This window comes from Dipodomys spectabilis, unplaced genomic scaffold (assembly GCF_019054845.1).
Source record: "Dipodomys spectabilis isolate Male_0828 unplaced genomic scaffold, ASM1905484v1 ptg000267l, whole genome shotgun sequence".
In the NCBI taxonomy this organism is placed as follows: Eukaryota; Metazoa; Chordata; class Mammalia; order Rodentia; family Heteromyidae; genus Dipodomys; species Dipodomys spectabilis.
In genome coordinates this window covers 1,938,893-2,083,071 of record NW_024870944.1, presented here as the reverse complement: position 1 = coordinate 2,083,071, position 144,179 = coordinate 1,938,893, and the positions used below count along the sequence as shown (strand labels likewise).

General features: G+C 39.4%; 1 pseudogene; it reads left to right on the top strand.

The window, feature by feature from the left end:
- The first annotated feature begins 111,672 nt into the window (after positions 1-111,672).
- LOC122125935 lies at positions 111,673-111,772 on the top strand (annotated as a pseudogene).
- Positions 111,773-144,179: the final 32,407 nt, after the last annotated feature.

Below are 144,179 nucleotides of genomic sequence, written 5' to 3'. Positions count from 1 at the left end.
CCTTACCTGATCCCACAAGCTGCAGGCCACTCTGGATGTGGGGCATCTGCTGTAGGACGTGCTCCATGGGAGAGTTATCTACGGGGTCGGGAACTCCGACCTCTTCTCTAGCAGTTTCCAAAGTGTCTTGAAGTTGCAAATCTTCAAAACCTTTCTGCTCCTCCCTCCTTTCGCCCACCACAGAGCCTGAGGCATTTGAAGCAGTGGTGATGGCAGGAGGCTGGAGCCTGCTGTCTGTGCTTTCCCCTGCAAGGAGCGACAGCAGTTCCTGCAGCTCTCTCTTCTCCATCTTCTCCTGGGAGAGCCAGCACATGTGCTTGGATTTCTCCCAATACAGCTCATCCCGGACGAATGTCTGCTCTTTACACCCCATGAGGGACTTCTCAACAGTGCGAATGTGTGCCAACAGCTCACTGCATCGATGGTGGAGCTTATCTGCTGGACTATGGAAGTCCACCTCACCATGCAGGTCATGGACATAGCAGATTTTCTTCTTGGATTCCCACGTGTCCCACTTCCTATCCCTACGCCTGCTGTGGTGGCAGCTCATGGAGCGGGGGTCCTGTGGCTCCAGCTCTGTCTGGCACTGTGCTGCTGGGTGGGCTGGGCACCTGCAGCAGGGCCACCGCTCCTGTAGCAGGAGTTTCCCCCTGTAGATCTCAGCCTCAGAGAGCACTCGCAGAGCCAAATCCCTCTCAGTCTGGGGGATGACTCCAGCCTCTGCTTGGTCACATCTGGGGGTGTTACCTCCTCATCTTTTGCTTCTCCAGGGCTCATGGCTTTCCCTTCCCTAGGGAAAGCCAGGAAGCTCAGCTGGGCCTACAGGCACTCCTCCTGTGCTCTGGAGGCTTCCAGGCACTTGAGCGTTTCCTGCAACTTTGGGGGCACCACCTGGTCCCCCCAGGTGGTTGAGCCTTGCACTTGCTTCAGCTGATCCAACAGCTTGGTCTGCTTCTGCAGGTGCTGCTGCAGGGCTTCTTTCTCAGAGTTCAGCCACTTATTGGAGGCAATGTGTTGCTGATAGGTGGCTCTGAGCTCCTGCAGCTGGGCCAGGGACTGCTCCTGCTGCTCGTGCAGCTCCCAAGCCACATGGCTCTCTCTCTTGGACACCTCTTTCCATTCCTGTATCTTCTCCGCTAAGTGATCTAGCTGTTCCCACAGATGTTTCTTCATCTGCTGCTCTGAGTTCAGGATGCTGGTGAGCTCCTCCATCTCTCTGATCACCCTGTGGAGAGCATCCCACAGCAGGGCTAGCTATTCCTCTGGCTATGGGTCACACACACATGCGAATCATGGGGGGTCTCAGGGATCTCCTGCCGACCATAGGCCTTATCGTCCAGTCTCCTTAGTTGCTCCCACTGCTCCACTTTCTAGAGACAGAGCCTCTGGTTTTCCTTGACCTGGATATGACCTTGCTCCTCCAGGTTTTTCAACTCCATCTGCGTGTGGTAGGCCTGGGCCTGCAACTGTCACTCAGCCTGAGATGGCTCTATCAGCTTCCTTCTCAGTTCCCCCAGCTCATTCTCTAGGTCAGCACCTGCTTCTCCCTTCTCTCCTTCTCCTCTGTCAGTTGGTTCACCTGGTCAGTCAGCCACTGAGCTTCGTCCTTCCATGAGGAACTCTCAATGCACAGGTTCTCTGTGAAGGTGTCTCTCTCCAGATTTTCTGAGGTCACCATACAGCTCAGGTTGTCCAGTAGTCTCTTCAGTACCTCCCACCCCACCAGCACTTGTTGGAACTTGCAGATTCTGTTCTTCCTGTTACTCTTCCATGTCCAGAGGGCTTCCAGCTTCTCCTGCAACACTGTGTTCACTTGCTCCAGGTCATTGAAGCTTCTGGTCTTTTCCTTGAGCTGAAGTGTCACATCATTCAGCTGTTCGAAAAACATTTCGATCCCCTTCTGTACAGCAGTGATGGCAGAAGTGGCCATCTCCAACTCCACCATGCGCCACTCTGCGGCCTGCAGGTGGCAGGTGAGAACTTCTTGCTCCATTTCTCTGTCATTGGCCCACCTGCTTCACTTAGGCCGTTGCAGATTGTAAATCACTTTCTGTACAAACCAACCTCTGTATGGGTGGCTTGTGGATCTCTAGCTCTGTTTTTGGTTCTTCGTGCACCTCAGCTATCTTGTCCCTCTCTTTTTCCAGTCGATCCTGCTGGTCTGTGTTTTCCTGCTTCAGTGGTTGGATCTTGGCACAGAGTGCCTGGTTTTCCTCTTTTGCTGCAGTTCAGGGTGGGCACCATGTGTCGCTAGCACCTCTGCAGATCCTTGGTGGTATCGCAACCCTTGATATTCTTGACCCTGTTGGCTGTAACTGTGTCCAAAGGCAGGGGAGACCCCCAGTCAGCATCACCTTTGGCTGGACCCTCTGATAAATCACCCTCCCCAGTTGTGTTTGTCTTGGGGATCCCTCCCTTTTTCATGTTTGGTGTTTTTTTGAATGTTGCAAGTCTAATGGGAGGATTCCTCTGCCAGTGTTCTGGCAGTAGTTTCTTGCCCACAGCTCTCTCATGGAGTCTTGTTGTTTCAGACATCTGAGCACTGGAATGGGAAAGGTGGGCTGGCCACATTCCCAGGCTCTGGGAAATCCTCTATTCTCCCACTCACTGACAAGGATGTCAATTTCCTACTCTACTCCAAAGTTGCCTCAAGTCTCTAGCTCACCACTCAGCCACCACTACCTTCCTCAACTGCTGGTGGTGGTGTCAACCAACAGAGGGAATCTTGATGCTTGGCAACATGGAATGTGGGGTGGCCACCATTCTTATATCACATTGGTCAGAAAGAACAATGAAAGAATGAGGTGTGGCCGGAATCCTGTGATGTAGGCAGCATGGTCAGAGTCAAGATGACAGAGGCTTCCCCAGCCCCTTTCCCAGGGAACTCTTTCCAATTCTGTTGGGGACAAGAGGATGACCTGCTTTAGCTGGATAGCGGCACAGATTGTTGTGTATGTCTGTTTGTTGCCAGTCCCGGACCTTGAACTCAGGATCTGGGCACAGTCTGTGAACTGCTTTTGCTCAAGGCTAGCCCTCTACCACAAGAGCTACACTGCTCTACTTCTGTCTTGTTGGCACTGAAGTTGGACAGGGGTCTCAAGGACTTTCCTGCCTAGGGTGAATTTGACCATGATCCTCCCATCACAGACTTGTAAGTATCAAGGAGGACTGCTGAGAGCCACTGGTGCCTGCCTAATCATTAATCTTGCTGTTCTTGGACAGACAAGTGAGTTCCCTATCCACAGGTTAAAATGGTGGGAGCTGGAGCCCACAGTCAAATCCTGGTCCTGCCACCTCCAAATGGCAGGAGATCCTTAGAAACTCATTACTACCTATATGAATACCAATGGAATGTGATGTATGTTATGACTGAATGGACAGTTCTTGAATGATTCTACGATAAAATTATACACAATTATAGTAAAGGATATTGATCGATTTTAATCAATACTTTATGTAGCATTTAAACAATCACATTCATTAAATGTAAGCTGAATGAAATACCTAAGAATTGGGCATAACATAGTATAAACTTGCCATTTTTGACTGGGATTGCAACTCTTGGTCTGGGTAACTCTGTTGCACCGTGTGGAAAGGGGAAGCTGGTCTCCTTGAAGTCAAGAAATTCATGTGTGCTCCTTACGTCTGAAATCGATCCCCAGCACTGGAAAACAACCTTTTCATGTACATTTTAAATATATGATTTATATTTATTTACATATGTTGACTCCATATTGTGTTCATTGTAGTTTTCATTTTATTTTTTTGTTTCATTCATGTAAGGACTTTACTTTATTGACTATTATGGCACATAGAACATTGATTACATGATTAAATAGGATATAGGTCTGCATCTGTATTCCACTTATTCCTGACACCCAGGACTTTCACAGAAAAAGAAACAAGTGTCACCATCAGCTTCTTGCTCCACGTTCATTGTTTGGGAGTGCTGGCATTTGAACTCACGGCCTACAGGGCCAAATTCAAGAAAGGATGAGGGTCAGCATGCCATCCTGATAGGCAGTTCCCAGGACCTTATATCGAACCCCAGGGGTTGAGAAAATAAGAACAGATTGACACACAGATGGTAGTACCCTAATAAACATATGTGTTTATAGAGTGCCAGAGATGTCTATCCATTATTCAGTTATATAGACTACATTTCTACAATTCTTGGGTATTTGTTATGCTCCATGTAATTAATGTTATTATTTTCATCCTTAATAAACTATTAAGTAAATCAGTGTCCTGAAATTATTGCATCCTTCTGAAAAATAGTATTCTTTTAATGCTTCATATGATATTAAATAAAATCACTCAGCTGATTGAAATCATGAAGTCTAATTTTATATGAGTATCACTCATGAGCATCTCATTCAACCATGACATTGCTAACATTCCATCGTTATTCCTGTGGATGAGAACGAGTCTCTTAGGATCTCCCACCATCTGGAAGTGGCATAACTGGGATTCGAACTGTAGGCCTATGTTGCCATGCAAGACTATGACTTCCCCAATAGCCCGCAATTAAAAAAATTATTTAGCTCCCTGGTTTGCAATTCATGACTTTTTTTTCTGCCAGGCCTGGGATGTGAACTCAAGGTCTGGGTAAATATGCAGCACTGTGAGGGAAGAGAATCTGACCATGCTTGAAGACAAGAAACTCAGGTCTGTTCCCTAGGCCTGAATTCAAGCCTCAGGCCTGGAAAACATACTCCTTATATCCATTTTAAAGATAGGATTTATACTTCCATACAGATATTCAGTCTATATTGTGTTTGGTGTGGTTATTCACTTTATTTCTTGTTTTATTCATTTATTTTCCAATTATTTTATTGACTCTGATGACACCTCCACATTTACAACATTGTTTACATCCTATCACATAGCATCCAGATTTGTAGATATGTTCTCCATCATGCCTGACACCAAGAACTCTCCCAGAAAAGGAAAACATGTGTCACACTCGGCTTCTTATTCCAAGATTAAATTTTTGGCTGGGATCTGAACTCAGGGCCTAGCAGGCCCAATTCATGAATGGATGATTGGGAACATTGCAGCCTCTAGCCAATGAAGCTGTCAGGTGGCTCCCAGATACTGATATCCAACCCCAGGTTTGGCCAAAACAGTGATACATGGATAGGCAGACTGTGCTATACAAATAAATATATATTGGTAAAGAGTGCCAGAGCCGTCTAGCTATGATTGAATGACACCTACTATGTTCCTACCAATTCTTAGTCATTTATTATACTGCCATTAAAGGAATATTATTCTTTTCATGCTTAATAAACTATTAATTAGGATCAATCAGGTTCCTAGGATTATTGCATCCAATTTTAAACGAGACTGAGGCATGAACTACTCTTTCAATTGGTATTCCTATTGTTCTTGAGTCAAATCATTGACTCAATTTTTCCATTGGGATGGAATCATATTGAGTTCCCATTACCATTAATTTTATGGCCCCAATCCTCTTTTGTATGAATGACATTAATGCATTAATTACACCAGGGCTAATTTATAGCATCAGGAGGGTATGAATCAAGGTGGGCAGCAATAGCTGAAATCAGAGTCATCATCCATGGAGACCTACATTTAATCTCAGAAGGAAGAGAACTACACCAGCCAGGGCAGTTATTAGGTTTGTTGCCCATGGGGACCATGAGAAGAGAGACTGATAACATGACACAGTCTCTAAGACTCTTCTAACCGAGGCCAATCTTTCCCTTGTACAGAGGCTACCTTGCTTCATGAGAAGTCCAGTTCCAGGCGATTTCAGAGAACTACCTCTGCCAGTGAGTCTACTTGGGAGCTCTAACTGAACTAGCATCTAGATTGCAGTAGGCATATAGGTAAGACAAAGAATATTCCACATCAGTACACCAATCCTGACTTTATGTATAGCACAGCTAACAATTTTATACCAGCTCTATCGTAAGCTCCAATTTCAAGACATACTCATACCATTTGCTAGATATTTATACTTTCTGAGGTTTGTCTTCTTTCCTTTCAAACATTTAAAGACAATCATTACTTTTCAAATACTTTCTTATCCAGAGGATACCAATTTTTTTCCCAATTCCTTTCCCAAGGCTTTCTTTACCACCCTCCTCTTCTTTTCAGTTTCTTGAGCATCTTTGTGGCTAGAGTTTAAAACTGCCCAATTTTCTTTGGCTTGTGGAACCTTTATCTTAGAACAGCCTTAAGGCACCACTGTGATGCAGAAGCTTGCTAGATTTTAAGGCTAAGAGTAGTACCTCCATTGATAACACACTTAGGTTATTACCATACCAGAGCCAAACTAGGCTGTGACCATAGAGTGGATTTCCAGTAACTATGCACTGAAGTGCCTAAGGTAAGCAAGCCAGTGATATCCTTGTCCCCAATATCCACTGTGGGATTAGAGAGGGTTTCTGGATATCACCCAAAAGAATGTCCCACAAGATCTTAGATTTAGCAGCTGTCAACCAGGAAGCAGACTCAGGTGATGGAATCAGGCAGGAGTTCCTCCAGGTGACTGTCAGGCTGTCGTTGAACTTTACCCATTAGGGTATACAGCAGCAGCAGCAGCAGGGTCTCTCAGTGGCTCCAAGGGACTGTTGCCTCATGATGGGCTGCAAATTCCTACACAGACTGGTTAAGGATGCAAGTAATAAATAGGCTTGGCAGGCTGTGGCCCCGTTGGTTTTTAAGAACATTTAGACAATAGCCCAGGACAATTTACCAAAATGACAACTTATTACTAACCAGATATTTTTGTAAATAGACACAGAAGGCTTAGTCTTGTAACCATCTCTGACAGATGCAGTCTCCACACTTGCAAACCTACAATTGTTAACACTATTCTTTATGCCTTTTTCTAAAAAACATTATTTTTCCTCATTTTTCCAAAACTGACTCTGGACTCTTGATCGTAAAAAGGGGGTAGAAGGGCGAAGCTCCATCTTCTGTAACTTTTTCAAGCTGACTTCAGGGGTGTTGATCCTACCTAGCCAGGAATCTATAACCTTAGCCTATTTTACAAAGAAGCTATCAGGGTTAGATGTCATTAAGAACAATATTTGACTTCTGACAACTGCACAGACCTTTTCTCCTGCGACACCAGTGTAGCTTGTTTAGCACTCCGGTTTGCAAAAGCATCATTCTGGATGACTTAGGAATGTGATATCTAGTGACCCAACTAATGCCTAAGTTACCTTTGCAGGCCTTTAGACAGATATCAATAGAAACACACTCTCATGTTTACAAAATTTTTCTGAGCAGATGAATTTCATGTAACTGGTGTCAGCTCAAAAGTTACTGCCAATTAGAGCTTTTGGCATATAAAGTGGTTGAGATTTAAACTATCCCCCACAATTTATAACATTAGCTTTTTACTAGTACCACAGAGGACTGGCAAGTTCCTATCCCTTACAAGGTAGATAGTCATGGACATTAGGCATGCTTACAAACTCTTGCCATGACCTCCCGGCTCTGACCAATTTTGAAGGGCCACGCACAAATGACTCTAGGATCTGACATTTCTGCCATCCAAGCAGTGGTTACTGCCTCTGGATGCTCCTCCATTGCTTTGTCGCAGGAGTGTCTTCTCCACACTGGGATAAATGCCTCATTGACATTTCCCTTAGCTGGTCGCAGGACTTGAAGTCGGGGCCTGAGTGCTGTCCTTCAGCTCTCCAGCTCAAGGCTAGCACTCTGCCACTTTGAGTCCTAAAGCAACTTTGCTTGCTCTTTCAGCACCCTGCTGGCTGAATAGAGGTGACAGTCTCACAGGGAGCTTTTTCTGCCCGGGCTGGCTTTGAACCAGTTTGCAGATCAATGAGTCTCATAAAGTCACTTTGCTCCAATTAAAAGCAACAAGGTGGTCAACATAGAAGTAGCTTTTAAGCATGTTCTTACCTGGAACATAAGAACCAAAGTTACATCTGACAAACTTGTAAGAATCCTCTGTGCTTTGCTCTGGGCTTGCTTGAAACTTATAAAAAACCTATAAGAGCAAACTAGAATAGCAATTCTTTTTGGTAATCCTAATATTTTCTTCGTGCACTTTGAGACAAATGTTAAAAACATTTACTGTTAAACTTTATATCCAAAAATCCATTCCTAATTTTTTAAGCTTCTTATTAATCTCCTTTACTATTTTATACTTTAGTTTTCATTTGCATTTTGAAAAGGTCCCTTGAAATCTTGAGGACAATTGTCACTCATTGCTTCTTGGCTGCTTGTTTTAAAACAGATACACATTAAAAATCTTGAACTCAAATGACAATTTTTTTCCTTAATGCAAAAATTACAATCACCAGGGAGTTCCGGGCAGATGGTGGAGGAGAAGCTGAAATCTGAACAAGCTCTCGCATAGGAAGCATATCTAAAATATACTTGGAACTCAAAAAATTAAACCCCCAACAACAAATCCTCAAAGAAACAACTGCCCAATAAATAAGTGGGCGAAAGACCTAAAGAGAAACTTCTCTGAAGAAGAAAGAAGGATGGCCAATAGACACATGAAGAAATGTTCAACATCCCTAGCCATAAAAGAAATGCAAATCAAAACAACATTGAGATATCACCTCACACCAGTTAGAACGGCAAAAATCAAGAACTCTAACAACAACAGATGCTGGAGGTGATGTGGACAGAAAGGAACCTTACTTCATTGTTGGTGGGAATGTAAACTTGTTCAACCACTTTGGAAAGCAGTATGGAGGTTCCTCAAAAGACTTCACATAGAACTCCCCTATGACCCAGCAATCCCACTTTTGGGCATTTACAGAAATGTTTATAGAACTCCCCTATGACCCAGCAATCCCACTTTTGGGCATTTACCCAAATATTTACAAACAAGACCACACTAAAGCTACCAGCACAACTATGTTTATTGCAGCATTATTTACCACAGCTAAGATATGGAACCAACCCAGATGCCCCTCAGTAGATGAATGGATCAGGAAAATGTGGTATATATACACAATGGAATTCTATGCCTCCATCAGAAAGAATGACATTGCCCCATTTGTTAGGAAATGGAAAGGCTTGGAAAAAATTATATTAAGTGAAGTAAGCCAGACCCAAAGAAACATAGGTCCCATGGTTTCCCTGATTTGCAATATCTAGTATATGTATGAGTCAAGCAGAAAAGGTCAGATAATGTGATGTTAGGAAAACGAACCCTTAAATATGTATTTTAATGGTTTTTTTTCTTTCATGCATGTGTTTCTAACGCATTTATAAGATTATTTCTTTGTTGCTTTGTATGTCCCTCCCCCACAGTGTAACCCCCGCTTTCACTATATCTGATGTCAGTATAACTTGTGGAGGAGATGGGGACAAACAAGTCGTTTAAGGATTCAGGTGGATCTGTTGCAACAATGAGAAGTACAAAATGTCATGTCAAAAATGAGCTTTACAATGTCGGTGTGGGGGGGGAGGGGGGGAAGGATTGGGTGGGGGGGAGGGGGGAGGCTGGGAAGGGAGGTGAAGGATAAACAAAGGAGGAGGCTGCAATGCTTGGTAAGAAATGTATGCATTATCCTGCCCATGTAATTGTAACCCCTCTGTACAGTATGTTCTCAAATAAAATAAAATAAAATTAAAAATATATATATAAATAAAAAAATTACAATCACCATAACTGTACCAAAAAGCTAGACTTGACACCTTTATGACTTTTAAGAACATATCCTAATTGTGGAACATAATTGAAAGTAAGCCACACTATACAAATACCTTTTTACCCTCTTTTTAAGACCTTCCTAATTTTAATGTTAACACATCCAAGGGGAAGTTTTAGCAATACTAATCAGATCATCAAATCACTCATTTTAACCATCATGTTTTCAGTGTCTATCTGCAGGGAAAAGAGAGAACATAGATGGGCCACTCAGTCCCTTCTATGAAATGGGCACACACCCAATCCGACTCTTTAGGGTTAGATGAACTGCGTTTGTGCCAGCTTACCCTCTTTCACCATGCGCGGACTCTTCCCAGGGCCTGTCCCACCATGCATGACCAGCTGAACTGCACTTCTGCCTATTCACCCCTTACCTCTAAAGACAGGTCATCTGTTGGTTCATGAATGAAATACACAGTTTTAGGCAGACTGAACAGGTATGGACTTTGACAGGGTTAAACTAACCTTTACATTTAAATTTCTAATATTTATCCCCAAATTTTAGCCAAGGGAACTAAATCCCAAACAGACAATGCATTTTTGTTAAGCCAGATAACTTGATTACAGTATAAACAGTCTTATGCCCTTTAAAATATTAGTTTTTAAAATACCAGATTTTCTATTTTTCAAGTTAAAGAATCCTTAAAAAGTCATTTAAAACACTATGAAGATTCTTTAAAAATTTTGTTAATGTCCAAACCTCATAACCTTTTGAATTTTAAATTTAAACTCACCCAATTGTTACAGCATGCTGACAATTCTTATCTTTGAACACATTCACAGACACACACAAAACACTCACACAGATCTTAAAGCACACAAAAATCAAAATCAGTTGTACGTACACCTTCTAAAGATTTTAAACAAAAATTTAAGACAGTATTTCTTTTAAACTATGTACTCTTGTTGGGCTTATTTTTCCCAGAGCTTGCTTGTTTAACAAGACAATTCACTAATTAGTCTTTTGAATCCCTTCTGTGGGAAGAGGGTTGTGGGAGGGGGTCACCTAAAACTAAACTGGCTAGATTTGTTTATCCAATTTTAGACAAGAGCACTTTCCAAATTGTTACATTGTCAGGACTAGCTGAAAAAGTCCAAATCAGGCACACAGCATTCTACACCCTCCCTGCCAGCAGCCTCCACAAGAAGAAAATGCAGCCTGAGGCTTGAAAGGAACCAAATTAGCTCAGTAACCTTCCATGCCTCATAGGGAGGGTGGGCATAGCAAGTCTGTGACCGAGCCCAACTGCAACTTTTATTCCCCCAGAGATGTTCAAATAAATAAATAACAAAAACACAGATAAACACAAAAACCAAGGATCCACATTTAAAACTGGTACCAATTCTAAAACAGCTAGACAAGAACCAAAGGCTGAGTTGGGGACTAATGGGACCCAGTTTATCCCTACCGGAACTCTGTATTGCTCCCACTCAGCAAGCTGATCCAGATTCTGCTGAATGCACCTGCCATGCTCACCCAAAACTTCCCTACCTCTGGAAACAGAACAGAAAACACACCGAAGTAAACAAGACAGACAAGTGCCCACAAAGACAAAATCAGGTCTCAGTGAATGGGGTGACATCTCACCACCATTCACTTACCGGAGGACTCAACCCCCCCCACTGACCTCCCGAGAATTTTTCTTTTAGATTCCTGCAAACGTTGACCCAAGGGCCTTCCAAGGCAGAGGAGAATTCCCAGTCATCTTGGGCAAGGGAGAAAAGTCCCTAGCGGCCGTCCCCTCAGACTGACATGTTCTCCCCCATGCTCATACCTCCTGAGCCAAGGACTGAGGCTGAGATCTAACTGGGGCCACTTGCGGGTGGTCAGTGGCAATTTCATAATTGACAAACAAGCAAGTTACAAAAGCAGAATCAGCAGTTTTTGTTTTTAAACGAACTAGGACAAAGTCTAGGGGTGTCCCGGGAGTGGACTCACTTTGCCCCATATTTTTCCTGTAAAGTAAATCCAATTACATACATGGCAAGCAAAAGTAAAAGAAAAATGAGACATAGACAGACACACATACAAAGAACGAGGAGGGATCCCAAAACCAAAAGTTACTTTTTTTCTCAACCTATTGTCTCCACAAGCAAGCCCCTCGTCCAACTAGGACTGCTAGGACTGATGGAATTGAGGGGTCCAGGCATCCCTGGACCTCCTCGGCCATAGGGGACTCTGCTGAATTGAGCCTCACCCTACTTTTGGCCTCACTCTGGCACCTTCTCTACCTAGGTCGACCACGCTTACCTCGAGGCTTTCCTCTGAACTTCTGTCCAACAGCCAAGTGCTCGCACAATGTCCTACCGGCTGGTGATCCCAGTCCCACTCAGGTTTGAGCGGCTAAGAGCTTTATCCCAGACGAGCCCCCATTAAATGTAGTAGGAAGAATCCTACTCAGGCAGGCAAGCCCACCTAGTCGTCCGGAGTGACAGAGCCCACCACAACAAAGTTGTTAATAAAGAAGCAACTTTATTGAGAAGGTTCCTACACTGACCAGCCAGGGCCGCAGCACAGGCTTGGGAGCTGATACTGCGACCCCGAGCAGCCCACATACTTAGGTTTTTAAAGGCAAAATTCACAAGGTTGAGCCTGGTCATGCGCAGGTGACAAATGGGATAATAACTGTAACACACACAAAGGATTGTATGGTCATACTAGACCACACACAAGTAACCAATAGGTGGAGTCACCAGTATGAGCCAGATTACACCCATCTGTTTAATCGGTCAGTCCTTAACAGAACAATGAAGGTGGGTTAAGTTGTAAAGGAGAGGGGGACCTAGAGACATTCTTTCCATTCCAAGAACTGGGCTGGTTGGATCCAAGGTCGAGTTAACCTTGTTCAGAGGTTTGTTTGTTTTTTTCTCCCTAAAATCCCTAAAACAAAGGCAAAGCCTGGAAACAAGCTGTACTAGCTTGAGTCTTTTCTCAGGGCCTACTTCAATACATAATTTAATGGAGACATTTGTCACAGTCTTCTCACGTTTACAGTCTCTCCCAAGAATGACCTTTGTCTTATTTATCTTTCGACACGTTCCTATAGGGATGTCTTTAGATGATTTATACAGAGAAGCTTTTTTAAAATTTTTATTTATATTTTATTGTGAAAATAGTGTACAGAGGGGTTACAATTACATGGGCAAGATAATTAGTACGTTTCTTATCAAGCATTGTAGCCTCCTCTTTGTTTCCCCTCACCATCCCTTCCCAGCCTCCCCCCGACCCCTCACCTAATTTCCCCCCCCAACCAAAGTTGTAAAGTTCATTTTTGACATGAAAACTTGTACTTCTCATTGTTGCAACAGGTCCACTTGCATCCTTACTTAAACGACTTGTTTTGTACCCTTCCCCTCCACAAATTATACCGACATCAAATACAGTGAAAACAGGGGTTATGCTGTCGGGGTGGGACATACAAAGCAACAAAGAAATAACCTTATAAATGCACTAGAATCAAATGCATGAAAGAAAAAAAATAAATACATATCTTAGAGATCATTTTCTCAACATCACTTTATCTGACCTTTTCTGCTTGACTCATGTATATACTAGATATTGCAAATAAGGGAAACCATGGGTCCTATGTTTCTTTGGGCTTGGCTTACTTCACTTAATATAATTTTTTCAAAGTCTTTTCATTTCCTAACAAATGGGGCAATGTCATTCTTTCTGATGGAGGCATAGAATTCCATTGTGTTTATAAACCACATTTTCTTGATCCATTCATCTACTGAGGGGCATCTGGGTTGGTTCCATATCTTAGCTATAGTAAATAATGCTGCAATAAACATAGTTGTTCTGGGAGCTTTAGTGTGGTCTTGTTTGTAAACATTTGAGTAAATGCCCCAAAGTGGGATTGCAGGGTTATAGGGGAGCTCTATGTGGTGTCTTTTGAGGTACCTCCATACTACTTTCCAAAGTTGTTGAACAAGTTTACACTCACACTAACAATGAAGTAAGGTTCCATTCTGTCCACATCCCCTCCAGCATCTGTTGTTATTAGAGTTCTAGATTTTTGCCATGCTAACTGTGGTGAGGTGGTATCTTAATATTGTTTTGATTTGCATTTATTTTATGGCTAGGGAGGTTGAGCATTTCTTCATGTGTCTATTGGCCATCCATCTTTCTTCTTCAGAGAAGTTTCACTTTAAGTGATTAGCCTACTTATTTATTGAGCAGTTGTTTCTTGGAGGACTTGTTGTTGGGGAATTTAATTTTTTGAGTTCCAAGTATATTTTAGATATGAGACACTTGTCCGTTGTATGGCTAGTGAAGATCTTCTCCCAATTCGTGGGCTTCCTATGGATCTTGCTAGCTATGTCCTATGCCATGCAGAAGCTCTGCAACTTCATGAAAATCCATTTGTCCAATCTTTCTTTGATTTGTTGTGTTTCCGGGTCTCTATTCAGAAAATTTCAGCCTGAGCCCAGTAAACCTAGCGTTTTTCCTATTCCATCCTTAAAGTTTTCAGAGTGTCTGCTTTGACTCTGAGGCCTTTGATCCATTTGGAGTTGATTCTGGTTCAGGGTGATATATAAGGATCAGCACCATTTACTAAAGAGGCTGTCTTTGTTCCATTCTTTTTTTTTTACCTCCCTTATCGAAGACTAGATGGCTATAGGTCTGAAGCTTCATTTCTGGGTTTTCAATTATATCCCACTGTTCCTGAGGACTGTTCTTGTGCCAGTACCAAGCTGTTTTGATTACTATGGCTTTATAGTAGTGTTTGAAATTTGGGACTGATATTCTTCCAGCAATGTTCTTTCCGTTGAGGAGCCTTGTTTCTATTCGGAGGCTTTTATTGTTCCATATGAATTTTTGGATTGCCTCTTCTATTTCCTTGAAGAATGAGGTTGGAATTTTGATAGGTGTCACATTGAATTGTAGATAGCCTGGAGAAGTATTAACATTTTCCCAATGTTAATCTTTCCAATCCAGGAGCATGGGAGTTTTTCCCATTTTCAAAGTTCTGTTTTGATTTCATTTTTCAAGTTTTTAAAGTTTTCATCATAGAGGTCCTTCACTTCTTTGGTTAAGTTAATTCCTAGGTATTTTATTTTTTGTGGGGCTATTACAAGTGGATTTGCTTTCCTAATTTCAGCCACACTTTTCTCATTTTTGGCATACAGAAAAGACATTGATTTTGGGGGGTTAATTTTAAGCCCTGCTACTTTGCCAAAGTTTTGAATCAGATTGAGTAATTTTGGAGTGGAGTCTATGGTATTCTTTAAATACAAGATCATGTCATCTGCAAAGAGGGAGAGTTTTATTTCTTCTTTCCCTATTTGGATCCCCTTTATTTTTGCATCTTGTCTTATTGCTATAGCTAGGCATTCTAATACTAGATTGAAGAGAAGTGGAGAGAATGGACATCTTTGTCTTATTCCTGAGTTAAGAGGAAATGGCTTTATTTTTTCACCATTAATTATAATGCTGGCTATAGGTTTGTTATATACAGCCATTATTGTACTGAGGAATGTTCCATGGATTCCTAATTTTTCCAAAATCTTCATCATAAAGGGGTGTTGGATCTTGTCGAATGCTTTCTCTGCATCTATTGAGATAACCATGTGGTTCTTATCTTTGCTCTTGTTGATGTGAAGAATAATATTAAATGATTTGCGTATATTGAACCAGCTTTGCATCCCTGAAATGATTCCTGTTTGACCGTGCTGTATGATTTTTTGGATGAATTGTTGACGTCGATTGGCCAAAATTTTGTTGAGAAGTTTTGCATCAATGTTCATTAAAGAAATGGGTCTATAGTTCTCTTTCTTTGATGAGTCCCTGCCTGGTTTTGGGATGAGGGTTATGATGGCTTCATAGAATGTGTTTGGTAATGAGCTTTCTCTTTCAATTTCATTGAAGAGTTGGAGGAGTGTTGGTGTGGGCTCTGCTTTGAAGGCTTTGTAGAATCCTGCTATAAAACCATCTGGTCCTGGAATTTTCTTAGATGGGAGGTCTCTTATTGCTGTTTCAATTTCAGTGCTTAATATGGGCTTGTTAAGATCGTTTAACTCATCTTGGTTTTGTTTTGGCATGTCAATATTTTCTAGGAAAAGGTCCATTTGTGTCAAGTTCTCAAACTTATAAGCATAAAGTTTTGAGGTTGTTTCTGAGGTGATGTTTCCATTGTTATCTCTGAGTTTATTTATTTGGATGTGTTCTCTTCTTTTTCTGATAAGACTTGCTAAGGGCCTGTCAATTTTGTTATTTTTTTTCGAAGAACCAACTCTTCATTTTGTTGATTGTTTCTATAGTTATTTTGGATTCTAATTCATTTAATTCTGATTTAATTTTAATTATTACTTTCCATCTACTGTATTGAGGTTTATCTTGCTGCTCTTTTCAAGGAGGTTCAGATGTCTAATTAAATTTTTGGATTCAGATCTCTCCAGTTTGTTGATGTAGTAGCTCAGAGCTATAATCTTGACTCTGAGTACTGCCTTTGCTGCGTCCCTGAGGAGCTGGTAATTTGTGTGCTCATTTTTGTGGAATAGCATGAACATTTGAATTTCCTTTCTAATCTCTTCCAAGACCCACTTGTGAATAAAAAGTGTGCTGTTCAGCCTCCATGTGTTACTTGACTTTCTTTGGTGGCTTTTGGTGTTGAGTTCTAATTTTATTCCCTTGTGGTGAGAGAGAATGCAAGGTATAAATTCAATGTTTCTGAATTTGGACAAGTTTGCTTTGTGGTCTAAAATGTGGTCTATTTTAGAAAATGTTCCATGTGCTGCTCAGAAAAATGTAAATTCTGATGCTGCTGGATGAAATATTCGGTTCATACCATTCCTGTTTTTACCTTTGAGTGTTCTCAGCTTGCTCATGCCATTCCGGCCTTTCTCTTTGAGTATTCTCAAGCTGCTTATGCAAATCCTTTATCATTATTTGAGTAGCTTCCTCACACTCATGATATTCCTGTATAAACCTTTGGATTGCCTCCTCTCTCTCATACAGAGTCCTTTGTAGGTTTTCAATCTTTTCCTTCATTGGCATTTTGTTTGCCTCCATTGAGTTGTTGCTTGCCTCCTCTCTCTCCTTATCATGCTCCTACAGAGTCCTTTGTATGTTTTCAATATTTTTATTTATCATGTTTGCCAGCAGTGTTTGTAGAGCTATTTGTGAACTCTCCTCTGGATTATTTATGATCTGTTCTGTCCCCTGATTATCATGATTGGGAGTTGAGATACCGAACTTGCCATTTTTTTTTGTATTTTTCCTTCTTACTCTGCCCATTTGGGATGAAAATAACAGCAGTTTTGTGCTAGAAAATTACTTAAGGCAAGCATCAACCAAAGTCTGTATTTGCACAGTCAATAGTCAACAGATACAATCTAGTTCAACAGATACATCTATTCAACATCAAACAAGGATATATTAATGGGCTACAAACCGCAAAGAAGTATTTGGTAAACCAGAAATTATTAGGTTTAGGGAGAGATGTGGGTAAAAAATAGGAATACAGTGATGTGGGAAGGCACAGGGAGAGTTAACTTAAGTAAGTTTTAATCTCAAAGTAGTAAATAGGTTGGATAGGATGAAAGTAGAGAGAGACAAAAAAGAAGAGAAAGGGAAAAGAAAGAAACCAGAAAAAATACTAAAGTAAAAATTGACATATTATGCAGAAACAGGAAAAATATATTCATAGAAGAACGTGGATATAATGATAGAAGGGGAGGGATATAAAGGAGATGTGAAAAACTTAAAATAAAAATACTTAAAATATTATATAGGTAGAAAAAGGTAGTACTGCTCTTAAGGAATTTAAGTCTAAGAGGTTTTGAATTGAATAATGAATTTGTGGATTAAGTGTGTACACAGTGGGGGATAAGGTCTAATAATCAACTACGGGTTTATCTGAGGATGTGCAGTACAACAACTAAGTCACATAAAGAAGAAAGAAAGAGAAGAAAAGGTGAAAAGTACAAGAAAGAAAGAAAAAAAGATCAGAAGTTCAGTAGAGCTAAACAAAAAAACAAAAAAAAAATTAAAAAAGAACAAAAAAAGAAAGAAAAACGCACACACACATATACCCCTAAAATAAAAATTATGAGGAAAAAAGTTACTAGAAAACAATTTTTTTCCAAAAAAGGTAAAAATTAAAAATTAAAAAAAAGTTTTAGAAAAAATTTTTTTATAAAAGGTACAAAAAAAAAGAAAAAACTTCTTTGATTTTTTTGGGAGGGGTGGGAAAAATCCTGCATCTCCCTGTATCTCCATAACCAGCCTCTTGTTGGAGTCTCTGGTCTGCTTGTGATGTTTGATTTTCCTGTGGCTTGGTTGGTTTCTTAAGTCAGTTTGTTTGAACAGGCAGAAAAATGCTCTGTTTTACCAAGGATTTTGTGATCTTCCTCCCAGGTTAGTTTAATGGGTGGGAGATCTGATTTGAGTATCACAAGAGAGGGAGATGGCGTTTTCCTCCAGTTTGGAGATGTGGTGATGAGGCTAGGTTTTGGATATGGTTGAGGCCTTTCAGCAAACAGTAGCTTTTCCTGGGTTCTAGTTTGTGAGAAACTCACAGAGCCCAGCCTGGAGCTACTCTCAGGGTTTATGTTTAGTGAATTTCAATTGATTTTCAAGGCTGTTAAAGGGAGGGGCAGCCTCTGGCTCTGATAACCCAGTGAAGAAAGCCATTCCTGGGCCTCTGCCCAATCTGGGTGACTTATCCCTGGGTGGAGCTGAGTCTGGCAGGTCAGTTGAGGTTCTTGTGACCTGGTAAATGACACTAGTTTTCTTCCAAGACCTGAGTTGGAGCAAGCATCTCTGCCGAGCTTTGTCAGTATCCAAGAAGGAGATCTCCGGTACCGAGGGAGTGGGGTAGAGGGTTGGCCTTTTCTGCTCTGCTCCCTGATGAGAAGGCTTTTCTTGAGGACAGGCAAGTTGTGGGATAAAATTGTAAGGGGGTGGCTAGAAATGTGGCTTAGTAGTAAAGAGCTCACCCAACATGCGTGAATACCAGGGTTTGAATCCTCAGTGCCACATACTCAGAAAAAGCCAGACACAGTGAGTGACTCAAATGGTCGAGTGCTAGCCTTAAGAAAAAAAAAATCCCCAGGATTGTCAAAAAACAATAGGCCACATGCCGGTGGCTCACACCTGGAAAACTACCTTCTCATGAGGCTGAGATTTGAAGACCACAGTTCAAAGACAGACGAGGCAAAAAAAGTCTGTTAGACTCTTATCTCCCATGAACCACTAAAAAATCCCATGTGGAGCTGTGGCTCAAGTGGTAGAGAGTTATCCTTTACTGAATTGCTAATGGACAGTGCCCAGGGTTGATACGAGACACACAACTGGAAAAAAATAGAGGGTTAATCAAAGTACTTTTCCTATTTGCTAATTACGAGAACATTTTCTGGAAAATCAACGCTGATATACACCAGAATTGGAGTCAGACCTCCAGGCCTAAGTGTAGGAGGTCCACATGCCCAGCCTCCCAGCCTCTAGCATTGTAACCTTGTGTCCACAGGGTTCTGAAAGGTCCAATGTTGAAAGGCTTAATATGCTCCCCAAGCCCTTTGCGATAATCAGTTGACTTGTATTGTCATTGTCATTACATGTCTAAACCTATTAGAACACCAGAAGCTCTTGACCATCACCCTATCTCAGGAGACTGAGGTCTCAGGATCACACTGAAGCCAGCCAGGGCAGGAAAGTCTATGACACTCTGACTTCCATGACTGAAAGGTCAGATGTTCAAGAGCTTCTTGTTTTTCCCCTGGTGATGAGAAGTTACTCTAAATGTTCTTAGTGTTCTTGACCCATTGACCCATCCTGGGTTCAAATGAAGTTCTCAGGATCCAAGTCCTGGCACAGTTATCAGGAAGAACTCCAGTGTAACACTCTATTTGAAGGACAGAAAACAGTTTCAATAGCCAGGCTAGGTGAAGAGAACAAGGAGGCAGAATATACAAACTCAACAGTGATTTGAGCTGCAAAACCACTTCATTCATTCCAGACACAGATGAGCAATAAGGGAAAACCTGAAACATTTGTTAGAGTTACACCAGGATCAGGCTTTTCTCAGCTTCGTCAAACAATGACTAACTTTCCTCCCTCATGTGAAGGGAGCCTCAGGCTATCTTTAGGTTACCAATAGAGAGCCATTTTAGTTAGCTTGATGGGAGGAACAGAGTAGAAAAGCCCTGCTCTCTGGTCTTAGAGAGTGGGATTTTTACTCTCCATCTATCAAATATGAAGGCCCTTCTTCTACCTCTGCCAGTCTTTTCTCCTTCCTTCATTCTCCACATTATTAATGCTAATCCCCAGTCCAAGGTGAGGAAGGGTCATTTCTCTTTTGTCTCCAAACAGCTGAGTTAGAACATGGCACTGCCCTCTTGGCTCTGGGGCCTGATAAGTGGAAAGAGACATTCTTCCTGTTCTGTGGTTGTGTGAAGGTGATGCTGTTGTCCTGGCACACTGCAGAAGGCCTCATTACTGTGAATTATTCCCTTCTTTCCTCCTGAAGTCCAAGACCAGATTGATCTATCATTTTTCTATCTGTCTGTCTGTCTGTCTGTCTGTCTGTCTATCTATCTATCTATCTATCTATCTATCTATCTATCTATCTATCTAATCTATCTATCTATTGACCTTTCTTTCTTTCTTTCTTTCTTTCTTTCTTTCTTTCTTTCTTTCTTTCTTTCTTTCTTTCTTTCTTTCTTTCTTTCTTTCTTTCTTTCTTTCTTTCTTTCTTTCTTTCTTTCTTTCTGTCTTTCTTCCTGTCTTTCTTTCTCTCTCTCTCTCTCTCTCTTTCTTTCTTTCTTTCTTCTTTCTTTTTGCTTTGTTTCCTTTTTTCTTTCTTTCTTTCTTCCTGTCTTTCTTCTATCTATGTATCTATGTACCAACCTACCTACTTGCCTACCTGCCTACCTACCTACCTACCTACCTACCTAACTACCTACATAGTTATTTCTCTGACATTTCTTGTGCTGAAATCAAGGCCTGGGCATTGTCTCTAGCACTTTGCTACTCGAGCCACAACACCAATTCTGGATTTTTCTGTGTATGTGTTACTGAGGATTCGAACCCAGGGCCTCTTGCATGCTAGGCAAGCACTCTCCCACTAATCCACATTCTCAGCCTCCTCAGATTTTTTCTTAATGGTAGTTTTTGCATATATATGCTACCATTTTGCGTCCCCAGGTATAATTTTCTGAATACCGCTTATTTCTATGAACTATGATACTCTCTTCCCCTGCGTGATTTGTGACTGCTCCTGCATTTGCCTCATAATAAAATGTAAATAAAGGCTGCTGAGAGCTTTAGTGTGCATTATATAAGGAAACAGGCCTAGAACCCTGGAAGAGAAAAGCAATGGGGCTGAAATGAAGAGAATGATGCAGTATGTACAATGAGCATATCTAAAACATAAATCAGTAAATAAAAGCAGAAATTTTGCATACAGCCTCTTTGCATTTAGGGAAGTAATACAAACATGTAAGTAAGTAGGACACTGATACATAAACTTGGCTTCTTTTTGAAATTTCTTTTGTGGCCATCCCATGGCTTAAACTGAGGATGTGATGCATTCCTCAGCTGTTTTTCACAAGTCTGAGGTTCTATCACTGCCACAGCTCCACGTCCAGCTATCTGGTTGTTCAATGGACCAGACTGGCCTTTATTTCTTGCTTGGCTTTCTCTCTCAAAGCTGGAGCTCTACCCTCTAGGCCACTGCTCCACTTCTGGTTTTCTGGTGGTTTATTGGAGACAATAAACCTTTCCTGCTAGGGTTGGCTTTGAATGGAGATCTCCTGAGGAGGCTTCAAGTGGATTTCCTCAGGGATTCACCTAGGAGCCGCTCCATCCAATCTTTAGTCTAAATCTCGAGAGTTACTAGAGAAAAACAGTGTGTCCTAGATAATTAAGGTTGGAGATACAAAACGCTCATAATTATTAGATCACTTTATAAGCAAAAGGAGCAATGCAGATAGTGTGAGGATCACTCCAGCTTTTGGTCCTCATATCCTGAGACAGTAAATTCACTGCAGCTCAATGCTAAGTGACAGAACTGGCATGTCCTGTGGACATTTGCTCCTAAGTCCTCTTACACTCATTTCTCACTTTTGGCTTCATCCCTGTGACCAGAGGGTAAGATGAAGAGAGAAAATACTCTCAGAGAAAGCAGGTATAAAGAACTTTGGGTAGTTTACTTATAAATCTCAACCATGGGAATGACCCTATTAAGAAGTCAGTCCTTATCATAAAACAAAGAAGAAACGAAAGAAGGTGAAAGTGCCTGCTGAGTGTAATCCCAGCTCCTCAGGAGGCTGAGATGTAGAGAATTTGAGTTTGATACCAGCCAGTGGAAGTATGTCTTTTACAATGTTATTTCTAAGATATCACAGAAAAACCCAGAAGTGGGGCTGTGACTCAAGCTTAATGCAGTACCCTTGATGAAAAGGAGCTCTTGGACCAGGCGTAGGCTCATAATTCAACCCCTTGACCTGCCCCCTCAAAAAAGAAACGTGTACCTCAATTTGTTTGTGTACGTATGGATGTATTCCTCTAGGTGAAACTCCTGAGTAGCTATGATGAATGGCACAAAGCAAGAAAATTGTATTCAATAAAATGAGTTCATAACACAGACATTGCTTTTATGATATTGCATGTTTCAGGGCTCCCCTCACTGCTCCCAATGTAGCCTGAGGGTTTCTCTGCATCCCAGGCTTGCTGGAGGAAATCTTCCTCATTGTCTGGACAGGAACACAAAACACCTCACTCATGTACAACTGTGTACAAAATAACTCCATTTGGGCCAAATAATGAGGATGTGTGAGTGGGCTCTGAAGGTCAGGAGGAAAAGGCCTCTTTTTACCCTTAGCTATCTCTCTTCCCGTGCTCTCTTTTAAAAGGAGACCTTCATTTTTGCCACCTCCCATGCCAGGCCAAGTTCTGTGCTCTTATCCTGCCTTTATGAGACTATATTCTGGTGTTCAGATGCAGTGTTCAATATAATACAGGATTCCTTCAGGCAGACAACCAGGGCATTGAACATAATGAAACGTTTTATTGCCAGCAATGATGGGCCTATAATGCCTCTCCTAGGTTTCCAGAAGCTTGAGAAATTCAAGCACATTTTTGATATCACAAAGCTTCCTGTCATGTAGGACTGGTGAAGCTCATCAGGTTTTGAAACCTTTGACCTCTCCTAGTTGGGCCCTGGTTGGCTAGTTTTTGGGGTTGTACATATGGACTGGTTGCTGACCATGAGCTCAGAGCCTAAGTCTAGTGCTTTACCACTTTGTCACACCTTCACTTCTGCTTTCTGTGTGTGTGCGTGTATGTGTGTGTGTGTGGGTGTGTGTGTGTGTGTGTGTACGTTCATGTGTGTGTACATACACTAGTCCTGGAGCTTGAACTCAAGACATGAGCACTGTACCTAATTTCTCTTGTACAAGGTTTGCCCTCTCCCTCTTGAACCACAGAGCCCCTTCAGGCTTTTTCCTACTGATGTGGTTCTGAGAAATCAAGCCCAGGTTTTCATATATGCAAAGCACTCTACCCCTAAGGCACATTCCCAGCCCTCTACTTCAAGTTTGTTAGTTTGTTTCTGTCTTTTTTGTTGTTGTTGTCATTGTAGGAGTGGAAATTTGGGCCTGGGTGCTGTCCCTGAGCTCTTCAGCTCAAACTTGTGCTCTACCACTTGAGCCGTTTAAAATCATATCTTAGGGTTCATTTTCCTAATATCATCTTATCTGACCTTTTCTGCTTGACTCATACATATACTCGATATTGCAAATAAGGAAAATCATGGGACCTATGTTTCTTTGGGCTTGGCTTACTTCACTTAATATAATATTTTCCAAGTCTTTCCCTTTCCTAACAAATGGGGCAATGTCATTCTTTCTGATGGAGGCATAGAATTCCGTTGTGTATATATACCACATTTTCTTGATCCATTCATCTACTGAGGGGCATCTTGGTTGGTTCCATATCTTAGCTATGTTAAATAATGCTGCAATGAACATAGGTGTGCTGGTAGCTTCTGTATGGTCTTGTTTGTGATCATGTGGGTAAATGCCCAAAGTGGGATTGCTGGGTCATAGGGGGAGCTCTTTTCTTCATAGTCATGTTAGTTTTGGAGTTCTTTCAAGGACAAGATGAAAGAATGCACCCTTTGAAGGAGAAAATATATAACACTCTTTTTTTTGTGGTCAGTCATGGGGCTTGAAATCTGGCCCTGAATTCTGTCCTTTAGCTCTTCAGCTCAAGGCTAGTGCTCTACCACTTGAGCTACAACGACACTTCCAGTTGTCTGGTGGTTTATTGGAGATCAGATTTTCAGCGTCTTTCCTGCCCGGGCTGGCTTTGAATCATGATCCTCAAATCTCAGCCTCCAGGGTAGTTAGGATTACAAGCGTGAGCCACTGGTGCCCGGCTCCAAATAACCCTCTTTACTTGACTCAGCATACAGCACCCTGTGAAAGACTCAGCACCCAGCACCCAATACAGAACTCAGCACCCTGCACCCTGCGAAGGACTCAGCACATAGCATCCTGTGCAGGACTCAGCACATAGGAACCCGTGAGGGCCCTAACACCCCCAGGAAATACTAACCACATAGATGTATCCCACAAGCTCTCATCAGTATTAGGGTGCTTTCATCAGTATCACCATTCTTTCAGAAACACATCACAAACTGCACAAAGTTCACATCTAATGATGCAGAGGGGTATTTTTTGGGGGAGGAGTCAGCCACATGGATTACACTAAAATGTTGGGGGTACTGTCCAAAGATCTTTTCCTCAAGGCTAGATATCTATCACTTTGGTCCACAATCAGAGTTTCACAGAAATCCTGCCAGGGTTGTTTTTTAAACCCACCAGTGTCAGATCTCAGCCCCCGAGAATCTTGGATGACAGGGGTCAGCAAGCCAGCAGCATCTGATTCTGTGGGGTTGAGTTGCAGTTGTATACCTCTGACTAAGTCAGGTTAGATGGCAGCTGTCAGCACGACTACCGGCTTGATCTGTGATGAGGTATTTGAAGTTCTATCCTTATAGAGTTGCAGTCACAACATTCATTCTTTTTTTCATGCCCATCCTGGACCTTGAGTAAGGGTCTAGACACAGTCCCTAAGCTTTTAAGCTCAAAATTAATGCTGAACTGCTTGACCGAGAGCACAACTACTGGATTTTTATGTGCATGTGGTAGTGAGGAATCGAACCCAGGGCTTTGTATGTACTAGCCATCATTATACCACTGAGCCCCAGGAGTGACAAGTGTATGAACAGATAAATGTGTAGATTGGCATATATATGTGTATATATATATATACATATATATATATACATATATACATATATATGCATAAAACAAGAGAAAGGTGTCTGTATAGTGTTAAATTACATATATTATATTATTACCATTATTGACAATCAAATTATTCCTTCCAGTTTTAAGTATCATGGTTGAATACATAATAAAGTATTAATTGACAATTAGTCAATGTAATATAATTGTTGTGTATAATTTTATAGTATACTCATACACTATTTACTAATTTGTTACTTTTATAAAATTCCATTCTTATGGATGTACATGGGAATAGGTTTCTTAGAATCTCATGTCAATACTTAGTGGTAGTCCGGGGATTCGACCTCCAGGCCTAAGGTAGGTTTTGGCTATGGCTTCCCTAATAGCCAGCCAAACATCAACATGCAATGTCATGTACACTTTCAGGGTCTTGTCATTTACACGCAGAATGGTCACAATGCAAAGGGGAAAAAAATGTAAAACCACCTTCTTGAATTTCTCCATTTTATCATTCTCCTTTTCATTTTATTTCTTGAAAACCCCGACATTTGAACTTGGGTCCTAGGATCCCAGAGTAGCTGTGGCAGATATGCCAAGACCTGAGTTCAAGCCCCGTGATTAGCAAAAATAAAATAAAATAAGGCCCTGGCTTGGAATTTGCACCATTTTTCTGGCAGGCCTGGGAATTGAACTCAGCATCTGGGTATCTCTGTGGCTCTGTGGGTGAAGGGTAAGCTCACCGTCCTTGGAGATAAGAAATTCTGACCAGTTCCCAGGGCCTAAATTGAAGCCCCAGCACTGTAAAAATACATACATAAGTTTAGTGAGTATGACGTTTATTACACTTATTCATTTAGTATTATTACACATATAACATTTCATTTATTATATCGTATCACACAGGATATGTTTGCATATGAAGTATACATCATTATGATACCCAGGACATTTTCTCAGAAAAAAAAAATGTGTCTAAAGTGGCTTCTTAATACATGAATAAATTTTTGGCAATGCTAGGATTTCAACTCACAGCCTACAATGCCCAATCCACAAATGGGGTCACAGTCTTAGCACACCAACCTCTGACAAACTGAGCTGCCAGGAAGTTCTGACAACCTGTAATGAAGCCACAGTAGTGCCATGTATATATATATATATATATATATATATATATACTCACACACACACATATATATACACATATATATACTATATATGTATATATATATATATTTAGAGAGAGGGATGTGTATATTGCTGTATATACATGCATATATATAGTAGACAGAGAGAATGTCAGGATATCGTTAAATTATAAATATATATGTATATAGTTACCAATAATTAGTTATTAAGTTAGGTTTCCATTTAATGAAGTATCATAGTTGAATACTTATAAAAACATTAATTAAAAATTAATCAATATCCTTCCATTAGGGGAATCATAACATGGTGCTAGAATGGACAATGTAATTCCAATAATTTTTGTGTGGTTTTCTAAAATAGAATCATGAATTAACTGCAAATTTAATTATTTTTATAACATTCCACTAGCATTCACATAAATAGGAATGAGTTTGTCAGGATCTCCCTCCATTTGTGTGTGGCAGTCCTGGCATTTGTACTCCAGGCCTGGGAAGTTTACTTTGAATGCAAACCATTGGAATGACAATGACGATTTCAGATTATCAGGATTAAAAAAGAACAACAAGAAGAAAAGAAAGTCAGGTGGCATTGGCTCCTGTATGTAATCCTAGCTCCTCAGGAGGCTGAGATATAGAGAATGCCAATTTAAATTCAGCTAGGGCAGGAAAGTCTGCAACACTCTTATTTCTAAGAGATCACAGGAAAATATCCTCATGGGTTGTGGCTGTGGCTAAAGGGCTGAGAGCTACCCTTAAGAAAGAGGAGATCAGGGATAGGGCTTAGGCTCATATTTCAACCTCAGTCTTGCCAAAGGAAAAAAAAAAGAAGGCAGTAACTCCATGTCTCTGTGTATTTATGGATTATGTATGATGGGTATTCAGCAGGTTGCCCATGAACAGACCCCCAACCTGGGCAAGCTGGGACAAGCCCTGAGAGAGTATTAAGCCTGAGCCAGTACCTTGAACAAAGCATCCTTCTCTGCCATTTAATAACTGAAGCCCAGAAGGCTTGCCTTGGCTGGGGTATGCAATGGGTACATCATGTTCTGGCAGAGGTGTCTCATTGGGATATCTAGCAGCCACCCGCTGCCTCCAGGGAGACCATTGTTCCTAGGCTGTAGCAGTTGTGGAAAGTTCTTGTTCCATATTCCCTATCCCTCTGTAGGACGTGAGCCTAGATCTCTGAGGCCTGGTGGCTATCACTCATTCATCATTCCTCATTGCCGAGTCTCACACTGGTCCCAAATCCTGGCAAAGATATGAAATGACCAGCTATTTCTGTGCTGAAAAGAGTATGCCAATGAATCCCACCCTCATAGTTTCTGTTAGAAGTAATCCCTTGGCTGTGAATGTGGCTAAGTGGTAGAGTGCTTACCAAGCAAGCTTGAAGCCCTGGGTTGGATTCCTCAGTGCCACATAAACAGAAAAAGCCAAAAGTGGCACTGTGGCTTAAGTGATAGAATGTAGCCTTGAGCAAAAGCAGATCAGGAACATGCCCAGACCCTGAGTTCAAGCCACAACACTGGCAAAAACAATATGAGTTTGGTGAGACATACACTTCTGGAACTCAGAGGAAGGCCGAGGTTATAGGTAAGAGGTAGAGGGCAGGTGGTGGTGGCTCACCCTTGTAATATTAGCACTCTGGATGCTGAGATCTGAAGATTATAACTGCAAGCAAGTGCAGGCAGGAGTCTATATGAGACTCTTTTCTCCAACTAAGCACCAAAAAAACCAGAGCTGTGGTTCAAGTAGTAGAATGCTAGCCTTGAGCATAAAAACTTAAGGATAGCATCCAGGCCATGAATTCATACCCCAGGACTGGCACACACACACACACACACACACACACACACACACACACACACACACACACTGGAAATTCTACTTATGCATCAAAAAGAATATTGTACCATTTGTATCTCTCATTTCTCATGTCATCTGCCTGGTATCTCATTGCCATCGTATTGTCCCTGTACTGCACTAACTGACACATGCAGACTGATGTAAAAGATTTTCAGGGTTATGGGATAACCATAGATTCCTGAGTATGAGTTCTCTGCTCATTCTCTTTGTTTATTCATCCCTTTGAATAGTGATTGTACAGATTCATTTGTACCATTTGCTACACAGAAAAGAGATGAACCATACATATATGTATATATGTATGTATATATATGATTATATACATACACACATTTATACATACATGGATATATGCACACATATGGATATATATTAAATACTTGAGTACATTTTATGTTTTCAAAAATTATGGAGCCAACAAAAATCACATGCATTTTCCTTCCTTTTCAATTTTTTCAAAACATAAAGAGTTTTGTCTCTTTTGAATACCTAATTTTTAAGAAAATATCACCATCTTGATTTGTCAGTGGCCTTGAAATTAGATGTTCAAATAGGACAAAATTATTTAGGCTTTTTGGTGTAAGAAAGGAATATTACTAGGATTCTATTCAGGAGTTCTCTGCTTGCTAGACAGGAATTTGTCTGTATAGCACCAAGCAGCTCAAATACTTTTGTCATACTTCTAGTCCATTTTATTTATTTGAGGTCTTGAACTTTTTGCCCTAACCCTCCCCTCCCACCTCTACAACTACACTCCCCTCTCCTCCCTTTCCCTCTTCCCTGCGTATATTGTAAAGATCCTTTTTCAACATAGAGTCTTGTGCATCTCATTGTTACAATGTGTCAGCCTGTATCACTATTTAACTCTTTTGTTTTTCCCTTCCCCTCCCCAAGCTAGAGAATGGTGTATACAAGATGCAGGGCAACGACATTAAATACAGTGAAAACAGGGGTTACACCATGGGGGAGGAACATAAAAAGAAAAAGAACACATGGTAGATTACAAACCCTATCTTGGGGTTCATTTCGCTTAACAACATCTTATCTGGTCTTATGTACATAGCTTTTGGACTTTTATGCTTGTCTGAGACATATAATAGTTATTGAAAATAAAGGAAACCATAGGAACTATGTTTCTTTGGGTTTGGCTTACTCTACTTGATATAATTTTTTCCAAGACTCCATTTAGAGCTCCCATATGATCCAGCAATCCAATTTTTGGCATTTGCCCAAAAGTTCACAAACAAGACCATACTAAGCTACCGGCACAACTATGTTTATTGCAGCATTATTTACCATAGCTAAGATATGGAACCAACCCAGATGCCCCTCAGTAGATGAATGTATCAAGAAAATGTGATACACACACACACACACACACACACACACACACAATGGAATTCTATGCCTCCAATCAGAGAGAATGACATCGCCCTATTTGCTAGGAAATGGAAAGACACAGAGACAATTGTATTAAGTGAAATAAGCCAGGCTCATATAACCATAGGTCCCATGGTTAATCTTACTTGAAGTAACTAGTACATGGTACCATATGACCATATAAGAAGATGTTATGTGAAATGAACCCCAAGATAGGGACACAAATGATTTTTATTCCATGAGATTCTTATCTCTATATAATCCCACAAGTAAAGTTGGAAAGGGAGCTGTTGTTCAAATACAGAGCACCACCCTTGAGGGAAAAAGCCTAAGTAACAAGGTAAGGTCCTGAGTTTAAACCATAATATCAGCACTCAAAAAAGTTGATTTCTTTTCCTTGAGGTTTTTATTAAATTGCTCAGAAAATAATAAATATTTTATTTATGTTTAGCATTACTTTTGAAATCATGTTATATTTATTCTCCTATTCATTATTTTCTTAAATTTTTCTTACACATTAATATCCAGTAATGATAAGAGATAATTACTGTTTCACAAGTTTTTATGGCAGTTGAATATATGGATGAGAGGCTCATACAAGGAGTTTGGACTGAAAATAGATTTTTCCAAACTTTCACATAAAGAACATAGTTGAAGGAGCTGTGGGCATGTATGAGATACACTAAAGAATCCAGCAAGGAAAGATAAATAAGGTATGATTTTGGAAAGCACACAATTTTGGAAGAAAAAAAACAAGGAAAATATGTGGCTTTTGGTAAGAACTTTTTAACCCACCTACACATTTGAGTCCTTATTTCCAGCGGAAGGCATTTCAGTTAACTTTATTTTACAAAGTTAAACATGATTGACATTTAATACTAACTGGTCTCTGTCTCAGGTAAGCAATTATTCTAGCAAGGGGCTCATGACTATCATCCTAGTTACTCAGAGATCTGAGACCTCTAGATCCTAGTATAAAGCAGTCTGGAGCGGAAAATTGGGGAGACTTTTTTTGTTCAATTAACCATGAGAAAATTGGAAGTGGCACTGCGGCTCAAAGTGGCAACACTAATCTTGAGTAATAAATCTCAGACTCAGAACCCAGGCCCTGAGTTCAAGCTCTCTGAAATTATTCTTAAAATACATGTTCTCAGTAATTCTTTAACTTGTCTACAAGACTGTTTTAAACATACAGATTTTTTATTTCATGTTCTCAGAATTTATTCTTAAGATGTTCAGAGAAAAATTATTTATAGTAAGAAACGGTTTGTATTGCTTTGTATTACTTTGTATTGCTTCTACACCAATAGATCAGCTGAAAAGTAGATGGCTAATCCCCTCCTCTCCCCACCAAAGTTGTAAAGCTCATTTTTCGACATAATGATTTGTACATCTCATTGATGCAATGGGTCCACCTGTATTCCTAGTTAAACGATTTGTTTTGCCCTTCCTCTCCACAAATTATACAAACATCAAATACAGTGAAAGCAGGGGTTATACTATGGGGGAGGGACATACAAAGCAATATAGAAATCATCTTATAAATATCTTAGAAACAACTGCATGAATAAAAAAAAACTTATCTTGGGGTTCATTCAACTAACATCAACTTCATTTGACCTTTTCTGCTTGACACATACATCTACTAGTTATTGCAAATAAGGGAAGCTGTGGGATCTATGTTTCTTTGGGTCGGGCTTACTTCACTTAATATAATTTTTTCCAAGTCTTTCCATTTCCTAACAAATGGGCAATGTCATTCTTTCTGATGGAGGCATAGAATTCCCATTGTGTATATATACCACATTTTCTTGATCAATTCATCTACTGAGGGGCATCTGGGTTGGTTCCATATCATATCTATGGTAAATAATTCTGCAATAATCATAGGTGTGCTGGTAGCTTTACTATGGTCTTGTTTGTGATCATGTGGGTTAATGCCCCAATGTGGGATTGCTAGGTCATAGGGGAGCTCTATGTGGAGTCTTTTGAGGAACCTCCATACTGCTTTCCACAGTGGTTGAACAAGTTTACACTCCCATCAAAAATGTAGTAAGGTTCCCTTCTGTCTACATCCCCTCCAGCATCTGTTGTTATTAGAGTTCTTGATTATAGCCATTCTACCTGGTGTGAGGTGGTACCTCAATGTTTTTATTTGTAAATCTTTTATCGCTAGAAAGGTTGAGCATTTCTTCATGTGTTTATTGGCCATCCTTCTTTCCTCTTCAGAGAAGTTTCTCTTTAAGTCTTTAGCCAACTTATTAATTAGGCATTTGTTTCTTTGAGGATTTGTTGTTGGGGGATTTAATTTTTTGAGTTACAGGTATACTTTAGGTATATTTTAGATATATGTCAGATATTTTAGATATGAGTTCCAGGTATATTTTAGATTTGTCCATTGTATGGCTAGTGCAGTTCTTCTCCCAATCAATCGGCTTTCTAGTAATCTTGCTAGCTCTGTCCTTTGCCATGAAGAAGCTCTGCTATTTCATGCAATCCCATTTGTCCCATTAGACTTTGATTTTTTTTTATTTCTGGGTCTCTATTAAGAAAATTTTGGACCGTGCCAAGGAGAAGTTGGGTGGGTTTCTCCTATTCTGTCCTGTAATGTTTTCAGAGTAAAACTTGAAACTTTTAGAGTTTCAAATATTACAGGAAGATCTTTGATTCACGTTGAATGGATATGAGTAAATTGAGCTGTTGCATATATGTGTGTGTGTGTGTGTGTGTGTGTGTGTGTGTGTAAGGCGAGTTATGTTTATTATTGAAATCAAGGATAAGGAACTTGGTTACTTTTTCTGAGATATACATTATGGTGTTTCTTTGTTGGAGGTAGGCTTGCATTTGCCTCATGTGTACATTCCAGCTCAATTCCTCAATTAAAGTTTCTTAATTATTATTGAACATATAGTGCTCTGATATTGCTTTATCTTTAGTCTGCCGCCTAGGATCTTCTTTTCCTCTTAAATGTTAACATTCAATATAAATTTTACCTCCTGACTGATTTTACCATTTAATTGGCATTTTGAAATAACTATGATTATAACTTTGATGTCTGTATTCATGAAGAAAAACCATTTTGAATTCTCTGTTTAATGTAATAACACCTGGGAAGATTTGTTAGCACCAAGAACTTAAATTTTCTTTTGTAGTTTTAGTTTAAAATAGCCCTCATCCATGTTTTTAGCATGGGTAGACAAAGAATTCCCACAGTGTCTCACAACTTTTATCTTTCACTTTCTCTATGCTTGTTTCTCCCTGCTAAATGTTTCTGGATGCCTGTATTAGCTACCCCAACCCCTGCAAAGCTGTTGCTGCTACCCAATTTCCTGCCACTACAACTCAGCAATTACAGTCACAATTACCCTTTCCCTGGTACTCCCTTTCTATGCTACTCATTTTGCTACCCATAATTCTTAACACTATGGTTCCAGCCACCTGATCCCTGACAACCCTGTCTCTGCTACCAAATTCCCAAAGAAAGCAAGGCAAGAGTAGGCACAGACAGTCGACTTGGGTACTCCTCTTGCAGGCACAATGGGATGTTATTCCTCAGGTATTTTCATGAGGGACTAACTAGTGGTGGAAAGAAAAGAGGTTACTCAAAGGAGACTAAAATCCAAGTATATCAACTTATAACTTATTGCTAGGAAAAGAAGGCCCTAATGTGAAAGTTAATGAGAAACGAAAATTTGACAAAAATATTGGGGATGATATAAAAATTTAGCTTAGTCTCTTGTGCCAGTGATCTGTATTAATTTATGATATAGATATGTAACTAGTTTGCATTTTAAAAAGTATATTAAGATGCATATTTACGTGGTATCTATATTAATTTATGAAACAGTTGCATATGATCATGTTAATGATATTCAATAGTTTATGCTTTATTATATGCTCATTACTCTGCCTTTGGCAATATGAATTGAGCTCTGTAAAAATAAATGGAATTTCATTGTCAAATACTACAAGGAGATTACTGAGGCTAATACCAAAACGAAAGCTGGTACAAGAAAACTGAACAAAGCTACAAGTTCGAAGGGAAGGGGTCAGTGGTAAGGGCTATGATAAAAGAGAAATTCTTCACCATAGAATCTTGGAAGAATAGAATGTGTCTTGTTGAATTACTAGCTTTTTAAACATTCTTAGAAAGCAGAGCATGATTTTTGATTCTTGCTTTTTGGAACCTCTTTAATGAATGATTAAACAAAAAATTATCGAAATGACTGAAAATCCACTGACATGAATTATTAGATTAATAGTATACTCAAAGTTGCCTTGAGATACAGGCAGGCTGGATTCCTTTCTTATTAAATTAATGGAATAAGCTTCCTTTTGGATGGTTGTACAGTCCATGACGCTTGTTCCAAAACAAGAAAAGATACTGTAGATAAAAAAAGAGGAAGGAGAGGCAAGGCTGCTGAAATTAGCATATTTCCCATTTGGACTTTACTGGGTTGTTACTACAAAGAATTAGAATTTCACCTTAAAATAATTTCAAAATGGATGTGCTAAAGGATAACTCCGAAATGTAATATTTAATGCTGTTGGATTACTTGAAGACAAAGCTTTACAGAAAACTGTAATGTACCAATAAACACCTAGAACAAAGATAATTAAAAAATTCACCTGTTCAATGAAAACCCTGGCAGGAAAGTCTATGAGTCACTTATCTCCAAATAGGAAGTGGCCCTGTGGCTCAATTGGGAGAAGGCTCCCCTTGAACCCAAGAATTCAGGGATGTGTTAATACCCAGGCCCTGAGTTCAAGCCCCATGACTGACAAGAAGAAATTTTAAAGAATTAAACCATTAGGGCTGGAAGGAGACTCAGTGGTAGAATGCTTGTCTTGCATGCATGAGGTCCTGGGTTCAATTCCTCAGCACCACATAAGCAGAAAATACTGGAAGTGGCACTGTGTCTGAAGTGGTAGTGCACTAGCCTTGATATGAACAGCTCAGGGAGAGTACCCAGACACAGAGGTCAGGCCCCCCTACCAACAACAACAACAATAAAAATTAAAGCATCAATCAGCCTGAAGATGTTGTCCAGAATAATGAATGCAGCATTATCCGTTTACATGACTTAGTGAATTAAAACCTAGTTTACCAGGGGAGATGGTGGGCATTTTGTGTGTGTGCCAAAGCCTTCAAAATTATTTTGTACTTTCCCAGGAAGGGAGAAAGGAGGAAATAGGGGGGGGAGGAGTGAGGTTTTTGGTGGACTTGCCTTTTGATTCACTGATTGTTTTCTGGAGTCAAATTCAGAGAAATTCTGCTTGCAATCCTAGTTGCATGGGGAATGAAGAAACCATGTCCTGGAAGTGGTTTTGTCCTGTCCTTGACCTGGTTCTAACCACCACTGGATAATCCAAGTCCCACTTCAGGACCAAGATGGCTTGAAGAATACTGATCCATTGGGTAGGTGGACCTAACCACAGCCAGAATAGGCTGAAAATGCAATTCCGAGGGCAGTACTGGAAATCTACACCAGGGAGAGATTTTTTAATATATACTTTAACGTAAAAATACTGTACAGAGGACTCAGAGTTACAGGACCAGGTAATGAGTACATTTCTTATAGAGCATTGTTATCTCCTCCTTTGTTTTTCCCCTGCCATGTTTTCCCTCCCCACATCTCCAACTCCTCCCTTGTCGACCCCTGCCTGACATTGTAAATTCATTTTCGACACAGTGTCCTGTACATCTCGTTGTCACAATGGGTCAACCTGCATCCCCATTTAAGTATGCTGCTATATCCCTTCCACTCTCCAAATTACATATATATATATATATATATATATATATATATATATATATATATATATATATATATATGCTATATATGCTATATATCTATCTATATCTATATATGATCCAGAACACTTGAATCGAATACAGTGAAAACAGGGGTATACCGTGGGGGGATGAACCTACAAAAGAATCACATAGTGCATTATAAGCATATTAAAAACCAAAGAAAGAAAGGAAAAACCACTTGTGTCTCTGACTTGGGGTACATTTCGCTTGTATGTTCATATGTTCTTAGCCTTTGATCTTCTCTGCTTGTCCTAGACATGTTCTAATCCTTGCAAACAAAGGTAAAACAAGGTAAACCATGGGTTCTATGTTTCTTTGGGTCTGGCTTACTTCACTGAATATAATTTTTTGCCAAGACTTTCCATTTGCTAACATATGGAACAATGTCATTCTTTCTGATGGAAGCATAGAATTCCAGTGTGTGTATGTGTGTGTGTGTGTGTGTGTGTGTGTGTGTGTGTGTACCACATTTTCTTGATCCATTCTTCTGCTGAGTTGCATCGGGGTTAGTTCCATATCATAGCTATGGTGAATAATACTGCAATAAACATGGTTGTGTTGGTGGCTTTGTGATCATTTGGGTAAGTGCCCAAAAGTGGGGTTGCTGGGTCATTGGGAAGCTCTACAAGGAGTCTTTTGAAGAAATTCCTTACTGCTTTCCAAAGTGGTTAAACAAGTTTACACTCTTACCAATAATGCAGTAGGGTTCCCTTTTAGCCACATCCCCACCAGCATCTGTCATTATTACATTTCTTGATTATAGCCATTCTAACTGGAGTGAAGTAAAATCTCAATTCTTTGATTTGCATTTCTTTTATGACTAGAAAAGTTGAGTATTTCTTCAAGTGTCTAATGGACATTTTTTATTTCATCTTCAAAGAAGTCTATCCAGCAAAGAAGTCTATCCTTAAGTCTTCAGCCCACTTAGTTATTGGGAAGTTGTTCCTTTGAGGATTTGTTGTTGGGGGATTTATGATTTTGAGTCCTAAGTATATTTTAGATATAAGACTTTGTCTATTTTATGACTCATGAAGAACTTCTCCCTGTAAGTGGGCTTTCTATCGATCTTGCTATCTATGAGCTTTACCTTGCAGAAGCTCTGCTGTTTCATGCAATCCCATTTCTCCAATGTTTCTTTGATTTGTTTTGTTTCTGGTTCTCTATTAAGAACATTTTGGCCTGTGCTAAAGAGCCCTAGAGTTTCTCTTATCATTCATGTAATGTTTTCATGGTGTCTGCTTTTATTTTGAGGTCTTATATCCATATGGACTTGATTCTCATCCAGGCTGACATATATATATGGATCGAGCTTTAGTTTTCCACAGGTGTTTAACCAATTTTGCCAACACCATTTACTGAAAAGGCTGTCTTTCTTCCGTTCTATCTTTCAGCTCCTTTGTCAAAGATTAAATGGCTATAGGTCACTTGGTTCTTTTCTGAGTCTTCTGTCCTATTCCATTGGTCCTCAGGACTGTTCTTGTGCCAGTACCAAGAGGTTCTTATTACTATGGCTTTTCGCTTTAGTTTGAAATTTGGATATTGCTCCAGTGCTGTCGTTTTGGCTAAGGAATGACGAACCTACAGCGAGCATTATACTTAATGGTGAAAAGTTAAAGTCATTTCTCATAAATTCAGGAAAGAGATAAGGATGTCTGCTCTCTCCACTCCTCTTGAACTTAGTATAAGAATGCTAGCTGGGATAATAAGACAAGATGCAAACTCAAAGGAAATCCAAACAGGGAAAAATGAAGTAAAATATACAAGATGACCAATGGAATAGAATTAAAAACCCAGAAATGAACCTACAGTCCCATAGGCATCTAATTTTCAATAAGGGAGCTAAAAAAATAGAATGGAAGAAAGACAGCCTCTTCAGTAAATGGTGCTGGCAAAATTGGTTAACTACTTGTAGAAAACTAAAGCTAGATCTTTTTTAATCACCCTGCACCAGAATCAACTCCAAATGGTTCAAAGACCTCAGAGTCAAAGCAGACACTGAAAATATTACAGGATGGAATAGCAGAAACTCTAGGTCTCCTTGGCACAGTCCAAAATTTTCTTAACAGAGATCCAGAAACACAAAAATATCAAAGACAAATGGGACAAATGGGATTGCATGCAATTGCAAAGCTTCTGCATGGCAAAGGACATAGCTAGCAAGATCACTAGAAATCCCACAGATTGGGAGAACATCTTCACTAGCCATACAATGGACAAGGGTCTCATATCTAAAATATACCTGGAACTCAAAAAATTAAATCCCCCAACAACAAATCTTCAAAGAAACAACTGCCCAATAAATAAGTGGCCTAAAAATGAAAAATTTCTCTGAAGAGGAATGAAGGATGGGCAATAAACACATGTAGAAATGCTCTTTAGTAATGAAAGAAATGCAAATCAAAACAGCATTGAGATACCACCTCATCCAGTTAGAATGGTTATAATCAAGAACTCTAATAACAACAGACGATGGAGGGGATGTGGACATAAGGGAACCTTACTGCACTATTGGTGGCAGTGTAAACTTGTTCAACCACTTTGGAAAGCAATATGAAGGTTCCTCAAAAGACTCCACATAGAGCTCCCCTATGACCCATCAATCCCACATTCTGGCATTTACCCAAATGTTCACAAACAAGACCAAACTAAAGCTTCCAGGTCGACTATGTTTATTACATCATTATTTACCATAGCTAAGATATGGAACCAACCCTGATGCCTGTCAGTAGATGAATGGATCAAGAAAATGTAGTATATACACACAACAGAATTCTATGCCTCCATCAGAAAGAATGACATTGCCCCATTTGTTAGGAAATAGAAAGACTTGGAAAAAAATTATATTAAGTGAAATAAGCCAGACCCAAGGAAACATAGGTACCATGGTCTCCTTTATTTGCAGTAACTAGAATATGTCTGAGTCAATCAGAATAGGTCAGATAAGTTGATGTTAGGGAAATGAAAGCTAAGATATGTATTCAAATTTTTTTCTTCCATGGGATTGTTTCTAACACATTTATAAGATTATTTCTTTGTTGCTTTATATGTCCCTCCCCCATGGTATAACCACTGCTTTAACTGTATTCGATGTCGGTATAATTTCTGGAAGGGAATGGCAAAAACCAATCGTTTAACTATGGATACAGGTGGACCCATTGCAACAATAAGATGTACAAGTCATTATGTTGAAATCGAAATTTACAACTTTGGTGGGGGGAGGAGGATTGGGTCGGGACAAGGGAGGTAGATGGGAAGGGATGGATAGGGGAAACAAAGTAGAAGGCTACAATGCTTGACAGGAAATGTACTCATTATCTTGCCCAGGTATTTTAACCCTTCTGTACAGTATTTTCACAAGAAAAAATAATAAATTTAAAAAAAGAAAAAGAGAAGAAAAAATAAACATGAAGATGACATGATCTTGTATTTAATGGACTCTATGGACTCCACTCCCAAGTTACTTGAGCTGATCAGAAACTCTGGTGAACTAGCAGAAAATAATTTTTTTCTCAATAAAACCAACCAAGAAAGGAATAAAAATAAACAAGAAAGGAATACAGAGTTGGAAATTTGGGCTAATTTTGTCATTATGTTTTGAGAAGTCAAGTTTCCTATAGAAATGCAACTCATATATAATCCTCAGTTGTGTTTTAAATGTTGTCTTAATTACAGATCATTTCTAGATACAAAAGAGCTCATGACTCCGAACCAAAAATTTGAAAAAGTAAGCATCATTATGTTAGATTCCAAAGAAATGTTGAAGGATTACAAAAGTTTAAGCCTGGAGAAATAGGAAAGTTCATTCAATGTAGGACTTTGTAGACCTGGCTAAATTAGAATTTCGACTTAAAATAGATATTTTTTGTTTGTAATTTAATATTCTATAGGATACTACAAAATTATTTTCAAGTAGAAGATTTAATTTACAAATTCATAAATGATTCTGGCATTCTAATTGACTTGAGTAGTCTTTCAAGTGAGGTATAATAAGAAATTAGTTGGTAGATAATTCCAACAGTTCATGTGTAAAATGATAATGTGAATAATCTAGACAAATAGACAACAAATTGATTATATTAATTTATAAATATAGAAACAGCAATCTTTTGAGACTTTGGTGTAACATGGTATGAAGAGTAATTGGGTGACATCTTTTTTTTTCTACCTATACATATCCCAGGAAGAAATTTCCTTAATTATGTACCTCTGTATACAATGAGAAAAATGCTACGTTTGAGGTTTGTTTTTATTTTGTTTTTGTTTTTTGGTTTGTCCTAGGGCTTAACCTCTGGGCTGGGGCACTGTCCCTGAGCCTGTTTTGCTCAAGGCTATTGCTCTAACACTTGAACCTCAGTGCCACTTGGGTCTGGATTTTCCTTATGAGTTTATTGGAGATAAGAATCCAAGGAAATCTCTTGCCTGGTGGGCTTTCAATCATAATCTTCTAATCTCAATATTAAGGTGTACAGATCTCCTGAATATCTATGGTAGATTATGTATATAATAAAATGAATAAAAATAAATAATATTTGCAAGTGTTCTGATCTCAAGAAAACCACTGCGGGGAAAATGATATAGGAAAGTTTAGTGTAGTATTCTTTCCAAATAGGAAGGGCATCACATTAGCAGAATGTACTATTGTTTCACAATAGTGTTAAAGTAGTCATGATGTGAATTTAGGGAATTTTAAGGCACACCTTACAAGTTGGAAATTGTTAGGCTAGGATGACTTTATGGCATAAAAACTTGGGAATGATTGTTAAAAAAATAGAAATAATAGCTTACTCTGATGAACAAATGTTTACTCTTACGGAATTATTTATTGGAAGTGGCACTGTGGCTCAAGAGGTAAAGTGCTCACCTTGAGCTGCAGAGCACAGGGAGAGCGCCCAAGCCCAGAGTTCAAGCCCTATGACTGACGAAAAAAAAAAAAAGGATTAATTATTATAGATACTTCATAGTTTTATCCTCTACAAGAACGTGTCTATTTTTTGTTGGCTTTTAAATATGTAATGCCTCATTGAAAACTGCATCTATTGCAGAATTAAATAAAATGCAAACAGGTACTATTTTGAATGTCTCTGGTATAGCATGTTCAGTATTTGAAAATGAGTAGTTAGTAGTCTTAGGAATGTTGAGGAACAGATATATTCTGTCCTCTTAACAATTAGTCAGTTTTCAGTTTTCAGTTAGGAGTTTCCATAGAATTGAACTGTTTTCTGTTTTAGTATGTGACAATACTAAAATAATGTTTTTTCAAAACAATGGGAAGTATATTCTGAAAATATTGTATATTTTGATAGCATTCCAGTTGATGTCTCTCTGATAAAGAAAGAGCTAATTCAAGTTAGCAGCCAAAATGTTCATTTTAAAAAAAGGTAATACACATGAATAATATTTACTATACCAATACAGTGAAATTATATTTTATGTAGCTCATTTTTAACTTAATTTTGTTAAGGTGATATATAGAAGGGGTTGCAGTAATTGTAAGGCATTGAATACATAAGATGTCAAAATTTTTACCCACTCCCTCATATTTCTCACACTTTTCCTTCACCCCAATACCCCTCACAATTTGTAATGTAAATTTCCAATAGGTTGTCCTGTGAGTATGGCTATTGCATTGGTTTACCTTTTGTCCTTTGTCTCGCCATTTTATTGTTCTGCTTCCTTTGCCAAATGAAGATAAATGTATATACAATACACAGGATACTGAAATCAAATACAACAGTGGACAAACCATAGGGGAAAACACAAAAGAAAAAAGAAATCACATAGTATATTAAAAAAAACATCCATAAAGAAAAACCTCTCTTTCCATATCTAGGAGGTTATTTGATCAGCATCATTTTATATGGTCATTTATACCTAGCTATTGAGCCATTCTACTCATCTGCTAGGACTATTTCCTATTTATTACTAATTATTATTATTAATAACTATTTCCTAGTTATTACAAATGAGGGAAACCATGGAATCTGTTTCTTTGTGTCTTGCTTATTTTTCTTTGTAGGATTTTTCCAAGTCTTTCCATTTCCTTATGAATAGGAAGCATAGAATTGCTCCGTATATATACAAACCACATTTTGTCAATTCGTTCATCTACTGAGTGGCATATACATTTAAAACATGATTGCATGTAAATATCACTTAAGGCCATTTAAAAATGACTGATTCCACCTCACCAGATATAATAATATCATGATTTCTAAGTAAGATAGTATTTTATGGTGGTACAAGTGTTGAGATATAGGATGAGTCTAATGTATATCTTGCACTGAATTAGGCAGGAAGATATCCAATATCATGTAGGACTAAAGTGGTAGTGACAAAATATTTCCCTTGAGAAAGATATAGGAGGCTGCCAGAAGTATGAAGTAGTTCAGATAATTTTGAAGAATTTAGAAATGCAAGCTCAATTATGTCTCTTTAAATAATAATTATGTAAGTGGAAGGGCAAAAGAAGAGTAAGAGAAGAAAATAACTGACAGCAGATCATTGTCCCAAGTTAGAGAATAAATAGACATAATCTTTAACTTCCAAGTTAAAGAGAGACCAATATAATATGTCCCACTTAATTTAGGTGCATGCAAAATATTTACTTGGCTTTTCCCTAGTTAATGCTCCAAAATAAATGAACACTTATAAGAAAAGTTATGTGATTGCAATTGCTTCAACTTGAACACTAATTGTGATCAGGCCTTTTTTCTCACTTTGTACTTGGAAAATTGTCCCTAAGTTGATGATGTTGTGACTGATTAGAGTCAGAGGTAGGGGCTTCTACTTGTACAATTAGCCCAGAATAGTTTAAAGCAGTTTTCCACCCAAGATATCCAACTAATATTGTCTGAACCTATACTATGAACACACACAAGCACCTGAAAACATTATTTGAAATTATAATTCAGGTTTTCTTGGCACATTCTACTTTGTGCCTTTGTCTTCTTTGCATACGCCTTTTGAGTTCATAGTTGCTCTATTTCCATTTCATCTATACAAAATGCTCAGAACATTGTTCAACTACCACTTCTTATTTGTACACGCCCAGTCTATGTATGAAGGTATTTTGTCCATGTTAAGCAATAGGGTAATACTAACTCTCTGAGAAGAAAAGTGCCACAATATAACCCTATGCCCACATTAAAGGATGTAGAATTTAAAGCATTTTGAGACAAACAGTGGTATTAGAACTGAAAGGCTCCTTAGGGACATTTTCCTGGAGTTCATTGGCTTACCCAGGAGAAATATAAATATCCATAAAATTTGGAGCTAATTAGTAAGTATCCAAATTAACATGAGATCCTAGATGTTGTGTTAATACAAGTCAAGATTGTATTATTGTTAAATCAGAATCTTTCACTCCTTGACAATGTGTATGAGAAAATGAAAGAAAGACATTAAATCAAAATATCTTATCTTTTTAGTCATTTAATCCTAGTGGTGAGAGTAATGTCTGAACTTTTCCATTCAATAAAAGCTTGAAGTTTATATGAACATTTTCCTACATGTAAGAATTTGTGTCAGGTTTGTTCACACAGCATGGAGATATACCTAACAAGAATTAGATTTCAATAGTGTATATGGAAGTTATGATGTGTCAATAGCTATTGAGGCATTTTCTGTTCTAAAGAGGAATCAATTCCAGGAGTTTTCAGTCACATCAGTAAAGCTGTATGTTCAACCTAATACTTGGTTTTACTTGTCCCATATTTATAATGAGTACGCTGATAAGATATCCAAACATATCTAAATATTTTTCAATAAAATCCCAAACTGATATGGATAGGTGGGTCACTAATTGGAACTGTAGGACAAATTAGTCTTGTTTGTGCTGTAGTTCAATCTATAATCTCCTGGCTAAATAAAGTTTTCAAAAATATTCACAGAATATCACTAAGAAATGTTCATGATATTTATATCTGTATAACATTTCTAAGGTCAGGATTTAAGCATTTGTTCCCAACGTTTAGAATCAATAGGATCTGTTAAATTAATGGATCCAGAATTTTATGTATTCACATTCATATCTCAACATTTTATCAATATGACTTTCACCAAAACACTGTTCTTATTGAACTTGTCTATGTCCTTTTACTTTTCAAATCCAAATAGTAGATTTCCTTCAATATCTTCCTGAAAATTCTTTCCTTCCCTTTCTTCTGTAAACCTGTGTTTATTACTTTTTTGTTTCCTTATTTATCGCTTTCCTCCAATCTTGTCCACACTGGTACTCACATTGTTCACACTTCGTCATAACTTTCCTTTTCCTCTTCCCTTTAATAATGTCCCTGATTTTATTATTATTTTTCATATTCATGGTCGTGAATATTTTGATGATGTCCAAACAGACGTATCTTTGCATCTCTTTAACATAAACCTTAGAACTATCAGTGAGATTTTTTCCTCTAAATCCATCTTTTCCACCTGTAGTCCTTATCACCAAGAATGTAACTAACACAGTTAGGAGACAGAGATGTGGAAAAGCTTTTGATTTACTGTTACCCTACCTCGACCCATTAGATAAGGTGAATGATCAAGATTTTCTCAGTTTCTGTCACTAATGTAATTTCTATGTACTCCTTTTTATTCCCTTGATATCAGCCTATTGCAAATACTCATCACCAGTCACTCAGTCCTATAACAACTGTTTACAAAGTATGCATTTCTCCCCATAGTCTTTTCATATTGTTCCTGTCCATCACCCAATGACTCTCTTTGTAAGCACACAGAGTGAAGAACTCAGACAAAATAGGCTCTGTAAAATCACTCCCTCCATTCATGAAACCAATATGCTTAGCTAGGGCTTCTAAGAACGCGTTTTCTTGCCTTTTCTATTTGCTCAATTCTTTTCTGATCCAAAAACTTTTTGGCTTATGTAATAAGAGAAGTCTTCACTATCTCATGTTAATGAGGATATTATATTTTGTGCGCTACTAAGAAATGTGAAATCATTGGTTTAAAGTATCGAATCAGATTTTTTTTCTGTGGTTCAGTGTTTCACGTGCAAAGACATTGTGTAAAGTATTACAAACAGAAAAGTGTAAACCCAATACCTTCTTTCATTGTTGAGGGCATTTTCTCCCTAAATATTTGGAACCAAATTATCGTTTTCAGAGAATTACTGTTTGGTAATTAAAGTCAATTAACAAATTTTGATGTCATTTTTTTTAAGAACTTTGAATTTAAATTCCACTACAATCTTGTTTCACACAGTAAGAAGATATTTCCTGGGTAAGGACAATTCTCAAGGAAACCTACAGGATTTATAGCAAGGTTTCTGAGGTTTGATTGTTTAGTGTGAAAATGAGCCATCTTCACCCACATTGCTCCCTCTCAGCTAAGTCTCCATGGATTACTTTGCATGAAATCCTATTTTCCCAGGCAATTTTAAATTTTCATAATAGGCTAAGTTGTTAAAAGTTTTAACAAATAAAAATTTACTTGTTATAATTTTAAAACTCTTTTGAAATTCCTTTATTAAAACCACGAATTCACCAATCCTAACCCCACTTTTACCATCAAAAACAGTTAACATGTTGTTTTCATGATATAGTTTCCATAAAACTATTATTTTCCAGTGGTTTTGTTATCCGTATATATAACCATATAAGCTGATTCTGAGCAAAATGAACTCCAAGATATGGAAACAGAGAGTATTATTTACGGCTATTGTTTTTAATGTACTATGTGATTTCTATTTTCTTTGGGGTTTTTTCCCCTATGCTTTATTCCCTGCTGTATTTGATTATGGTAGCCTGTGTATTGTGTATATATTTACCTTTATTAGAGAAGGGAAGAGGAACCGCAAAACGGTGAGACAAAGGACAAAGGCAAACCAATGCAATAGCAATACTCACAAGACAATATGTTGTAAATGTACATTACAACTTGTGAGGGGTATTGGGGTGAAGGAAAACTGAAGAAAATGAGGGAGGAGGTAACAAGTTTGAAAAGTTATGTATTCACTACCTTAAAAATGCTGTAATCCCACTGTACATCACTTTGACAATAAAATTAAACTTAAAAAATAAGCTGCATGAAATAAAATTACACTGTATTGGTATAATAAATATTATTCTTTATGTAGTAACTTTTTAAAAATCAATACTGGTTGGCGTCTAATTTGAATTAATTACCCCTTTTTATTCAGAGGACTATCAACTTGAATGCTATCTGACTAGAAAATATTTTCACAATATACTTACCAATATTTTGACAAAATAATAAATATATTACTTTCTCATACTAAAAGCAAAAACAGTTTAATTCTATGGAAACCTATAATTTCTAAAAGTAAATAAGTTGTTAAGAAGACAGAATATATGTGTTCTTCAACATTACAATGACTAATAATTACTCATTTTCAAATTAGGAAGATTCCATACCTGAGAGATTCAAAACAGTACCGGCTTGCATGTTATGTAATTCTGCAATAGATGCATTTTCCAATGGGGTGTTACAGATTGAGAGTCAACAGAAGAATAACCACATTCTGGTTGAGGATAAAACTATGTAGCATAGGTAATAATTCTTCAAGTGTAAGCAATTGTTTATAACAAAAAGCTATTATTTCTATGACCACCAATCCCAATATTGATGATATAGAGTCATCCTAGCCCAACAGTTTAGAACTTTTAGGGTGCACCTCAAACTTCCCTTAATTCACATCATGAATAGCTTATATCTATTGTGAAAAAATACAACTCCGCTAATGTGATGCCATACATGATTTGGAAAGAACACCACAATAAACTGGGGTGTATCATTCCCTCCCCCACTGCTATTCTTGAGATCCGAACACTTCCAAATATTATTTATATTTATACTTTTTTAACTATCATAAAAATTCTGGATGCTAAGATCAGAAGATTACAGTTCAAAGCCCAACCAGGCAGGAAGATTCCCTAGATTCTTATCTCCAATAAAATTATCAGCAAAAGCTAGACACAAGTGGCATTGAGGTTGAAGTGGTAGAGCACGAGCCTTGAGCACAAACAGGATCAGAGACAGTGTCCAGGCCCAGAGTTAAAGCCCTAGGACATACCAATAAAACAAAAACAAAAATAAAACAAACCCCAAACCTAACATTTTTCTCAGTGTATACAGTGGCAAATAATTAAGGAAATTGCTTCCTGTGTTACATACAGGTAGAAGAAAGATGTCACACGATTATTCTTTCATACCATGTTATACCAAAGACTCCAAAAATTGCTCTTATTCTAAATTTATAAATTAATATCATCAATTTGTTGGAAACTCTGTCTACAACATTCATATTATGATTTTATACATGAATTATTGGAATTATCTATTAACTAATTTCTAATTATAACTCTCTTGAAAGAATATTCTACGCAAATAGAATGCAAAATCATTTGTGAATTTGTCAATTAAACCCTCTACTTAAAAAGAATTTTTAGTATCCTATAGAATATGAAATTAAAAACAAAATCAAAATATTTATTTTAAATCTAAATTCTAATTTAGCAAGATCTTCAAAATCCTACATTAGACGAACTTTGCTATTTTTCCAGACTTAAGTTTTGTAATCCTTCATCATTTTTTTGGATACAACAGAATGATGATTACTTACTTTTTCAAATTTTGGATGGGAGTCATGAATCATTTTGCATCTAGGAATGTTCTGTAATGAAGAGAGAATTTAAAACCCAAGTGAGGATTAAGTATGAGTTGCATTTCAACTGAAAATTTGACTTCTCAAAACACAATGACAAAATTAGCCCAAACTTCCAACTATGTATTCTTGTTTCTTTTGTTTTGTTAAGACAAAATTATACTACCTAGTCCAGCAAAGGTATCACTATGAAATTCCACTCTTTAATCTCCTGTCTTAATCTCAGTGCTAGAATTCTAGAATTGTATCATATTGCCCTGCCATAGTTTCTTGGTTTATTTAATCTAGATACAGACTACCAATTCTGAATTTCTCCAGGGATACTTTACACCATAGTGACTGTTCAGACTGTTTATGTACCTTTTTCAAAGATGTTCTAACATTTGACACAGGATATGAATATTTTCAGATGCACCTGTGGGGTCTCTGATTCATTTCTTCATGGATGCGATCCCTTTAATAATGATTAATTGACTTTTACTATCTCTGGTCCCCACATATGTAATATTGTCAAACATTTTTTTTTTACAATTTTTTTACATTTTTTTAAATTTTATTTTATTTTTTGTGAACATACTGTACAGAGGAGTTACAATTACATGGGCAGGATAATGCGTACATTTCTTATCAAGCATTGCAGCCTCCTCCTTTGTTTACGCTTCACATCCCTATCAAACTTTTTGAAGGAAGTTCTCTTGAGGACTTTCTAATATTAAAAATTATCTCTTGATTCTAGTCTTATTCAGGATATGAACTCTGTTGTTTTCTAACTTTTCTACACATTCTGAGTTGTTTCATTTATGTATTGTGTGCACATATAAGTGCATCTGTGTGCATGTGTATGTTTGTATGTATGTATGCAAAAGCCTCAAGCTCTTATTCAGCAATCTTGCTCATAACTGGTATTCCATCACCTGAGCCATTCTACCAATACAGCTTTTGGATGCTTTATTATATGTACTGTTGCAAAGACTGTTCTGCCCAAACTGGATGCAAACAGAACTTCCCAGACTCCTTTACATTCTTAGGTTTTATTTCTCCAGGAGTATCAACTTTTAAACTACAAACATTTTTGTGAGGGTAATGTCTAAGCTGTAGCCCAGATTTTTAACTCAAGAATTCTTTTTTGTTGTTGTTTTGGTGGAGTGTCCGATCATGGGGCCTGAACTCTGGGCCTGGGCACTGTCCCTCAGCACTCAGCTCAAGGCTAGCACTCTACCACTTGAGTCACAAAGCCACTTTTGGCTTTTTTTTTGGTTTTGTGGTGTTGAGGAATCGAACCCAGGGCCTCATGCATGCATGGAAAGCGCTCTACCACTGATCCACCTTCCCTGCCCCTAACTCAAGAATTCTTAAAAAGGTAGATGAACACACACATTACATATAATGAGTGTTCACTGTTAGGAATGTGATCATAAGCTGGGTCATGTTGAGATATGAGGATTGGGATTCAAAGCCAACCCAGGTATGAAAGTCCCAGAGACTCTTTTCTCCAATTAACTAAAATAAAACTGGAAATAGCACTGTGGATCAAGTGGTAGAGCATTAGCCTTGAGCTGAATAGCAGAGAGACAGCTCGCAGGCCCAGAGTTCAAGTGCCAAGACCACCGCCAACAAAAGCATATACATATATAAGTGAAGAAAAAAAAAGAAATGTGATCTTAGCCACCAGTTCATTGCTAGTATAATCCCTGCTGTCACAAGATGGACAATTTTTTTTCCAATGAAATCCATGCTCTTATATCTGACTTGCTTTGGAAACAGGATTATACTTCCATTCTACTTTCTACAAAGTTGCATGATTATCAAGCATGATTTAGAATGAGAGTGGCCACATACTTCATGTTCTATCTAGGAGTCTTGATTTCTGTATATCACTCCCATAAATCTACATACTGGACTTGGATTTAGTGTTTCAATGTTGTCTTATTTGTAGTCTTCTATATTGTATTGAACCCTTATACTTAAACACAGAACTTCTCTTTCTCCTATTATTGCTATTGTTTCCCTTACTGTCAGCACATGTACATTTGGGAAATTATGAACAGCACGTACACTCACAAAAAGAATGTTCTGAGAATCTTTTTCCCATTTAAAATTTGCCATTTCAGAGAACTTACAAAGTTTGAACTCAATGTACTCATGTATAATGTATTTATAAGCAATATAAATTTCATATTTTCTCTTTACTGAGTTTTCTCTGAAACACGTGTTACCCCAGGTCCAAAGGTGTACTAGTGTTATTTCAGTGAAGCCACAAAACATTCATTATACCTCAAGCAGCACCTTCGATTGTTACTGGAAGTAATTTTTACTGGATGTTGAAACTGACCCCAGGAGAGGAATGGAACATAGAGGAATAACAAAGTTCAAGTTACCTTGTGCTTTTCTTTTTAATGTACAAGAAATGTATCCCAAGGCTTGAAGGAAACTCTGTCCTTGGCTTTTTCGAGTGTGTTCTTTACTCATATAAAATTTTCTGTAAACTTCTAGTTGAGAGTATTAAAAAAGGAAATAATGTATCATTTGAAGGCGAGCATAGAACAAAAGGAAATAACGTTGTTTTTAAAAGTGTTCTGCAAAGGAACAAAGACATGGAGGTTTTAAAGTGTCATATGGATGGATATTTCACCCCTGAGATTATTCTCTTGATGCAGGAGTCAGTTATCAATTCCTTTGGTCTGGTCCTGAGTTCTCCAAAACAATAAGAATTCCAAAAAAGCATGATCCAGTGAGTATGATCAACAAAAGGAGCCTCTTCTCTGACCAGTACTCCTTTAAGATATTTCCCAAAGAAATATCTGGGATTTTTGTTTGCTTGTTTGTTTAGTTTGTGCTGGTTCTGGGGCTTTAATCCAGAGGCTGGATCCTGTCCCTGAACAGTTGTCTTTCCTGTCCACCTGCCTCCAAAGCTAGTACTCTACTGCTTGAGCCAAAACTCCACTTATGGTTTTTTGGTGTTCAATTCACGATAAGAGTTTGACAGACTCTCCTGCCTGGTTTGGCTTTGAATTAAGATAATACGAAAGCTAAGTGACATCAACTGTATAGATTTCTCTTTTGAGAAAAGAAATATTAGACGAAGTTTATTGTAAAGCTAATATGTGACAATTTTTAAAGAAAGAGAATATGTCTAGCAAAGAAGCCATAACTTAAATAACTCAGCAAAAGTAGGTGCACTGAATCATTTTGAAATTATTTTTTTTTTGCTTGGGAAGATTATTGATCTTGCCCTTCCTTTTGGGGAAACTTAAGGTAATATTTGCACTTTTTGTTGGTTGTGGGGCTTGAACTCTGATCCTGGGTGCACTCCCTCAGCTCTTCAGCTCAAGTTGAGCACTCTACCAATTAAGCTACAGAACCACTTCCGGGTTTCTGGTGGTTAATTGAAGATAATGGTCTCATGGACATTCCTGACCAGGCTGGCTTTGAACCACAATAGTTTGGTCTCAACCTCCTGAGTAGCTAGGATTACAGGCATGAACCACCAGCACCCAGCTCATATTTGCGCTTATGTGCACTGAATGACACTATGTGGACAAATAATGGAAATTTGAATCAAATGATGGCATTGCAGCTTTTCAGAAAATTTGAGGTAGCAATAAATATTTCCTCCTTTCCATGTTGTTTCATTAATGACTCATGAGCTATGGGACCCTTACATTAGCATCCTCTGCCATCTTTGTAGGTGTATTTAGTATCAGGAAATGTTCATAGAGTAATATAGAAAGACTGAGATATTTAGAAATCAAAAAAGATGAGGTATGAAAGAACAGCACAGAAGGAGATACGATTATTACACAGAAATTAAGAAGTAGCCTAAGAGATTTAGAATGCTAAAGGCAATGAGTAATAAGACTAGTTGTTCAATAACCTAACATGGTTCTCTAAAACAATTTCTGGTATACCTTAATTACTGTCATTTATTCACTAACTCTGGAATTATTCCTTCTCTTCTGTCACAATTGTTAATTTGTCTCAGCCGTTTTGGTGCCATGAATGACAAAAATATTTCCAAATCTCACTTAGACTACCCATCTCATTGTGATTAGCAGTGACGATTCAAAAACCTGGAATGTTTGAATTTCCAGAATTAATCTTCACCTGACATCTAAGCACATTCATTAATTTCTGTAACCTAATGAACAAAACTTTTTTTTTCAACAAATATCCTAATATAAGTAAAGTACATGAATTAGGGACTATAGTCAGGTGTCAGTATGGAGGAGCAATTATATATTCCAAGTATTGGTTCCTTATTTTGTAATTACTAACTAAATTTTTTGTTTTGTTTTGTTTTGTTTTGTTTTATTTATTTATTTATTTATTTTTTTTTTTTGCTAGTCAAGGGGCTTAAACTCAGGGCTAGGGAATAATTCCTGATTTTTTTTTTTGTTCAAGTCTATCACTCTGTCACTTGAGGCACAGCACCACTTCCAGTTTTTTTCTGTTTATGTGGTACTGAGGAATTGAACTCAGGGTTTCATGCATACTAGGCAATCACCGTATCATGAAGCCACATTCCCAGAGCCCTAAATGACTTTCTTAAGTTGACATTACATTTTCATTCCATAACTATGTACCATAATATTGGCCAGGTGCTAGAAAATGATGTAGAAAAGAATACAATAAAATAAATCCAGTAAGGCAAGATGGACAATATATAACCCTCACAGTCTAGCAAGGGCACAGATGGCTTACCTCATGGAGATGTATCAACTCTCTGAGTGAGACACCTCCTGACCCTCAGCCCACCTCCAGAATGAGTAGGCAATCTTGGGTTCCAGCCACCTGGGACCTTGGGCCACCTCCTATAGCACCCATTCAATCAGTTCCTGAGAGAGAGAGAGAGAGACAGAGAGAGAGAGAGAGAGAGAGAGAGAGAGAGAGAGAGAGAGAGAGAGAGAGAGAGGCAGAGGCAGAGACAGAGACAGAGACAGAGACAGAGACAGAGAGAAAACCAGAATTACAGTTAAATCCGGTGTCAGTGTCTTAGAACTCTAATCCTAACTAAACAGGAGGCTGAGATATGAGGATCATGGTTCATAGACAACACAGGCAGGAACGTTTGTGAGAATCTTATCTCCACAGAACCACCAGAAAACTGGAAGGGGCACTGTGGGCTCAAGTGATAGAGCACTAGCCTTGAGCAGCTCTGGAATAGTGCCCAATCCTAGAGTTCAAGACACACGACTAAAAAGAAGTGGACTTCCCACAACAAGAAGTGGACTGAATAGCACCCATTGTCCTAGGGAGCATGGTAGAGAATTCAGGCCGAGCATTCTGTGAACTTGAGATCATAAATAGGTCACCTGGCTTCTCTGTGCCTCGGTTTCCCCAGCTGCAAAACTGAACAAAGTGAATAATCCCCTTCCTCATGGGTATAGGGTAATAATGAAAGAGAGCTATGTTTCGGTTGATAATCCCACACCTGTTGCATGATTAATAACAGGCTCTACCTGAGCCCTTTCTGGTATCTTCCTGTCATATGCTCACAGAATTGCCAAAACATTATCTGAAAGTTGATCCCTCTCTGCCTAGCCATTCTCCAGAGATCTCTCTGTATAAATCCCTTGTTTCCTCACAACTGTCCAGTGAGGAGACTGAGGTCCAATGGTTGAGGCCCTACCAAGAGCTTCATGTGTGGTGAAGAATCCACTGCTGTAGACTGAGTTTGGGATAATCCATCTAAACCAACTACTGAGCATGGTGCCACATGTCTACCATCCCAACTAGAGAAGACCAGGCCTGGTGGAGCATATCTTTCACAGGAGTACTGCGATCCAACCCAGACTGAGCATATATTTAGTTTCTATCTCAGAAATTCTCAAGACAGAAAGGTGGCTCATCAGAGCCGGGGAGAGGAAACAAGTAGGGGGTCATGGTGCTCCCAGAGGGGTGTTTGACCAGGGTTAAATTGGTGTAGGGGCGGCCACTCACCTGTGCTGCTGAGAGAAGCTGTTGGCAGCTCCTACAATTGGGGCAGCAGCGATGGCAGCAGCATTGCGGACACATGGGCCCAGAGCAGAAGACTAGGGGCAGGGACCAGTTCAGAGATTTAGGCCTGCTGGCAGCACGCCATTGCCTGAGGTTTGAAACCTGGCACCACATGAAGGGAGGGAAGGGGTCAGGTGGGAGTGGGAGCATCAATTTCCTACTGTACCCCAAAGTCACCTCCAGTCTCTTCCGCACCACCCAGCCACCTCTACCTTCCTCAACTACTGGTAGTGGTGTAAACTAACAGAGGAAATCCCAGTGCTACCTGGCAGCATGGAAAGTGGGTGTGGCCAGCATTCTTGTATCCCATTGGTCAGAAAGAAGCATGAAAGAATGGGGGTGTGGACAGAATCCTGTGAAGCAAGCAGAATGGGTGAGTGTCAACAGGCCATCCTGGGTCAATTTGAGCTGACATGATGTTCCCAGTACCTGAGAACGAGCCCCAGGTCTTAACTAAATAATAACAGATGCACATGCGGATGGCAGTATACTAATAAATATATATCTTTATTGAGTGCCAGAGATGTCTATACATTATTCAGTTATATAGACTATATTCCTACCAATTACTGAGTACTCATTATGTGTCCATGTAATTAATGTTATTGTTTAAATCCTTAAACTATTAATGAAAGCACTCAGTGTCCTGAAATGTGTTCCTTTAAGTAATAATATTCTTTTAATGCTTCATTAATATTAAATAAAATCAACCAGCTATCTGAAATGATGCTGTTTAATTTTATAGGATCATCATGCACGAGGAACTCATTCAACTGTGACATTGACAAAATTCCAGTGTTATTCCTTTGGATGGGAACCAGTTTCTTAGTATCTCCTGCCATTGGTTGGTGTCAGGACGGGGATTTGAAATGAGGGCCTAGTTGCCACATGGGCCTATGGCTTCCCTGATAGTCTGTCAGCCTTCAGCAATGGAAGATGAAGTACCCTTTGTAACTGTGTCATTCAGACTCAGAAGTGTTACTGCAAACGAAGAAAACATAAAAGGCCACATTTTTTTCTGTGCATTGTTTTCCCTGCAAGAACTGAGGATCTAGGATCACAGGAGCACATGCGTGTCCAGTGGATTCACCCCATCATAGGGTGATCAAAGCTGAGGCGGACTTGCCATGACCTGAGTTCAAGACCCATGCTGAGAAAAAAATTAGCACCCTGGCTTGCAATTCACACAATTTATTCTTACAGGCTTTGGATTTGAAGTCAGGATCTGGGTAAATCTGCAGCAATGTGGATAAAGGGGAAGATCACCTTACATGAAGATAAAAAAGTCAGGCCTCTTCACTAGTCCTGAATTCAAGACCCAGCCTTGGAAAACATACTATTTCTATATATTGTAAAGATAGGATTTATACTTACCTATAAATGTTCAATCCATACATGTTTGGTGTAGTTGTTTCTTGTACCTTTTGTTTTATTCATTTATTTACCAGTGATTTTACTGAATGACAACCTATTCCCATGAGTATAGAGTTGCGTATACATTCTCCTTCCTACCTGAGACCCAGAACTTGCACAGTACAGGAAAACAGGTGCAACGACTGGCTTCTCACATCAAGGTGAATTTTTGTCCGTGCTGTGATTCGAATTTTGGGCCTAGGAGGCCCAACTGCCCAATCAGTCCACGTGATCACACCAGACTGTGAGCCACTAAGGAGCTGGGACATTCCCAGGAACTGAAATCGAGCCACAGGGATGCCAAAATAGTCCTCAATGATCATTGAAACTTGGGATGTATATTCACATTCGTGTGTGGACTGCATCGTGCATTGAGTGTAGTTCTCTTTATTTTGTATGCTATTCATGGATGTATTGTGTATTTTCTTGAATATATGATGACAGGTATAATGGCTGACATGGATAACAACTTATTCCCAAGGCCAGAGGGTCGCCCATGTATTCTCCATTCTAGCTGAGATTCAGGACTTGCACAGGAAAGAAAACAGGTGCAACGATTGACTTCTGACATCAAGATGAATCTTTCGGCGGGGTGGGGAATCTGAACTCGGGACCTAGCAGGACCAAGTGGTGAATGGGTCCACATGAGCACACCAGCCTTTGAGCCACGAAGGAGCTAGGCCGTTCCAAGGAGCTGCTATTGAGCACAACAGTCATCCATTCATAAGGTGGAGGTAGTATGCAAATAAGTACACATTTGTTTAGAGTAGGAGAGATGGTAACCTATGGTGGAATCCAATCTGTGTGATTAAAAATTCTTGGATCTTTCCTGATGCCTCCATTTCATGACTGTGATGATTATTGTCATGCTTCATCAACTGTTCTTTACAAATAATCGATACCCCTGAGTCTTGCCTATCATTTCCTACTTGCATCATGCACGAACTACTCATTCAAGGATGAGATCGATCACATTCCATGACTCATCCCAGGTCCACAAACGAGTATCTCAGGATCTCCCGCCATTCCCTCCTGGTAGGGGGGCTGAATTCAAGCCTCAGCCCTGGAAAAGATACTCGTTATATACTCTTTTTTTTGGTCCACTAGTGGGCCTGAACTCTGGACCTGGGCGCTGTCCCTCAGCTGTTCACCTCAAGGCTAGTGCTCTACGACTTGAGCCACAGTGCCACTGCTGGCTTTTTTTTCTGCTTATGTGGTGCTGAGGAATCGAGCCCAGAGGAATTGAGCCCAGGGCTTCTGCATGCAAGGCAAGCGCTCTACCACTGAGCCACCTTCCCAGCCCTCCTTATATATATTTTAAAGATAGGATTTATACTTCTGTACTGATGTTCAGTCCATATTGTGTTTGGTATGGTTATTTATTTTATTTCTTGTTTCATTCATTTATTTAGAATTTATTTTATTGACTCTGATGACCCCTATACCATTTATTACATAGTTTACATCACATAACATCCAGATGTTAGATGTGTTCTCCATCATGCTTGGCAGTGCCAGGATCTGAACTTAGTGCCTAGCAGGCACAATTCATGATTGGGTGAGTTTGAGCATGACAACCTCTAGCCAATGAAGATGTCAGGTGGTTCCCAGGCTCTGAGATCGACCCTCAAGTTTGGCCTAAACAGCGATACATGGATAGGCAGATGGAGGTATACAAATAAATATGTATCGGTAAAGAGTTCCATAGCCATCTATCTATGATAGAAGGAAACCTACTATTTTCCTACCAACTCTTAGGTATTTATTAAACCGCCATTGAAGGATTGTTATTCTTTTCAGGCTTAATAAACTATTAATTAAGATCAATCAGCATTGTAGGATTATTGCATCCAATTTTAGAAAAGACCGATGGATAAACTACACTTCTAATCGGTATTCCTATGCATAGGTATGAGTCTCTTGTGATCTCCTGCTATTGGTGTCAGGACTGGGATTTGAACCCAGGGCCTATGTTGAAGGTTGGCCTATGGCTTTACTGATAGCCCACCAGCCACCAGCAATGGCAGGTCAGGTCCACTTTGCAGCTTTGTCATTTAGACCCAGGATGGTCACTGTGCAAAGAAAGATATTGTAAAACCCCAGCTCTCTGCAGCTCACACTATTTGTGCTTTCCGAATTGTTTTTCTTCCTGAAAACCCTCTTGGCCCAGCATCTCATGGTTGGCTATGGGTCCAATGAGTGCACCCCAGCCAAGCGAGATCCAAGCTGAAGCAGAGTTTCCACGATCTGAGTTCAAGCCCCATGATTGGCCAAAAAGAAAGAAAGAAAGAAAAAAAGAACATATAAAAAATAACTATTTAACAAAATTTTAAAAAGTAAAGCTCCCTGGTTTGGAATTTTTGCCAGTTTTCTTTTCTAGCCTGCACTTTGACTCAGGGTCTTGATAAATCTGTAGCAATGTGAGCGAAGAGTTGCCATTACATGAATTCAAACCCCATGCCAACCAAAAATGAAAAACTATGTTGCTGACCTTGGCAGAGGGAGGTAGTTGTAGAGATGGGAGTGAAGGGATGGTAGGAGAAAAACACAGGAGGAGTAAACGATGCTCAATAGGAAATGTACTCATTACCTTGCTCCTGGAACTGTAACCACTCTATAGAATATTTTTACAATAAAAAACATACAAAAAAAGAGAAACAATTTAGTTCTCTGAGAAGCACTTTGGAGGTAAGGGAAGGATGTTTGAATAGTTGTACAAAACTCTACAGTGCTTTTTTTAAATGTTCAGTATGGAACTGAATAAACCTAACTGCTTCCACTTAAAAAATTAAATCACTGTCTTGGAACTGGGGTCAGTATTTCTGCCATTGCTAGTTTTTGAGCTCACCGTGCAGGTAACTCTTTGCACCATGGGTGATTGCGAAGCACACTATCCTTGAGGTAAAGAAATTCAGGATAAAGTTCCCAGGGCCTGAATGAATGCCCTGCAATGGAAGAAATATTTCTATAAATGGTAATACATGATATATACTTATATATGCATGTTAATTTCATATTATGAATTTATTATTGATTTTGTATTTTATTTTTATTTGATTCATTTATTGATTATTGTATTTAGTATTATTATACACATAATATTTTATTTTGCACATCTATTATAAAATTATACACAATAATTTAGGGCATTGACTCATTTTAATTAACATTTTATTAAGTGTTGAAACATAATACATAATTAAATGGAAGCATTTGTCACAGTCTCACATGTTTAGAGTCTCTTCCAAGTCTGAGCTTTGAGTTTAAGCACCAACACTGGCAAAATTTGAGCCTGGTGAGACATATTCTTCTGGGAGTCAGAGGAGGGCCGAAGTTATAGGTAAGATGTAGGGTATAGGTCAGGTGCTGGTGGCTCACCCCTGTAATCTACTCCAGAAGATGAGATCTGAGGATCCCAATTGCAAGCAGGAAAGTCAATGTGAGACACTTTTCTCCAATTATATACCCCAAAAGCAAGAAATAGAGCTGTGGTTCAAGTAGTAGAGGGCTAGCCTGTAGCACAAAACCTCAGGGATAGGATAGCATCCAGGCCCTGAATTCAAACCCCAGGACTGGCACACACACACACACACACACACACACACACACACACACACACACCAATATAGAGCATTTGCCAGTCAGCCAGCACAAGTTCCATCACTAGCAAATCAATATTAAAAAAAATAAAGATGGAGAAGGGAAGGAAAGATTTGTTCCAGGAAGTAATATAGCCAGTGCTAAAATTCCATAGTACTTCTAATATGTGGGTAGAAGACAGAGAGCCTCAAGCAGAAGGAATAGCATGGGCAAAGGTGCTGAGGTGTGCTGCAGAGCAGGTGGTGTGAGTGGTATGAAGGTTCTATGGCTTCAGAAAAGGCAGGCAGGAAATTCAAGGTTGGGTCAACATTGACTTGAGTCACCGGGCAGAGGGAGGCGTCCCAGAATGGCGCCTAGGGGGAAGCTTAGATTGGCATTTCGCCAGGGACGCAAAGCCATTTCCTGTGGCTGGAAACCTGTTTTCACAGCTCCTGACCCTCAGGCTTCCTTTGTATGGAGGAGTCAGGGCAAACGCAGGGAAGAACTCTTGCTTTAGGAAAGCTTCTAGGCCAATGCCACCAGTGGCTCAACCTCTGTAAATCCTAGCTACTCAGGAGACTGATATAGAGTTCGAGGGTCAAGCCAGCTCAGGAGAGGAAAGTTAACGCGACTCTTCTTGCTGATTAACTAACAAAATCCAGAAATGGAGCTGTGGTTCAAGTGGCAAAGTGGTAACCTTGAAGGAAAAAGTTTATCGACCAGAGCCCAGACCCTGATTTCAAGCCCCAATACCAGCACAGGAAAATTAAAGAAAAATTTCAGGAGCTCTTAGTCCACTGTGGTGTAAGGCCAGATCATCCAGACACAGGTGGCTCATGCCTGTCCTTCTAGCTCCTCAGGAGGCTGAGATGTGAGGATCACGTTTCAAAGCCCGCCCAGGCAGGAAAGTCTGGGACACTCTGATCTCCAAGGAACCTACAGAAAACTGGAAGTTGTTCTGTGGCTCAAGTGGTAAGGTGAAGAGCTGGGGGACAGCGCCCAGGCCCAGAGTTCAAGCGACATGACCATCACCTGGCCTGCTTGGGCCTTACTCTATAGCTCTAGGCAGAGTTCTTTCCAGTGGGCCCCTGAGGGTCACCTAATGTCTAGGTGTCCTACAAGTCTTGGTAGCAGCCTGTTTGGGGGCCATTGCCTACAGAGCAGGCCTCAGTACCAGAGAAGTATCGAGCCTTGGGGCATGAAGATCATCAGAATGGCATCTGTCATGGGTGCAATTGGATCTGAGCAGTAAATCACTCTCAGACCATGGTTCTGGGCCAGGAGGGGCAAGAGCTGTAAGATGTCACACCAGATAATGCCCAGTCACAGTAGTATCACAAGAGTGCAAATTTGTCAGTCAGACGTTGGGCAGGTGTTGAGTTGGGCTCATGAATGTTTTGTAGGCTCAGGAATCCACAACCAACTGGCTGCTGCTTGTAGCAGTTACTATCTGAGGAGTCCCAGGGCTCAGTGCCCTGCTTTCCTCAACAGTGCTTGGGGAGAGGGGTCAGATGAAGGTCTGCAATCATGGGACGACTACCAAGGAGCAACCCTAGTGTCCTTCCCTTGATACTGCAGCTCCATGTTGAGATCGACGGGCAGGTTCCATGGAACTTACTGCCATAGCCCAAACCCCTCAGCCCAAGAAGGACTTAGGGAGAAACCACTTGATCTGGCTTGAGAGTTTACTGTGACTATGACTCACGACTGCCCCCCAGTTGTAGCTCAGCTCATCCAGGTCAAAACTAATGCCACAGAAGGTACTGGCTATACCAGTCTCTCATCCCCCGGTTCCCTGGGCCTGGAATCTAAAGTACATGCCTTTGTATTCTGGGCATTCAGAATTGTCTAGAAGGACCTGAGAGGCCCAGCTGGGGCCACAAGATAGATTTGCCTATGATAAGGTACATTGACATTTCCTACACATCGAACAATACATCCAAGCCACCTTGGCCTCACCTCTCATGTAGCCCCAGATTATCCTTGTTTGGGGAGCCTTCAGTCAGCTATCAAGGTCAAGTTGGCCAGAGCCACTGGCAACCACCCTTCCTCTACACCACTACCAGCCTGCTGGGAGTGGTACATGCAGCCAGGGGTCCAGCTGAGAAAAGGACAGTACACAGAATGACTGACCCTGCATCCCCAGAGGCAGGAGAGAACATATGCCAACCGGCCCTGAGGACCCAGAATCCCCTGGATGAGGACAAAGATATGGACAACCGGACTTGGTTCCCAAGGAAAAGCTGGAATATGCAGGTCTCTGGCAATTTAGGACTCATTGTAGACCATGATAGGGGACTAAAGACAAGGTTGCTATTGAGGAAGGGCACAATCCAAGGTCAGGAAGAGGCAGTCAAGCATCCAGGAAGTGGGCTGAGAAAGATGAGGGAAAAATACACACACACACACACACACACACACACACACACACACACACACACACACACACACACATGGGTAGCCCAAGACCTCAGCAGTCCCTGAGCAACTGAACATCCCAACCGCTGAGAAGATGGCACTACCATCCTCAGACCAAATGTTGACAAAACTCAGAGCCTCTCACACATCTGGAATGGCTCATAAAACAGCATGGCATTTCCTACTGTACACACCACTATGAAGAAAACTCAGCCACATTATTTTGGTTGTCTATCATGGGGTTGAGATTTGGGCCTGCGTTCCATCCCTCAGCTCTTCAGCTGAAGGTGTGTGCTCTACCACTGGAGCCACAGTACCACTTCCAGTTCTCTGGTGCTTCACTTGAGTTAAAGTCTCACAGATTTTCCTACCCAAGCTGGCTTTGAACCGTGATCCTCAGATCTCATCCTCCTGAGTAGCTAGGATGACAGTTGTGAGATATTGGCAGTGCTCGGTTTCAGCCACCTTCTTACAACGAGGGGAAATCCAAATTGTCAGGCCATAAAGCACATGCAACCCTTCACTTTCAGACTTTGACACCAGTATCCAAAGCCATTCTTCCAATTGACACTACCCTCCAACGCTGCCCACATCCTTTCTAAGATAGGCCACAACCTCTAGAGTTCTTGGTAAGACATGCCCAGCTTGGTGTAACTTCACACTTGGGCAATCATGGGGAGTTCTTAGAAATGGCTGTACACTGAGGCCAGAACCTAGTGTGCCAACCATAGCAACCCCACTCCTTCACCATCTCTGGCAAGCAAGGGGTGTCTTTCTTTCTTGTTTTTTTTGGATGAGGGGCTTGAACTCAGGGCTTGGGTACTGTTCCTGATGATGAATTTTGCTCAAGGCCAGTGCTCTACCACTTGAGCCATGGCACCACTTCCAGTTGGATATTGGAGATGGGACTCTCATCTGACTTTCCTCCTTGTGCTGGGAAACAAGACCCTCTGGATCTCAGCCTCCCGAGTAGCCAGGTTGACACGCGTGAGCCATCAGCCCATGGCTTATGGGATCTCATTCTTTACAATTTCCAACTAGTCCTCCACTAGACACTGCCACCTAGACCCTCCTCTACCTCCCTCAGGGACAGCAAAGGGAGGCTCAGAATCTGGGGAGGTCCATGGGCATTAAAGAGCCCCCTTCACATAACTACCCCTTTCTAAGCTTCCATCCGTTTACTCTGGATGGCCTGGTTGTATGGAGCATATCAGACCCACTAGGACTTCTTAGGCCCCCCACCACACCCAACCGATACCTGAGAATTTCTGGGGCCATCTGCTCCATGTCCCAATGGAAGCCTTTGGGAGGGTTGCTGATAAATGGGATCAGGGGTGCCCAGGGCAGAAAGAGTGTCCGGATTACCTCTGTCATAGAAGGAGACACAAAGCATGGACGGATCTACTAAGTGCTACAGGGCACACCATCCAGCTGTCATCCTTGTCTCTTGGAGTGCAGTTTTACATTGACAGTGCTGGGGCTTGAACTCGGGCTACAGGCACTGTCCCTGAGCTTCTTTTGCTTTCCACCTGAGCCACAGTACCACTTCTGGCTTTTTCTGTGTATGTGGGACCTAGGAATCGAACCCAGGGTTTCCTGTGTGTTAGGTGAACCCACTACTGCTAAGATAAAATCCCAACATTGGATAGCTGTTCTTCTGTGACCCCTTGGGTCTTTTTCAGGACAGTCGTGCACATCTTTACCGAGTATCTAACCAGCAGCCTTGGCTGGTAAAGAACACGCTCTGCTAGGTTGTCCTTTATCTATGGCATGTTTTCTCTCTGTGCTTCCTGTGACATCCTCCTTGTTAAGCAAGACCCCCTTTCAAGTGCTGCCTCTAAGAAGCCCACTCCAATCATCCTGGTAGAGCGGGATCTTCTCTGCTTTGCAGGCTGCTGGCCTTGTCATGCTCTGCCTCCAGCTGGTGTGGTTGAGAGCACACAAAAGCGAAGGCCTGGCTTTCAACACCCAATTTCTGAAGGCTCTGATACACTACCCAGGGACCAGTGCGGTATCACACTCTGTGAGAGGGCACTTGAGGCCCAGACAGTCTGGGGGCAACAAATGGGGCCATTTCTTGTGTGAGTTTGAACTGAGGATCTGGGAGCTGTCTCTCTGAGTTTTCATGCTCAAGGATGCTACTCTACCACTTGAACCACAACTCCACGTTTGGATTTTTGGTGGTTCCATGCAGAGAAGAGTCTTATTGGCTTTCCAGCTTATGACTGGCTTCGATCTTTGATCCTCAGATCATGCTTACCGAGGAGCCACGATGTCAAGTGTGAGCCTGAGCCAGACAGGGTCCAGAACCTTTCCTTTGAGCTTCTGTTTATCTCGTGTCAACAAGCAAACCCTACTTAAAATATTTATAGGGGCTCAAGTTCCTCTCCTAGTTCAGTTAACCCAAGGAGATAAAGTATCTTTGGAAAAGGCTAGTCATAGTTGGCCTAGATGAGTGTGTGTGTGTGTGTGCGTGTGTGTGTGTGTGTGTGTGAGTTTCAGGGATACCTACCCCCATCTCTCTGGTGCTTCTTTCACCCAGTGGTGAGTACATCCAGGATCCCCACCCCAGGAAAGGTGGGTAGGGGAGGGTACTTAAGTTCACATCAAGTGGGATGATCTGAATTCTATCTTGCAACTGAAGCCAGGAGAAATAATAGAGAGAAGGAGATGTTTAGAGGAACATCAAGGGAAGCCACTTCCCTTTGGCTACAAGTACGGGAGAGAAGAATGAATCCATCCTTTTTGATAGTAAGGTAACACGTGCCCATTATTCATTTATTTTATTTTTTTGTGGGTCTCAGGTCTTGGATTCAGGGACTGGGTGTCATCCCTGAGCTTCTTTTACTTAAGGCTGAGGCTCTATCACTTGAGCCACAGCAGTACAACTGGCTTTGTTCAGGGGGCGGGGGGAAGGAGGTAGTTTATGGGAGGTAAGAATCTCACAGACTCTCCTGCCTAAGCTGGCTCTGAGTCAGGACCATCAGAACTCAGCCTACTGAATAGTCAGGATGACAGGCAAGAGCCACTGGCACCTGACCACCAACATCCATTTATAGTCCCTTAAGGCCAGTGCTGGGCTACCTGCACTGCATCCTCCTTTTTGTGCGTGGGAAGCAGACATGGGTGGGTTTGATACTTCAATAGCCTACCTACCTTTGAGCATTGTTCCGGTTCAGTCTGATGCCGGCTTCCTCCTTGTACACAGCAATGACTTCATGCTGTAACAGAACAATTGTCCCCCAGGAGGTGTCGGATCTGTGGTCTTTCCTCTACACACTGCCCCCACTCCCCGAAACGACACACAGCAGCAATGTGAGGTACACATAGAGTGAATTCAGTTTCTTATAATTAGGGTCTAGCCAGATAGGTGGCAGTGAGGATCAGAGGCTCGGGATAGTGTTGTGCAGTTGGACAATGTGATGCCTCCTCATCCACTTTCCTTTAACTGTCTTAGCAAAGGGTAGTGGGGAAGTACTCTCCAGACAGAGTGACAAAGAGTAACCATCACGGTGTACCCCTGGCACAGAGGGGCTTACCTAAGGGAGCTAGTTCAACCGGCCGAGCAAGAAAGCTTCTGACCCACAGCCTACCTCCAGAATAAGAGGGTCACATTGGGTCCCAGGGACATGGGGACGCTAAGGCACCTCATCCAGCACCCTTTCAACAAGTTACTGAGAAAGACAGAGAAAGAGAGAGACAGAGAGAGAGAGAGAGAGAGAGAGAGAGAGAGAGAGAGAGAATTACACTTAAGCTGGCTGCCGGTGGCACGGGCCTACAATCGTAACTACACAGGAGGCTGAAATATGAGGATCATGGTTCATAGCCAGCACAGGCAGCAACGCCTGTGAGATGCTTATCTCCAAAGAACCACCAGAAAACCAGAAGTGGTGTTGTGGCTCAAGTGGTAGAGCCCTAAACTTGATCTGAGCAGCTTGGGGACAGTGCCCAAGCCCAGAGTTCAAGCCTCATGACTGACAATAAGTGGACTTCCCACCACAAGTAATGGACTGAATAGCACCCATTGTCCTAGGGAATATGGCAGACAAGTCAGGCCGAGCTTCTGTCATCTCGGGGTCATGAGTAGGTCACCCAGCTTTTCCTTGCCACATTTTCCGATGCTGCAAAGCTGAACAGTGAAGGATCCCCTTCCTCATGGGGATAGATTAAGGATGAAAGAGAGCCATGTTTTGTTTCATAATCCCATACCTGTGTCATGATAAATAACAGGCTCCTTTTTAGTCCTTTCCAGGTATCTTCTTGTTATATGCTCACAGAATTGCCAAGAAACTTAACTGATGACCGTTTCCTCTATGCCTGGCCCTGCCCCAGATTTCCCCTTGTATTGATCCCTTGTTTCCTCACAACTGTCCTGTGAGGAGACTGAGGACCAATGGCTCCAGGCCGAACCCCGAGTTTCAACTCTGGTCAAAAATCGGCTGCTGTGGACTGAGTTTGGGACAACCATCTAAACCAATGAATGAGCATGGTGCTACATATCTACCATCCCAACTACAGAGGACCAGGCATGGTGGCGCATGCCTGTCACAGGAGGACCATGATCCACCCAAGCCTGAGCATATATGGAGTCTCTATCTCAGAAATGCCCAAGACAGAAAGGCTTGGCCCCCATGGAAGAAGACCTGATTGGAAAGATCTTGAGTTCAAACCCTAATATACCAAAAAGAATCTGAAATCCGGTGCCAGAGACTCATGCCTATAATCCTACCTACTCAGGAAGCTGAGATCTAAAGATAATAGGTCAAGATTTAAAGAAGGTTTGGCCTTGCCCATCAGACGTCATGATGAGATGACCCAGAGTCTGACCCATGCCAATAAGGTCCATACTAATATGGCTCACAGCCTTACTAAGTACTGACCACACACTCTGTCCCCCTGGGGAACCAACCCCTACGCACCCTACCCCCAGATCCTCCCGTGCTCCCTCTGCCACCAACCAGGCCCAAGGGAGTAGACAGTTCCAGGTCACAAAGAACCTTTGCTCTTATAATTTAAAGGTGCTGAATCCCCTTCAAATGTCTCACCCTTCCAGGGCCCCAGACCTCAGCCACAAAGGCCCCCCGACCTCAGCCACAAAGCACATGCACCCCCCAGAGACAGCGGTTAGAAGTTACCATAGGGTCCAGCACTCCTTGTTACAACCAAATTCTACACACACACACACGCACACACACACACACACACACACACACACACACACACACACACACACACACACACATTGCCATCACAGGTGGCTCCTGTCTGTCATCCTAGTTACTCAGGATGCTGAAGTCTGAGGATCACTTTTCAAAGCCATCCACACAGCAAAGTTTGTGAGGCTCCTATCTACACTGAACCACCAAATAGCTACAGGTGGAGCTGTGGCTCAAGTGTCAGAGCTCTAGCTTTGAGCAAGATATCTCAGGGACAGCACCTAGGCCTTGAGTTCAAGGCCCAGTGCTTCTACCTCCAAACACACCCAGACACAGACAGTCAGACAGAGAGACAGTCAGACAGACAGACAGGCAGACACACACACACACACACACACACACACACACACACACACACACACACAGCATAGCCCCAGGATTCAGCAGTCCCTGAGAACAGAAATATGAACTCCCTCAATTAGGATCAGATCCCACCCCATAGAAGGTGACAGTACCGCCATGAATCCCACTATAGACAAATCATTGAGCCTCACACATATCTGGAATATCTCATAGACCAGAATGGCATTTCCTATCATACACACTGCTATGTGGAAATCTTAGTCACCTCTTTTGTTTGTTGTTGGTCAAGGGGTTTGAATTCTGGGCCAAGGTGCTGTCCCTCAGCAATTCAGCTGATGGTGAGCACTCTCCCACTTGACTCAAAGCAACACTTCCTGTTCTCTAGTGGTCTATCATCAAGTCTCACAGATTATTCTGCCCAAGCTGACTTGTAACCACGGTCCTCACATCTCAACCTTCTGAGTAGCTAGGATGAGAGTTGTGAGCCACCGTTGGCTTCCAGCTTTAGCCACCTTCATATAGACAGAGGAAACCCATCTCCTCAGGCCACAAACTTTTTGCAACCCTTCACTTCATATTTTGATACCCAGCATCCAAATCTATCCTTCAATGGAAAAGTAAAGACACAACAATCTCACACCTGTACCCCTTCACCCACTCCCTGCCTGTCACAGACATGTCCTCTTGGAGCTGTGGCTTCAAACTGGGGCAAACTTGGGGACAAACGTCTGTACAGTAAGGCCAGAACTTGGTCTCCCAAACACAGCACCCTCACCACATCCCCACACTTCCATTATTTGCAGGCAAAGATGTCTTACTTTCTTTCATTTTATGTTGTGGGGCTTGAACTCTGGGCATGGGTGCTGTCCCTGAGCTCTTTAGCTTAACGCAAACACTCAATTGCTTGAGCCACAGCACCGCTTCTGGTTTTCTGGCAATTCCTTTTAGGTAAGAGTCTCAGGGTCTTTCCTGACAAGTCTGGCTTTGACCCGTGATCCTCAGGTTCTCACCTCCTGAGTACCTAGGATAAAAGCCATGAGCTACTGGCAGCCGGCCATACATACTTTTCCATTCCTGTCATCCTGTCCCCTCAGGAGACTGAAATCTGAGGACTGCAGTTGGATGCCACTTAGCAGCAAAGCCCGTGAGAACTCTTTATCTCCAATTAAACACCCAAAAAACCTGGAAGTGGAGCTGTGATTCAAATGGTAGAGTGCTATCTTGGAGTATAAAAGACAAGATCTAAGTTCTAGTTTCAAGCTTTTTCTATCATAGACCCACCCAAGAAAGGGAAGTAAGTGGACACATGGGAGCTCAAAGCTAACACATAATGCTCAAGTCTCCCAGAACAGACCCCATCCAGCTCTGATTCTCTAGATTCTATGTCCTACATCATGGCAGTCTTAGATGGGACTGACCATGCACCAGGTTGGGACATTCAAGTACAATCTCATACTGAAGATCCCATGAACTTATCAAAGAATCAGGATCTCTCGCTGTCCTGCCTGAACACTGGGCAGTAAAGTAAGGTCTAGTTATCCAACCACATGATATGGGAACCAAAGGGATTCCTGGTCAAGGGACGGAGACTGGGGGGATCTAGGTCCGTCTTGGGGAGGTGAAAAGGGCTGCTCTATCCCAGAAATGTTCCTATGTTGTGAGTATTATCAACGAAACAACCCTGCTCAGAGCCCAGTGCCTCTGGTTTTCCCATCACCCTCTACCCAGCTCTGCCTCACCTTCAGCCTGCCCTCTCTGAATCCCAGATCTGCCATCTAGAATAAAGACTGAGCCAGCCAAGAGACCCACTTCCTGTCCTCATTCCCAGGTTGTCCTGTGACAGTGGCATGCTTACCTCAGTCTTTGGTGAAGTAATGAACACCGAGGGTGGTATCATCACATTGAGCCCTGGAAAGTTCTAGTCCCTAAGGATATACTGCACAGGCATCCTGCAGTGAACGGCAGCCAGGTTGTCAATGATGAACCCAAGGTGCCAGACTTTTAATAGCGGTGTGGCTGGATCAAAGGCTGGTAGTCTATGTTGTCAGGCGAGGTCATGGCTCCAATGTCCTGACACAGGTGACCTAGGATCATTCTCCCTCTTCAAATTCCTATTTATCCTTTGACCCCCCCCCCCTTGAAACTCTCTCACTCCAATACCTCCCTAGCCCTTGGAAACTTTCTTATCTGACCAGAAAATAAACTCGATGAGAATGGGGATATTTGAAACCTGGTGACCTACCCTGAGTCCTAGGTTCTACCCGAGGCTGGTTCCCTCTATAGTCGGTGACCACACAGCCACTGGCTGTCATGAAGTTGCTGAGGGGTCAGTGGCTTTGTCCTACATACTGGCTTTAGGCTCTGAAACTGTCCTCACATAGATTATGAATAGTTGGCTCCCTTGATTCAGGGACTCCAATCCAAGGCTTGCATGTTCTCCCTTCTTCCTTCCTTTCCTCGTTTTCTCCCTCTGTCCTTCCCTCTTCTCTCTCTTTACTTTCTTTGTGTCAATCCTGGGCCTTGTACTTGGAGCCTGGGTGCTGTCCTTAAGCCTTTTTATTCAAGGCTAGCAGTCTATGGCTTGAGCCACACATCTACTTCTGGCGTTTTGTTTTTGGTAGTTAATTGAAGACAAGATTCTTATAGGCTTTCCTGCCAGGGCCAAAAGCCTCAATCCTCTGATCTCAGCCTCCTAAATAGCTAGGATGACAGGCTTGAAGCCCTGGCATCCAGATCAATCCAAGGTTTCTTCATGGGCTGTGGAACCAGTCCTGGAACTTTTCATTGTCTATGACCCCTCAAAGCCTGGTGCACACTGTAATGGTTTGTTGGATAAATAAATGAGCATCTGTCTATGACAATACTACAGAAAAGTCTCATCTGATTCAGGTAAGAATCCTCTGTGGGGGCTGGGGGACTAAGCCTGATGTAGCTCTCCCTCCGTTCTCCCTCCTCCCTCTTACCCCCTCCTGGTACCAACACACTTAACTGTTTTGTCTCTGAGGGTGTGAGCCATTATGTACTCGCTACATTCCAGGGCCTCTGGGATGCCTATCTTCTCAAAGATCTCTGTCCAGCAGCTGACCAGCTCTGTAGCACTCAATTCCCCACATAGGCATGAATGAGGTTGCTGTGAGCTGAATGCCTGGCTCAAGGGGCCTCCTGTCCTCCCCCTGGGGAAAACCAGGATCGTCCACCACATCTGCCCCTAAGTTTCATGTTGCAGAGGAAGGATCCTTGAGGCAACCTGGGTTCTCTGAATCTCCCAGAGTCCAGTACAGGTGCTGGGAATCATCTCTGCTTATAGCTGGCAGGCTGGGGATAGCGAGTTCACAGTCTCTGCTCCCCACAATGTCCTCAAGTGGGGTGGTCACCCTAGAGAGATTCAACAGCTGCCAGAGAAAGGCAGTCAAGTCACAATGCTCAAAGCAGGAGACAATCTGGCTTGGAAACTCTGCCTGTAGCGCTTTGAACATCATTGTTTGATGGCTGAAATTATCCATCTAATTTGACCCATAATCCCAGGCATTAGTCGAACTTGCCAGCTTAAATTTAAAAAAAACAAAAACAAAAACAAAAAAAAACTGGAAAATGTGGTATTTAATGTGTCCCAATCAAACTTAAAGGGTTCCAAAGTCAGTGGTCCCATTTTCCTTCCAGACAGCCTATAGCAGGTTACAGAAACTGGCATTCAGCAAGCCATAGCTAACTGCCACCTCCTGATACTGAGTGGGCTCCAGCAGGGGGAATGGATTTGCCTACTACTCTCCAGCTGGAAACAGACCAGGTGGGACACAGATTGGATTCTGCAGGACTCTAGGGAGGATTGACACTGGGCACTGCCCCAGGAGGGTATCCTCACCACCAGTGGGGGCCCACAGCCTTGTGCCCTGATGCCCACAGAGACCGTTAATGCCCTAGATATTGTTCCCCTCTCATCCACTCTCATGTTGAACAACCATCTGCCATGTCACACCATACCCCAGTCCCCAAAACCTCATAGCTTCACAGCCCTTGCTCTATCCTTTCCCTCATCTCATTCCCTAATTATGTTGGGCAGACACATTCCAAACCCTTGAATTACCTCCAACTAAACACACAAGAGCAGAGTGTCTGGCCGGAAGAGTGTGGCTGTGATCTCATTCGCCTCACCAAACTTCTGGCTGGGGATAGAAGGACAGGCTTCCACTCCAGTCCAGGGTTCACACAGTTCTTCTAGGGGAGGCCCACTCAGGCCCAGAAGCTACTGTGGGCTACCAGAAATGGGGAAGAGAGAGGTGAAACAGGGAAGAAAGTAATGTCTACTGAAATCTTCCATAAAGGAGCCATGAGACTGTGAAGGAGAAAACAAAAATTGTGGCTGGGCTTGTACTTGGTATTGATGAAGAAAGAACAACAAATACACACACACAGAGACAAAGAAAATGCTTTTGCTGTTTTAGACATCGTGACTTAAATATATTTTCATTGTTTTCATCTCTCTGCTCTCCTAACACACACACACACACACACACACACACACACACAAACAAACACAACTCCAGAATGGTGACAGATTATCTTCCATGCAGCACCTGCAATTTGCCAACCAATCACTCACCTGAGGACAGTCAGGCTATACAAGGAGAAAGATTTTCTCTCTCTCTCTCTCTCTCTCTCTCTCTCTCTCTCTCTCTCTCTCTCTCTCTCTCACTCTCTCTCTCTCTCTCTCTCTCTCTCTCTCACACACACACACACACACACACACACACACACAGACTCAGAGTAGTACCTCTCCTGTTTGTTAGTTCCTCATCTGGGACAATGTATTAGCTGGAGCACACGGGTTCCCATTCTCCGTTCCCTTGTCAGAACCTATGGCTCCCACTCAAGGGGAGCAACACTCTAATGACACAGCACGACCCCACCTCTCCCCTTCTCCAGGGCCAGACCCTTCCCCTTGGGAACAACCAGCCTTAACTCCCCATTCACCAAAACCCTAGGCCAGGACGCTGGGTGAAGGAATCCCCAGACAGGTGGCTCCTCAGAGCCAGGACTGAAACAAGCAGTGGGTCATGGGGTCCCGAGGGGGGTGTCTGACCCAGGGTGAGAGCGGTATTGAGGAAATGGATGGGGTCCTAAAGGCTACATACATGGACAGACTCCTACTTTCAGCTTAGATGCTTCTGGGCAACTGGGCAGATTCTTGGGGAGGACAAGGAGACCAGATGAACAGGGAGCACCAGCAGATGCTGGCAGAGCTGGGAAATGTGATCACCCTGTGAATACCGTTAACAGCTGGGGTGGGGGGAAAGGCCAGGTGTATGTGTGTCTGAGGGTGTATGTTCCTCCCATATATTCACCTACTATCTGACCCCCAGTGCCCTCACCTACCTAGTGGGCTTTTCTGGGACCCTCCTCAGATGAAAGTGTGACTGAACACAGAGGACAAGGGCTCACACAGCAAGGGAGGCCTATCTTCTGCATCCAACACCCCCCACTCCCAGAAAAAAAGGAAAAGACCCAATAAGGCAGATGCAGAGATGGTGTTCCCCACCTTTGACTAAAGCCACCAGGTTCCCACCAGGGAGAGGAAGGGTGCAGATGTGGGACGGTGTGGCTCCCACTACTCCAGCCAGGGGCTCAGTGGTGACCCATTCTTGCCCATTCCTGCATCTCCCCGTTTCCAGGGATACTGGCCACTAGGGATGGGGGTGAGTTCCCAGAGTCAACACCCCCCACCCCCCACTCCTGGGACGCATTGTGTGGCAGAGTCAGGGCTGGCATGCCTGTGCTGGGGAGGCGTGGTTGGGACACAAGAGGGGAGGCAGGATTTGCAGGGGGGGAGTGGGAGTGGTAGGGGGGGTCACAAGGTACTGACCTGCGGGCGGTCACTCACTTGTGCTGCTTGGAGAATCTGTAGGCTCTGGTTCTGTGTGCAGCTTGCAGCAATGGCAGTGGCATGGTGGACGCATGGGCCCAGAGCAGAGGACCAGGGGCCGGTACCGGGTCAGGGCCTTAAACCAGCTGGGGGCGCACCATCACTGAATGACTGCAAGGTGCAGCAGGTCTGAGCCAGCAGAGATGCAAAGCTGCAGAGAGCGCAGGAGATGGGGCAGGGGCAGGGGCTGGTGAATGGCTGGGCTGAGCATGCCCCTGCTGCAGCTGAGCTCCCAGCCAGGGGCCTAAGTCTCAGGGCATACCTAGCCTCTGAGCCTCCCTGGAGAGGTGCGAGGGATGTGCCTGATGTGCTGGCTTTGTGTGCCCTGTGCTCCCGGCCCAGACCCATGCTCCTAACAGCAGCAGAGGCATTGAGGCTGCCACACCGGATGCATGTGCCTGCTCTTCTCTCTGCTCTCTCTCTGCCCCCACTTTTCTCCTGGGCTGCCTGGCTCCTGCTGCGCAAGTGCTCCAGCCCCTGGGTGCAGCTGGCTGCAGCAGATATGTGCCCCTTCAGCCACGTCCTGTCCTCCCTTGGGTCATGCCTCCTCCCCCTACAGCCACGCCCCCATCCCTGGCTTTGTGCTGTCATTTTGGGGAGAGGGGGCAGTTTGCAGAGGAAAGACCCCAGATCCGACGCCTCCTGGGGGACATTTGTTCTGTGACAGCGTGAAGTCATTGCTGTGGATAAGGAGGAAGCCGGCATCAGACTGAGCCAGAAAAATGCTCAAAGGTAGGTAGGCTGTTGAAATATCAAACGCACCCATGTCTGCTTCCCCCTCACAACAAGGAAGGTGCAATGCAGGTAGCCCAGCACTGGCCCTAGGGGACAATAAATGGATGATGGAGGTCAGGTGTCACTGGCTCTCACCTGTCATCCTGGCTATTCGGGAGGTTGAGTTCTGATGGTCGTAACTCAGAGCCAGCCCAGGCAGGAGAGTCTGTGAGTTTTTTTTTTTTTTTTTTTTGGTCCAGTCCTGAACTCTGGGCCTGGGTGCTGTCCCTCAGCTCTTCAGCTCAAGGCTAGTGCTCTGTCACTTGAGACACAGTGCCACTTCTTGTTTTTTTTTTTTTTTTCTTTTTGCTTAAGTGGTGCTGAAGAATCAAACCCAGGGCCTCAGGCATGCAAGGCAAGCTCTCTACCACTGAGCCACCTTCCCAGCCCCAAGTCTGTGAGATTCTTATCTTCCATAAACTACCTCCCTCTCCCCCCTCTGAAAAAAGCCAGTTTTGGTGCTGTGGCTCAAGTGATAAAGCCTCAGCCTTGAGTAAAAGAAGCTTAGGGCTGACACCCAATCCCTGAATCTAAGACCTGGGACTCACAAAAAATAAAGTAAATGCATAGTGGGCATTTGTTATCTTACTACCAAAATGGATGGATTCATTCTTCTCTCTGGTACTAGTAGGCAAAGGTAAGGGGCTTCCCTTGATATTCTTCTTAACATCTCCTCTCTATTATCACCCTGGCTTCAGTTGCATGATAGAATTCAGATCATCCCACTTGATGTGACCTTAAGTACCCTCCCCTACCCGCGTTCTTGTGGTGGGGATCCTGGATGTACTCACCACTGGGTGAAAGAAGCACCAGAGAGATGGCGGTAGGTATCACTGAAACTCATACTCACACACACATACACACACACACACGCACACACACACACACACTCACCTAGGCCAACACTGACTAGCCTTTTCCAAAGACACTTTATCTCCTTGGATTAACTGACCTAGGAGAGGAACTTGATAAATGACTATTTTAACTAGGGCTTGCTAGTTGATCCGAGATAAACAGAAACTCAAAGGAAAGGTTCTGGAGCCTGTCTGGCTCAGGCTCACACTTGACATCCTGGCAGAGATCTGAGGATCAAAGATCAAAGCCAGCCATAAGCTGGAAAGCCGGTAAGATGCTTTTCTGCATGGAACCACAAAAAATCAGACGTGGAGCTATGGCTCAAGTGGTAGGGTAGCAGCATTGAACGTGAAAACTCAAAAGACAGCTCCCAGATCCTCAGTTCAAGCCCACAAAAGAAATGGCCCTATTTGTTGCCCCAGACTGTCTGGGCCTCAAGTGCCCTCTCACAGAGTGTGATACCAGACTGGTTCCTGGGTAGAGTATCAAAGCCTTCAGAAATTGTGTGGTGAAAGCCAGGCCTTCACCTTTGTGCGCTCTCAACCCACACTACCTGGAAGGCAGAGCATGACAAGGCCAACAGCCTGCAGAGTGCAGAAGATCCCCCTCTGCCAGGGTGATTGAAGTGGGCTTCTTAGAGGCAGCACTTGAAAGGGGGTCTTGCTTAACAAGGAAGATGTGATAGGAAGCGCAAAGGGAAAAGATGCCATAGATAAAGGACAACATAGAGGAGCCTATTCTTGTCCAGCCAGTGCTGCTGTTTAGAAACTCAGTAAAGATGGGCAAGACTGTCCTGAAAAAGGCCCAAGGGGTCACAGAAGAACAGCTATCCAATGTTGGGATTTTTCTTAGCAGTAGTGGGCTCACCTAGCACACAGGAAACGCTGGGTTCGATTCCTAGGTACCGCATACACAGAAAAAGCCAGAAGTGGTACCGTGGCTCGGGTGAAAGAGTGCTCACCTCAAGCAAAAGAAGCCCAGAGACAGTGCCTGTACCCCGAGTTCAAGCCCCAGCACTGTCAATGTAAAACTGCACTCAAAGGGACCTGGGTGACAGGTAAATGGCTGTGCCCTGTAGCTCTTAGTAGATCCATTCATGCTTTGTGTTTCCTTCTTTGACAAAGGGGATCTGGACACTCCTTCTGCCCTGGGTACCCCTGGGCCCAGCTATGAGCAAACCTCCCAATGTCTTGAACTGGAACATGGAGCAGTTGGCCCCAGAAATCCTCAGGTACCGGTTTGGTGTGGCAGGGGGATACAGGGCAGACCTTAGACGTCCTAGTAGGTCTGATCTGACCCAGACATCTAGGCCATCCAGAGGAAGCAGATGGGAACTTACAAAGGGGTAGTGATGTGAAGGGGTCCCTTTAATGCCCAGGGCCCTCCCCAGATTCTGAGCCTCCCTTTGCTGTCTCTGAGGGAGGTAGAGGAGTGTCTATGTGGTAGTGTCTAATGGCGGACTAGTTGGAAATTGTAAATAATGAGACACCACAGGCCATGTGCTGATGGCTCAGGCGTGTCATCCTGGCTACTCGGGAGGCTGAGATCCAGAGGGTCTTGTATCCCAGCACAGGGAGCAAAGACCAATGAGAGTCTCATTTCCAAACTCCAACCGTAAGTGGTGCCATGTCTCAAGTGGAAGAGCACTGGCCTTGTGCAAAAATCATCATCAGGGACAGTATCCATGCCCTGAGTTCAAGCACCTCATCCAAAAATCAAGAAAGAAAGATACCCCTTGCTTGCCAGAGATGGTAAGGAGTGGGGTTGCTGTGGTTGGCACACCAGGTTTTGCCCTTAGTGTAAAGCCATTTCTAAGAACTTCCCAAGTTTTCACGAATGTGCATTTACAGTATGGTGGCCATTGTCTTACCAAGAACTCCAGAGGTTTTGGCCTGTCTTAGGCAGGGAGTGGGCAAATGGGAGTAGGGTGGGAGGGTAGTGTAGATTATATTCTCTCCAATCAAGGAAGAATAGCTTTGGCTACTGTGTCAAGTCTGAAAGTGAAGGGTTGCATGTGCTTTATGGCCTGACAAGTTGGGTTTCCCTGGTTGTAAGAAGGTGGCTGAAACCGGGCACTGCCAGTGTCTCAAAAAATGTCATCCTTGCTACTCAGGAGGATGAGATCTGAGGATCACGGTTCAAAGCCAGCTTGGGTAGGAAAGTCTGTGAGACTTTAACTCAAGTGAAGCACCAGAAAACTGTAAGTGGTGCTGTAGCTCCAGTGGTAGAGTGCACACCTTCAGCTGAAGAGCTGAGGAATGGCACACAGGCCAAAAGTTCAAACCCCATGACCAACAACCAAAATAATGTGGCTGTACAGTAGGAAATGCCATGCTGTTTTATGAGCCATTCCAGATGTGTGAGAGGCTCTGAGTTTTGTCAACATTTGGTCTGAGGATGGTAGTGTCATCTTCTCAGAGGTTGGGATGTTCAGTTGCTCAGGGACTCTGAGGCCTTGAGCTACCAGTGTGTGTGTGTGTGTGTGTGTGTGTGTGTGTGTGTGTGTGTGTGTGTGTGTGTGTGTGTGTGTGTGTGTGTGTGTGTGTGTGTGTGTGTGTATGTGTGGTGTATGTGTGTGTGTGTGTGTGTGTGGTTTGTGTATTTTTCCCTCATCTTTCTCTGCCCACTTCCTGGATGCTTGACTGCCTCTTCCTGACCTTGTATGATGCCCTACCTGAATAGCAACCTTGTCTTTAGCCCCCTGTCATGGTCTACAATGAGTCCTAAATTGCCAGAGACCTGAATATTCCAGCTTTTTCTTGGGACCCAAGTCTGGCTGTCCATATCTTTGTCATCATCCAGGGGATTCTGGGTCATCAGTGCTGGCTGGCATACATTCCCTCCTGCCTCTGGGGGGGGCAGGGTCAGTCATGCTGTGTCCTGTCCTTTTCTCATCTGGGCCCCTGGCTGCATGTCCCACTCCCAGCAGGCTGGCAGTGGAGTGTGGGAAGTATTGTTGCCAGTGGCTCTGGGGACCTCGACCTTGATAGCTGACTGAAGGCTCCCCAAACAAAGATGATCTGTGGCTACATAAGAGGTGAGGCCAAGTTGGCTTGGATGTACTTTTCCATGTTTAGGAAATGTCAACATACCTTATCATAGGCAAATCTATCTTCTGGCTCCAGCTGGACCTCTCAGGTCCTTCTAGACAATTCTGGATGCCCAGAATAGAGAGGCATATACTTTAGATTCCAGGGCCAGAGAACTGGGGGATGAGAGATTGGTATGGCCAGTACCTCAATCTTATGGAGCATTAGTTTTGACCTGGATGAACTGAGCTAGAACTGGGGGCAGTCCCGAGTCATAGTCACAGTAAACTCTCAAGCCAGATCAAGTGGTTTCTCCATAAGACCTTCTTGGGCTGTGGGGTTTGGGCCATGGTAGTAAGTTCCATGGAACCTGTCCCTCAATCTCAACATTGGGCTACAGAATCAAGGAAAGGACACTAGGGATGCTCCTTTGTAGTCATCCCATGATTGCATATCTTCATCTGCCCCCCCCCCCTTCCCCAAGCATTGGTGAGGAAAGCAGGGCTCTGAGCCCTCAGTCCTGAGATCGTGACTGCTACAAACAGCAGCCAGTTGGCTGTGGATTCCTGAGCCTACAAAACTTTCATGAGCCCAACTCAACACCGGCCCAAGATATGACTGACAAGTTTGCACTCTTGTGATACTCGTGTGAGTGGGTATGATCTGGTGTGACATCTTGCAGCTCCTAGCCTCCTGGCCCAGAACCATGGTCTGAGACAGTGATTTAGTACTCGGATACCACATTGCATCCATGACAGATGCCATTTTGATGATCTTCATGCCCCAAGGCTCGATACTTCTTTGGTACTGAGGCCTGCTCTGTAGGCAATGGCCTCCAAAAGGCTGCTATCAAGACTTGTAGGACACCTAGACATTAGGAGACCCTCAGGGGCCCACTGGAAAGTACTCTGCCTAGAGCCCCAGAGTAAGGTTCAAGCAGGCCAGGTGATGGTCATGTGGCTTGAACTCTGGGCCTGGGCGCTGTCCCCCAGCTCTTCACCTTACCACTTGAGCCACAGTGCAACTTCAGGTTTTCTGTAGGTACCTTGGAGATCAGAGTGTCCCAGACTTTCCTGCCTGGCCTGGTTTGGAAACATGATCCTCACATCTCAGCCTCCTGAGGAGCTAGGAGGACAGGCATGAGCCACCTGTGCCTGGATGATCTGGCCTTACACCACAGTGGACTAGGAGCTATTGAAATTTTTCTTTAATTTTCCTGTGCTAGTATTGGGCCTTGAAGTCAGGGTCTGGGCTTTGGTTGCTAAACTTTTTCCTTCAAGGTTACCACTTTACCACTTGAAGCACAGTTCAATTTCTGGATTTTGGTAGTTGATTGGCAAGAAGAGTCTCATTAACATTCCTCTCCTGAACTGGCTTGTCCCGCGATCTCTATCTCTGTCTCCTGAGTAGCTAGGATTTACTGGGGTTGAGCCACTGGTGGCATTGGACTAGAAACTTTTCTAAAGCAAGAGTTCTTCCCTGCGTTTGCCCTGACTCCTCCATGCAAAGGAAGCCTGAGTGTCAGGAGCTGTGAAAACAGGTTTCCATCCACAGGATATAGCTTTAGGTCCCTGGCGAAATGCCAATCTAATCTTCCCCCTGGCACCATTCTGGGACCTCACACTCTGCCCTGTCACTCAAGTCAATGTTGACCCAGACTTGAATTTCCTGCCTGCCTTTTCTTTCTTTCTTTTTTTTTTTTGTCGGTTGTGGGGCTTGAACTCTGGGCCTAGGCGCTGTCCCTCAGCTCTTCAGCTCAAGTTGAGCGCTCTACCACTTGAGCTACAGCACCACTTCCGGTTTTCTGGTGGTTTATTGGAGATAGGAGTCTCACAGTCTCTCCTGCCCGGGCTGGCTTTGAACCGCGATCCTCAGATCTCAGCCTCCTGAGTAGCTAGGATTACAGGCATGAGCCAGCAGCGCCCGGCCCTGCCTGCCTTTTCTGAAGCCACAGAACCTTCATACAACTCACACCACCTGCTCTACAGCACACCTCAGGAACTTTGCCCATGCTATACCTTCTGCCTGAGGCTCTCTGTCTTGTATCCACATATTAGAACTACTGTGGAATTTTGGCACTGACTATATCACTTCCTGGAGCAAGTCTTTCCTTCCCTTCTCCATCTTTATTTTTTTATATTGAGTTGCTAGAGTTGGAATTTGTGCAGGCTGACTGGCAAATTCTCTATATTGGTGTGTGTGTGTGTGTGTGTGTGTGTGTGTGTGTGTGCAAATCCTGGGGTTTCAATTCAGGGCCTGGATGCTATCCTATCCCTGAGGATTTGTGCTCCTGAGGATTTGGAATCCTTAGATCTCTTCCTCCTGAGTAGCTTACAGGGGTGAGCCACCAGCACCTGACCTATAACCTACCTCTTACCTATAACCTTAGCCCTCCTCTGAGTCCCAGAAGAATATGTCTCACTAGGCTCAAGTTTTTTTTTTTTTTTTGCCAGTGTTGGTGCTTGAACTCAAAGCTCATTCTTGGGAGAGACTCTAAACATGTGAAGACTGTGACAAATATTTCCATTCAATTATGTACCATGTTTCAACACTTAATATAATGTTAATGAACAATGAGTCAATGTCCTAAATTATTGTGTATAATTTTATAATAGATGTGCAAAATATAATATTATGTGTATAATAATACTAAATACAATAATCAATAAATGAATCAAAGAAAAATCAAATACAAAATCAATTATGAAATTCTTAATATGAAATTAACATACATATATAAATATATATCATGTATTACACATGTATAGAAATATTTTTTCCTTTGCAGGGCCTTCATTCAGGCCCTGGGAACTCTATCCTGAATTTTTTTCCTCAAGGACAATGAGGTTCCCATTCACCGATGGTGCAAAAGAGTTACCTGGACGGTGAGCTCAAAAACTAGCAATGGCAGAAATATTGGGCCCAGTTCCAAGACAGTGACTTAAGTTTTGTAATGGAAGCAGTTATGTTTATTCAGTTCCATACTGAACATTAAAAAAGCAGTGTAGAGTTTTGTACAGCTATTCAAACATCCTTCCCTTACCTCCAAAGTGCTTCTCTGAGAACTACATTGTTTCTCTTTTTTTGTATGTTTTTTATTGTAAAAATATTCTACAGAGGGGTTACAGTTCCAGGAAAAGGTAATGAGTACATTTCCTATTGAGCATTGTTTTACTCCTCCTGTGTTTTTCTCCTACCATCCCTTCCCTCCCATCTCCACAACTACCTCCCCCTGCCGAGGTCAGTGACTTAGTTTTTCATTTTTGGTTGGCACGGTGTTTGAACTCAAGTAATGACATCTCTTCACTCACATTGCTACAGATTTACAAAGACCCTCAGTTCAAATCCCAGGGTAGAAAAGAAAAGTGGCAGAAATTCCAAACCAGGGAGCTTTATTTTTTTATTTAGTTAAATAATTAATATATATATATACATACATATATATATATATATATATTTATTTATTTTTTTGGCCAAGCATGGGGCTTGAACACAGGTCGTGGAAATTCTATTTCAGCCTGGATCTGTCTTGGCTTGGGTGCAGTCTCTGGACCCATAGCCGATCTTGGGATCCTGGGCCCAGAGGGCTTTCAGGAAGAAAAACAAGTTGGAATGCACAAAAAGTGGTGAACTGCAGAGAACTGGGGTTTTACGAATTTTTTCTTTAGACAGTGACCATCCTGGGTCTGAAGGACAAAGCTGCAAAGTGGACCTGACCTGCCATTGTTGGTGGCTGGTGGGCTATCAGTGAAGACATAGACCAACCTGTCAACATAGGCCCTGGGTTCAAATCGCAGTCCTGACATCAATCGCAGGAGATCACAATAGACTCATTCCTATGCACAGGAATACTGATTGAAAGAGTAGTTTATACATCGGTCTATGCTAAAATTGCATGCAATAATCCTAGAATGCTGATTGAGCTTAATTAATAGTTTATTAAGCATGAAAAGAATAATATTCCTTCAATGGCGGTTTAATAAATACCTAAGAGTTGTTAGGAACATAGTAGTTGTCATTCTATCATAGATAGACAGCTATGGAACTCTTTACCAATATATATATTTATTTGTATACCTCCCTCTGCCTATCCATGTATCGTTGTTTTGGCCAAACCTGGGGGTCGATCTCAGAGCCTGGAAACCACCTGACATCTTCATTGGCTAGAGGCTGCCATGCTCAAACTCACCCAATCATGAATTGGGCCTGCTAGGCGCTAAGTTCAGATCCTGGCACTTCCAGGCATGATGAAGAACACATCTAACATCTGGATGTTATGTGACAGGATGTAAACAATATAATAAATGGTACAGGTGTCATCAGAGTCAATAAAATAAATTCTAAATAAATGAATGAAACAAGAAATAAAATAAATAACCGCACCTAACACAATATGGACTGAACATCAGTAGAGCACTTGCCTTGCATGCATGAGGCCCTTGGCTCCATTCCTAAGCACCACATAAGCAGAAAAGCAAGCCGGAACTAGTGCTGTGTCTCAAGAGGTAGAGCGCTAACCTTGAGGTGAAGAGCTGAGGGACAGCGCCTGGGCCAAGAGTTCAGGCCCACGAGCGGGCCAAAAAAAAAGGATATAAGGACTAACTTTTCCAGGCCTGAGGCTTGAATTCAGCCCCCCAATGTTTAGGGAATGGCGGGAGATCATGAGATACTCGTTTCTGGACCTGTGAAGAGTCATGGAATGTGATCGATCTCATCCTTGAATGAGTAGTTCCTTCATGATGTAAGTAGGAAATGATGGGCAAGACTCAGGGGTATCGATTGTTTGTAAAGAAGTTGATGAAGCATGACAATAATCATCACAGTCATGAAATGGAGGCATCAGGAAAGATCCAAGAATCGGTAGTCACACAGATAGAAGGCCACCACAGCTTACCATCTCTCCTACTCTAAACATATGTGTACTTATTTGCATACTACTTTCAGCTTATGAATGGATGACTGTTGTGCTCCCCACTCTCCTCTCGTTGGAGGTGGGGTGAATCACAGGTCCCAAAGGCTGTTGTGCTCATATGGACCCATTCACCACTTGGTCCTGCTAGGCCCTGAGTTCAAATTCCCTTCGCCCTGCCAAAAGATTCATCTTGATGTCAGAAGTCAATCATTGCACCTGTTTTTTTCCTGTGCAAGTCCTGGATCTCAGCTAGGATGGAGAATGCTTGGGCCACCCTGGGGCCATGGGAATAAGTTGTTATCCATGTCAGCCCAGATATACCTGTCATCATATACTCAAGAAAATACACAATACACCCATGAATACCATACAAAATAAAGAGAATAACTACACTCAATGCACGATGCAGTCCACACACAGATGTGAATATACATCCCATTTTTCAATGATCATTGAGGACTATTTTGGCCTCCCTGGAGCTTGATCTCAGTTCCTGGGAATGGCCCAGCTTCTTAGTGGCACACAGTCTGGTGTGATCATGTGGACCCATTGGTCAGTTGAGCCTCCTAGGCCCAAAGTTCAAATCCCAGCACTGCCAAAAATTCACCCTGATGTGAGAAGCCAGTCGTTGCATCTGTTTTCTTGTAATGTGCAAGTACTGAGTCTCGCAAAACAAAGAGAATGACTACACCAAATGCAAGATGCCTCCCACCCATGTATGGAAATATATATACACACTGTTTAATTGTGAATTTATGACTATATTGGCCCCCACCAGTGCTCCATCTCAGGTCCCAGGAAAGGCCTAGTTCCTTATTGCCTCACAGCCTGGTGTGCTCACCATGACCCATTTACCAATTGGGCCTGTTAGGCTTTGAGTTCAAATTCCAGCACTACCAAAATATTCATTCTGATGTGAGAAGGCTATGGTGGCACATATTTTCCTGTCCTGTGAATGTCCTGGGTCTCATTGAGGATGGAGAATGCTATATGGGCATTGTCATCCATGTCATCATAGTTACCTCTGTCACCATACACAATAAAATACACAATACATCCATGAATAAGACACAAAATAGAAAGAATAACCACACTGAATGCAAGATGCATACCACATCTGTAGGTAAAGAGAAATCCTATGTTTAAAAAAAGGTGGGCGTGTTAGTTTGTCCTGTGCTGGGACTTCAAATCAGGCCCTGCACAGGCCTGACATTCTAGTCTTCAAAGAGGGTGAGCTTCCCCTTCCGCACATTGTAACAGAGTTACCCAGAACTGAGCTCAAATCCCAGCACTGACAAAAGATTCATCCTGATGTCAGAAGCCAGTTGTTGTGCCTTGTATCCTCTCCTGTGAATGTCCTGGGTCTCAAATACGATGGAGAGTGCATAGACAACCCTGTAACCATGGGAACAGGTTGTCATCCATGTCAGCAGAGTTATATCTGTCACCATACTTATTAAAATACACAATACCTCCATGAATTAGAGAAAAATAAGGAGAATAATTGCACTGAGCACAAGATGCTGTCCACACATGTATGTCATATAAATCCTATGTTTAAATTATGAATTTATGACTATAGTGGACCACCCTGGGATCAATTTCAGATTCTGGGAATGGCCACACTCCTTATTTGCTCACAGGTTCATATGATCACCTTGACTGATTGGCCAATTGGTTTTGCTCTGCCCTGAGTTCAGATCCCAGCACAACCAACAAGTTGATCGTGGAGTAAGAAGGAGAGTATGAAACTTTTTTTTTCCTTTTCTCTGAGAATCCTGGGGGTCAGGCATGATGGAGAACATTTCTAAAAATCTAGATGTTCCGTGATAGGTTGTCATCAATGTAATAAACAGTATGGGTCTCATCATAGTAAAATCAACGGAAAATAAATGAATAAACAAAAGATACAAGGAAAACCCACATCAAACATGTATGGACTGAGCATCTATAGGTAAGTATAAATCCTATCTTTAAAATATATATGAATATTATGTTTTCCAGGGCTGGGTCTTGAATTCAGGACTAGTGAACAGGCCTGACTTTTTTATCTTCATGTAAGGTGATCTTCCCCTTATCCACATTGCTGCAGATTTACCCAGACCCTGAGTTCAAATTCAAAGCCTGTAAGAATAAACTGTGTGAATTGCAAGCCAGGAGCAAATTTTATTCTCAGCATGGGGCTTGAACTCAGATCGTGGCAACTCTTCCTCAGCAACAATCACCCTAAAATGGGGTGCAGCCACTGGACACACAGGTGCTTCTGAGATCCTAGACCCCGAGGTGTTGCAGGGAAAACAATGCACAGAAAAAATGTGGCCTTTTATGTTTTCTTCCTTTGCACAGTGACCCTTCTGGGTCTGAATGACACTGTTGCAAAGGGTACTTCACCTTGCATTGCTTAAGGCTGGAAGACTATCAGGGAAGCCATAGGCCCACATGACAACATAGGCCCTCATTTCGAATCCATGTCCTGACACCATCCAAGGGCAGGAGGTACTAAGAAACTGGTTCCCATCCATAGGAATAACACTGGAATTTGGTCAATGTCACAGTTGAATGAGTTGATCATGAATGATGATCCTACAAAACTAAACAGCATCATTTCAGAAGGCTGGTTGTTTTTATTTAATATTTATGAAGCATTAAAAGAAAATTATTACTTACAGGATCACAGGTATTTCAGTACACTGAGTGATTTCATTAATATTTTAAGGATGAAACAATAACTTTAATTACATCGACGAATAAGAAATACCCAGCAATTGGTAGGAATACACTATATATAACTGAATAATATATAGACATCTCTGGCACTCTATAAAGATATATATTTATTAGCATACTGCCATCTGCATGTCAATCTGTTCTTATTTGATTAACCCCTGGGGCTTGTTCTCAGGTCTTGGGAACAACCTGTCAGCTCAATTTGCCCCATGATGGCGTGGTTACACTCACCCATTCATGAATTTGGCCTTGTAGGCCATTAGTTCAGATGCCAGCACTCCCAAACAATGAATCGTGGAGTAAGAAGCTGATGGTGACATGTTTTCCTTTACTGTGAATCTTGTGGGTGTCCGGTATGAAGTGGAATACATATGTAGACCTATATTCTATGTAGTCAATGTTCTATGTGCTATAATAGTCAATAAAATAAATTGTCATTACATGAATAAAACAAAAAAATAAAGTAACTACACTGAACGCAATATGGAGTCAACATATGTAAATAAATATAAAACATATATGTAAATTGTACATGAATAGGGTGTTTTCTAGTGCTGGGGATCGATTTCAGGCCTAAGGAACAGACTTGAATCTCTTGACTTCAAGGAGGCAAGCTTCCCCTTCCCACAAAGTGCAACAGAGTTACCCAGAGTATGAGTTCCAATCCCATTCCTGGTAGAAAAAATATCAGCTTTATAGTATATGAGGCCCAATTCTTAGGTATTTCATTATGCCTCCATTTAATGAATGTGATTATTTAAATGCTTAATAACATATTAACTAAAATCGATCAGTGTCATGTAATATAATTGTGTATAATTTTATGTTAGAATCATTCAAGAAGTGTTCATTTAATCAAGACATATATCACATTCCATTGGTAATCATATGGAAAGGAACAAGTTTCTTAGGCTCTTCTATCATTTGAAGGTGGCAGGACCAGAATTCGAATTGTGGGCTCCAGCTCCCACCACTTCAACCTGAGGGTAGGGAACTCACCAGTCTGTCCAAAACATCAACAAGACCAGTGATTAGGCAGGCACCAGTGGACTCAGCAGTTCTCCTTGATACTTACAAGGCTGTGATAATAGGATCATGGTCAAAGTCACCCTAAGCAGGAAAATCCTTGAGACCCCTGACCACCTTCAGTGCCAACAAAGGCAGAAGCCTTGTGGCTCTAGTGAAGAGGACCAGCCTTGAGCAAAACAGCTCATGGACTGTGCCCAGATCCTGAGTTCAAGGTCTGGGAATGGCAACAAACAGAAACACACAACAATCTGTGTAGCCATCCAGCTAAAGCAGGTCACTCTCTTGTCCCCAGCTGAATTGGATAGAATTCCCTGAGAAAAGGGCTGGGAGAACCTCTGTCATTTTGGTTTTTTATGTTTTTATTTATTTTCATTTTTATTTTTTGTGAACATACAGTACAGAGGGGTTACAATTACTTGGGCAAGATAATGAGTATATTTCTTATCAAGCATTGCAGCCTCCTCCTTTGTTTACTCTTCACATCCCTTCCCAGCATCCCCCCGCCGCCCCCACAATCCGCCCTCCCCCTGCACCAAAGGTGTAAAGATCATTATTGACATGACAACTTGTACTTCTCATTGTTGCATCGGGTCCACCTGTATCCTTAAATGATTTGTTTTTCCCCATCTCCGCCACAAATTATACAGACATCAAATATAGTGAAAGCAGTGGTTATACTGTGGGGGAGGGACATACAAAGCTACAAAGAAATAATCTTATAAATGATTTAGAAACAAATGCATGAAAAAAAAACATTTAAATACATATCTAAGGGTTCATTTTCCTAATATCACATTATCTGACCTTTTTGCTTGACTCAGACATATACTAGATATTGCAAATAAGTGAAACCATGGGAACTATGTTTCTTTGGGCTTGGATTACTTCACTTAACATAATTTTTTCCAAGCCTTTCCATTTCCTAACAAATGGGGCAATGTCATTCTGATGGAGGCATAGAATTCCATTGTGTATATATACAACATTTTCTTGATCAGTTCATCTACTGAGGGGCATCTGGGTTGGTTCCATATCATAGCTATGGTAAATAATGCTGCAATAAACATAGTTGTGCTGGTAGCTTTAGTGTGGTCTTGTTTGTAAACATTTGGGTATATGCCCAAAAGTGGGATTGGTGGGTCATAGGGGAGCTCTATGTGAAGTCTTTTCAGGAACCTCCATACTGCTTTCCAAAGTGGTTGAACAAGATTACACTCCCACCAACAATGAAGTAAGGTTCCATTCTGTCCACATCACCTCCAGCATCTATTGTTAGAGTTCTTGATTATAGCCATTCTAACTGGGTTGAGGTGGTATCTCAATGTTGTTTTGATTTGCATTTCTTTTATGGCTAGAGATGTTGAGCATTTGTTCATGTGTCTATTGGCCATCCTTCTTTCTTCTTCAGAGAAGTTTCTCTTTAAGTGTTTAGCCCACTTATTTATCGGACAGTTGATTCTTTGAGGATTTGTTGTTGGGGGATTTAATTTTTTGAGTTCCAAGTATATTTTAGGTATGAGACCCTTGTCCGTTGTATGACAAGTGAAGATCTTCTCCCAATCTGTCGGCTTTCTATTGATCTTGCTAGCTATGTCCTTTGCCAGGCAGAAGCTCAGCAACTTCATGGAATCCCATTTGTCCAACCTTTCTTTGATTTATTGTGATTCCGGCTCTCTATTAAGAAAATTTCAGCCTGAGCCAAGGAGGCCTAGGGTTTCTTCTATTCCATCCTGTAATATTTTCAGAGTGTCTGCTTTGACTTCGAGGTCTTTGTTCCATTTGGAGTAGATTCTGGTGCAGGGTGATATATAAGGATCTAGTTTTAGTTTTCTACAAGTAGTTCACCAATTTTGCCAGCACCATTTACTAAAGAGGCTGTCTTTCTTCCATTCTATTATTTTAGCTCTCCTATCAAAGATTAGTTGGCTATAAGTCTGTAGGTTCACTTCTGGGTTTTCAATTCTATTCCTTTGTTCCTGAGGTCTGTTCTTATGCCAGTACCATGCTGTTTTGATTACTATGGCTTTATGGTAGAGTTTGAAATTTGGTATTGATATTCCACCAGCAGTGTTCTTTCCATTGAGGAGTGTTTTTGCCATTCGGGGTCTTTTATTGTTACATATGAATTTTTGGATTGCCTGTTCTATTTCCTTGAAGAATGAGTTGGAATTTTGATAGGTATCGCGTTGAATTTGTAGATAGCCTTGGGAAGTATTCCCATTTTCACGATGTTAATCTTTCCAATCCAGGAGCATGGGAGGTTTTGCCATTTTCTAAGTTCTGTTTTGATTTCCTTTTTCAAGATTTTAAAGTTTTCATCATAGAGGTCCTTCACTTCTTTGGTTAAGTTAATTCCTATTTATTTTATTTTTTGAGGGGCTATTACAAATGGAGTTGCTTTCCTTATTTCAGCCACACTTTTCTAATTGTTGGCATACAGAAAAGCCATTGATTTTGGGGGGTTAATTTTATACCCTGCTACTTTGCCAAAGTTTTGAATCAGCTTGAGTAATATGGGAGTGGATTCTATGGCATTCTTTAAATACAAGATCATGTCATCTGCAAAGATGGAGAGTTTTATTTCTTCTTTCCCTATTTGAATCCCCTTTATGTCTGCATCTTGTCTTATTGCTGTAGCTAGGCATTCTAATACTAAATTGAAGAGAAGTGGAGAAAGTGGAAATTCTTGTTTTCTTCCTGAGTTAAGAGGAAATGGCTTTAGTTTTTCACCATTAAGTAGAATTCTGGCTGTAGGTTTGTCATATACAGCCTTTATTGTATTGATGAATGTTCCATGAATTCCTAATTTTTCCAAAACCTTCATCATAAAGGGGTGTTGGATCTTGTCAAATGCTTTTTCTGCATCTATTGAGACAACCATGTGGTTCTTATTCTTGCTCCTGTTGATGTGATGAATAATATTTATGGATTTGCGTATATTGATCCAGATTTGCATCTCTAACATGAATCCTGTTTGATCGTGGTGTATGATTTTTTGGATGAATTGTTAAAGTCGTTTGGCCAAAATTTTGTTGAGAAGTTTTGCATCAATGTTCATCAAATAAATGTGTCTATAGTTCTCTTTCTTTGATGAGTCCCTGCCTGTTTTTGGGATGAGGGTTATGTTGGCATCATAGAATGTGTTCGGCAATGAACTTTCTCTTTCAATTTCATTGAAGAGTTGAAGGAGTATTGGTGTAAGCTCTGCTTTGAAGGCCTTGTAGAATTCCGCTGTAAACCATCTGGTCCTGGACTTTTCTTAGCTGGGAGGACTCTTATTGCTGTTTCTATTTAAATGCTTGATATGGACCTGTTAAGATGCTTTAACTCATCTTGGTTTAGTTTTGGCATGTCAATATTTGCTAGGAAACGGTCCATTTCTGTCAAGTTCTCAAACTTATTAGTATAAACATTTGAGATTTATTTCCTTATAATGTTCTGAATCTTGGTTGTTTCCGTGGTGGTGTTTCCATTCTCATCTCTGAGTTTATTTATTTGGGTGTGTTCTCTGCTTTTTCTGGTAAGATTTGCTAAGGGTCTGTCAATTTTGTTAATTTTTTCAAAGAACCACCTCTTTGTTTTGTTAATCCTTTCTGTAGTTTTTTAGGATTCTAACTCATTTAATTTTGATTTAATTTTAATTATTTCTTTCCATCTACTGGATTGGGGTTTATCTTAGTGCTCTTTTTCAAGGAGGTTCAGATGTCTCATTAAATTATTGGTTTCAGATCTCTCCAATTTGTTGATGTAGGAGCTCAGAGCTATGAACTTGCCTCTGAGTAATGCCTTTCCTGTGTCCCAGAGGAGCTGGTAATTTGTGTGTTCATTTTTGTTGAATAGCATGAACATTTGAATTTCCTTTCTAATCTCTTCCATGATCCACTCGTGATTCAGCAGTGTGTTGTTCATCCTCCATGTTTTACCGGGCTTTCTTTGGTGGCTTTTGGTGTTGAGTTCTAATTTTATTCCCTTGTGGTCAGAGAAAATGCAAGGTATAACTTCAATGTTTCTGAATTTGGACAAATTTTCTTTGTGGCCTAAAATATGGCCTATTTTAGAAAATGTTCCATGTGCTACTGAGAAAAACGTGTATTCTGGTGCTGCTGGTTGAAATATTCAGTAGATGTCTGTTAAATCTAGATGATCTATGCAGCTGTTTAGATCTGTGGTTTCTCTGTTGAGTTTTTGCCGAGTTGATCTATCTAGTGGGAGAGTGGTGTGTTAAAATACCCAACAATTAATGTCTTTGGATCTATGTGGGATTTGAGGGAAAGTAGTGTTTCTTGGATAAATTTGGGTGCTCCATTGTTTGGCGAATAGATAGTTAGAATTGTAATATCCTCCTGTAGGAGAAATCTCTAAATTAGTATGTTTCGACCTTCTTTATCTCATCTCACGAATTTTAATTTGAAGTCTTTTTTTATCTGATATTAGGATTTAAACTCCCGCCTGTTTATGGGGGCCGTTTGCTTGGTAGATTTTGCTCCAGCCTTTAACATTGAAAATGTGTTTGTTTTTACGGGCAAGATGTGACTCCTGAAGGCAGCAGATAGAAGGATCCTGTTTTTTAATCCAACTAGACAGTCTATGTCGCTTAATTGGAGAGTAAAGTCCGTTAATGTTAAGAGATAGGACTGAGAGATATTTGGGAGTTCCTGCCATGTTATCCACCTTCTTTGGTGTTTCGAACAGTGGGTTCTTCCTATGGTTCTTGGATTCTCAGTTTGGGTGCAGTTTCTTGGCCTTTATTGTGGTCTTGTTGGTTTTCTATGTGTAGGATATCTTTAAGAATCTTTTGTCGGGCTGGTTTGGTGGAGATGTATTGTTTCAATTTTTCTTTGCTATGGAAGGTTTTTATTTGGCCTTCAGTTATGAAGGAGAGTTTAGCTGGGTACAGTATTCTTGGTTGATAGTTGTTTGTTTTTAGGGCTTGGAATACATCATTCCAGGTTCTTCTTGCTTTGATTGTCTCTGCTGAGAAATCTGAGGTGATTCTAAATGGTTACCCTTTATAGGTGATTAATCTTTTCTCCTTCACAGCTTTAAGGATCTTTTCCCTGGTCTGAGTTGATCCTGTGTGGATCATAATGTGACGGTGGGATCTCCTATTCTGGTCTGGTCTATTTGGAGTTCTAAAAGCTTCTTGTATCTTAATAGGCCCATCTTTTTGCATGTTTGGGAAGGTCTCTGCTAAGTTCCTGTTAAACAAATTTCCTAGACCATTAACTTCTGTTTCTAGGTGCTCCTCTACACCCATTATGCTTAGATTAGGCCTTCTGATGGTGTCTTCCAAGTGTTGGATAGATCTATCATATTTCTTGGACTTGTCTTGGATGGTTGTATGTTCTTTCTCTATAATATCTAGGTTATCTTCAATCCCTGAGATTCGATCTTCTGCAAGGACGAACCTGCTGTCAAGACTTTCTACTATTTTTTATTTCTTTTCCTTCTAATTGGTCAGCTTTGATGGCTTCAAGTTCTTCGTTGAAGCTTTGTTTTAGATCTTGTATGCACTTCTTTACTTCCTTTATTTGGTGTTCAGTCTTTATTCTCAAATCAGTTCGTTGATTGGTTATGGTTTCCTTGGACTCCCATTCCTTCTGTTCGGTTCCATTCAGCATTCCCTTTGTGGTCTCCCTAACTTCCTTCTGCTCTTTGTTAATGGATCCCATGAATGCCTTTAGTGATCTTTGTGTATTCTCATCTTGCTCTCTCAATTCCTGTATTACTATTTGCTTAACTTCCTCCCGTTCATGCCATTCTTATATTTCTCTCTGAGTGTTCTCAGCCTGTTCACGCCATTCTGCCTTTCTCCTTGAGTATTGTCAAGCTGCTCATGCAAATCCTGTATCAGTTTTTGATTAGCTTCCTCACGCTCATGATATTCCTGTATAAACCTTTGTATTGCCTCCTCTCTATCCCCCTCACGCTCATACACAGGCCTTTGTAGGTTTTCAATCTTTTCCTGCATTGACTTTTTGTTTGCCTCCTCTCTCTCCCTATCACGCTCATACAGAGTTCTTTGTATGTTTTCAATCTTTTCAGGTATCATGTTTGCCAGCAGTGTTTTAGAGCTATTTGGCAACTATCCTCTCAATTATTCATTATCTGTTCTGTCCCATGATTATCATGAGTAGGAGTGGAGATACCCGGACATGCCATTTTTCTTGTGGTTTTCCGGCTTACTCTGCCCATTTGGGATGAAAGTAACAACAGTTTTGTGCTAGAACACTAACTTAGGGCAAGCATCAACCAAAGTCTGAATTTGCACAGTCAATAGTCTGCCGTTACAATCTAGTTCAACAGATACCTCTATTCAACATCACACAGCTATATATTAATGGGCTACAAACCGCAAAGAAGAATTTGGTAAACCAGAAATTATTAGGGTTAGGGAGAGATGTGGTTAAAAAATAGGAAAAAGTGATGTGGGAAGGTACAGGGAGAGTTAACTTAACTAAGTCCTAGATTCAAAGCAGGAAATAGGTTGTATTGGATGAAAGTAGAGAGAGAGAAAACAAGAAGAAAGACAAAGGAGAAAAAAGAGACTAGAAAAAATAGAAAAATAAAAATTAATAATATGCAGAAATGAGAAAAAAACCATTCAAAGTACGTGGATATAATGAGAGAAGGGGAGAGATAAAAAGGAGATGTGAAAAACTTAAAAATGAAAATACTTAAATATTATATAGGTATAAAGAGGGAGTACTGCTATTAGGAAATTTAAGTATCAGAGGTTTTGAATTGAGTAATAAATTTGTGGATTAAGTGTGTACACAAGGGGGATAGGGTCTAATAGTCAACTACGGGTTTATCTGAGGATGTGCAGAACAACAATTAAGTCCCATAATTAAGAACAATAGAGAGGAAAAAGTGAGAAGGATAAGGAAGAAAGAAAAAAAACATCAGAAGTTCAGTAGAGCTAAGCAAAAAACAAAACGAAATTTATTTTAAAAAAAGAAGAAAAAAAGAAAGAAAGAAAAATGCACACACACACATGTATCCCTAAAATAAAGATTATAAGGGGAAAAATGTTACTAGAAAACAATTTTTTTCAAAAAGGTAAAAATTAAAGATTAAAAAATGTTTTAGGAAAGAAAAAAAATTGTAAAAGGTATAAAAAAAAAAGAAGGGGAAAAAAAAAAGTTGATTTTTTTCGGGAGCGTTGGGAAAAATCATGTATCTCCCTTTTGTCTGTAAGCTGCCTCTGGTTGGAGGCTCTGGTCTTCTTGTGGTCCTGTGGCTTGGTTGGTTTCTTAAGTCAGTTTGTTTGGACAGGCAGAAAAATGCTCTGCTTTACCAAGGATTTTGCGATCCTCCTCCCAAGTTAGTTCAATGGGAGGGGCTTGTGCTTTGAGTACCACAAAAGAGGGAGATGGCTGTTTACTCAAGTTTGGAGATTCTGTGATGAGGCTAGGTTCTGGGTAGAGTTGAGGCCTTTTAGCAAACAGTAGCTTTTCCCAGGGGCTAGTTTCTGAGAAACTCACAGAGCCCAGCCTGGAGCCACTCTCAGGGTTTCTGTTTACTGATGTTGAGGTTGCTAAAGGGAGGGGCAGCCTCTGGATATGATTACCCAGTGAAGAAAGCCACTCCTAGGACTGGCGCCCAAACTGGGTGACTTTTCCCTGGGTGGAGCTGATTCTGGCAGGTCACGATGCCGTTAAGTTCTTGTGACCTGCTAAATGACCCTAGTTTTATTCCATGGCCTGAGTTGGAGCTAGCAGCTCCGCCGAGCTTTGTTGGTATCCAAGAGGGAGATCTCTGGTACTGGGGGGGGGGGGTTGCCTTCCCTCCTCTGCTCCCTGAGAAGGAGTGAGGACATCAGGTTTCTACTCACGCTGAGTCTTTGTTCCTGGGTCGTCTCTGGTCTGCGAACTGCAGGATGAAGATGTCTGCTCCTTGTCGGTTCTTGCTGGTGTTGAGTCGAATTCCCTCACCCCCTGTGTCTGGCTTTTTCATCCCAGACTCTCTCTCTTTCAGGTATGACGGTACCACCGCCGCCGCCGCTGCCTCCGCTGCTGCTGCTGATCTGTCCCCTTGCCTGGATTTTCCCTCTCTGTCCAATTATGGCACACTTGGTGTGATTCTCTGGCTTAGGACTGTTCACTGGAACTCTAAACCTGCTTTCTATGCTAGAGCTTGTTTTGCCTCCAGCTTCTCCTCCGCCATCTTCCTGGAACTCCCCACCACTGTCATCTTGACTCTGGCCATGCTGCTTGCTTCACAGGATTCTGGCCACACCCCCATTCTTTCTTGCTTCTTTCTGACCAATGGGATACAAGAATAGTGGCCACGCCCACATTCCATGCTGCCAGGTAGCACTGGGATTCCCTCTGTTAATTTACACCACTACTAGCAGTTGAGGAAGGTAGAGGTGGCTGAGTGGTGAGGAAGAGACTCGAGGTGACTTTGGAGCATAGTAGAAAATTGATGCTCCCACCCCCATCCGGCCCCTTCCCTCCCTTCACGCGGTGCAAGGTTTCAAACATCAGGCAATGGCATGCTGCCAGCCGGGCTATGTCCCCAACCTGGTCCCTGCCCCTAGTCTTCTGCTCTGGGCCCATGTGTCCGCAATGTGGCCACCATCGCTGATACCCCAATTGGAGCAGCTGCCAACAGCTTCTCTCAGCAGCACAGGTGAGTGGCTGCCCCAACACCAATTTAACCCGTGTCAAACACCCCTCTGGGGGCACCATGACCCCCCTACTTGTTTCCTTTCCCCGGCTCTGATGAGCCACCTTTCTGTGTTGAGCATTTTTGAGATAGAAACTAAATATATGCTCAGGCTGGGCTGTATCGTGGTCCACCTGTGAAAGGTATGCTCCACCAGGCCTGGTCCTCTCTAGTTGGGATGGTAGATGTGTGGTGTCCTGCTCAGTCATCGGTTTAGATGGATTATCCTAAACTCAGTCCAAAGCAGCAGATTCTTGAAGCTCTTGTAGGGTCTCCACCATTGGACCTCAGTCTCCTCACTGGACAGATGTGAGGAAACAAGGGATTTATACAGAGAGATCTCTGGAGAATGGCTAGGCAGAGAGGGAGTGGCCTTCAGATAATGTTTTGGCAATTCTGTGAACATATGAGAGGAAGATTCCAGAAATGGCTCAGGTGGGGCCTGTTATTAATCATGCAACAGTCGTGGGATTATGAACTGAAACATGGCTCACTTTCATTATTACCCTATACCCATGAGGAAGGGGATCATTCACTTTGTTCAGTTTTGCAGCTGGGGAAACTGAGGCACAGAGAAGCCAGGTGACCTACTTATGACCTCAAGTTCACAGGATGCTCTACCTGACTTCTCTACCATGCTCCTTAAGACAATGCGTGCTATTCAGTTCACTTCTTGTGGTGGGAAGTACACTTCTTTTCAGTCGTGTGTCTTGAACTCTAGGATTGGGCACTATTCCCGAGCTCCTCAGCTCAAGGCTAGTGCTCTATCACTTGAGCCCACAGTGCCCCTTCCAGTTTTCTGGTGGTTCTGTGGAGATAAGATTCTCACAAACGTTCCTGCCTGGGCTGTCTATGAACCATGATCCTCATATCTCAGCCTCCTATTTAGTTAGGATTAGAGTTTTATGCCACTGGCACCAGATTTAAGTGTAATTCTGATTCTCTCTCTCCCTCTCATTTTCACTCTCACCCTCAGGAACTTGTGGAATGATTGCTGTAGGAGGTGGCCCAATGTTCCCAAGTGGCTTGAACCCACGATGGCCCACTCATTATGGAGGTGGGTTGTGGGCCAGGAGCTGTCTCATTCAGCGTGTTAAAACATCTCCATGAGGTAAGCCCTCTGTGCCCTTGCAAACTGTGAGGGTTATTCATTGTCCATCTAGCCTTATTGGATTTATTATATTGTATTCTTTTCTACATTATTTTCTAGCACCTGGCCAAAATTATGGTACACAGTTACTGAATGAAAATATAATGTCAACTTAAAAAAGTCATTTAGGGATCTGGGAATGTGGAATCATGATATGGTGATTGCCTAGCATGCATGAATCCCTGAGTTCAATTCCTCAGTACCACATAAACAGAAAAAAAAACTAGAAGTGGTGCAGTGCCTCAAGTTGTACAGTAATAGCCTTGAGCAGAAAAGCAAAAACAAAAAACAAAAAAACAAAAAAACATTTATTTACTAAATGCAAACAAAGAACCCATACTTGGAATATATAATTGCTCCTGCCATACTGACAGCTGACAATAGTTCCTAATTCATGTACTTTACTTATATTAGGATATTGTTTTGAAAAAAAAGGTTTGTTCATTAGGACACAGCAATTAATGGCTTGAATATGCTTAGATGTCAGGTGAAGATTAATTCTGGAAATTCAGACATTCCAGGCTTTTGAATCATCACTGCTAATCACAATGAGATGGGTAGTCTAAGTGAGATTCGGAAATATTTTTGGTTAGTCATGGCACCAAAAGGGCACAGGCAAATTAATACTTCTTACAGAAGAGAAGGAATAACTCTAGAGTAAAGGAATGAATGATAGTAACTAAGGTATACCAGAAATTGTTTTACAGAACCATTTTTGGTTATTGAACACATACTTATCAACTAGTCTTATTCCTCATTACCTTTACCATTCTAAATCTCTTTGGCAACTTCTTAATCTCTGTGTAATAAAGGTATCTCCTTCTGTGCTGTTTTTTCTTACCTTATCTTCTTTGCTTTCTAAAAATCTGTCTTTCTATATTTCTCTATGAACCTTTCATGATACTACATACACCTACACAGATGGCAGAGGATGCTAATGTAAGGGTCCCGTAGCTCATGAGTCATTAATGAAACAACATGGAAAGGAGGACATATTTATTGCCACCTCAAATTTTCAGAAAAGCTGCAATGCCATCATTTGATTCAAATTTCCATTATTTGTCTACATAGTGTCATTCAGTGCACATAAACTCAAATATGAGCTGGGTGCTGGTGGTTCACGCCTGTAATCCTAGCTATTCAGGAGACCAGAGGATTGTGGTTCAAAGCCAGCCTGGTCAGGAATGTCCATGAGACCCTTATCTTCAATTAACCACCAGAAACCTGGAAATGGTGCTGTAGCTTAAGCGGTAGAGCGCTCAACTTGAGCTTAAGAGCTGAGGGAGTGCACCCAGGATCAGAGTTCAAGCCCCACAACCAACAAAAAGTACAAATATTACCTTAAGTTTCCCCCAAAAGAAGAACAAGATCAATAATCTTCCCAAGCAGAAAAAAATAATTTCAAAATGATTCAGTGGACCTACTTTTGCAGAGTTATTTAATTTATGGCTTCTTTGCTAGACATATTCTCTTCCTTTAAAAATTGTCAAATATTAGCTTTACAATAAACTTCATCTAATATTTCTTGTTTCAAAAGAGAAGTCTATGCAGTTAATGTCACTTAGCTTTCTTACTATCTTAATTAAAAGCCAAACCAGGCATGAGAGTATGTCAAACTCTTATCGCAAATTGAACACCAAAAAACCAGGAGTGGAGTTTTGGCTCAAGGAGTAGAGTACTAGCTTTGGGGGCAGGTAGGCAGGAAAGACAACTGTTCAGGGACAGGATCCAGCGTCTGAGTTTAAGCCCCAGAACGAGCACAAACCAAACAAACAATCAAACAAAATTCCCAGATATATCTTTGGGACCCTCCTTAAAGGAGTATTGGTCAGAGAAGAGGCTTCTTTTGCTGATCATATTCGCTGGATCCTGATTTTTTGGAATCCTTATTGCTCTGGAGAACTCAGGACCAGTCTAAAGGAATTGATAACTGACTCCTGCATCAAGAGAATCATCTCAGGGGTGAAATATCCATCCATAAGACACTTTAAAACCTCCATGTCTTTGTTCCTTTGCAGAACACTTTAAAAACAACGTTATTTCCTTTTGTTCTATGCTGGCCTTCAAATGGTACATTATTTCTTTTTGTAACACTCTGAACTAGAAGTTTACAGAAAAATTTTATATGAGTAAAGAACACACTTGAAAAAGCCAAGGACAGAGTTTCCTTCAAGCCTTGGGATAATTTTCTTGTACAGTAAAAAGGAAAGCACAAGGTAACTTGAACTTTGTTATTCCTCTATGTTCCATTCCTCTCCTGGGGTCAGTTTCCACATCCAGTAACAGTTACATCTAGTAACAATCGATGGTGTTGCTTGAGGTGTAATGAATATTATCTGGCTTCACTGAAATAACACTAGAACACCTATGGATCTGAGGTAACACGTGTTTCAGAGACAAATTAGTAAAGAGAAAATAAGAAATTTATATTACTTATAAATACATTATACATGAGTACCTTGAGTTCAAACTTTGTAAGTTCTCTGTAAATTAAGGTGAATTTTAAATGGGAAGAAGGTTTTCAAAACATTCATTTTTGTGAGTGTACATGCTGTTCATTATTTCCCAAGTGTACATGAGATAACACTAAGGGAAACAATAGCAATAATTGGAAAAAGAGAAGTTCTGTGTTTAAGTATAAAGGTTTAATACAGTATAGAAGACTATAAATAAGGCAACTTTGAAACAATAATGCCAAGTCCAGTATGTAGATTTATGGGAGTGATATAGAGAAAGAAAGACTCCTTCGTGGAACATGAAGTATGAGGCCACTCCCATTCTAAATCATGCTTGTTAATCATGCAACTTTGTAGAAAGTAGAATGGAAGAATAATTCTTTTTTCCAATGCAAGTCAAATATAAGAACATGGATTTAACTGGAAAAAATGTCCATCTTGTGAGAGCAGGGATTATGCTAGCAGTGAATCGGTGGCTAAGATCACTTTTCTTTTTTTATCTTTACACACACACACACACACACACACACACACACACACACACACACATTTGTTGGCGGTGGTCTTGGCACTTGAACTCTGGGCCTGCGAGCTGTCTCTCTGCTATTCAGCTCAAGGCTAATGCTCTACCACTTGATCCACAGTGCGATTTCCAGTTTTCTTTTAGTTAATTGGAGAAAAGTGTCTCCTGGACTTTCTTACCAGGGCTGGCTTTGAACCTCATTCCTCATATCTCACCATGACCCAGCTTATGATCACATTCCTAACAGTGAACACTCAGTATATGTGATGTGTGTGTTCATCTATCTTTACAAGAATTCTTGAGTTAGGGGCTGGGAAGGTTGCTCAGTGGTAGAGCGCTTTCCTTGTATGTATGAGGCCCTGGGTTCGATTCCTCAGCACCACTTAAGCAAAAAAGAAAAAAGCCAAAATTGGTGCTGTGACTCAAATGGTAGAGTGCTAGCCTTGAGACGAAGAGCTGAGGGACAGAGCCCAGGCCCAGAGTTCAGGGCCCATAAGCGGACTCCACACCAAAACAACAAAAAAAGAATTCTTGAGTTAAAAATCTGGGCTACAGCTTAGACATTACCCTCACAAAAATGTTTGTAGTTTAAAAGTTGATACTCCTAAAGAAATTAAACATAAGAATGTAAAGGAGTCTGGGAAGTTCAGTTTGAATCCAACCTGGGCAGACACTCTTTGCAACAGTATATAAAATTAAGCAGTTAAAAGCTGGATTGGAAGATTGGCTCAGGTGATGGAATATCAGTGATGAGCAAGATTGCTGAATAAGAGCTTGAGGCTTTTGCATACATACATACAAACATACACATACACACAGAGGCACTTATATGTGCACAAACAAATACACAAATGAAACAACTCCAAGAATGTGTAGAAAAGTTAGAAAACAACAGAATACATATCCTGAATAAGACTAGAATCAAGTGATAATTTTTAATATTAGAAAGTCCTCAAGTGAACTTCCTTCAAATAAGTTTGAGAATATTACATTGGTAGGGATCAGAGATAGTAAGAGAGTCAAAAATCATTATTTAAAGGATCAGATCAATGGAGGAATGACCCGCAGGTGCATCTGAAAAGGTTCATATCCTGTGTCAAATGCTAGAACATCTTTAAAAATAGTAGATAAACAGTCTAAGCAGTCACTCTGGTGTATAATATCACTGGAGAAGTTCAGAATTAGTAGTCTGTATCTAGATTAAATAAACCAAGAAACTATGACAGGGCAATTTGATACAAGCCTAGAATTCTAGCACTGAAATTAAGACAGGAGATTAGAGAATGGAATTACATAGTGATACCTTCCCTGGACCAGGTAGTATAATTTTGTCTTAATAAAACAAAACAAACAAGAAAGGAATACATAGTTGGATGTTTGGGCTAATTTTTTCATTATGTTTTGAGAACTCAAATTTCCTGAAGAAATGCAACCCATACTTACTCCTCATTTGAATTTTAAATTCTCTCTTCATTACAGAACATTCTTAGATGCAAAATGATTCATGATTCCCATCCAAAATTTGAAAAAGTTAGTTATCATCATTCTGTTGTATCCCAAAGAAATGATGAAGGATTACAAAGCTTAAGCCTGGAAAAATAACAAAGTTTGACTAATGTAGGATTTTGAAGATCTTGCTAAATTAGAATTTAAATTTAAAATAAATATTTTGGTTTTCTTTGTAATTTTATACTCTATAGGATTCTATAAAATTCTTTTTAATTAGAGGGTTTAATTGACAAATTCACAAATTATTTTGCTTTCTATTTGCCTAGAATATTCTTTCAAGAGAGTTATAATCAGAACTTAGTTAACAGATAATTCCAACAGTTCATGTATAAAATGAAAATGTGAATGTTGTACACAGAGTTGCCAACAAACTGCTGATTTTAATTTATAAATTTAGAATAAGAGCAATTTTTGGAGTCCTTGGTATAACATGTTATGAAGAGAATAATCGTGTGACATCTTCTCTCTTCTACCTGTATGTAACACAAGAAGCAATTTCCTTAATTGTTTGCTACTGTATACACTGAGAAAAATGTTAGGTTTGGGATTTGTTTTTATTTTTGTTTTTGTTTTAATGGTTTGGCCTAGGGCTTGAACTCGGGGCCTGGACACTGTCTCTGAGCCTGTTTATGCTCAAGGCTTGTGCCCTACCACTTCATTCTCACTGCCACTTGCGTCTAGCTTTTCCTGATAAGTTTATTGGAGATAAGAATCTAGGGAAATAGACTCCACTCCCAAATTACTCAAGCTGATTAAAAACTTTGGCAAAGTAGCAGGGTATAAAATTAACCCCCCAAAATCAATGGCTTTTCTGTATGCCAACAATGAGAAAAGTGTGGCTGAAATTAGGAAAGCAACTCCATTTGCAATACCCTACCCCAAAATAAAATAACTAGGAATTAACTTAACCAAAGAAGTGAAGGACCTCTATGATGAAAACTTTAAAATCTTGAAAAAGGAAATTAAAACAGAACTTAGAAAGGGGCAAAAACTCCCATGCTCCTGGATTGGAAAGATTAACATCGTGAAAATGGCAATACTTCCCAAGGCTATCTACAAATTCAATGCGATAATTATCAAAATTCCAACCTCATTCTTCAAGGAAATAGAAGACGAAATTCAAAAATTCATGTGGAAGAATAAAAGACCCCGAATGGCAAAAACGCTCCTCAACGGAAAGAACACTGCTGGAGGAATATCAATACCAAATTTCAAACTATACTATAAAGCCATAGTAATCAAAACAGCTTGGAACTGGCATAAGAACAGACCTCAGGACCAATGGAATAGAATTGAAAACCCAGAAATGAACCCACAGACCTATAGCCACCTAATCTTCGATAAGGGAGCTAAAACAATAGAATGGAAGAAAGACAGCCTCTTTAGTAAATGGTGCTGGCAGAATTGGTTAACTACTTGTAGAATACTAAAGCTAGATCCTTATATATCACCCTGCACCAGAATCAACTCCAAATGGATCAAAGACCTCAAAGTCAAAGCAGACACTCTGAAAATATTACAGGATGAAATAGGAGAAACCCTATGTCTCCTTGGCTCAGGCCAAAATTTTCTTAATAGAAACCCAGAAACACAACAAATCAAAGAAAGGTTGGACAAATGGGATTGCATGAAGTTGCAGAGCTTCTGCATGGCAAAGGACATAGCTAGCAAGATCAATAGAAAGCCTACGGAATGGGAGAAGATCTTCACTAGACATACAACAGACAAGGGTCTCATATCTAAAATATACTTGGAACTCAAAAAATTAAATCCCCCAACAACAAATCCTCTAAGAAACAACTGCCCAATAAATAAGTGGGCTAAACACTTAAAGAGAAACTTCTCTGAAGAAGCAAGAAGGATGGCCAATAGACACATGAAGAAATTCCCAACATCCCTAGCCATAAAAGGAATGCTAATCAAAACAACATTGAGATACCACTTCACTCAAGTTAGAATGGCAAAAATCAAAAACTCTAATAACAACAGATGCTGGAGGGTATGTGGACAGATGGGAACCTCACTTCATTTTTGGTGGGAATGTAAAGTTGTTCAACCACTTTGGAAAGCAGTATGGAGGTTCCTCAAAAGACTTCACATAGACCTCCCCGATGACCCAGCAATACCACTTTTGGGCATTTGCCCAAATGTTTACAAACAAGACCACACTAAAGCTACCAGCACAACTATGTTTATTGCAGCATTATTTACCATAGCTAAGATATGGAAACTGCCCTGATGCCCCTCACTAGGTGAATGGATTAAGAAAATGTGGTATATATACACAATGGAATTCTATGACTCCATCAGAAAGAATGACATTGCCCCATTTGTTAGGAAATGGAAAAACTTGGAAAAAAATATATTAAGTGAAGTAAGCCAGGCCCAAAGAAACATAGGTCCCATGATTTCCCTTATTTGCAATATCTAGTATATGTATGAGTCAAGCGGAAAAGGTCAGATAATGTGATGTTAGGAAAATGAACCCTTAGATATGTATTTTAATTTTTTTTCCTTTCATGCATTTGTTTCTAAAGCATTTATAAGATTATCTCTTTGTAGCTTTGTATGTCCCTCCCGCACAGTATAACCCCTGCTTTCACTATATTTGATGTCAGTATAACTTGTAGAAGTGATGGGGAAAAACCAGTTGTTTAAGGATACAGGTGGACCTGTTGCAACAATGAGAAATACAAGTTGTCATGTCGAAAACGAGCTTTACAATGTTGGTGCGGGGGTGGGGGGAAGGCGGGGAAGATTGGGTGGGGGGGTGGGAGGAGGGTAGGAAGGGATATGAAGGGTAAACTAAGGAGGAGGCTGCAATGCATGATAAGAAATGTATGCATTAACCTGCCCATGTAATTGTAACCCCTCTGTACAGTGTGTTCACAAATAAAATAAAATAAATAAGAATCTAGGGAATCTTTCTGCCTGGGTGGGCTTTCAACTGTAATCTTCCGATCTTAGCATCCAGAAATTATATGATAGTTAAAAAAGTATAAATATAAATAATATTTGCAAGTGTTCTGATCTCAAGAATACCAGTGTGGGGGGGAAATGATGCAACCCAGTATATTGTGCTGTTCTTTCCAGAACATATATTGCATCACATTAGCAGAGTTGTATTTTTTAACAATAGAGATAAGCTATTCATGATGTGAATTAAGGGAAGTTTGAGGTACACCCTAAAAGTTGGCAACTGTTGGGCTAGGATGACTGTATATCATATATATTGGTATTGATGGTCATAAAAATAATAGCTTATTGTTATAAACAAGTGCTTACTCTTGAAGAATTAATTATTACCAATGCTACCTAGTTTTATCCTCTACCAGAATGTGGTTATTTTTCTTTTGACTCTCAATCAGTAACAACCCATTGGAAAATACATCTATTGCAGAATTACATAACATGAAAGCCTGTACTGTTTTGAATCTCTCAGGTATGGAATCTTCCGAAGTTGAAAATGAATAGTTACTAGTCATTGGAATGTTGAAGAATACATATATTCTGTCTTCTTAACAACGTATTTACTTTTAAAAGTTATAGGTTTCCATGGAATTAAATTGTTTTTGCTTTTAGCATGAGAAAGTAATATATTTATTCTTTTTTTCAAAATATTGGAAAGTATATTGTGAAAATATTGTCTATTTGGATAGCATTCAAGTTGATGGTCTTCTGATTAAAAAAGGGGTAATCAATTCAAATTAGACGCCAAACAGTATTGCTTTTTAAAAAGTTTCTACATAAAGAATATTTACTATACCAATACAGTGAAATTTTTATTTCATGCAGCTTATATTTAAAATTTTATTTTATTTTCAAAGTGATGTACAGTGGGGTTACAGTAATTTTAAAGTAGTGAATGAATAACTTTTCAAACTTGTTACCCCTCCTTCATTTTCTTCACAGTTTTTCTTCAACCCAATACCCCTCACAAGTTGTAATGTACATTTCCAACATATTGTCTTGTGAGTATTGCTATTGCATTGGTTTGCCTTTGTCCTTTGTCTCACCATTTTGTTGTTCCTCTTCCCATCCCTAATTAAGGCAAATATATACACAATACACAGGCTACCAAAATCAATTACAGTAGGGAATGAAGCTTAGGGGAAAAAACCCCAAAGAAAATAGAAATCACATAGTACATTAAAAACAACAACCGCAAATAATACACTCTGTTTCCATAACTTGGAGTTCATTTTGCTCAGAATCAGCTTTTAAGCTTATATATATATGCATAACAAAACAACTGCGAAATAATAGTTTCGTGGACACTATATCATGAAAACAACATGTTAACTGTTTTTGATGGTAAAGGTGGAGTTAGGATTGGTGAATTCGCGGTTCTAATAAAGGAATTTCAAAAGAGTTTTAAAATAATGACAGGTAAATTTTAAATTGTTCAAACTTTTTAACAACTTAGCCTGTTATGAAAATTTTAAATTGCTTGGGAAAATAGACTTTCATGCAAAGTAATCCATGGAGACTTAGCTGAGAGTGAGCAATGTAGGTGAAGATGGCTCATTTTCACACTAAACAAACAAACCTCAGAAACCTTGCTATAAATCCTGTAGGTTCCCTTGAGAATTGTCCCTACCGAGGAAATCTACTCTTACTGTGTGAAACAAGGTTGTAGTGGAATTTAAATTCAACGTTCTTAATAAAAGACATCAATTTTTTTGAATTGACTTTAATTACCAAACAGTAATTCTTTGCAAAAGATAATTTGGGTCCAAATATTTAGAGAGAAAGTGCCCTCAACAATGAAAGAAGGTATTGGGTTTAGACTTTTCTGTTTGTAATACTTTCTACAATGTCTTTGCACGTGAAAGCACTGAACCACAGAAGAAAATCTGACTGGATACTTTAAACCAATGATTTCACATTTCTTAGTAGCTCACAAAATATAATATCCTTATTAACATGAGATAGTGAAGACTTCTCTTATTAAATAAGCCAAAAAGTTTTGGGATCAGAAAAGAATTGAACAAATGGAAAAGGCAAGAAAAGGCTTTCTTAGAAACCCTAGCTAAGCATATTGGCTTCAGCAGTGGAAGGAGGCCAAAATTTTGATATACATTGTCATAATATTTTTGCTACCTAAGGTGATTTTATAGAGCCTATTTAGCTCACTTCAATTTAGAACGGATTGAATGAAGACATGAAAATAAATTCCACATCCAAGTAAAAGAGTTTTAAAAGAGAAACCATGAAGAGCTTGCATTGGGGAAGTCCTTATAGTCCTTCACCTTCACTAGACTTGAAGCCATGAATCTGTGATTAGTTGATAATCAGACAAGAGCTAAGAGAAGGACAGAGAAATAGGACATGGGAGCATTGTCCTTTTGTAACAGACACTGTCATCCAAGGTATGAATAATTTAACTTTGTTCTTTTCCATACATTTTGCTGATCAAATGCAAGACCAAGAGAAAGATAATCTATTGAAATAATTTTGGAAAGAATAACTTCACTGATCCTGATATGGTATTTAAGGAGAGCCTGAAGAGAGATGATAAAAGGTGGAGAATTCTTCGATTTCCTCTAAGCATCTTGTTAGCAAAGTATATCTTTGAGGTTAGAAGTGATTGAACCAAAAAGTGGTGGAGTACTTATTTTTGAGGGCACTTTAGACACGAGAAGACTTTCAAGTTAAACGAAAAAAGAAAAAAATTTAGCTAAATATTTGTGATCACAGCTTCTTGGACTGGTATTTTGGAGACAACGTTTTACATTAGAGATTGTCCTCATTAACATTGATGCTGGGTTTCCGTGGCAACCAAATGAAAGGGGGAAGTTTAATGGACTCACTTGGACAAGTAAACATCATGATAGAAAAAAATGGCAAATAATATTTAGTAAATTACTTTGAATAATTTCTTTGCCAGAACAAAGAGGGAAAATATAATTCAAATCACTTGACTTAAAATTATGAATAAAAGTAATCAAGAGAAATGAGAGAAAACATATAGGACTGTTTTCTCTCCAGTGGAGTAATGGGTACTTGATCTTTTTTCTTCCATCTTCTATCTTCACAAGCTATCAAGTGTGGCTCAGGACTGGAGTGTCCAGACCAGACTAAGAGAATTCCCAGAAGAAAATATTTGCAGCAGATGTAGGTGATTTATAACCTTAGACAATTTATTTAAATCTGTTAAAAATTCTCCTCTATCCCAAACTGCCCACTTTAAACAGTTTTGTATGCTTTCCCTAAGATTGTCCTTCATTAACTAATTAAAATTTTGAGAGGTCAAAGTTCAGGACCACATGGTTTTACAGCGGAATTTTACAAGGCCTTCAAAGCAGAGCTCACACCAATACTCCTCCAACTCTTCAATGAAATTGAAAGAGAAAGCTCACTACCGAACACATTCTATGAATCCATCATAACCCTCATCCCAAAACCAGGCAGGGACTCATCAAAGAAAGAGAACTATAGACCCATTTCTTTGATGAACATTGATGCAAAACTTCTCAACAAAATTTTGGCCAACCGACGTCAACAATTCATCCAAAAAATCATACACCACGATCAAACAGGATTCATTTCAGGGATGCAAAGCTGGTTCAATATACGCAAATCAATTAATATTATTCATCACATCAACAGGAGCAAGAATAAGAACCACATGGTTATCTCAATAGATGCAGAAAAAGCATTCGACAAGATCCAACATCCCTTTATGATGAAGGTTTTGGAAAAATTAGGAATCCATGGAACATTTCTCAATACGATAAAGGCTGTATATGACAAACCTACAGCCAGCATTATACTCAATGGTGAAAAGCTAAAGCCATTTCCTCTTAACTCAGGAACAAGACAAGGATGCCCACTCTCTCCACTTCTCTTCAATCTAGTATTACAATGCCTAGCTACAGCAATAAGACAAGATGCAGACATAAAGGGGATCCAAATAGGGAAAGAAGAAATAAAACTCTCCCTCTTTGCAGATGACATGATCTTGTATTTAAAGAATCCCATAGACTCCACTCCCAAATTACTCAAGCTGATTCAAAACTTTGGCAAAGTAGCAGGTTATAAAATTAACCCCCCAAAATCAATGGCTTTTCTGTATGCCAACAATGAGAAAAGTGTGGCTGAAATTAGGAAAGCAACTCCATTTGTAATAGCCCCACAAAAAATAAAATACCTAGGAATTAACTTAACTAAAGAAGTGAAGGACCTCTATGATGAAAACTTTAAAATCTTGAAAAAGGAAATCAACACAGAACTTAAAAAATGGCAAAACCTCCCATGCTCCTGGATTGGAAAGGTTAACATCGTGAAAATGGCAATATTTCCCAAGGCTATCTACAAATTCAACGCAATACCTATCCACATTCCAACCTCATTCTTCAAGGAAATAGAAGAGGCAATCCAAAAATTCATATGGAACAATAAAAGACCCCGAATAGCAAAAACGCTCCTGAATGGAAAGGACACTGCTGGAGGAATAACAATACCAAACTTCAAACTCTACTATAAAGCCATAGTAATCAAAACAGCTTGGTATTGGCATAAGAACAGACCTCAGGACCAATGGAATAGAATTGAAAACGCAGAAATGAACCCACAGACCTATAGCCATCTAATCTTCGATAAGGGAGCTAAAACAATAGAATGAAAGAAAGACAACCTCTTCAGTAAATGGTGCTGGCAAAATTGGTTAACTACATGTAGAAAACTTAAGCTAGATCCTTATATATCACCCTGCACCAGAATCAACTCCAAATGGATCAAAGACCTTGAACTCAAAGCAGACACTCTGAAAACATTACAGGATGGAATTGGAGAAACCCTGGGTCTCCTTGGCTCAGGCCGAAATTTTCTGAATAGAGACCCGGAAACACAACAAATCAAAGAAAGGTTGGACAAATGGGATTGCATAAAGATGCAGAGCTTCTGCAGGGCAAATGACATAGCTAGCAAGATCAATAGAAAGCCCACGGATTGGGAGAAGATCTTTACTAGCCATACAATGGACAAGGGTCTCATATCTAAAATATACTTGGAACTCAAAAAATTAAATCCCCCAACAACAAATCCTCAAAGAAACAACTTCCCAATAAATAAGTGGGCGAAAGACTTAAAGAGAAACTTCTCTGAAGAAGAAAGAAGGATGGCCAATAGACACATGAAGAAATGTTCAACATCCCTAGCAATAAAAGAAATGCAAATCAAAACAACATTGAGATATCACCTCACTCCAGTTAGAACGGCAAAAATCAAGAACTCTAACAACAACAGATGCTGGAGGGGATGTGGACAGAAAGGAACCTTACTTCATTGTTGGTGGGCATGTAAACTTGTTCAACCACTTTGGAAAGCAGTATGGAGGTTCCTCAAAAGACTCCACATAGCGCTCCCCTATGACCCAGCAATCCCACTTTTGGGCATTTACCCTAATGTTTACAAACAAGACCACACTAAAGCTACCAGCACAACTATGTTTATTGCAGCATTATTCACCATAGCTAAGATATGGAATCAACGCAGATGCCCCTCAGTAGATGAATGGATCAAGAAAATGTGGTATATATACACAATGGAATTCTATGCCTCCATCAGAATGAATGACATTGCCCCATTTGTTAGGAAATGGAAAAACTTGGAAAAAATTATATTAAGTGAAGTAAGCCAGGCCCAAAGAAACGTAGGTCCCATGGTTTCCCTTATTTGTAATATCTAGTATATGTATGAGTCAAGCAGAAAAGGTCAGATAATGTGATGTCAGGAAAATGAACCCTTAGATGTGTATTTTAATGTTTTTTTCTTTCATGCATGTGTTTCTAACACATTTATAAGATTATTTCTTTGTTGCTTTGTATGTCCCTCCCCCACAGTATAACCCCTGGTTTCACTATATTTGATGTCAGTATAACTTGTGGAGGAGATGGGGAAAAACCAGTTGTTTAAGGATACAGATGGACCTGTTGCAACAATGAGAAGTACAAGTTGTCATGTCCAAAACGAGCTTTACAACGTTGGTGCGGGGGGGGGGGGGGCGGGGGGGGAAGGAGAAGGATTGGGATTAGGGAGGGAGGGGGGAGGCTGGGAAGGGATGTGAAGGGTAAACAAAGGAGGAGGCTGCAATGCTTGGTAAGAAATGTACACATTATCCTGCCCATGTAACTGTAACTCCTCTGTACAGTATGTTCACAAATAAAATTAAATTAAATTAAAAAAAAAATTTTAGAGGTCATAATCATACTCTATAGAGATTGCTGTTTGGTTGTGGTTTTTGTGTGTGTTTGTTTTTTTTGTTGTGTTTTTTCACTGAATTTAAAAAGGTTGTGCAAGTTTGTTACAATTAAATATGTCCATCTAATTTTCCAGTGTTCCAGGATCAGAGTCACTCCATCTATCATTCTAAACCAATCCCTTCTACAAGATTTATTTCCGATTTACCACGTCCTTTCTCACATGTGTACATTGAGTGTTCTAGCTGTACTATTTCCTCGTTCCATTTTCATTCATTCTATGTCTTTACTATTATTCTTCTCTGTTTTCATCTTTCTGATAGTCATTCTGTTAAACTGTCTGCTAGTACTTTGAAAGCTTTATATACATTCCATGGAGTTTAGATCCTACATATACTTGAACTGATGTCAGCTTATATTTCCATAGTTCATTCATCTGAAGTAACAATTTGCAAGACTGGAGACATGAAGCACCTAGACATGATTTTATTCCCCTCCATTTGAAAGATTAATCTGTAGTCAACATGAAAGTTTAAAAAGGGCTTAGAATGTATTCCTAACTACCAGTTTTGTAAATGGCTTTGTACAATGGTGTGTGATTATTTTATTTTACATGGGATAATATTTTCTACTACCTATGAGTTTTGGAAAAAGAAGAAAACTAAAATTGACTACTGTAGAGGAATATGATAGAAATAAAAGACAAATTTTATGTTTGTCAAATCTCTGATGAGTACCCATATTTAAGACTTAAAGTCACTAGGAAGGGATGTGAAGGGTAAACAAAGGAGGAGTGTGCAATGCTTGATAAGAAATGTACGCATTATCTTGCCCATGTAATTGTAAACCCTCTGTACAGTATGTTCACAAAAAATTAAAATTAAAATTAAAAAAAGACATAAAGTCATATTTCTTACTATGTTAGACAGATAGGGAAAACATAAAACACCATATGATAAGGCAACTATTAATGACTTTTCAAAATCTATTTATTATGTGATGAAATTTACTTTATTAGCTAATGTTTTGGTTTGAAATATGGGAGGCTGATCTATTTAACAAATTTTTGAATGCACCTACTGAAAAACACAAACGGTGGGGGGTACTATTTCTACATTTTAATGAATGGTTGAACCTGTTTGGCATTAGTGCTGGGAAATAAATCAACTCTATTGTAACTTGCTCCCTACACTTGAAAAACTTGTAACGTCACTAAATATTATCTACTTGTAAAGTGTTACTTTGGCAAGTGTGAGTTTAAAAAGTTTATTTGAAAAGGAATATACTTTCAGGAAATTAAATGTAGGTTATCATTTGTTTGAGAATGACAATATTTTTATACTATAGAAACAAGTTTTACTGAAATACCAGTGTTTTGAAGCACTAAGGATCTTCTCAATGTTTTTCTGAATTATATTTGACCTCTATGTCAAGTATTCCTAGCATTTGTAGAACAATTTTGGATCTATCGTTCCAGGAACTATTTTTTGGCCTGCTGATGCTGGACTGAAATCATTCATTAATCATTACGAGAGGGGTATTACAAATAATCTTGTGACATTTGTGGTCTTGTCCACTCATATGGGATAGTCACCTGAAAATTGAAAGTTTCAATTACTGCACTTTAACATTTTGTGATTTCATCCTGCATTTTAAGTTGCCTGGCATTTGACAATTGCTTACTGGTAATTCCTGCATTTCAAGGAATTGTGGCCCTAAAATATAGGAAAGGAGAAATTGAGATGGTTCTTCAGTTACTTTCTGTTGGAATGTTGCATGGGCCTAGATGAGAACTCTTGCCCTAGTTATCTGATGATGAAGATAAATGGGACCTGGGATCCTAGGACCCGTGGGTCCTGTAGAAGAATAATACCTTTTAGACATCATATCAGCAAAATTTGAGTATAATCAGTAGAAATGCTTCAGAAATATACAGAAAAACAGTTTGGGACCAGCGAGTTAAAGCAATAAACAGAGCAGCAGAGTAAAATCCCTTATAGATTAGAGGAAAACAAAATTGTTTTTTTACCATGTGAATTCAGAAACCAAGAACACTTAGAAGGTATCACAAGTTTATAACGAAAACATTGCATTGATTTTTTTATATTCCAATATATATTCTAATCCTGATTATTTATATTCCAATCTATTTATTGGAGTAAATAACAACTAATTTGTCAAATTATCAACTAATTTTAGTAAGATTCACTGTGTGAAATATAAAAGCAGCACATATAATTATAAATTATATAAGTATATGTAATATAAGAAAATGTTTTGCATTGTTCTTTTGTGGTTAGGGTAACAAAGTCAACTGTTTTAAAATATTATTCCATTACCTCTACCTCAGTGTTTGGTAGAACTAGAGCTAAAGCTTTACCATCCAGAGATGTACAGCTTAGAGACAAGAGGTAACACTGTGATTAAAACATTACCAATTTAAGGCCTAATAACGAGGAGAAACATATGGACTTCTCCTGGAGCTATGGAATATATTTGGTGATAGAAAATCGGTGGTGTAAGTTCCTGCCTGGTTGGATGGTGGACAGGCCAGGACATTAGGTAATCATGCATATGAACAATTTTTTTCACCTTCTTGGCATTAGCTACTTTTGAAATGGTAGGGATAATAAATAATTATATTTTGAAAAAATACCTTCTGTCTGAACAGTTCTGTCTGAACTGTTAATCTCTCTATGATCACTTGTAACTAAGATTAGTTTTGCTCCAGTAAGACAAGCTATACTGTCAGGGTAAGATATTCTGGTTGGTCTGTTCCTAAATTGGAGCAAGGGTAAAGGGTAAGGGAGACATTTGTGCCAGTAAGACCTCAATTTGGAAATTTTAAGCTGGAGAAGTTTAGAGTAGCTCTTAAGCAAGGCTTAGTTTGAATCCTTTAGCTACACAAAGCTAACTCAGTTGATAAATAAGTACTTGAAAAGCCATCACCTTTGGACCTACCTATAAAGGCTTCAAAGTATGATCAAATTTCAAATAAAAAAGACTTTAAAAAGTAATTGACAAAAATTGCAAATGTGAGCAATTGAAGAATCAAAATAAGTTTTTTCCACCAAAAACAGAATTTTACAGAAATAAGATGAATAGAAATTTAGGAAACAATAAGGTTTCCCTGTTACAAATAGGCAACCAAGGATATATGCCTGTCTTAAGATTGCATCATTAATTACTTAAATTTACAGGATACTACATGCTTCAGCAGCACATCTACCCAAATTACAATACAGAGATTAACATGGCTCTTGCACAAGGATGATATGAAAATTTGTGAAGAAATGAAAAACAGTTATTAAACAGTTGATTACAAATATACAAGTGTAATTATACATGTAATTCATAGGAATAAAAGTTAGTTTTACACCATTTAATCTTCACCTTTTTATGAAGGCCTTTACATTGCATAACCTTTATAAAAGTTTTGAAATTAGATAACATTTTCATTTTATCCCAAAGAAATAAAATTCTATAAGGACCTAGGAATTAAAGGAATCTTAAACCTTTTCTATATGGAATGCAATCTGAAAGGACACATTAATGAACCTATATATTATAAAACAATGTTGAATTCAAAGTACCATATCTAGGAGAGAATGAACTAGATTATGGATACTATACAAACAGAATACTAAATATTTTAAAATATACTTTTTTCAGACAAGCACCAGAAATATCTTTAGTTTCTGTACTACTCATTTCAACAGATAAGTTAAAATTATTTCTTATTAAAAAATCACAAACGCTACAGAAAACATTATAGATGCATACAAACAACTTGAATGTATATTGACATCAAAGTCAGGCAATTCACTTGGAAGAATACCATGGAATTCATGAATTTTTAAAGTAAGATATTGCTGTTGCTTTGTATTGTGAAAATATTTTGTATGGACACATAGGATGGACTGGAAATTTTGAAATTTAAGTAATTTACCCAAACCATTAGGACTTAGGAGAACAATTTGTACAGCTTTCCACAACTTCAAAGAGGTAGTGATACATACTTATTCTTTTGGCAATATCAAATGCAGTTTCTTCCAAGTTGTGCTTCAGACCTGGTTTGATATAATGGTTCAACAGAAGGAGATCTAGCATAACTTTGCTATTTCTATTCCCAGCAGCAAGATGCAAGGGGGTCAAGAGGCCTTTAGTTTGGCCATTGGTATCTGCATCATGATGTAATAAAGAAGCCACTCTGTTATTATTCCATGTATAAGTACTGTGCAGGGGTGTCCAGCCATTCACAATTATTACATGAATATCTACCTTGAGCTACCAACTCATGGACAATGACTAAGTGTCCACTGAAAGCTTCTCGATGAAGAGGGGTGTACTCATCAGCATCACTAGTATTCACATGAGTGGCCTTTTTGGAAAGTAGTCTCTGCACTGTACTAAGGCGATTATTTTTGGCAGACCAAAGAAGATATTTGCTTGGATCCTATTCCAGTTTTCTCTTGCAATTGATACCATTTCTCACTTTTTCATCTTGTTCCTCATCTTCTTCAGAATTGCCTAGCTAGAGACTTTGAGTGCCAGTGAATATGAGGTGTCCATGTATTTCCCCAATAGTTCACATTGGATGAACTCGTCAGAAATATCCGGTGAATTTTTGGCATCTGTTTTTTTCACTATTATTTATTTTCTCTTTTTTCATTTTTATCATTGTAAATTATTCTAACTGGAGAGTAGGGAATTGGTAGAGAGCAGAGGAAGATTTTCCTCCGTATTCAAAGGTACAGACTGAAAATGAGGACCAGTGGTGTATTCATGTGTAGCTTATTTTAGGAATGAGAAAATAGGAAATAATGCCTTCCATTAAATTATTTGGGAAATGGCAGAACAGAAAGTGAAATAATGCAACCAAAAATATAAAAGCAAAATAAATTAGGATAATTATGGAGCAATCATATTACCTATGAGAACCATGAAAGGGAGAGAGGAAGAGAGAGACAGCTGTTCAATGATCTAGCTAGCCAAGAAATTCATCCCTCTGATCAATTTATAGAGCAAACAAATTCATTTTTTAAAAGAGATGGAAATAGAATTTAAGATCAGATGTCTCCATTGTTTTTAATTATATTCTTATTATCTTAAATACTTGGAAAATGGAATTTCTATTCAACAAATCAGTTTTTTAAGTATAATTTATCTTTATATAACTTTTCCACATCCTTTCAAACCTCACCCCACTTTAATTTTTTCTAGTTTCATACTATCTGCAATGAATAATATACTTTCACTCTCTTCGTCCATAACTCTCTTTATTCCTTCCTTTTGACTTCCCCTCACACCTTCCAAGTGACAGTTTCCTGACATATATTTTGTTGGATTAAAAGTTCAATTTTATAAGAAAATACACTTTTGAAATACTCCTCTGCAAATAGCATGCTTTGGTTAATACTTTTTGTAAACCTGTATAAAGTTCTAGCTTCCAAATATGAGACATAACATGGGTTCTTTGTTTGTCTGGCTCTGACTTAGCTCATTAATATATTTTTAGATCTATCCATTTCATTTCAAATAATGTAACAGTCTTCAAAATGGATAGGTGCAATCCAATTGTGTATATGTGCCACACTTTCTCGAACCATCACTCCACCAAAGGGCATCTGGGCTGTTTCTGTAACTTTGCTAAGATGAATAGTGGAGCAGTGAACATGGTTGTGAAGGTGATTTTACTGTAACCTTTTGGAAGAATTCATCACTACCATTATGGGAACAGTCCTCTGGCCAGTTTTCCAGAATAAGCACATCCCTACCTTCATCTTCATCCCAATGTATTGCAAGTCTTCAAAAACACACTACCCCCTACAGGTCTCAATAACCTAAAACCACACTGTGCCCATATTCTTTCAATACATTATATCATAAATGTACATATAATTTAGTGAGAACCTTCTATGTATTTTCCTAATGTGAGAATGAGGGACATGACAGAGTAAAAGTAAGAAGTATGCAATTTAATTAGCTATTATCACATTTAAAATCATTTTCAGCTCTAATTCATAGCCTCACATAATATTATTATAATCTTTATTTGATTACTTCATCTAACCCATAATTTGTAACAGGTGAGTTAAAAACAAAGGCTAAAAATGTGGTTTGATTTTGACACTCATGTGTGAGGTTGCACAATATGGGCAAATATGCTCATTTGCAAGGTAACTCTATTTTGTCTGAAGTACCACAAAACATTTTCACTTAAGTTGAAAACATTGTACCATGGGTATATTCTATCTCTCTCATGCAGTTTTCCACTCAAATACTCAAATCTTACAATTATTCCACTTATTTAAAATCATAGCTTTTTACTTTAATACCCATAATATTAGAGTTTGAATTGAGTGTCTAGTGCCCCCTAAATGGGTGTTCTTACCATTTTGTCATGTCTCCAGCCCTAAATTATCTTGATTATTTTTCAGATACTGGTGTATGATATTGGGCTCAGTCCACGTTATGTTATTCTTCCTGGAATTTAGAATAACAGGTACATGTCATTGTGTAAAGATCTTTCTGTCCAGTCTGGGCTTTAACCTCTATCCTCACGAGAGTAGACTCAAATGTAGTGAGGATTTTCATAAATTTGTCATAGCTGATGTTTTTATAAGTCATGTCATTTTCTGCAGGTTTTTGAGTACTGAATTAATTTGTTTTCTTGGGTTGTTTTGTTTCATTTGAATGTATGTGTTGAGTTGTTCCTCACTTTTCTGGTTTCTTTCAATCAAGTTCTTACCTAACGTGGTGAGAATCCAATCCTTATTTTTCTCGATAGTCAATGTGAACATGATTTATTCCAAAGCAATTTGAGTAATATTTAAACACCTTCATATCTATGAATGATATATAAATGATAAGTGCTTCGAAGGGTCTTTTCATTTTCACAGCACTCTTTGTCATACACAGACAGATCATGAAATATATGAAGATAATAAAACTACAGATGCTAGCAAGAAGAAGGAAAACCTATTATTAATAATTTGACAGAGGCTTCCCTTCTAATGAAAGAAATACGTTGCTTCATGAAGGATTTCACAAAATTATATTGCTTGGAGGAATCGAACCCAGGGCCTCAAGCATGCAAGGCAAGTGCTCCAACACTGAGCCACCTTCCATGCTCTACGAATTCTTAATTGGTAGGTTATTTAGTTTATTTTTAATTTCAATTTAATTTTATTGTAATGGTAATGTACAGAAGGGATACAGTTACATAAGTAAGGTAATGAGTACATTATTATGGAAGAAACATTGTTATCTCTTCCACTGATTTTTTTGCACACTCAAAAAAAAACTAGTTTTTCCTGTCGTTATTGACCAATGGGTACTGTTCTTTCTTTGTTTATGCATTTTTTATTATAAAATTGATATACAGAGGGTTTACAGTTACTTAAGTCAACTAAAGAGTACACTTCATTTTATTTTCTAAATTTCAAATTTTGAACTTAATTATTTTTTATTGTTTCTTTAGGGTAATTCTTGTTTCAGAGTTGTAGGATTAGTTAATTTAGTTTTGCATAATTTCAACACAAGTAAATTATTCAGACATATAGTTTGCTTTCAAAATAATTAACATGAGAATATTTAAAATTATTTTCTTAAATTTTATATGGTTGGTGAATTTACATAAATTTATTTTCTTTAGTTCTAAACATATTTGCCTATTTAACAAATAGTGTATTTTCAAGAAGCACATAATTTATTTTGAAAGGCTTTATTACCTGGTCATTATTTGGAAATATTTGTACTTGAATTAAAAAAAAATGTTTGAGGTGGGCATAGCGATTTGTTCTTTCCATTTTTCTAACTATGATGGTAAGTATAAATAGTGTTCATAATTCAGGAGAGACTGAGAAACTATGAGACCTTATCATAAAATTTCCAGAGTGAAATGATTAGAGATATAGTCATCCCTAGCAAGATATAGAGCACCTGGTTATCATATTCTAAATCTTGAGTTAAAACACCAGTAACATCAATCTTTTGTCAAAATAAAAGGACACATATTTCAAAATGTTTATTATTTAAAACTTGTTTGCAAATTTCTCATGTCTTTTATTTCTGAATTTTCAATTTACTTAATCTATAAGAATCCAAGTATCTTGTGACTATTTTATTTCTACTAAACTTTTAAATAGTATGAGCAATATTGTGATTTCATATATTAAAATACTTTTACTATTTGTGATAATTTCTTCTGTTTATTATGATAATAACAAATGTGTGTATGTGGTGTGTGTGTGTGTTTATTTGGGTTTTCTGTGTGTGTGTTTTTTGTGTACTTTCTAATGCTTGGGAGATCACACAATTGCTTCACATATGTTAGGCCAATGTTTTACCACTGAGCTATACTATCTAGTTATAACACAAATAGTATTTTAAATTATGACTTTTAAATTTTCGTTCCTAGTATGTTTTTTCTAAATTACATATGGTAAAATGTGATCCATCTTCTGTCCACGTTAGCAATTGTTATTGTTATTCTTTCTCTTATTTTTTTAGAAATTAATTATATTCCTATTACAACTTCTTTACATTGTAACAGATCTATACAATTCTTTATTTTCTATTTTTTTCCCATGTTATCTGACTTTCAGTCCAAACTATCAGGTGGATTAAAAAGAAACTAGATTCAGGACACTTTATTTTTCTCCTTCTCTTTTCTGAAGTCTTTCTGTTTTTTGAAACAATACCAATGACATACAACTCCTGTGTGGTCCACCATTCTTCCCCCTCTCACTCTCTTCTGCAGTACATCTCAAGTCGTTATCATTCAGCTTTATTATGCTGTACTGTTATCTAAATCTTAACTCATTCCTAAACTAATTATAGTTGCATTGAGCAGTCTCTAAAGACATTTTCTATATATAATATCATGGGTTTGTATTTTCACAAGTGGTAAAATATGAGTGATTATCATATATTTAGATAGCTCTGTAGAATATTGGTCCACCTGCTCAATAATCTCGTATGTAAATTCAAGGAATACAGGTCTGTCAGAGCAATCTTGTAAAATGGTGTAGCTTGAGCCTTCATACTAGCTTTGAATAGTATTACCATGTTTAGTAGTGAAGACAACATAGTTCTACTTTAAGAACAGACACATAGAAGAAGGTAACAGTTTCGTCAAAAATAATTTCTTAGTTTTATGGTCCACAGATTTTGAAAAGGATGCTATGACTTTATGAAATAAAAACAGAATCTTAAATGCTTTTATTGGCACTATTGCCTCTCTAGATTTCAAGAATGATCTTAGACTACTACCTCAATACTTTGTTTGTTTGTTTGTATGCCGGTCTTGGGCACTGTCTATGTGCTCTTCAGCTCAAGGTGAGCACTCTACCGCTTGAGCAACAATGAAACTTCCTGGTTTATTGGAGATAAGAGTCTCATGGACTTTCGTGCCCGGGCTGGCTTTAATCCACGATCCTCAGATCTCAGCCTCCTAAGTAGCTAGTATTACAGGCATGAGCCACCGGCACCTGGCCTACCTCAAACCTTATATAGAATGATTATCAAACTAAATGTGAGATTTAAAAACCAATAAAACATAAATGTAAAATTTCATGATATTGATCAGTAAAGGTTTCTAAACATTTGATATGGAAAAAATTAATGGCTAAAGAAAAGCAAGAACTGGATTATATCAAGTGATAACCTTTCATAATTCAAGGGACACTATAACAGAAATGAAAGCATATCCAACAGATAGAGTGCATATATTTGTTAATGCTACAATGTTAATGCTACAATGATTCTTAAACTTAAGTATTTTTATGTCTTCTAATTGTATATAAATTTTTTCCTGAATAGAATATTTCTTTAAATAACATATGTAAATTAAGTCAATAGGAGGAGCATATGAAATAAGATTCTCTTTAGTGTCTAAGAAATAATAAAAAGAAAACTCACTAGTATGACCATAATATAAAAAAGAACGTAAAATATAGTAATGTATTTGTGGATAATTGATATACTTCTCATAGTGATCGATTTGTATAATACTGCAATCATTTTAGCAAACAAGTTTTCAAGTCTTCAAAAGATGAAAGAGAATTGTATAGGATCCAGGCATTACACTTCTATGAATGTATTAAACAGAAGTAAAAAACTTTTTTGGACAGAGAATGTAGTTAATTGACAGTGAACTTGAATAGTATGTGTGAGACTGAGGAAATGATCCCCAAAAACAAATTTTGAAAAGACACACTATAAAGGATGTATACTGGGCAAATTCCTGTAACTGAATTTTATATCTATTTTAATGTCTCTTCTAAAATTTACAGCATTTCTATTTGAAGAAATGCAAGTTTGTGAAAATTAGGCATTGGAAACCTATGAAAGTACAATTCACTTCCAAAGGACTAATATGTATACAATAAAAGGAAATAATATATTGTAAGTGAATTGCATATCAGGAAAAAAAACTATTGTTAAAACTTCTTCACACAAAATGCAGAATAGCTAAAAATATATTTTTGGTGTTGGCTAAAAACTCTTTGTAAACTACTGCATTTAAAACAAAGATGTGATTTCTGTTTATTTTGAGGGTATATTTTCCGTTTGAGTTTATACAGAGATAACCCAACCCAAAAATATATGTGATAACTGGAATACCTAGGAATTGTGCATCACTTCTAAGAAATTTATTTTATTTTTTATTGTGAAAATACTGTACAGAAGGGTTACAATTACATGGGCAAGATAATGAGTACAGTTCTTATCAAGCATTGTAGTCTCCTCCTTTGTTTCCCCTTCCCATCCCTTCCCATCCTCCCCCGCCGCCCCACCCAATCCTCCCCGTTACCCCCACCCCACCAAAGTTGTAAAGTTCATTTTTTGACATAACGACTTGTACATCTCATTGTTGCAATAGGTCCACCTGTATCCATATTTTTTCCCCCATGGTTTCCCTCATTTGCAATATGTAGTATATATCTGAGTCAAGCAGAAAAGGTGAGATAAGGTGATGTTATGGAAATGAACCCTAAGTTATGTATTCAAATGTTTATTTGTTCTTTCATGCGATTGTTTCTAACACATTTATATGATTATTTCTTTGTTGCTTTGTATGTCCCTCCCTCACACTATAACCCCTGCTTTCACTGTATTTGATGTCTGTATAATTTGTGGAGGGGAAGGGGAAAAACTTCTAAGTAATTGACAAACTTTTCTGGAAGAAACTTATAGCAAATGACAGTAGACACAAATCTATGCATCTGCATTTTATGAAAGTCATATGTTACTTGTTTAATCCAATTGCTTATCTCTACCTTGCTAGGGAAAACGTATTCTCAAGATAAGAGCCAAAAGCAGTGAAAAGAACAAAATACACAATCATCTTGATATATTTGTGAAAGTAACAACTGAAATAAAACAATTCCACTTAAGGGACTCCAATATTAGTGTATGTGATGATGTTCTTGAATGCCAATATCCATTAAATTTTTGGAATTCTAATTTCTACTAACATATGAAAACTAGAGCAAGAAAACAAATACAGACTTAGAGTGAACCAGCCTTAAAATCATTTTCTTAATTGTTTTGAAATTACAAAAGAATTGATACTCCTTTGCTTTGGAAATCATTTAAAAATATTTATTACTTATGATAATTCAAATAGGAAGCAAGAGTAATTTTATATAATCATTATAAATATAAGTTTATTACTATTGTAAAATAGAATAAAAAACCAGTCCCAATATATGACCTACCAATCATTATTCTTGACTTCTAATCATTACCTAAATATCTTAAACAATTTAAATAGTTATGTCTTTAACATAGACGTAAATATTCTGTACTTTTTTACTTAACATTTTCCAGGGGTATGTATTCATGTTTCTAAGAAATGTTCACAGCAGCTAAAAGATGCTTTTGTGAAATTAATGTGATACAATTAGTTGTTGTGGGTGTTGTGTGCAAGGCCTGGGCAATGTCCCTATGCATTTTTATGCTCAAAGACAGCACTCTACAACTTGAAGAAAAGAGCTAATTCCTGTTTTTACTGGTTAATTGGAGATAAGAATCTAAGAAGTACTTTTCTGTCTGGGCTAGTTTCGAAAACAATCCTAAGATCTCAGCACCCAGAATACCTTGTAATATAAGGGTGAGTTACCGGCACTTGGTTTCATGAATTTTTTTTTTTTAATTTTAATTATGTTTTAAGATGTTTGTTTCACTATGATGTATATCATTCTCCAAATAAATTTAGATATATGTATATATTTCTGATGACAAATAATCTCTAAATACGTACTATTCTACACATAACATTTATATATATATATGACAGACCTCCACTAAACTTTTATGTTACTATTTTTGATATTTTTCATTTCAAAGGTACAGTCTATTTTTCTAAAAGTTTCCTAGAATAAAATAACTAATATTTCAATATAAAGTAGAGTTTATTACTTTCAAGGGAATTTTAGATATACACATGATATTGTAGTAACATTGACAGTATATTACTTGAAAAGGTTCTGCCCAAACTCTTAAGTATTTGTTTGTAGTTCAGGAGAGAGAGAAAGTTAATTCATACTGATTAGGAATTTGCGATGCTTCCAAAAATCTATTCCATAATTTGTTATAAGCACATAGTCAAGCTACCTGATATGGTTTAGATTGTTATTGTTTATTTGTTCAAAATTTCAATATGGATGCATGCACAGTGGTAACATTAAAATTATTAATCTAAAGACAAAAATAGTAAAATCATAGAAACATATCCGATGTTCAATAATTAGTACTTATGATGCTAATAATAATTTGGATGGAGAGGATGATGACCACAGTGTAGCCTGATAATGACGATGTTGTGATTGAAAAAAAAAAAAAAACTTTAGATATCTTTGAAGCTAAATTTCCCACATTGAATGTATAGTTATAAACAGCGTTGGATTACATACAATAACAATAACAAGAGGAAGGCTGAGAAGGTGGCTCAGTGTCAGAGTGCTGGCCTTGCATACATGAAGCTCTGGGTTTCATTCCTCAGCACCACATAAGCAGAAAAAGCGGGAAGTGGCAATGTGGCTCAAGTGGTAGAGCGCTTGCCTTGAGCTGAAGAGCTGAGGGACAGTACCAGGCCCAGAGTCCAGGCCCCATGACGAACCAAAAACAAAACAAAACCAGAATAAAAAGAGGAGAGTTTCAATATCAAGAAATACAATCAAATAAACAGGTAGAGACAGTAAAAACCCGAATGTTATTCCAGCAGTCTTTCTAAGGTATACTCACTATTCTTGGTGGTATTATTTGCTTATAAATAAAATCATTTATTTCCATATTTTGATGGACTACGATGTAGATTTCAACTTAGTGTGATTAGTTCAAATAACATTCTCAGATAGATACTTTTCCAATGATATATTAAGAGTATGTTCTTCATTACAGCTGTAAATACATGACACAATTTACATAATAACACTTACATATCTGCAGTTACCATAAAAGGACACATGCTGCAGGAGTTAAAATTTATTTTTATTTCAACATGAAATTATTTCTGACTTTATACCAACAAACTGAATTTGACTCTTTCCTTATTTGTAAGCTAAGGCAGAAAATGTAAGGACTGTTTACTTTCTTTTGCCTTGCTCTAGAAGTCAACAAATATATTGTTCAATATTTCTGGTAGATTATATCCAATTACAAATGAGAAATGTAAGACCAATAGTCAATGCTGTGAGTAAATAATGGTAGTAGAATTTTTGTCTGACTTCTTCACTCTGTGTGCTTACAAGGAGAGTCATTTGGTGATGGAGAGGACCAATATAAAAAAGACTATGGGGGAAAATGCATACTTTGTAAACAGTTGTTTTAGGACTGAGTGACTGGTGATGAGTATTTGCAATAGGCTGGTGTCAGGGGCATAAAAAGGAGTACATAGAAATTACATTAGTGACAGGAACTGAGAAAATCTTGATCATTCATCTTATCTAATGGATGGAGGTAGGATATTAGGAAATCTAAAGTGTTTCCACATCTCTGTCTCCTAACTGCATTACTTACATTCTTGGTGATAAGGACTACAGGTGGAAAAGATGGATTTAGAGGAAAACAACTCTCTGATAGTTCTAAGGTTTATGTTAAACAGATGCAAAGATAGGTCTGTTTGAACATCATCAAAATATCCATGAACATGAATATGAAAAAATAATAATAAAATCAGAGACATTATTAAAGGGAAGAAGAAAAGGAAAGTTATGATGAAAGTGTGAACAATGTGAGTACCAGTGTGGATAAGATTGGAGGAAAGAGATAAAAAAGGAAACAAAAAGTAGTAAACACAGATTTACAGAAGAAAAGGGAGGAAAGAATTTTCAGGAAGATATTGAAGGAAATCTACTATGTGGATTTGAAAAGTAAAAGGACATAGACAAGTTCAATAAGAACAGTGTTTTGGTGAAAGTCATATTGATAAAATGTTGAGATATGAATGTGAAGACACAAAATTCTGGATCCATAAAATCAACAGGTCCTGTTGATTCTAAATTTTGGGAACAAATGCTTTAATCCTGACCTCAGAAATATTATACAGATATAACTGTCATGAACTTTTCTTAGAGGTATTCTGTGAACGTTTTTGAAAACTTTATTTAGCCAGGAGATTATAGATTGAACTAAAGCACAGACAAGCCTAATTTGTCCTACAGTTCCAATTAGTGACCTATATATCCATATCAGTTTGGGATTTTATTGAAATATATTTAGATATGTTTGGATATCTTATCATCCTACTCATTATAAATGTAGGACAAGTAACACCAAGTATTATGGTGAACATGCAGCTTTACTGATGTGACTAAACACTTTTTGAATTGATTCTTCTTTAGAATAAAAAATGCCTCTATAGCTATTGATAAATCATAACTGCCAAATACTCTATTGAAACCTAGTTCTTGTTAGGTATATCTCCACGCTGAAATAACCCTGTCAATCAACATGACACAAATTCTTATATGTAGAAAAGTGTTCTTATAAACTTCAAGCTTTCATTGAATGGAAGAGTTCAGACATTACCCTCACCACTAGGATTAAATGCCTAAAAAGATAAGACATTTTGCTTTAATCCCTTTCTTTCATTTTCTCATACACATTGTCAAGTTGTGAAAGTTACTAACGTAACAATAATACAATCGTGACTTGTATTAACACAACATCTAGGATCAAATGTTAATTTGGATACTTACTAATTAGCTCCAAATTTTGTGGATATTTATATTTCTCCTGGGTAAACTAATGAGCTCCTAGAAAATTTCCCTAAGGAGCCTTTCAATTCTAATATCACTGTTTTCTCAAAATGCTTTAAATTCTACCTCCTCTAATGTGGGCATAGGGCTATATTGTGGAACTTTTCTCCTCAGAGAGTATTACTCTATTGCTTAACAAGGACAAAGTACCTTCATACATAGACTGGGCATGTGCAAACTAGAAGTGGTAGTTGAACAATGTTCTTAGCAATTTTTACAGATGAAATGGAAATAGAGCAACTATGAACTCAAAAGGAATGTGCAAAGAAGACAAATGCACGAGGTAGAATGTGCCAAGAAAAGCTGAAGTATAATTTCAAATAATTTGCTCAGGTGTGAGGGTGTGTTCAAAGGACAGTTTCAGACAATGTACGTGTATATCCTGGGGGGAAACTGCTTTAAACTATGCTGGGATAATTGTACAAGTAGAATCCCCTTAGTCTACCTCTAATCAGCCACAACATCATCAACTTAGGCACTATTTTCCAAGAGCAAAGTGAGAAAAAGAGGGCTGATTAGAGTTACTGTTCAAGTTGAAGCAATGGCAATCACTTAATTTTTTTTTATAAGTTTTCATTTATTTTGGAGCTTTTAAGTAGGGAAAAGCCAAGTAAATATTTTGCATGTACCTAAATTAAGTGGGCCATATTATATTGGTCTCTCTTTAACTTGGAAGTTATAGATTATGTCTTTTTATTTTCGAACTTGGGACAATGATCTGCTGTCAGTTATTTTCTTCTCTTACCCTTCCTTTGCCCTTCCACTTACATAATTATTATTTAAAGAGACATAATTGAGCTTGCATTTCTAAATTCTTCAAAATTATCTGAACTACTTCATACTTATGGCAGCCTCCTATATCTTTCTCAAGGGAAATATTTTGCCACTACCACTTTAGTCCTACATGATATTGATATCTTCCTGCCTAATTCAGTGCAAGATATACATTAGACTCATCCTATATCTCAACACTTGTACCACCATAAAATTCTATCTTTCTTGGAAATCATGACATTAGTATATCTGGTGAGTTTGCATCTGTCATTTTTGAATGGCCTTAATTGATACTTACATGCAATCATGTTTTAAACCAATATGCCACTCAGTAGATGAACGAATTGACAAAATGTGGTTTATATATGTACGGAGGAATTCTGTTTCCAATTCATAAGGAAATGGAAAGACTTGGAAAAATCCTACTAAGAAAAATAATCAAGACACAACTAAACAGATTCCATGGTTTCCCTCATTTGTAATAACTAGGAAATATCTAGGATAGTCCTAGCAGATGAGCAGAATGGTTCAATAGCTATGTATAAATGAGCACATAAAATGATGCAGAGCAAAATAAACTCCTAGATATGGAAAGATAGTATTTTCTTTGTGGTTGTTGTTTTTAATGTACTATGTGATTTCTTTTTTCTTTTGTGTTTTCCTCTATGGTTTGTCCATTGTTGTATTTGATTTCAGTATCCTGTGTATTGTATATACATTTATTTTCATTTGGCAAGGGAAGTGGAACAATAAAATGGCGAGACAAAGGACAAAAGGCAAACCAATGCAATAGCAATACTCACAAGACAACGTGTTAGAAATTTACATTACAACTTGTGAGGAGTATTGGGGTGAAGGAAAAGTGTGAGAAAAATGAGGGAGGGGGTAAAAATTTTGACATGTTATGTGTCCACTACCTTACAATTACTGCAAGCCCTTCTATATATCACCTTCACAATAAAATTAAGTTAAAAATGAGCTACATAAAATATAATTTCACTGTATTGGTATAGTAAATATCATTCTATGTGTATTACCATTTAAAAATGAACATTTTGTCTGCTAATTTGAATTACCTCTTTCTTTATCGGAGGGACATCAACGTGAATGTTATCAAACTATACAATATTTACAGAATATACTTGCCATTATTTTGAAAAAAAAACATTATTTTAGTATTGGCTCATACTAAAACAGAAAACAGTTCAATTCTATGAAAACTACTATCTTTGCAAACTGACCAATTGTTAAGAGGACAGAATATCTGTTTCTCAACATTCCTATGACTACTAACTACTCATTTTCAAATTCTGAACATGCCATACCAGAGACATTTAAAGCAGTACCTGTTTTCATTTTAATTAATTCAGCAATAGATGCAGTTTCCAATGAGGCATTACATATTTAAATTTCAACAGAAAAAGTAGACAAGTACTGTTAGTAGATCAAACTATGAAGTATCTATAATAATTAATTCCTTAAGAGTAAACATTTGTTCATCAGAGTAAGCTATTATTTCTTTGACAATCAATCCCAAGTTTTTATGCCATAAAGTCATCCTAGCCCAACAATTTCCACCTTGTAAGGTGTGCCTTAAAATTCCCTAAATTCACATCATGACTACTTTATCATATTGTGAAAAAATACTACATTTCTGCTAATGTGATGCCCTTCCAATTGTGGAAAGAATACTACACTAAATTTGCTACATCATTTTCACCGCACTGGTATTCTTGAGATCAGAAAACTTGCAAATATTATTTATTTTTATTTTATTTTATATTTATTTTATTATATATATTATCTCTCATAGATATTCTGGAGATCTGTATATCTTAATATTAAGATTAGAAGATTATGGTTGAAAGCCCACCCAGGCAGGAAGGTTCCTTAGATTCTTATCTCCAATAAACTCATAAGGAATAGCCAGACCCAAGTGACACTGAGGTTCAAGTGGTAGAGCAGTAACCTTGAGCAAAAACAGGATCAGGGACAGTGCCCAAGCCCAGAGGTTAAGCCCTAGGACAAACCAAACAACAACAAAAACATAAAAACAAACATCAAACCTAGCATTTTTCTCATTGTATACAGAGGTACATAATTAAGGAAATTTCTTCCTGTCTTATGTATAGGTAGAAAAAAAAAGATGACAAACAATTACTCTCTTCATACCACATTACACCAAAGTCTCAAAAGATTGCTCCTTTTCAATATTTATAAATTAATATCATCAATTTGTTGACAGTTTGTCTAGATTATTCACATTATCATCTTACACATGAACTGTTGGAATTATCTATTAACTAAGTTCTTATTATACCTCACTTGAAAGAATATTCTAGGCAATTAGAATGCCAGAATCATCAGTAAATTTGTAAATTAAATCTTTACTTGAAAAGAATTTTGTAGTATCCTATAGAATATTAAATTACAAACAAAAATATCTATTTTAAATCTAAATTCTAATTTACCCAGGTCTAAAAAGTCCTACTTTAAATGAACTTTCCTATTTCATCAGGCTTAAACTTTTGTAATCCTTCATTTCTTGGGACTCTATCAGAATGATACTTACTTTTTCAAATTTTTGGTTGGGAATCATGACCTCTTTTGCACTTAGAAATGTTCTGTAATTAAGACAACATTTAAAACACAACTGAGGATTATATATGAGTTGCATTTCTATAGGAAACTTGACTTCTCAAAGCATAATGACAAAATTAGCCCAAATTTCCAACTGTGTATTACTTTCTTGTTTATTTCTTATTCCTTTCCTGTTTGGTTTTATTGAGACAAAATTATATTCTAGTTGGCCAAAGTTTCTGATCTGCTCAAGTAACTTGGGAGTGGCGTCCATGGGGTCCATTAAATACAAGATGATGTCATTTTCATGTCTTTTTTCTTCTTTTTTTCTATTTTTAAATTTATTATTTTTATTGTGAAAAAATTGTACAGAGGGATTAAAATTACCTGGGCAAGATAATGAGTACATTTCTTCTGAAGCGTTGTAGCCTCCTACTTTGTTTCCCCTTCCCATCTCTTCCCATCCTCCCCCTCTGCCCCCACCCAATCCTTCTCCCCAGCACCAATGTTGTAAAGTTCTTTTTCGATATAACGTCTTGTACATCTCATTGTTGCAATGGGTCCACCTGTATCCCTATTTAAACGATTTTTTCCCTTCCCCTCCAAAATTATACAAACATCAAATACAGTGAAAGCAGGGGTTATACAGTGGGGGAGGGAATACAAAGCAACAAAGAAATAATCTTATATGTGTTAGAAACAATCCCATGAAAGAAAAAAAAAAACATTTCAATACATATCTTAGGGTTCATTTCCCTAACATCAAATTATCTGACCTATTCTACTTGACTCAGACATATACTAATTACTGTAAATAAGGGAGACCATGGGACCTATAATCCTTTGGGCCTGGCTTAATTAACTTAATATAATTTTTTCCAAGCCTTTCCATTTCCTAACAAATGGGGCAATGCCATTCTTTCTGAGGGAGGCATAGAATTCCACATTTTCTTGATCCATTCATCTACTGAGGGGCATCTGGGTTGGTTCCATATCTTAGCTATGGTAAATAATGATGCAATAAACCTAGTCGTGCTGTAAGCTTTAGTGTGGTCTTGTTTGTGAACATTTGGGTAAATGCCCAAAAGTGGGATTGCTGGGTCATAGGGGAACTCTATTCGGAGTCTTTTGAGGAACCTCCATATGACTTTCCAAGATGGTTGAACAAGTTTACACTGCCACCAACAGTGCAATAAGGTTCTCTTCTGTCCATATCCCCTCCAGCATCTGTTGTTATTAGAGTTCTTGATTATAGCAATTCTAACTGGGGTGAGGTGGTATTTCAATGTTGTTTTGATTTGCATATCTGTCATGGCTAGAGATTTTGAGAATTATTTCATTTGTTTATTGGTCATCCTTCTTTCCTCTTCAAAGAAATTTCTCCTTAAGTCTTTAGCACACTTATTTATTGGGCAGTTGATTCTTTGAAGGTTTGTTGTTGGGGATTCAATTTTTTTAAGTTCCAGGTATACTTTAGATATGAGACCCTTGTCCGTTGTATGGCTAGTGAAGATCTTCTCCCAATCCGTGGGCTCTCTAGTGATCTTTCTAGCTATGTCCTTTGTCAGGCAGAAGCTCTGCAATTGAATGCAATCCCATTTGCCCAACCTTTTTCTGATTTTGTGTTTCTGGATCTCTATTAAGAAAATTTCGGCCTGAGCCAAGGAGACCTAGGGTTTCTCCTATTCCATCCTGCAATGTTTTCAGAATGTCTGCTTTGACTCTGAGGTCTTTAATCCATTTGGATGTGATTCTGGTGCAGGGTGATAATTAAGGATCCAGCTTTAGTTTTCTACAAGTAGTTAACGAATTTTGCCAGCACCATTTACGGAAGAGGCTGTCTTTCTTCCATTCTATTTTTTTAGTTCCCTTATCGAATATTAGATGGCTATGGGACTGTAGGTTCATTTCTGGGTTTTCAATTCTATTCCATTGCTCATGTTGTACGTTTTACTTCTTCTTTCACTATTTCGATGCCTTTTCAGATTGCATCTTGTCTTATTGCCCCAGGTAGCATTCTAATACTAAGTAGAAGAGGAGTGGAGAGAGCAGACATTCTTATCTCTTTCCTGAATTAATAAGAAATGGCTGTAACTTTTCACCATTAAGTGTGTAGGTTCATCAATTCTTAACAGAAAGAACAGTACTGGAGCAATATCAGTTCCAAATTTCAAACTATACTAAAAAGCCATAGTTATAAAAACAGCTTGGTACTGGCCCAAGAACAGTCCTGAGGACCAATGGAATAGGACTGAAGACTCAGAAATAAACTCACTGACCTTCAGCCAACTAATCTTAGACAAGGGAGCTAAAAATATAGAATGGAAGAATGACAGCCTTTTCAGTAAATTCTGCTGGTAGAATTGCTTAAACACCTGTAGAAAACTAAAGCTAGATCCATATATATATATATATATATATATATATATATATATATATATATATATATATATATCACTCTGCATGAGAATCAAGTCAAAATAAATCAAAGGTCTCAAAATAAAAATAGACACCGTGAAAACATTACATGAAGGATAAGAGAAACTCTAGGGTTCTTTAGCACAGGCCACAAATTTATTAATAGAGAACCAGAAACAAAACAAATCAAAGAGAGGTTGGACAAATGGGATTGCATGAAACAGCAGAGCTTTGGCAAGGTAAAGCTCATAGATATCAAGATCAATAAAAAGCCCACTTACTGGGAGAAGTTCTTCATGAGTCATATAACAGACAAATCATATCTAAAATATACTTAGGACTCAAAATCATAAATCCCCCAACAACAAATCCTCAAAGGAACAACTGCCCAATAACTAAGTGGGCTGAAGACTTAAAGAGATACTTCTTTGAAGAGGAAATAAAAAATGTCCATTAGATATGAAGAAATGCTCATTTTTTTCTAGTCATAAAAGAAATGCGAATCAAAACATTGAGATTACACCTCACTCCAGTTAGAATGGCTATAATCAAGAAATGTAATAATGACAGATGCTGGTGGGGACGTGGCTAAAAGGGAACTCTACTGCATTAACTTGTAGGAGTGTAAACTTGTTTAACCACTTTGGAAAGCAGTATGGAATTTCTTCAAAAGACTCCACCTATTGCTCCCCAATGACACAGCAAGCACACTTTTGCGCACTTACCCAAATGATCACAAAACTACCAGCACAACCTTATTTATTGCAGTATTATTCACCATAGCTATGATATGTAACCAACCGCAATGCCCCTCAGTAGATGAATGGTTCAAGAGAATGTGGTATACGCACACACACACACACTGGAATCTATGCTTCCATCGGAAAGAATGACATTGCCCAATTTGTTAGGAAATGGAAAGACTTGTTAAAAATTATATTAAGTGATGTAAGCCAGACCCAAAGAAACATAGGTCCCATGGTTAACCTTGTTTTAGCTTTGTTTGCAGGGATTAGTACATATCTAAGACAAGCAGAGAAGATCAAAGGCTAGGTACATATGACCATACAAGTTCATTTTAAGCGAAATGTACCCCAAGTCAGAGACACTAGGGGGTTTTCCTTTTTTTCTTTTGTTTTTAATATGCTTATAATGCACTATGTGATACTTTTTACGTTCATCCGCCCAAGGTAAACCCCTGTTTTCACTGTATTTGATTCCAGTGTTCTGCATCATATATATATATATATATATATATATATATATATATATATATATATACATATATATATATATATATATATATATATATATATATAAATTTGGGGAGTGGAAGGGATATAGCAGAATGCTTAAATGGGGATGCAGGTTGACCATTGTGACAATGAGATGTACAGGACACTGTGTAAATGAATTTACATTGTCAGACAGGGTTTGAGGAGGGAGGAGTTGGAGATGTGGGGAGGGAAAGAATGGAAGGGGGAAAACAAAGGAGGAGGAAACAATGCTGTATAGGAAATGTACTCATTACCTAGTCCTGTAACTCTGAGCCCTCTGTACAGTATTTTTAAATAAAAATATATTAAAAAATCTCTGCCTGATGTAGATTTCCAATGCTGCCCTCTGAATTGCATTTTCTGCCTATTCTGGCTGTGGAGGTCCACCTGCCCAATGAATCAATAGTCTTTAAGGCATCTTGGTCCAGCAGTGGGACTTGGATTATCCAGTGGTGGTTGGATCCAAGCCAAAGACAGGACAAAACAACTTCCAGGACATGGCTTCGTCATTGCCCATGCAACTAGGAATGCAAACTGAATTTCTCTGAATTTGACTCCAGAAAACAATCAGTGAACCAAAAGGCAAGACCACCAAACACCTCACTCCTCCCCGCCCCCATTTCCTCCTTTCTCCCTCCCTGGGAAAGTATAAAAGAATTTTGCAGGTTTTGACACACACACAAAATGCCCACCATCTCCCCTGGTAAACTTGGTTTCAAGTCACTAAGTCATGGCAACGGATAATGCTGCATTCATTATTCTGGACAACATCTTCAGGTTGTTTGATGCTTTAATTTTTTTTTTGTTGTTGATGTTGTTGGTAGGGGGTCCTGAACTCTGCGTCTGGGTGCTGTCCCTGAGCTTTTCAGCTCAAGGCTAGTGCACTCCACTTTAGCCACAGTGCCACTTCCAGTTTTTTCTGCTTATGTGGTGCTGAGGAATTGAACCCAGGACCTCATGCATGAAAGACAAGCACTCTAACACTGAGTCTTCTTCCAGCCCTAATGATTTAATTCTTTAAAATTTCTTTTTGTCAGTCATGGGCCTTGAACTCAGGGCTTGGGTATTAGCATATCCCAGAGTTCTTCAGCTCAAGGGGAGCCCTCTCCCAACTGAGCCACAGTGCCACTTCCTGTTTGGAGATAAGTGACTCACAGACTTTCATGCCTGGATGTGCTCTGAACAGGTGTATTTTTAAATTATATTTCTTCTAGGTGTTTCTTGGTACAGTACAGTCTTTCTGGAATTTAAAGTTTTCTGTAAACCTTTGTCTTCAAGTAATCCAACAGCATTAAATATTACATTTCAAAGCTATCCTTTAGAACATTCATTTTGAAATTATTATGTTAAGGTGAAATTCTAATTCTTTCTAGAAACAACCCATTAAAGTCCAAATGGGAAATATGCTAATTTCAGCAGCCTTGACTCTCCTTCCTCTCTTTTTTCTCTGCCGTATCTTTTCTTGTTTTGGAACAAGTGTCATGGACTGTCCAACCATTCAAAGAAAGATTATTCCATTAATTTCATATTAAAGGAATCCAGCCTGCCTGCATCTCAAGAAAATTTTGAGTATAATATTAATCTAATAATTCATGTCAGTGGATTTTCAGTCATTTCGATATTTTTTGTTTAACCACTCATTAAAGAGGTTCCAAAAAGCAAGAATCAAAAATTATGTTCTGCTTTCTAAGAATGTTTAAAAAACTAGTAGTTCAACAAGACACATTGTATTCCTCCAGGATTCCATGGTGATGTATTTCTCTTTTATCATAGCCCTTACCACTGACCCCTTCCCTTCAAACTTGTAGCTTTGTTCAGTTTTCTTGTTCCAGCTTTCATTTTGGTATTGTAATATCCCTGTGGTTTTTTTTAATTTAATTTAATTTTATTTGTGAACATACTATACAGAGGGGTTACAATTACATGGGCAGGATAATGCGTACATTTCTTACCAAGCATTGAAGCCTCCTCCTTTGTTTACCCTTCACATCCCTTTCCAGCCTCCTCCCTTCCCCCCAATCCCTGTAGTTTTTGACAATGAAAATCTATTTATTGTTAGAGAGCTCAATTCATATTGCCAAAGGCAGACTCATGAGCATATCATAAAGCATAAACTATTGAATATCATTTTAACATGATCATATGCAAATATTCCATAAATTAATATAAGTACCACATAAATGTGCATCTTCATATACTTTTTAAAATGCAAAGTAATTACATATCTATGTCATAAAAATAATTCAGATAACTGGTAAAAGAGATTAAGCTAAAACTTTTATTTTTTTATATCATCCCCAATATATTTGTCAAATTTTCTTTTCTCATTAACTTTCATCTTAGGGCCTGCTTTTCCTAGCAACAAGTTATAAGTTGATATCCTTGGATTTTAGTCCTCTCTGAGTAACCTCTTTTCTTTCCACCACTAGTTAGTCCCTCATGTTAAATGCCTGAGGAATAACGTCCCATTGTGCCTGCAAGAGGAGTACCCAAGTCGACTGTCTGTGCCTACTCTTGCCTTGCTTTGTTTGGGAATGTGGTAGCAGAGACAGGGGTGTTAGGGAGCAGGTGCCTGGAACCATGGTGTTAACAATTATGGGTACCAAATTGAGTAGCATAGAAAGGGAGTACCAGGGAAAGGGTAATTGTGACTGTAATTGCTGAGTTGCACTGGCAGAAAATTGGGTAGCAGCAACAGATTTGCAGGGGTTGGGGTAGCTAATACTTGCATCTAGAACAATTTAGCAGTGACAAGGAAGCAGAGACAAAGTGAATGATAAAAGTTGTGAGGCATTGTGGGAAATCTTTGTCTACCCATGCTAAAAACATGGAGGAGGGTTATTTAAACTAAAACTACAAAAGAAAATTTAAGGACTAGGTGCTAACAAATCTGTCCAGGTGTTATTACATTAAACAGAGAATTCAAAATGGTTTTTCTTCATGAATACAGAGATCAAAAGTATTATAATTCTTATTTTAAAATTCAAATTAAAGAGAAAATTATTCAGGAGGTAAAATTCATACTGAATGTTAATATTTAACAGAAAAAGAAGATCCTAGATGGCAGAAAAAGACAAAGCAATATCAGAACATAATATGTTCAATAATAATTAAGAAACTTTAATTGAAAAATTGGGCTGGAATGTGCACATCAGGCAAACGCAAGCAATCAGAGCCTACCACCAACAAAGAAACACCATAATGTATATCTCAGAAAAAGAAACCATTTCCTTATCCTTGATTTCAATGATACACATAACCCCCCTTACACACACACACACACACACACACACACACACACACACACACACACACGAATATATGCAACAGCTCAATCTACTCACATCCATTCAACATGAATCAAAGATCTTTCTGCAATATTTGAAACTTTAAAAGTTTGAAGTCTTACTCTGAAAACATTACAGGACAGAATAAGAGAAACCCTAGGTCTCCTTGACACAGGCCAAAATTTTCTTCCTTTTTTTTATTTTATTTTTTATTTTTATTATTTTATTTTATTTGTGAACATACTGTACAGAGGGGTTACAATTACATGGGCGGGATAATGCATAAATTTCTTACCAAGCATTGCAGCCTCCTCCTTTGTTTACCCTTCACATCCCTTCCCAGCCTCCCCCCTCCCCCGCCAGTCCCAATCCTTCTCCCCCCCCCCCCCCCCCGCACCGACGTTGTAAAGCTCGTTTTGGACATGACAACTTGTACTTCTCATTGTTGCAACAGGTCCACCTGTATCCTTAAACGACTTGTTTTTCCCCATCTCCTCCACAAGTTATATTGACATCAAATATAGTGAACGCAGGGGTTATACTGTGGGGGAGGGACATACAAAGCAACAAAGAAATAATCTTATAAATGCGTTAGAAACACATGCATGAAAGAAAGAAACATTAAAAGACATATCTAAGGGTTCATTTTCCTGACATCACATTATCTGACTTTTCTGTTTGACTCATACATATACTAGATTTTGCAAATAAGGGAAACCATGTGACCTATGTTTCTTTGGGCCTGGCTTACTTCGCTTAATATAATTTTTTCCAAGTCTTTCCATTTCCTAACAAATGGGGCAATGCCATTCTTTCTGATGGAGGCATAGAATTCCATTGTGTATATATACCGCATTTTCATGATCCATTCATCTACTGAGGGGCATCTGGGTTGGTTCCAGATCTTAGCTCTGGTAAATAATGCTGCAACAAACATAGTTGTGCTGGTAGCTATAGTGTGGTCTTGTTTGTAAACATTTGGGTAAATGCCCAAAAGTGGAATTGCTGGGTCATAGGGGAGTTCTATGTGGAGTCTTTTGAGGAACCTCCATACTGCTTTCCAAAGTGGTTGAACAAGTTTACATTCCCACCAACAATGAAATAAGGTTCCCTTCTGTCCACATCCTCTCCAGCATCTGTTGTTGTTAGAGTTCTTGATTTTAGCAATTCTAACTGGAGTGAGGTGGTATCTCAATGTTGTTTTGGTTTGCATTTCTTTTATGGCTACGGATGTTAAGCATTTCCTCATGTGTCTATTGGCCATCCTTCTTTCTTCTTCAGAGAAGTTTCTCCTTATATCTTTCGCCCACTTGTTTATTGGGCAGTTGTTTCTTTGAGGATTTGTTGTTAGGGGATTTAATATTTTGTGTTCCAAGTATATTTTAGATATGAGACCCTTGCAGGTTGTCTGGCTAGTAAAGATCTTCTTCCAATCCGTGGGCTTTCTATTGATCTTGCTAGCTATGTCCTTTGCCCTGCAGAAGCTCTGCAACTTTATGCAATCCCATTTGTCCAACCTTTCTTTGATTTGTTGTGTTTCCAGGTCTCTATTCAGAAAATTTCGGCCTGAGCCAAGGAGACCTAGGGTTTCTCCTATTCCATCCTGTAATGTTTTCAGAGTGTCTGCTTTGACTTCGAGGTCTTTGATCCATTTGGAGTTGATTATGGTGTAGGGTGATATATAAGGATCTAGCTTTAGTTTTCTACAAGTAGTTAACCAATTTTGCCAGCACCATTTACTGAAGAGGCTGTATTTGTTCCGTTCTATTGTTTTAGCTCCCTTATCGAAGATTAGATGGCTATAGGTCTGTAGGCTCATTTCTGGGTTTTGAATTCTATTCCATTGGTCCTGAGGCCTGTTCTTATGCCAATACCAAGCTGTTGTGATTATTATGGCTTTATAGTAGAGCTTGAAATTTGGTATTGATATTCCTCCAGCAGTGTTCTTTCCGTTGAGGAGCGTTTTTGCTATTCGGGGTCTTTTATTATTCCATATGAATTTTTGGATTGCCTCTTCTATTTCCTTGAAGAATGAGGTTGGAATTTTGATAGGTATTGCGTTGAGTTTGTAGATAGCCTTGGGAAGTATTGCCATTTTCACAATGTTAATCTTTCCAATCCAGGAGCATGGGATGTTTTGCCATTTTTTAAGTTCTGTGTTGATTTCCTTTTTCAAGATTTTAAAGTTTTCATCATAGAAGTCCTTCACTTCTTTGGTTAAGTTAATTCCTAGGTATTTTATTTTTTGTGGGGCTATTACAGATGGAGTTGCTTTCCTAATTTCAGCCACACTTTTCTCATTGTAGGCATACAGAAAGGCCATTGATTTTTGGGGGTTAATTTTATACCCTGCTACTTTGCCAAAGTTTTGAATCAGCTTGAGTAATTTGGGAGTGGAGTCTATGGGATTTCTTAAATACAAGATCATGTGGTCTGCAAAGAGGGAGAGTTTTATTTCTTCTTTCCCTATTTGGATCCCCTTTATGTCTGCATCTTGTCTTATTGCTGTAGATAGGCATTCTAATACTACATTGAAGAGAAGTGGAGAGAGTGGACCTCCTTGTCTTGTTCCTGAGTTAAGAGGAAATGGCTTTAGTTTTTCACCATTAAGTATAATGCTGGCTGTAGGTTTGTCATATACAGCCTTTATTGTATTGAGGAATGTTCCATGGATTCCTAATTTTTCCAAAACCTTCATCATAAAGGGGTGTTGGATCTTGTCGAATGCTTTTTCTGCATCTATTGAGATAACCATGTGGTTCTTATTCTTGCTCCTGTTGGTGTGATGTATAATAGTAATTGATTTGCGTATATTGAACCAGCTTTGTATCTCTGAAATGAATCATGTTTGATCATGGTGTATGATTTTTTGGGTGAATTGTTGATGTCGGTTAGACAATATTTTGTTGAGTAGTTTTGCATCAATGTTCATCAAAGAAATGGGTCTATCGTTCTCTTTCTTTGATGAGTCCCTGCCTGGTTTTGGGATGAGGGTTGTGATGGCTTCATAGAATGTGTTCGATAGTGAGCTTTCTCTTTCAATTTCATTGAAGTGTTGGAGGAGTATTGGTGTGAGTTCTGCTTTGAAAACCTTGTAGAATTCCGTTGTAAAACCATCTGGTCCTGGACTTTTCTTAGCTGGAAGTCTCTTATTGCTGTTTCTATTTCAACGCTTGATATGGGCCTGTTAAGCTGGTTTAACTCATCTTGTTTTGGCATGTCAATATTTGCTAGGAAAAGGTCCATTTCTTTCAAGTTCTCAAACTTATTACCATAAAGTTTTGAGAAGTATTCCCTTATAATCTTTTGAATTTTTGGTTGTTTCCGTGGTGATGTTTCCATTCTCGTCTCGGAGTTTATTTAATTGCGTGGGTTCTCTTCTTTTTCTGATAAGATTTGCTAAGGGTCTGTCAATTTTGTTAATTTTTTCGAAGAACCAACTCTTTGTTTTGTTGATTCTTTCTATAGATTTTTTGGATTCTAACTCATTTAATTCTGATTTAATTTTAATTATTTTTTTCCGTCTACTGGATTGGGGTTTATCTTGCTGCTATTTTTCTTGGAGGTTTAGATGTGTCATTAAATTGTTGGTTTCAGATCTATCCAATTTGTTGATGTAGGAGCTCAGAACTATAAACTTGCCTCTGAGTACTGCTTTTGCTGTGTCTCAGAGGAGCTGGTAATTTGTGTGTTCATTTTTGTTGAATAGCATGAACATTTGAATTTCCTTTCTAATCTTTTCCATGACCCACTCGTGATTCAGCAGTGTATTGTTCAGCCTCCATGTGATACCAGACTTTCTTTGGTGGCTTTTGGTGTTGAGTTCTAATTTTATTCCCTTGTGGTCAGAGAGAATGCAAGGTACAACTTCAATCTTTCTGAATTTGGACAACTTTGTTCTGTGGCCTATAATGTGGTCTATTTTAGAAAATGTTCCATGTGCTGCTGAGAAAAACGTGTATTCTGATGCTGCTGGGTGAAATGTTCGGTAGATATCTGTTAAATCTAGTTGATCTATGCAGCTGTTTAGATCTGCAGTTTGTTGAGTTTTTGCTGAGTTGATCTATCTAGTGGGGAGAGTGGTTTGTTAAAATCCCCAACAATTAATGTCTTTGGAGTTACATGGGATTTGAGGGATAGTAGTATTTCTTGGATAAATTTGGGTGCTCCATTGTTTGGCGAGTAGATATTCAGAATTGTAATATCCTCCCGAAAGAGAGATCCCTTAATTAGTATTTAGCGACCTTCTTTATCTCTTCTCAAGAATTTTAATTTGAAGTCTATTTTATCTGATATTAGGATTGCAACTCCAGCCTCTTTATGGGGGCCATTTGCTTGGTAGATTTTGTTCAAACCTCTAACATTGAAAAGGTGTTTGTATGGGCAAGATGTGACTCCTGAAGGCAGCAGATAGAAGGGTCTTGTTTTTTAATGAGCTAGACAGTCTATGTAGCTTAATTGGAGATTTCAGTCCGTTAATGTTAAGAGAAAGGACTGAGAGGTATTTGGAAGTCCCTGCCATGTTATCCACCTTCTTGGGGGTTGTGAAACTGGGTTCTTCCTATGGTTCTTGGATTCTCAGTATGGGTGCAGTTTCTTGACCTTTGTTGTGGTCTTGTTGGTTTTCTATGTGTAGGACTTCTTTAAGAATCTTTTGTAGGGCTGGTTTGGTGGAGATGTATTGTTTCAATTTTTCTTTGCTATGGAAGGTTTTTACTTGGCCTTCAGTAATGAAGGAGAGTTTAGCTGGGTACAGTATTCTTGGTTGATAGTTGTTTGTTTTTAGGGCTTGGAATACATCATTCCAGCCTCTTCTTGCTTTGATTGTCTCTGATGAGAAATCTGAGGTGATTCTAATTAGTTTTCCTTTATAGGTGATTTATCTTTTCTCCTTGACAGCTTTAAGGATCTTTTCCTGGGTCTGAGTTGATCCTGTTTGGATTATAATGTGATGGTGGGATGTCCTATTCTGGTCTGGTCTGTTTGGAGTTCTAAAAGCTTCTTGTATCTGAGTAGGACTATCTTTTTGCATGTTTGGGAAGTTCTCTGCTAGGATCCTGTTAAACAAATTTCCTAGGCCATTAACTTCTGTTTCTAGATGCTCCTCTACACCCATTATCCTTAGATTCAGCCTTCTGATGGTGCCTTCCAGGTGTTGGATAGATCTATCATATTTCTTGGACTTGTCTTGGATGGTTGTATGTTCTTTCTCTATAATATCTAGGCTGTCTTCAATCCCTGAGATTCGATCTTTTGCATGGTCTAACCTGCTGTCAAGACTTTCTACTTTGTTTTTTATCTCTTTTCCTTCTAATTGGTCAGTTTTGATGTCTTCAAGTTCTTTGTTGAATCTTTGTTTTAGATCTTGTATGAACTTCTTTACTTCCTAATTTGATGTTCAATGTTTATTCTCAGATCACTTAGTTGGTTGGTTATGGTTACCTTGGACTCCCATTCCTTCTGTTGGGTTCCATTCAGCATTCTCTTTGTGGTCTCGCTGACTTCCTTCAGCTCTTTGTTAATGGATTCCATGAATGCCTTTAGTAATCTTTGTGTATTCTCTTCCTGCTCTCTCAATTCCTGTATTACTCTTTGATAAGCTTCCTCCCGTTCATGGGACTCCTGTAGTTCTCTTTGAATGTTCTCAGCCTGTTCACGCCATTCCTGCCTTTCTCTTTGAGTATTCTCAAGCTGCTCACGCAAATCCTGTATCAGCTTTTGAGTAGCTTCCTCATGCTTATGATATTCCTGTATAAACTTTTGGTATGACTCTTCTCTCTCCCTATCATGCTCATACAGAGAACTTTTTATGCTTTCAATCTTTTGATTCATCATGTTTGCCAGCAGTGTTTGTAGAGCTATTTGGGAATTCTCCTCTGGATTATTCATTGTCTGTTCTGTCCCCTGATTATCGGATTGGGAATTGAGATACCCGGATTTGCCATTTTTCTTGTGTTTTTCCGGCTTACTGTGCCCATTTGAGATGAAAATAGCCCCAGTTTTGTGCTAGAATACTATCTTAAGGCAAGCATCAACCCAAGTCTGAATTTGCACAGTCAATAGTCTACACATACAATCTAGTTCAACAGATACATCTATTCAACATCAAGCAACTATACGGTAATGGGTTACGAACCGCAAAGAAGAATTTGGAAGACCAGAAATTATTAGGGTTAGGGAGAGATGTGGGTAAAAAAAAGAGGAATAGATTGATGTGGGGAGGCTCAGGGGGAGTTAACTAAGTCTTAATCTCAAAGCAGGAAATAGGTTGGGTAGGATGAATGTAGAGAGAGAGAAAAAAAGAAAGGGAACGGGAAAAGAAAAGAGACCAGAAAAAATAGAAAGGTAGAAATTAATAAAATTATGTAGTCACGATAACAATCTATTTAGATAAGAACGTGAATTTATTGAGAGAAGGGGAGGGATATAAAGGAGATGTGAAAAACTTAAAAATAAAAATGCTTAAAATATTATATAGGTATAAAGAGGTAGTACTGCTATTAAGGAATTTAAGTCTTAGAGGTTTTGACTTGAGTAATAAATTTGTGGATTAAGTGTGTACACAATGGGGGATTGGGTCTAATAGTTAACTACGGGTTTATCTGAGGGTATGCAGGACAATAATTAAGTCACCTAAAGAAGAACGAAAGAGAGGAGAAGGTGAAAAGGATAAGAAAGGAAGAAGAAAAAGATGAGAAGTTCAGTAGAGCTAAACAAAATACAAAAAGATAATTTAAAAAGAGAAAAAAAAAGAGAAGGAAAACCAAAAAGAAAGCAAAAATGCACACTCCCTTATCCCCAAAATAAAATTATAAGAGGAAAAGAAAGTTTCTGGAAAACAATTTTTTTTATCAAAAAAGTTAAAGATTAAAGCTTGAAAAAAGTTTTAGAAAGAAAAAAAAAATTTTATATAAGGTACCAAAAATGAAAACTAAAAAAAAAGAAGACGAAGAAGAGAAAAAAAGAAAAACAAACAAAAATCAAAAAAACCAAAAAAACCCAAAAAACTTCTTCGATTTTTTTGGGGAGGAGTGGGAAAAATCCTGTGTCTCCCTGGTGTCCCTAACCAGCCTCTTGTTGCAGCCTCTGGTCTGCTTGTGGTCCTGTGGTTGGTTGGTTTCTTAAGTCAGTTTGTTCCAACAGGCAGTAAAATGCTCTGCTTTACCCAGGATTTGGTGATCCTCCTCCCAGGATAGTTCATTGGGAGACAGATCTGCTTTGAGTATCACAAAAGAGGGGGATGCAGTGATGAGGCTAGGTTCTGGTAGCTTTTCCGGGGCTGGTTTGTGAAAACCTCACAGAGCCCAATCTGGAGCCATTCTCAGGGTTTCTGTTTACTGATTTTCAATTGCTTGTCGAGGCTGCTAGAGGGAGGGGCAGCCTCTGGCTCTGATTACCCAGTGAAGAAACCCACTCCTCATGCTGGCGCCCGAGCTGGGTGACTTTTCCCTGGGTGGAGCTGAGTCTGGAAGGTCACGACGCAGTTAAGTTCTTGTGACCTGCTAAATGACTCGTTTTATTCCACGGCCTGAGCTGGAGCTAGCAGCTCCTCCGAGCTTTGTCGGTATCCAAGATGGAGATCACCGGTGCTGGGGGGGGTGGGAGGGGTGCCCTTCCCTCCTCTGCTCCCTGAGAAGGAGTTAGGATGTCAGGCTTCTACTCACGCCAAGTCTTAGTTCCTGGGTCATCTCTGGTCTGCGAACTGCAGGATGAACATGTCTGTTCCTTGTCGGTTCTTGCTGGTGTTGAGTAGAATCCGCTGGCCCGCTGCATTTGGCTCCTTCGTCCCTGACTCTCTGTTGCTCAGGTATGGCGGCTGCGCTCGCCCGCCACCTCCACAGCTGCCGCTCGGGCAGCGGCTGCTGGCAAGGGCTCAGAAGTGTCTCCTTGCCTGGGTTTCCTTCTCTGGCCTAAATCTCTGTCCTGTGATGGCACACTTGGTGTAATTCTCTGACTTAGGACTGTTCACTGGAACTCTAAAACTGCTTTCTATGGGAGAGCTTACTTAGACTCCAGCTTCTCCTCCGCCATCTTCCGGAATTCCCCAAAATTTTCTTAATAGAGACCCAGAAATACAAAAATTCAAAGGCAAATGGGGCAAATTGGATTCCATGAAATTGCAGAGCTTCTGCATGGCAAAAGACATAGCTATCAAGATCACTAGAAAGCCCATGTATTGGGAGAAGATCTGCACTAGCCATACAACAGACAAGGGTCTCATATCTAAAATATTCCTGGAATTAAAAAAAATTAAATCCCTCAACAAGGAAGAAACAACTGCCCATTAAATAAGTGGGCTAAAGACTTAAAGAGAAATTTCTCTGAAGAGGAAAGAAGGATGGCCAATAAACACATGAAGAAATGCTCAACCTCTCTAGCCATAAAAGAATTGCAAATAAAAACAACATTGAGGTACCACCTCACCCCAGTTAGAATGACTATAATCAAGAACTCTAATAACAACAGATGCTGGAGGGGATGTGGACAGAAGGGAAACTTACTACATTGTTGGTGAGAGGGTATAATTGTTCAACCACTGTTAAAATCAGTATGGAGGTTCCTCAAAATACTCCACATACAGCTCCCCTATGACCCAGCAATCCCACTTTGGGGCATTTACCCACATGATCACAAACAAGACCATACTGAAGCTACCAGCACACCTATGTTTATTGCAGAATTATTTACCATAGCTATGATATGGAACCAACCCACATGCCCCTCAGTATATGAAAGGAACAAGAAAATGTGATAAATATACACAATGGAATTCTATCCCTCCATCAGAAAGAATGACATTGACCCATTTGTTAGGAAATGGAAAGACTTGGAAAAAATTATATTAAGTGAAGTAAGCCAGACACAAAGAAACATAGGTCCCATGGATTCCCTTATTTGCAATATCTAGTATATGTCTGAGTCAAGCAGAAAAGGTCAGATAAATTGATGCTAGGGGAATGAAGCCCAAGATAAGTATTCAATTATTTTCTTTCATGCAGTTGTTTCTAACATATGTATAAGATAATTTCTATATTTCTTTTTATGTCTCACCCCTGCTTACACTGTATTTGATGTTGGTACAATTTGTGGAGGGGAAGGACAAAACAAATGGTTTAACGAGTGATACAGGTGGACACATTGCAACAATGAGCTATACAAGTCATTATATCGAAAAATGAAGTTTACAACTTTGGTGGGGGGAGGAGAGGTTTGGCCATCTACTTTCCAGCTGATCTATAGGTGTAGAAGCAAAACGTAATACAAAGCAATACAAACTAGTTCTTACTATAAATAATTTTTCTCTGAACATCTTCAAAATCAATTCTGACAACATGAAATAAAAAATCCCTAAGTTTAAAACATTCTTCTAGACAGGTTAAAGAAATACTGAGAACAAGTATTTTAAAACAAAACAAAGGAGGAGGTAACAATGCTTGATAGAAAATGCACTCATTAACTTGCTCATGTAACTATAACCCCTCTACACAGCATTTTTACAATGAAAACCTCTTTTAAAAAACAGAAGGTATGCCAGGCACCGGTGGCTCACTCCTGTAATCCTAGCTACTCCGGATGCTGAGATCTGAGGATCACGGTTCATAGACAGCCTGAGAAAGAAAGTCCGTGAGACTCTTATCTCCAATAAAACCTCTAGAAAACCGATACTGGTGCTGTGGCTCAATCGATAGAGCACTCCCCTTGAGCTGAAGAGTGCAGGGACAGCGCCCAAGCCCAGATTTCAAGCCCCACTACTGACAAAATAACCCCCCAAAAACAGAAGGTGTCATGTACACCAAGTACAGTAGCCGCATCTGTAATCCCAGCTGATTGGGAAGCAGAAATGACAAGAATCTTGGTCTGAGGCTAGGCCAAAAAAATAATTGCCAAGACAGCCATCTCAACAAATGAGCTGGCCATAGTGGGTCACATTTGTAATCCTAGGTAATTATGTTTTGAGGCATAGGTAGCAAAGTCTCAGTCAATCTAGGATCCGACCAGGGCAAAAGTTCAAGAACTCAAGTAAATAAAATGTACTAGAAGTATGGCAAAGTATTTGAGATGCTTGGTGCTATATAGACAAAGTCCTGTCTAGTTAGCAGAGAACCCCTG